This window comes from Tachysurus fulvidraco, chromosome 2, assembly GCF_022655615.1.
Source record: "Tachysurus fulvidraco isolate hzauxx_2018 chromosome 2, HZAU_PFXX_2.0, whole genome shotgun sequence".
Classification (NCBI taxonomy): Eukaryota; Metazoa; Chordata; class Actinopteri; order Siluriformes; family Bagridae; genus Tachysurus; species Tachysurus fulvidraco.
The window spans coordinates 9,136,981-9,249,413 of record NC_062519.1 but is presented as its reverse complement, the minus strand read 5'-3'; the positions used below and the strand labels follow the sequence as shown (position 1 = coordinate 9,249,413).

At 39.0% G+C, this 112,433-nt stretch overlaps 2 protein-coding genes across 2 annotated transcripts; one reads left to right on the top strand and one right to left on the bottom strand.

Moving 5' to 3' along the window:
• Positions 1–14,462: 14,462 nt before the first annotated feature.
• si:ch1073-456m8.1 lies at positions 14,463–29,519 on the bottom strand. The gene is made up of 6 exons (XM_027165492.2): positions 29,265–29,519; positions 25,556–25,636; positions 22,468–22,500; positions 20,315–20,476; positions 18,813–18,896; positions 14,463–17,636 (listed from the first exon to the last, which is right to left on the bottom strand). Exons 1-6 carry the CDS (start codon positions 29,358–29,360, stop codon positions 17,139–17,141), a joined length of 954 nt encoding a protein of 317 aa, XP_027021293.1. The 5' UTR covers positions 29,361–29,519; the 3' UTR covers positions 14,463–17,138.
• Positions 29,520–33,405: 3,886 nt separating this feature from the next.
• iars1 (isoleucyl-tRNA synthetase 1) lies at positions 33,406–100,990 on the top strand. Its single transcript, XM_027165409.2, has 34 exons — positions 33,406–33,560; positions 35,956–36,079; positions 36,177–36,333; positions 36,732–36,851; positions 38,647–38,729; positions 40,324–40,441; positions 41,016–41,163; positions 46,457–46,544; positions 49,693–49,753; positions 51,942–52,037; positions 52,950–53,072; positions 53,945–54,036; positions 57,997–58,095; positions 60,795–60,921; positions 62,251–62,324; positions 63,710–63,904; positions 65,023–65,109; positions 65,280–65,363; positions 70,379–70,523; positions 70,951–71,071; positions 72,452–72,543; positions 73,057–73,134; positions 73,305–73,426; positions 75,881–75,983; positions 76,144–76,227; positions 82,645–82,819; positions 85,460–85,572; positions 86,725–86,820; positions 88,323–88,499; positions 89,043–89,163; positions 89,377–89,502; positions 93,637–93,780; positions 95,797–95,949; positions 100,713–100,990. The coding sequence occupies exons 2-34, from the start codon at positions 35,961–35,963 to the stop codon at positions 100,790–100,792; spliced, it is 3,801 nt and encodes a 1,266-aa protein (XP_027021210.2). The 5' UTR covers positions 33,406–33,560; positions 35,956–35,960; the 3' UTR covers positions 100,793–100,990.
• Positions 100,991–112,433: the final 11,443 nt, after the last annotated feature.

Sequence of the window (112,433 nt, the reverse complement as noted above, 5' to 3'; positions counted from 1 at the left end):
TATATATATATATATATATATATATATATATATATATAATCAGTGCGCAGTTTACATTACTTATTGTAGTTAAAAACCAAAAAGTTATATATTTTATGTAGTGTTTCTGTCTCTGTTATAGCTGTACTTGGTCGGTAGTTATAATGTATTGGACGAGTTGTACTTTGCTTGATAGGTTTATGTAGTGTATTGAACCAGGGTATTGTGGATCAATTGTAGTTCTCCTGGATCAGATAGATCAGTTGCAGTTGGACAGTTGTTCTGGATCACTTGTAGTTAAACTGGATCAAAGTTTGTATACATCAATAATAGGTTCTGTAGATTACTGTACTGCAGACTATTGTAATGTTCTGTACACTGCACTGTACACTGAGTTGTGTAGTGTACTCCATCAGATGTAGTGTATAGGATCAGTTGTACAGTGTGTACTGTACTGGATCAGACATAGAATTATTGGATCATTTGTAAGTAGTGTACTTTCCTGGATCATTTGTAATGTACCAAATTAGTTGTTGTTCTTGATCAGCTGTCCTTGTATTTTATTAGATGTATCTGTACTAGCTCTGCTGTGGTTGTACCGGATCAGGTATAGTTGTACTGAATCAATTGTGGTTGTACTGGACCTGTAGCAGTTGTAGTAGATCTGTTGCCCTTGTATTTGATCAGGTGAGGAGAGGAGGACAGCTGTAATTGTTCAGGTTCAGTTGTAATATTTTGGTAAATTTGGGTAAATTGTAGATGCATTAGATTAATTGTAGTTATACTGGATCAGTTGTAGTTGTATTGGATCTGTACCAGTAAATTGTAAAATGTACTGTTGCAGTAGATCATTTGTGATTGTACTGGATCAGGTTTATCTGTATTAGGTCAGCTGTAGTTGTATTGGTATTGTGGTTACTGTGCATGTCAGTTAAATTAATATCATTCTTGTGTTCATTTAAAACCAGCTAAGTGGGCTCAATAAAACCTGGCCCATTTCATCTCCTTCCAAACATGTATTTCGTAAATTAGTTTTAAAAGCACAGGCTTTATAAATAGTACTTTATCTAATTTCATATTATTATTTTATAGGTGTCTTAAGTGTTGGGCTAGCATGATTTGCCAGTACAGCTGTGTCAGTGTGCCTTGACATAACTTCAATAAGTGTCTAGAACAGTACTAGATAGAGAAATGCTGTTCTTCCATAGGATATCATAGTCACAGACGTACTCAAATTGGACACTTAAAGATTAAGAAAAAAAATCACCCAGCCTGAATCTGGTGTTCAGCTCTGATTCTTGTTCTTGAATGACAGCAGTGATACCTGATGTGGTCTCTTTCTGTCTACCAAGGTTTATGTGTTCTACATTCTAAGATCCTTTTCACCTACCACAAAAAAAAAAAGTAATTATTTAAGTTACTACATCGCTCCAACTCAGACCCTTTGCTCACTATGTTTTTCGATTATTTTCTTTTTGCACAATTAAGTGTTAATTGTGACTTTTCTGTGTGAAATTCACACACAGTACACTAATTTAAGTATTTCATAAATTGTTGTACTTTGTGTGAATTTATGAAATGCTCAAATTAGTAATCCATGCCACGATTAATGTCACAGAGGTCACAATTTTTCCCCATTCTGATTTTTGATATAAACAGTAATTGGTGCTCTTGACCTGTCTCTGCATGATTTTTTAATTTATTTTTGTTGCATTGTGGTGCTACCACATGATTGGTTGATTAAATAAATTGATGACTATAGAGGTACACTCTCACTCACTCACTCATTTTCTACCGCTTATCCGAACTACCTCGGGTCACGGGGAGAATGTGCCTATCTCAGGCATCATCGGGCATCAAGGCAGGATACACCCTGGACGGAGTGCCAACCCATCGCATTCACTATGGACAATTTTCCAGAGATGCCAATCAACCTACCATGCATGTCTTTGGACCGGGGGAGGAAACCGGAGTACCCGGAGGAAACCCCCGAGGCACGGGGAGAACATGCAAACTCCGTACACACAAGGCGGAGGCGGGAATCGAACCCCGACCCTGGAGGTTTGAGGCGAACGTGCTACCCACTAAGCCACCGTGCCCCCCCTATAGAGGTACAAATGTTTACAAAAAAAAACATTGATATTTTCATACCTCAAACCATTCAGTAAACCCTCAAACCCATAGATCTGGGTAGTTATTCTCGAAGAGACCATCAGGACAGTTGTCACAGGATAAAGGTGTGTAGTCCAAAGTACTTTTGATTAGCAGTAACTCTTCAATCTAAAGGAGACAATTGTACACAAGTCATGCAAAATGCCCTTCAAATGCCCATTTAGAGCTCTGGTAAACCATCTCACTGTATGCATTCCAGACTGTATGATTCTCTTGGTGTAGTCACCCATGTGCTTGCTTACTTGTTGAAAAAGACAAATTAATACAATTCATTTTTGTAGCCTTGGGCTCTACATCACTGGTCTGAGGTGCATGCAGTCAGTAATTCCCACATGCTGTAAACAGTCTTTTATCATTCCTGTCATTCCTGCCCACCTAGTAGCCCTGACCTCAGTTGTGCTTTGAAATGTTGGACAGAGTCTTTATCAGCTCTTGATTACCTGACACCCTGGACCCTCTACAATTTGCATACTGTTACAGTTGAACTAGTGATGACACCATCACACATCTCCTACACACAGCCCTGAGCCATCTGGACCCTCACTCACTCTCTCTCATTTTCTATCGCTTTATCCAAACTACCTCGGGTCACGGGGAGCCTCAGGCGTCATCGGGCATCAAGGCAGGATACACCCTGGACGGATTGCCAACCCATCGCAGGGCACACACACACTCTCATTCACTCACGTAATCACACACTACGGACAATTTTCCAGAGAAGCCAATCAACCTACCATGCATGTCTTTGGACTGGGGGAGGAAACCTGAGTACCCGGAGGAAACCCCCGAGGCACGGGGAGAACATGCCCATCTGGACCCCAACAAGGGAAATTATGTCAAAATGCTGTTTGTGGACTACAGCATTTAACATTATATTTTCCTCCAAACTCACCACCAAGTTGGAGGGCTTGGGACTCGTCCCTGCATCTCCAACGTCCTTACAAGCAGACCTCAAGTTCTACAGCTGGGCAGACAGACCTCAGCCTTCCTTACCCTCAAAACTGGTGCCTTCTTTGGTTGTGTCCTGAGTACTAACTGCCCCTGTTGTACTGACTGTACACTTATGACTGTGTGGAACTTCCAACAGCAGAACAGGAACTACCACCCCCTGCCCCGGTGTTTTCTAAATTTCTAAATTGATGATATTCACATCATGCATTCACATCACAACACCCTGGTGAAGAAAGGCCTTCAGTGTCTTACAACCTTAGACTTTAAACTTCTCTCTAATGTGCTAAGGAACTTTTAATCCTGCACCATCCATGGCATACTGACAGGAAGCATCACAGCCTGGTTTGGGAACAGCACCAAGTAGGATAGGAGAGCAGGCGGTGCTGGACCAAATCCAGAAAGATAGTGAAAGACCTCAGCCATCTGAACAACAGATTTTTTTTTCTGTTGTGGACAGGGAAGCATTTCTGCTTCCAAGAAATGAGAGAATGAGGAGGAGCTTTTTCCTACAGGCCATTTGGGTCCTCAACCAAGACAACACCTAGGACTAAACCTTTTTTTTTTTCACTACACCCACACATCCTCCATTTTTCTTAATATACCCATATTAGCCCCATATAATATACAGTATGAATATTTATATGAACAATTTCACTGCAGCAATCTTAGCCCAATATTGCACAGCATTGCAGCAGAACATAAAACTGTACTTATCCTTACCTTATTCCGAATATAGTGCATACTGTTGCTGCAAGCTATCTTTTCTATCCTTTGTATTATATTTTAATATATATACATGTTTATAACTATTGTCTGTTTTATGTGAATTCTGTTTTTATGTCATGGTCAGTTGTAGAAAGCATAGTGTGTGAGTTATCGAGTTCTCAATCAAATAATTTGCAGAGAATAACTGCACAAAATTAAATATTATTGTTGAAGTTATGAATTCTTTTTGGTTTTGAATTTAAGTTCTATTAGAATATACACCATAATGTACAAGGTATGAATATATGTACACATTGCTATTGCTATTAACCGCTTTACCCTTCAGTATGATTCCTTGCAAACAAAATAAATGAGCTACATTTTTCCATCTCTTTCTTACAACCAGAATGAAAATATTCATCATATTTCAGAATCACTGTTATGAAACCACCTAAATATCTTAATAAAGCTTAAAACAGTAATGGCCCAGTGGTGTGATGGACCTGGTGCTGAACACTGATCTTCTGTGCTGTGGCTCCACCTAGTGTTAACAGCTCCTGCTGGTTAAATTAATGTTAAAAATTTATGAGTTGTAAATTAAAGTGATTAATAATAATGTTAACAGCATTGCAATAAATTATTACATGTGGAATTGTCATGAAATTGAGAAACCAACCTGCTTGCCTCTTCTAGTTTTTTTCTCTGTTTTCAACTAGACACAATTTTTTCAGGCTTATCAGGAGTTTTCAGGCTTATCCATGTTGGAAGATGGACTAATGTGGCACTGTAGTCCTTCACTCTAGTCCTTATCTCCTGTCTGGTATAACGGGTACTGTTTTGGAATACACAAGTGATATTTCAGTTTTTGGAAGACACTATAGAGTCTTTTTTGAAATTAGGGACACTTGCACACCTAGTAGTTACTGATATGCATTAGTAGCCCTTACATGAGCTCCACTTTCCTGGTGAAACCTCAGCAATCATGACCGCAGTTGAAGGAATACTAAACATCTTCTTTCAATTATTACTCCATTTCCTTTTTAATTTAACAGAAATATGTTTTGATATTACTTGTGATTAACATTGCAGCAAGTGTCAGCATGGTTTTCAATTCAATTCAATTCAGATGTATTTGTATATTTGCTTTTAACAATTGACTTTATCTCAAAGCAGATTTACAGAACATAAACATAAAACAAAAGAATAATATAAAGAATAATATAAAGATTAATATAATACAAAAATTCAAGATATAGATATATTTAAATGTGTTTGTATTTATCCCCAATGAGCAAGCCTGAGGTGACTGAGGTGACTATGGCAAGGAAAAACTCCCTTGAATGGTAAAGGAGGAAACCTTTAGAGGAACCAGACTCAAAGGGGAACCCATCCTCATATGGGTGACACTGGAGGGTGTGATTATAAATATACAGTCTGACAGTCTGACAAATGTTTATTGATGAGGAGGTCCAAAATCTTCATGGCACGGAAGACATTCGGAGCTGGCACAATTTCTGGATGCCTCGGTATGGGTAGAAAGAGAAAATCAATGGAGAGGGATTAACGTAGCTGCTGTTCATAATATTAGCAAGCACTAGATGATAATTTGCATTTGGTCAGATGTTTTAGAGCACAATATTATGGGGTGTATTACTGTATGTGTACACCTGACTAAAGAGACGAGTTTATAATCTACATTTAAACTAGAAAAGTGTGTCTGAGCCCCTAACACTATCAGGAAGACTATTTCAAAGTTTGGGAGCTAAATACGAAAATGTTCTACCGCCTTTAGTAGATGTTGATATTCTGGGAACTACCAGAAGTCCTGAGTTTTGTGATCTCAGAGAGCGTGAAGGATTGTAACATGTTAAAAGACTAGTTAGATACATGGGAGCTAAACCATTAAGAGCCTTGTACTGTAATTAGCAGCAGTTTGTAATCAATTCTAAACTTAACAAGAAGCCAGTGTAGAGATGATAAAATTGGGGTTATATTTTCTTGTCCTGGTAAGAACTCTGGCAGATGCATTTTGGACTAACTGTAGCCTATTTATTAAAGATGTAGAACAACCACCTAGTAATGCATTATAATAGTCCAGTTTAGAGGCCATGAAAGCATGAACTAGCTTCTCAGCATCAGATAGGATGTTTCTTAGCTTGGCAATATTTCTAAGATGGAAGAAGGCTGTTTTTGTAGTATGGGCGATATGATTTTCAAAAGACAAGTTGCTGTCTAATATAACACCCTGGTTTTTCACTGTTGAGCTAGGTTACAGTACATCTCTCTAAATGTAATATGAAGTGTGAGTAACCACTCTGTAATGGTTTTTGGACCGATAAGTAGTATTTCTGTCTTATCAGAGTTTAACAACAGAAAATTACAGGTCGTCCAATTTTTTTTATCTCTTTAACATACTCAGTTAATTTAGACAATTTAGCCATTTTATCTGGTTTTGATAAGATATATAACTGGGTATCGTCAGCATAACAATGGAAACTAATCCCATGCCTCCTAAGGATGTTAACTAAGGGAAGCCTATATATTGAGAAAAACAGAGGTCCCAGAACTGATCCTTGAGGGACCCCATAATTAACTGGCAATAAACTGGAGGATTCACCATTTAATTCTACAAAATGGTAAGGAGACTGGTGTGATCTATAGTGTCAAATGGAGCACTAAGGTCAAGTAGAACTAATAGTGACATGCATTGGTCCGTAGCCAAATATAAGTCATGTGTTACTTTAAGTGCAGTTTCTGTGCTATGATGGGGCCTGAAACCTGACTGAAACTCTTCAAAGATATTGTTCTCCTGTAAGAAGGGTCACAGTTGAGCAGACACAACCCATCCATCCATCCATCCATCCATCCATCTTCTACCGCTTTATCCGGGGCCGGGTAGCGGGGGCAGCAGACTAAACAGGGATGCCCAGACTTCCCTCTCCCCAGACACTTCCTCCAGCTCTTCCGGGGGAATACCCAGGCGTTCCCAGGCCAGCCGAGAGACATAGTCCCTCCAACATGTCCTAGGTCTTCCCCTGGGCCTCCTCCCGGTTGGACATGCCCGGAACACCTCCCTAGGGAGGTGTCCAGGAGGCATCCGAAACAGATGCCTGAGCCACCTCAACTGACTCCTCTCAATGTGGAGGAGCAGCGGCTCTACTCTGAGCTCCTCCTGAGTGACCGAGCTCCTCACCCTATCTCTAAGGGAGCGCCCAGCCACCCTACGGAGGAAACTCATTTCGGCCGCCTGTATCCGGGATCTTGTCCTTTCGGTTATGACCCAAAGCTCATGACCATAGGTGAGGGTAGGAACGTAGATCGACTGGTAAATAGAGAGCTTCGCCTTGCGGCTCAGCTCTTTCTTCACCACAACAGACCGGTATATCGACTGCATCACTGCAGAAGATACACCGATCCGCCTGTCGATCTCCCGCTCCATCCTTCCCTCACTCGTGAACAAGACCCCAAGATACTTAAACTCTTCCACTTGAGGCAGGAGCTCTCCACCAACCTGACGGGACAAGCCACCCTTTTCCGGCTGAGAACCATGGCCACGGACTTGGAGGTGCTGATTCTCATCCCTGCCGCTTCACACTCGGCTGCAAACCGTCCGTGCACACTGAAGGTCCTGATTTGAGGAAGCCAACAGGACAACATCATCTGCAAAAAGCAGAGATGATATCCTGTGGTCCCCAAAACGGACTCCCTCCGGCCCCTGACTGCACCTAGAAATCCTGTCCATATAAATAATGAACAGGACCGGTGACAAAGGGCAGCCCTGTTGGAGTCCAACATGCACTGGGAACAAGTCTGACTTACTGCCGGCTATGCGAACCAAACTCTTGCTCCGGTCATATAGGGACCAGGCAGCCCTTAGCAGAGGGCCCCGGACCCCATACTCCCAGAGCACCCCCCACAGGTCACCACGAGGGACACAGTCGAATGCCTTCTCCAAATCCACAAAGCACATGTGGACAGGTTGGGCAAACTCCCATGCACCCTCCAGCAACCTGGCGAGGGTATAGAGATGGTAGAGTGTTCCATGACCAAGACGAAACTCGCATTGTTCCTCCTGAATCCGAGGTTCGACTATCGGCCGAATTCTCCTCTCCAATACCCTGGCATAGACTTTTCCGGGGAGGCTGAGGAGTGTGATCCCCTGTAGTTGGAACACACCCTCCGGTCCCCCTTCTTAAACAGAGGGACCACCACCCCAGTCTGCCAGTCCAAAGGCACTGTCCCCAGCCGCCACGCGATGTTGCAGAGGCGTGTCAACCAAGACAGCCTCACAACATCCAGAGACTTGAGGTACTCGGGGCGGATCTCATCCACCCCTGGTGCCTTGCCGCTGAGGACCTACCTCAGTGACCTCAGCTTGGGGGATCAACGAGTCCACAACCGAGCCCTCGGCCTCTGCTTCCTCAGTGGAAGACATGCCGGTGGGTTTGAGGAGATCCTCGAAGTACTCCTTCCACCGTCCGAGAACATCCCCAGTCGAAGTCAGCAGATTCCCACTACCACTGTAAACAGTGTGTGCAGGGCACTGCTTTCCCCTACTGAGGCGCCAGACGGTTTGCCAGAATTTCTTCGAGGCCAACCGATAGTCCTTCTCCATGGCCTCACCGAACTCCTCCCAGACCCGAGTTTTCGCTTTTGCAACCACCCGGGCTGAAGGTCGCTTGGCCCTCCGGTACCTATCAGCTGCCTCCGGAGTCCCCCGAGCCAACCAGGCTCGATAGGACTCCTTCTTTAGCTTGAAAGCATCCCTTACTCCCGGGGTCCACCACCGGGTACGGGGATTGAGAGCAGCCACGTCGACAATGGAAGTCAACCTCCCTCGGGATCTGATTGAAGCTCTGCCGGAGGTGGGAGTTGAAGATCTTTCTGACCGGAGACTCTGCCAAACGTTCCCACCAGACCCTCACAGTACGTTTGGGTCTGCCAAGTCTGTCCAACTTCCTCCCCTGCCATCGGATCCAACTCACCACCAGGTGGTGATCAGTTGACAGCTCCGCCCCTCTCTTTACCCGAGTGTCCAAGACATACGGCCGGAGGTCAGATGAAACACCCACAAAGTCAATCATCGACCTCCAGCCTAGGGTGTCCTGGTGCCACGTGTACTGATGGACACCCTTATGCTTGAACATGGTGTTTGTTATGGACAAACTGTGACTAGCACAGAAGTCCAAAAACAGAACACCACTCGGGTTCAGGTCGGGGGGGCCGTTCCTCCCAATCACGCCCCTCTAGGCATCACTGTCGCTGCCCACGTGAGCATTGAAGTCCCCCAGGAGAACGACTGAGTCCACGGTCGGAGCACTTTCCAGTATCCCTCCCAGAGACACCAAGAAGGTCGGGTACTCTACACTGCTATTTGGCCCATAAGCACAAATAACTGTGAGAGACCTATCCCCGACCCGAAGGCGCAAGGAAACGACCCTCTCGTTCACCGGAGTGAACTCCAACACATGGTGACTGAGCTGGGGGGCTATGAGCAAGCCCACATCAGCCCTCCTCTCACCATGGGCAACTCCACAGTAGTAGAGAGTCAACCTCTCTTGAGGAGTTGGGTTCCAGAGCCCAAGCTGTGCCTGGAGGTGAGCCCAACTATCTCTAGTCGGTATCTCTCAGCCTCCTGCACCAGCTCAGGCTCCTTCCCCCCCAGCAAGGTGACATTCCATGTCCCTAGAGCCAGATTACGTGTCCGGGGATTGGGTTGCCAAGGCCCCTGCCTTCGACTGCCACCCAATGCACAATGCACCAACCCCTTACGGTTCCTCCTGCAGGTGGTGGGCCCACGGGAGATCGGCCCCACGTCGCTCCTTCGCATGCGAGCCCCAACCCTGGGCCTGGCTCCATAGTGGGGCCCTGGTTGCGCCATACCGGGCAACGTCACGGACCTTGATATTGAATTCTTCATAAGGGGCTTTTTGAACTGCTCTTTGTCTGGCCTGTCACCTAGGACCTGTTTTCCTTGGGAGACCTTACCAGGGGCAAAAAGTCCCAGACAACATAGCTCCTAGGATCATTCAGGCACGCAAACCCCTCCACCACAATAAGGTGGCGGTTCAAGGAGGAGGCAGACACAACCTTTTCTAAAGCTCTACACATCCTAATGAACTATCAAATTACAGACCTATTTCACACCTTTTGTTTATGTCTAAATACTAGAGAAAAAAAAGCAGACACAATCTTTTCTAGTATTTTAGACATAAACAAAAGGTGTGAAATAAGTCTGTAATTTGATAGTTCATTAGGATGTGTAGAGCTTTAGGTGAGACTAGGTCACGAGATGCTGTCAGGGGTTGAACATCAACTATTTTGTTCCTGATACTTTCCATTTTATCAGTGAAGAATCTCATAAAGTCCTCACTATTGAACTGTGATGGAATAGTGTTTTGAGATTTTTGTTAATCTAGCCACTCTGCTAAATAACCTAAAAAACCTGGGACATACTGTCCTTATACGCAAATTTAAAAACCTCTAATTTAGTTTTTCTCCACTTACGCACAAGGTTACGGGTTGATCTGCTGAGGGTGTGAATATGACTATTATACCATGGTGCAAGTGATTTGTCTCTAACCTTCTTTAATCAGATGGGGCAACAGTGTCTAATGTGCTAGTGAAGATAGTGCTATGCTGTTAGTCATTTCATCTAGATCATTTGTGTTTCAGGGTATAGTAAGAAGTTGAGACAGATCAGGCAGGTTATTTGTGAATCTGTCTTTAGTGGTAGGAATAATTGTTCTACCGAGTCCATTACGTGGTGAGACGTGGTTAGTTTGTTCTATAGGCAGTGTGTATAGTATGAGGTACTGGTCTGTGATGTCATCACTTTGAGGTATGATATCTATATCAGTGACATCTATTCCATGTGATATTATTAAATCTAGTGTATGATTAAGACAATGAGTTGGTCTAGTGATGTTTAGCAGGTCATTAAATGTCAGTCCTAAAGCATCCTTTGCTAAAGTCTCCTACAATTAATGCTTTATCAAAATTAAACAATAGGTCTGAAAGGAAATCTGCAAATTCTCTAAGAAAATTGGTGTAGGGCCCTGGTGGTCTATACACGGTTTCTAGAGCAAGAGACATCAGGGATTTTTTTCATGTGCATGTGCAAGAGTGCAACATTAAGAACAAGCACTTCAAAGGGATTAAATCCTGTTCTCTGAGTAACAGTAAGGAAATCACTAAAGATAGTGGCAACACCACCTCCATGATCAGTCTGACGAGGCTCATGCTTATAGATATATATTGACGGGGTGGACTAATTTAGATCAATGTAATCATTTGGTTTAATCAAAGTTTCAGAAATTCAGATGCAGTAAGGCTATTTTCTGAGATGATGTATTTTACAATAAGTGCTTTGGGTCTGTGATCTAATGATCAGAAGCCCAACCTTTAGGAACTGTTTTTGTTTGTAGCAGCTGGTTTATTGGCTATCATGTATGAACTGAAAGGATGATGCTTGATGTTGATGGTGATGCACCATTGTTTTATGTTCCCTATTTATGGGTGACACTTTGGGCTGAGTGTGTGTGACTATGAGCTGAGCAAATATGAAAGCTGAGCAGGATGGCATCCAAGTTGACAGTGTTCGTGTCAAACAGCACAAGCAACAGTAAATAAAAGCTTACATGCATTTCTAACCACAATTGTTCTCCTTTACATTAGTGATAGACTGTTTTATTATTTTTTTTATTAAAACTGTAAATGATGTAGGTGCAATTCTCTCTCTCTCTCTCTCTCTCTCTCTCTCTCTCTCTCTCTCTCTCTCTCACACACACACACACACACACACACACACACACACACACACACACACACACACACACACACACACACACGCACACACACACACACACCAAAAGTATTGGTACACCAGTTTTAGATTTGTCATTAATACCTGATATTTCATTTATCGTATGTGTTAAACAACTTAGAACCTGATATCGTTTCTTTGAACACGATTTTAAAGAATACGGGAACATGTTACACACAGGTGTGTCTTGTGCCCAGGTGTGTAGATAAATCGCAAGAAAGGGATATGCAACCAAATATTTTGTGTTATATGTTCCTATATTTTTGAGCACCTAAAAATCAGGCTGTCTGACACTAAAGGTTCTATGTTACATGTTCTTTAACACATCTAGAAGTAAATACCAAGAAATAATAGATGAAAACAAAACTCTTGTCTCACATCCATCATTTAATCTAAAACCCAAGAGCTTTAGTTGTATACAGAAACAGAAACACGTGAATTGGCCGTGCTATTCCACAGACTGTATTGTGACAGCAGCTGTCAGATATGCTGACTCTTGTGCCAAGGCTGATCTGTAAACATCAGTCATGAAGGCTATTTTGGCTATTTTTATCTTGGAGTTCTGGAGATACAGTTGGGCACCGTGTTCTGATGATGGCTATGTTTGTTTCTAGCTTTTATAATAGGACATTTTTACATTGGAAGAAAACTTGAAATGACACCTTTATGTCTATTTAATCCATAATGTATATCATGTGTAAGCAAATAACATGCAAATGTTTCCTAGTCTGAGGATCACTGATTTAGTTTAGAATGATTCAGCTTTCCCTTTTTTCATTTAATGCTTTACAAAAAGATTAAAAAGAAAAAAAAAACTAATACATTCATCTTCTGACACAAAATAAAAAAAACAACTGGCTAATACAATGAAACACACCCTGTTTGCAGGTAACATGTATACATATTGTACATTAAATCTATTTCCTTTTTTTATTTCTTCTTATTTGTGTTCATTTATTTTTCTAGTTTTTTACATTTGGATGAATTTTTATGCAGTCTTACTGTGTGTGACAAATGGAAACTTTAAAGTATGTTTTAAAATAGTATTGAACCTAAGGTTAATACTGAAGCATGTTGCTAACCAAAGATGTATAGACACTTTCCAATATAATTAGATTTTCTACACACACACACACACACACACACACACACACACACACACACACACACACACACACACACACACACGCACGCACACACACACACACACACACACACACACACACACACACTCACACACACTCACACACACTTTATGGACACACACACTTTAATGACAGCTTACATAGCCTGTCTAAATTGTGTATATATGCAAGTGAGTCTGTGCTCAGTTTCGGCATTAAATTTACTGACATTACAAAACAGCGCCTACTAGAGTCACACAGTATGACTTTCATAAATTTCTGGCTCTCTGCAAAAACTTCCTGTGTTAAAGAGAGTATAAAACATTTCGAACGTGTCTATTGCACATCATGTTTCTTAATAGAAATATTAATAGATTTTACTGACAACATTCTTTTGTTGATTACAACACATTCTTAGGTTCATATTCGTTTAAATGTGCTGTATATAAAACATCTGGGAGTGTCACTGCTAACAGTAAACAGACAAGGGGCTAGTGATGAGCGATATAATTTGGGGCCAATCTCATATTCCCTTCAGCATGTTTAGCACAGGAAAACTGGAAGATTGAGACGACAGATTACTTGCTAGCTGCTATAGTCTGCCCATCCCTTAAGAAAAAAAAACTCCGCTGGAACTCAAACACATTACTCACTTATCTGAGTGACTCAGCTGTGAAAGCACACAAACACACATAGCTAAGCAGTGTGAAGACAGCTCAAGGACTCCGATCCAAAGAGGAAATAGATCACGTGTTGACACCCAGAGTAAACACACACACACACACACACACACACATAAGAGTCTAAAGCAAAGGTTTCTTAGGATATTTTTGTATGCAGATCACCAGAATGTACATGAAGCTAGCAGGACCTTTACTTAACTATCTCTAATATCCCTGTACCTAACTATACACTTTTATCTATCTAGCTTATGTGAAAAGTTAGAGAGCAATCAATATGCTTATTAGGTGAGTTTGTCCTTTTTTTTTTTTTTTTTTTTTTTTTTTTGCAAAAAGTTTTTTTTATTTTTTTTTTTTATCACAATCAAATCATAACTGTAGCCTAAATGTCTTCCCAGAATACTCTATGGAATCACTGTGACTCTGATCAAGATGGAGCAGAAAGTCCTCCTAGATCTGAAAGACTGCCACGCCTTCCTTGAACCACTGTTGCGTCAGCCAGATTTACGGTCGGGTTTTCAACAGCGATCATTTGAAAACTTGGACAGAAAGGAATTAGCGTCGGGTCTGTGATGAAGTCGGAATTTGCGCTGACCCGTTAGTTCCTCAGGAGTTCTTGGTTGCTTAATTTCACTACAAACTGTTGTGGACAGGAAATTATTTAGATTATTCACTGTCCATTATCCCCTGAATGAAGATGCGTTCCCTTCTGAGTCTGCGTCCTCTCAAAGTTTCTTCCTCATATCATCTCAGGCAGTTTATCCTTGCCACCATCATCTTTGGCCTGCTCTTTAGGGATAAATGCGACAGAAATATAGAAACTTAATTGTAAACTTTAAGATTTTTATTATGTTTCTATACTTATGTAAGGCTGTTTTGAGACAATGTGAATTAAAAATGGCATACAAGTAAATTGAAATGAATTAAGTTGAATACCAGCATTGTACCGGCTCCCACTCAGGGCTCCTGGCATAGGCTCTGGATTCAATACAGCCATAATCAATACAATAAAGTGGTTACCGTTAATCAATTATTGTGACAGAATATTTTAATATCAGCATCTTTCTACTTAATTAATAATGACCAGCATGAAACAATACATGCAAGTATAGACAGTAGGCACAGGATATGCAATAGTCAGGGCAAATACGCTTAATGTTTAATTTTGTATACATGGCTAATTGTGCAAATGTAAGAGATTCCTGCTGTACTGGATTGTGTCTAAAAAAAAAAAACATCTGACAACTGGAAATGGAACAAGTCAAAAGAACTATTAATATATACTGTATTTCATTTGGCCAAGCAGTTTATTATTTACTTTTTTTTCAGAAAACAATTCAGAAAACATTATATATAGAACTCTGAGTTTACAAAAAGCAGCTAAAAACAGCACTTCAATGTGGATATGAATTAACAGCTTCTTCCTTATTCTGACATGGAACAAAATAAACTTTTAAAATATTAAATTTTAAGCAGAATGTATTGTTATTCAACTGTTCATTGAATAGTAAAGCCTGTAATGATTTGCATGAGCTTATCTCATGAGCGTTTGTCTATTCTGTGCATGCATCATTCTTCAGTAACAAGCTCTGACATAAAGCAGGAAATAGCAGTGATGTCATGAATCTGATTGAAATCAACAAACCTTTTTGTTTCCAAAAAGAACCATTTTACAAAATAAAAGAAATTTCGACTATACAATCAATAGGATAATGATCGTTAGTGATGTTTTAGGAAATGATTGATTCGAGGTTCCACTGACAGACAGACAGACAGACAGACAGACAGACAGACAGACAGACAGACAGACACACACACACACACACACACACACACACAGAGAGAGAGAAACTGACATAAGCTAATAAAAGCATGCAAGCTTTTTCATGTGACATATCAGGGAATGGATCTTGCCTTGCTAATTTAGATAACAGCATTCTAGAAATCTGCATCTGTGTCCACCCTGAGAACATACGAATTCAATTGCAAGTACAGTCAGAGAGTCAAGATGGGCAGAATCAAAGAAGGAAAATGAACCAAGTGCATCACTCAAGCTGACAAATATACATTCTACAGCATAAAATGTCAATGAACAGTTTAGCCAGCAGTTAAAAATGCTAAAAATGAGCAATATTGTAAATATTGTCATATTGTCATTATCAATAATAATGATAACAATAATAATAATTCATATAAATCGCAGCTGGCTCTGTTAAATAATCATTTACAGATGGAAATTTCAGCAGTAGTATCTAGCTACAGCGCCTCATTTGATGATTCTTGCAACCCTGCTTAGACAGAAGTTTAATAATAATAGTGCCGTATGTGAAAAAGTTTCCCAAATTGAAGTCATTTGAAATATTACTAAAGTTTACTTGCTACCTTGAAAATGTGCATACATTCAACCTAAGGAAAACTTTGTTTCAACACATAAGTGTTTAAGATAATGGATTACTTGAAGTTTTAATTTTTTGACTTCACTATATAAAATCTGTCATGACAAATGGACAAAAAGTGAAGAAACAAGTTCACATAACTCAATGGGGCTAGCATGATTTACAATGTGGAACAGGCTCTGGATCCATCAGAACCCTGACCAGGATGAAGTGGTTACTGAAGATGAATGAAGTCTATTAAACGCTATTATGTTCAGCATACCTACTTTTTAATTCACAAGTCTGATAAACTGTTCTGTCGTACCAAACAGGATTTAGACCTTTGTTGCCATGCAGGTTATGTACGTATATACCTAACCAGAATTTGATGTTAGCTTGCTGACATCACAGAATTATTGTCATCCTTTCCATTTTCCTGCCAAATTCAAACATTAGCTTTCCTGCTGTCGCTCACACTAGACCTGCTCAAAATGGGGTTTGGATTGTGGAGCTGTATCCTGATGTAACATAATAGGCAGTGTAAAGGAAAATAAGTATTTTAACTGGTAGTACACTAATGTTTCATTCTGCCAGCGGAATGGAAATCGACTTATCGGACATCTTTAATCAGTATAAACACATTTTTATTTCATGGCTGTAAGTCTGATATAAAATTTGTGAGGTCACTTTTGGCTTACAGTGTGAGACTGCACCTTATGCAGAATTTTAGTGCTTTATGATTACTCCTTCAAATTTTAGATGCATATAAAAAAGCATTTGGGGCATCTGGGATAGCAGAAATGGGTTTGATATCACCATTTACTCTCCCACTACCATTTACCATACAGCTAAGCATTTTGTGGGTTTTTTCTGGAACTTCCTGAATATATTGCCCCAATTAGTAAAAACAGAAATACTTACTACAAATTTTTCATCTGTAAGAATAAATAATTTGTTTGAACAGTTACAAAGATGAAGGTCAGGTTTGAAGGTTAGATTAGATTTGCAGTCATCGAATTTTAGCTTTTACACATAACTTCAGTAACATAAAATCCCACTAAGTCCCGCTTGAGCTTGAGGTCAGAGTAATTTTTATTTCTTTTCTCCAGCCAAAAATGCCCCAGTGATATATCAAGTTCTGATAAAAAAAAACTTCCAGCCATATACAGCAAAATGTGCCAGGCAAAATACAGCATGTTTATGAATATAGGACTAAAGTTGCACTAAAACATAGATTTATAAAAAGTGTAAAATGCCCTCTGGCCATTTTTGGAAACAGCAGGAATTCATACTTAAAGCAGTCTCAAAATCAGACGGGTTTCACACTTCAAGACAGAAGACAGGCTTCTGGATCTTTTGCATTTCTGGCCTCATTGCTGTTCTTCATTTCGATCTCTCCATCTTCTGGCAACACTGCATCTGAAGACCCATCAGGAGTCGAAGGTGAGAAATCTGATGGAGCGTCTTCATAGCCACTGCTCTCGTCGTAGTCTTCGGCGTCATGAGATTTCCGGCTGCTTCCGTCTGTTGTAGTCTGTTCAGAGCCAACCACGTCTGGTTTTACCTCCTGGTCCACCGAGGTTCCCTCTGAAGCGGGCTGTTTCGAGGAATTTGGCTCTAATCTTCTGTTCTTGAACAGTAGATATGCTGCAGCAGCAAAGGTAGCAAAACTGTTTGTAGAGCCTGTAGGTTGTGAAGGTGTGTCTTCGGATTTTATCTCTTCAGATACGCATCCATCCACTACGTCAGCAGCAGGTTTATCTGTCATTACGTCAGATTCTTTCTGCTCTTGTATTATACTTTCAGTTGCAACTGAAATTTTCTCCTGGTGATAGTAAAGAAAAATTATGGTCAAAAAGAAATCTACCATAAAGTAGTTGTATGCAAATGTTCCAGAAAGATTGTTCCTCTTAATATGAGACCGAGAGGGAGGCTAGAGAAATTAAAAGTGCAGATAAAGCAGTATTTTTTTCTTTGGTCTGGTAAACTACTGAAGGAAAAGAGACAAGCCAACTTGCTTGTGAAGTGTAAAATGACCATACTAGTGGTGAGCAGATTGCTCTCTTAAGAATACCATTTGATTCCCAGGTGTTCCCAAGAACTAGCAGATGTGCAGGTGGAAAGTCTTAACCAAATGCTCAGGTGGTATTTCACATAGCCACTGTGGTGACCATAGCAGTGTAATGGTCCATTAATTGAGTATAATATTTTGCCGTTGGCAGCTCCATATGTATCACACCAACAGGAACTTGTGTAATGTAATCACTTCCTTTTTTGTTTTGGCCAGGCTTTAGCACCACATTATTTATTTATTTATTTAATATGCAAGGCATTGTTAAAGCATTGTTACAAATACTGTTACCGATACTAGGCACTGTTTTAACACCGTTAAAGTGTGACGTTAAAGAGCACTGATTATTGTTATTAGGAAGGTGAAATTCTTTTAAAAGTTGAGTGGAAAATCTTGTGCTTTCTGAGACATAACGCAATAGTGAGATGGTCCTTTAACAGATCTATATTTATCTCCTAACAGGAACTTGTGTAACACTACATCATCATGCGATTATAGCTCCTAAAGTGGGCTGTCTGTCTGCAGCTCTGACTGCTGTTTTACTGACATCTTGCTTTCCGTTCATCTTAAACCTAATTATTCCTAACTACTAAAATTTAATATGCATGTAATTAAGGACTGTATGTCTGGACCACCTGATAAACTGATAAACTTGCTAATTATTTATTACTTTTTGTTATGGCTTTTTATCATTATACCCCAGAAAGTTCAATGCATATTGTACATATATAATGTTTATAACACAATATGAAATATGTAAGTACTCATTATCACAGTGTCTATCTTTAGATTAACACATGCTTGGATCCACTAGATAAATATTAGATAAATTACACTACAGTGTGGACCTACTTTAGTTTAATGTAAACTAAGTCCACTAAGTTTTCTGTAAGCAGACAGTTTCTCATTTATTGCATAGCTTGTTCTCACCTCTTTTAACCGCTCTATCTCCTGCATCAGCAATTCAACATCGTTCTCCAACTTCCTTCTTTGCCCCTTCTCTCGCTCCAGCTCCTACAGGCAGGAGGCAAATCAAGGATTAGGTAATTGATGAGATGAGAATTGGAGACAGACAAATACTGTAGCTATAGATGAAGATTGTATAAAGATAGTGACTTAAACAACACCATTTGCTGTAACACAATTTTTTAAAAGCACAATTTTACATATTAAAGGTTACAGTGGTGCATCATGGAATTGATTAGTGCAAAAAGCTGCCATTGATCTAAACCTAATTTGTTCTCTAAAAATAACTTTAAGATTCTCTGCCTGCAGCAAAAGGAGGAACTCTTGTGGAGCCATGCATTTTTTTTTTTTGGAAACAATTAATAACCTTTTTGAAGGTTGGAATAAGTTTAAAGCCAGCAGAGAGATGTCATCCATGGTGCTGTGACAAGCTGCAAATGCTGCTAAATACACCTTCACTGCAAATGGAGAGGTTTCTGCTGTAGAGCTTGAGGTGGATGGGCTATAACAGCAGAGGTCCTCATCAGGTTTCACTAGTGTCAGCCAAGAACAAGAATCTGAAGATATCATTTGCACAGACTTAGTCAAACTTGCAATATCCTTCCTTGCAGCTTGAACCAATCTGCCTGTTTTTTTCTGACCTCTCTTAAAGCATATCCACAGATCTGTCACTCACTCAGTGTTTTTTGTTTTTCCCACTATTTTTGTAAAATCCAGCAACTGTTGTATGTGGGATAATCTCCAATGGCTTAGAAGTTTCTGAAATACTCAAACCAACCCATTTAATACCAACAGTCATGTCACCATCAAAATCACATTGATCACAAATTTTTCTTTATTCTGTGATGTGAAGGTTTAATGTGAAAGTGAGTGAGTTCCTGAAGCTTTTGACCCGTAACTGCATAATTGGCTAGGCTTTGGGTTTCATAAGTACATGAGTATTCAGCTGTACAGGTATGTTTGAGTTATGCTGTCTTACTGATGTGTAATGTTTCTAAACATTACACACTAGCAATGAAATATTTACACATCTAGAAAAATTTGTCTAGGATGTCGTCAATGACGGAGAACTTGGCAAGAATGAGAAGACATAGGTGTCATGTTGGTTGAATTGACTTTAGATTTTGTTTGTATTGATAGGAGTAGTGAAAAGAACCAGTTGTAAAATAAATAGTAAAGTGCATCGATATGTCTCTCTAGGACAAAGTCCACTCTTCCGAAAGCCTCCATATTCTCATCCTCCAGCTTTAAATGGTTAGTTTTTCAAAGTCAATAACAACAACAATCATAATAATAATAATAATACCTCTATTATTATTATAATTGTGTTTTTTTTTCTTTGAAAATCCTGGCACATGTGGCGTACATGCAACAGAGGATATCCAGGTGAATCTCAAAGCCCCTGGTGTGAAATAGTACCAGACCTTATAGTTGTTAGGATAGACAAAAAATGTTGGTGTATGTACCATACTGATTTGATGAGCTTCCCTCTTGGTCTCAATGAGCATCTCCTCAGCTCCCTCCAGGGCATCCTGGAGACACCCTACCTGGAAAAGTAACACCTCCTGCCGCAGTTCAACACTCTGTAGCTCAGCTAAACACATCTCGTAGTTCTGCTGTAGCTCCATCTGCAGAATATAAATTAGCTACAAGTTGCTGTTTTGTTGTGAAATACAGTATGATGGCATGTTAGGATTTCCTAAACTGATACAACATGTAATATCATGGTTTATCAGGTATCAGGTATCAAATACCCCCCAAAATTGTATTTGGGTTTATTGCAATATCAGCTATATAGGCTATTTCATGACAGATGCATTTTAAACATTGAAACATTTTAGAAAATTGTCTTTCATAGAAATTATGGTTTTTAAATGTACATTTGATAGACATTTTTGGGTTCATTTTACAAAATATGGCAACAGATATATATATACACACACACACCAACACACACCAACACAATGGATTGAAAACGTGAATGTAGACGTTAACTCAACTATAATGATATTGCATTAATTGGCAATTACAGCCATTTTTGCCCCATAGTCCCTTCATTTTCACAGGCTCAAAAGTAAATAGACAAACTACAATAACTCATGCATATCACCAAATGCTGAGTTTTCTCCCTTGAGCTGCTTGAGCTTCTGAAGCCTCTGTCAGTTGCCGCTTGTTTGTGGATCTTTCTGCCCTCAGTTTAATCTTTTTATCAGGTAAAAATTATGCTCAAATAGTTGAGAACAGGTTACCTGTTGTGTTGCTTTTGCAGTATGCTGAGAATCTAAGAAGAATGCATAACTTCATACTTCTATCAGTCACATCATCATTACAAACCAGTGACCCAGTTCCATTGGCAGTCACACATGCCCAGGTCCTAACACTGACTCCACATGTCTGACAAATGATGTGGTCTGCTTTGAATCATCAGCCCTTCCTTCCTTCACCATACCCTTCTTTTCCCATCATTCTGGTAAAGCACTGGTTCATTTTCAACCCATTGTTGTGTACAGACGCAAAATTACAAAAATGATGCCACAGTCCAAATAAATATGGACCTGGCCATATGTAAGGAGGTAAAGTAAAATCTCAAAATCTTCCAAAAAATGAGAATCCTGGGTCAGTGAAGTAAGCAGACAGTCAAAGAATATGTAATGGATTGACTGTAAATCAGATTTAAAAGTGATGGTTATTATTCAAGCATATTTGATGCATTGTTAAATAAATTTTCATTAGACTGGACCTTTACCTTTCTAGCTCTCTAGTGAACTTGGTTCTCCCTTGCTCCTGGTTTGAAGGTCAGAATACAATAGGTGCATGGGTGTTGGCTTAGTTACTAATAAACCTAGCTACTCAAATAGTTCAGCTAACGTTAGTAATTAGTACATAGGCTGGCTACGTAATGTTAGAATTGATAATGTTAGATTATATCTATATCTGGGCAACTAGATATAAATAAGTTAGTTAGAAATTGCTTTGTTAGAGTCAGTAGAGTGGCATTTTCCCAGGTTGACATGCCACTCTACTGGCTCTCACAGAGTAATTTCTAATTAATATGCATGTTTTTTTTAAAATAATTATATGCTTTTTATGCAAGTTTAAATGTAGCAGGTTCCAGTTGCTATGCGTTACATACACAACCTTACATACAACATAACTTGAACAAAACTTTCAGCATACGCTTAATAAAATGCATGTCCTTCATTCCACATATCATATACAACTTGTCCATCTTTGTATGCTATTATTAAAATCAGTATATTACACCAGACATAAAGTCACTTTGCTATCACTGATGTCATATAAACATGTTTGTAACTGTCGGTCAAATTGAACTTAAGCTTCCCCAGATGTTTCAGCTCTCTCCCTCAACTGGTACTTTTTTTTTTTTCCTCCGGTGGTTTTTGTTTATCTTTCCAAAACACATGTGATAGATGTTTGCTTAGCTTGTTTAACCATGTTTCTCTAGCACCGTAAAATAAAAGGTACTGTAAACTTACAAGCCACAAATGGAAACTTTTCCAACATCATAATATTTATGGCTGTTTATACTGAAAGCTGTAATTCATTATACTTAATGATACTTAATAAATTATTCAGAAGTGCATATAAATATAAATACCGTGGATGCGTTCTCTGCAGGCTCATCTTCACTCTGATGCAAAACAAAGAAAAAAAGGAAATTGCATTATAATGCAGGATATGCAGATATGCAAACAGATATGCAACACACTAAACAAGATAATTATATAAAATTAAAATAAACAACTGTATTAAAGTAGCAAGTGATCATACTATCATTGATTTTACTTGATTGTTGTTTTTTTTATGTATTTTAATATACAGTATTTTGTATAATTATGTAGTTATATCCCATTACATTCAGACTCAGTCTGTTATGTCACTGCCCTGGGCAACCGTTCTGAAGTGATTAAGCTTACTCTGGGGATTTTGAAAAGCAAACAATCCTAACAGAAATGTTAAAAAGAATGATTTCAAACACTAAACGTTTACAATTTAATAGGCCAACCAATAGACGCTTTGCCCTAAAGATGCGCTCAGAGAGTAAATCAGAGATGAACTCTTTTCCACAGTGGCATAGACAATCAGTCCCTCATGGTCCAATGTTAGGAACCTTAAGTTTGATTCCCAGGTATGGAACCAGCCTAGCCACTGAGGGGTTAACTCTCAGTGCTGGTCCCAAGGCTGGATTAAATGGGAGGGTTGTGTCAGGAAGGGTATCCGGTATAAAACCCCTGCCAAAACCAAGTACATGGATTGGACAATCTGCTGTGGCGTCCTTGAACAGGAACAGCAAACATGAAAGTTGACACTCAGGGTTATAAGAATTTGTTAACTTTTAGAAGTGTTTCTGATTTTAGCTATCCTACTGGGGCAAAATGTTCAAAATTGACACCTACACATTTTTTGTTCAAGTTGCCAAGTGTTTGTTCATAATTTCAAGTTGTTATCTTCACCCACTAAAATTTTGTATAAGGTTATACCAGCTGAGGGAAATACATCTCACACTGATATCCAACAGTGTCCTGACTTATTTTGTATCAGACTTGTTGCCATAAAATATTTCAGTTCTTTATACTAATTGAAAATGTCTGATAAGATAATTTCATTCTGCTGGCAGAATTGAGGGCCTGTGTAGTGGTAAAAAGGATCAGGTCACATTCACATTGTCTTAATACATCCAGCCTTGACCTGTGATTTTATGCATAGCAATCCTTCTAAAAATTTGTCTCTTTATATAAATCTATTTCAGTCACCAAATTTTCTACCCTGGCATCAGTAACTGTGTGACAGTAGAAAACCTATAGACGCTAAATGAATGTTCTTTTCAATCTCTAAGGAGCATTTCACTCACTATAGGAGGTAGGAAGGAACAAGATAGTATTTACTAAGGAATAAGATAGTAATAAATGTTTTCTGCACAATCAGTTTGTAAATAAGCGTTTGCCTGTTTGTGGACACACTTCTAAAATGTTTCTACCCTGTCCTTTCATAGTTTATTAATAAATGCTGCAATGTTGATATTTTATTGCCAAGAGCCAAGTGAGAAACGCAGCCTACATCCCAGTGTGCACCAAACTGGCTCATGTCTGGAACACTGGACTTAAGCCACAACGCTTCAGGCATAGCTCTAAATTGGACAAGAAGAATGTGTTGTACATAGAAATGCGCAAAGGCCGAGTGCTGTGTCAAAACTGCTTTAAAAGAGATTCAAAATGAAATTCAGTCAGCAATTCAAAACAGTTTGTTGGTAGATGGTGGATGATCGATGTGGCCAAATCTACTGTTAGCAGATTGCCCGGAATCACAGTCTGGGAAAACCTGACACATGGCAGCAAACAGGCAAAAAAATGATGTAAAATCAAAAGTGGGCCTTATTTAAAGATCATGTTTCATAAGGAGCCAGTTTAGCAATCAATGATGTAAAAATGTTCAGTCTTCCTAACCTGTTTCTAGCTTGAATGTGTTATGTTAAGTAACATTTTGTATACTTATGTGTCATAGCAATGTAAACGTAAGCCTCATCAGTTATACACACAAAAGGGCTTTTCACACATGAAATAATTAACCTTAGGTAATTCTAAACCACAAATAAATGCTGTCCAGGGTTATCTTGTTTCACGTTTTACACTGGCTATTTATAATCTGACATTTCACAGATTATGTCTATCTTTTTCACATTAGTGTGCCCAAGCAAGCATTGTTATCTTTCACAGATATGTGATCTTTTTTGTCTTTTTTAAATTTGTCACGTAGTTGCCTTTGTGGATATCCAAGTTCTGCTAATTTTTCAGTGTCATTTATTTCTTCCTCAGTACAGCATGCAATTCTGTGATGTTCAGCATTTTGTGACCTAACACTACAGAGCTGTTTTGGCATCCTGTTGCTGCATCCTGTTTTTTATGTGATATTCAGTTATTCAGATATCTGAGTTCAGTTTCTGGGTGTCCATTGCTAAGTATCTAGTCGCAACATTCTAACACGCTATAGTTTTACACATTTACATTGTGAGGTTAACACAAAAGAGGTATTAACCCTGTTTCATAATCTTGGGTATAAAGTGGTACTAACCTTGCTACTAAATTATGAAACAATCCTCTACCAGCGGTTAAAAGCGGAGTTTAGACCAATGATATCTAAGGGTTAATTCAGTGTGAAACACCCTAATGTCTGCAATATACCTGCTCCACTATATCACCAAAAATAATGAGTACACTCTGTACAGATGACAGCATACTGTATAAGTTTTACCTTTTTAAATGACTGCATAAAATATGTGAACCTAGCGACAGAAAGAAATTTACTGAATTAAATCAATAGTCATTTCAGCACTGATCTGAAAAGGTCCAAATTTGTGAGAGGTTTTCCCATCCTGCCATACATATAGGTTTGGTTCATATAGTGTTAAACTGGTTTAAACTGGTACTGTGTAAACAAATCTGGCAAACTTCCCTCTAAAATACCATGATGTAGTATACATTCTGTTGGTTGTCAAGACAAATGCTGTTAAAACAAACCCACTATTGCACAACAGCTGTCAAATTGTCAACTCCCAATTGTGACACACACTGAACAAGTCACAGGAATTAGACCTGATATCTGGATATAATTAGGTGAATATAAAAGCATAATTTGGGGTCATTAAAGCCATAACTGAACTCTGAGCACTGACTTTTGGATATTTTTACCTGACTTCCTCTTGTGTCTCCCCTCCTGAGAGATCCATATCTGCTGTCTCTGCGAGATAAGCGCTTGGGTGACTCTTCAGCCTGACACACAACCAAACAACACAGAAATATACATGAGAATCACAGAAACTGTAACACAGTATACTACATTAGACTGTCAGGAAATTCATACCACTTCCATTTAATCAATTTATTTGTATAGTGCTTTTAACAATTCACATTGTCTCAAAACAGCTTTACAGAAATATAAAAACAGAATTTTAAAAAAGGAAATGAAGTTAATATATATATATATATAACATCTATCCCTAATGAGCAAGCCGGGGGTGATGGTGGAAAAACTCCCTGAGATGAAATGAGGAAGAAACCTTGAGAGGAACCAGGTTCAGAAGGGAACCCATCTTCATTTGGGTGACACTGGACAGTAAATAATGTAAATATAAATGATGTGCTTTCTACAACAGTTTGCAGTTGAGTAGAATTAAGCATCCAAATCTCCTGAGGAACTTATGGGTCAGAGCAAATTCCGAGTTCACCACAGACCCAACACTAATTCCCTTCTGATGAAGACCCGATCAAAGAAGGTGTGACAGTCGCCCCAGCCACAGCAATCCAATGAGTCACTGGCTATCCATGCAGATCAATCCACAGAGTACAGAGTGCACACCGGGCGATGAGACTCCAACAAGGGGTGGGGCTTACACAGTGGTGTAGTCTAGTTTTTTGTAGTGAGTATACTGTGATTCCCCCCCCCCCCTCCTAGCCTCATGCGTACCCATCCTAGAGGGACACCCCATAGGCACCACCACACTCACTAATGCATAAAATATGCATCTACATGTAATTTAGAGCATTATTAAAGACTGCTTATGTGTTATCAACATTCCAATTCCAATTATAAGCAACAAAAGACAGTCAGCTGAAAAAAACCTGTGCTCCAGGTCCCATATCCATATAACATTTAAGGCTAAATGTAGCTCTTAAAGGTATAGTTAACCCAAAAATGAAAATTGTGTTATTTCCTCACCCTCAATTTGTTACAAAACTGTATGAGTTTCTTTCTTCTGTTTAACACAAAAGATGATATTTTGAAAAATAACACAATTTTCATTTTTGGGTGAACTATACCTTTCAGAGCTACATTTAACCTTAAATGTTATATGAATAAGGGACCTGGAGCAAAGGTTTTATCAGCTGTCAATTTTCAATGTACATTTAAGAGTGAACAATAAACATTTGTTCAGTTCTATCACCAACACTCTCTCATTGCAGAATATTATGAACTGGTAGTTTACAAAGCTTTCCAAATACATTTGTACTCGGGCTGTGGGTGAAATGTCACCCGAAGCTGCTGTAGCTTTAAGCGCAGGCTTCCGAAAACACTCAGAGTGTAGTTTGGGTCTGCTTTCGTTTCATATCTTCTTTTACATTAATTAGTTAATTTCTAATTTGCACCAAAAAACACCGCCAAGCAATTAATTTTCCTCCATGGTAGGTGACGTCAGATCAGGTCACAGGCCACGGAAGCCCCAACGGTCCAAAAACGTTAGTGATTCGCAATCGCAACCACAGTCTGTGTTCGCAACACAGACGGGGTGAATTTATGAACGAAAGTTCTGTCACAAAACGATATTGTTACGTATCCTCATGCTTTTTAAGTGGGTATACAGAAATCCTTGGCCTTTCCTAGTGGGTATACGGTGTATACCTGCGTATCACGTAGACTACACCAGTGGGCTTACATCCAAAACCCCATGACAAAGAAAGAGAATCTTTCCCATGGTGCACTTTGGGTATTCCATAACCGCTAAGTTTTAGTGTTTACAAATTCTAAACCATATAAAATATACAAAACACACCATTTTCCAAATTTTGTTGTGTTACAACCTGCAAATGAGTTTAATTGGGATTATGGTCCCCAATGAATGTATTGGAATGATAAGACCTTTTGTTTCTTTCGGTTTTGGTTTCCATAAAAATATTTGGGTTTGAGATCAAAAGAGGAATATGATATGATAGCTCAGAATTTCTGCTTTCATTTCCTGATATTTACACCTAACTGCATTAAACAACTTAGAGCATGACACCTTTGTTTCCTGTTGCCAGGGTGTGCCCTGTTATATAAACCAACATGAAGAAATAAAGAGTTGAGTTTGGGCAAAAAGCAAACCATTTTAAAGCTAAGTATAGAGGGAAAATCTGCTAGCCAGAGTATAAGCATTGGGGTAACCAAATACAACAAAATGGAATGTCCTGATAGAAAAAGAAAACACTGGTGTACTAAAGACCAGCCATCAAACAGGTCATCCAAGGAGTACACTAGCAGTTCATGGCAAAAACATTATGAGAGCTGTGGAGGGAAAAAAAAACATCAATTATTAGCAATATCCTCCACAGGGCAGGGAGAAGTTACCATAATTTACCATATGAAGAAGACATTGAGGAGAGAAATATGGAGCCCATACCACAAGATACCACACCATAAACCTCTGATCAGCAGTAAGAGCCAAAAGAAAGGGCCTACCAGCCTCTTTTTTACTCTTCCTCTTCAAGTTAAAAACTGCAGCATGTGAACACCTAACCATAATAACAATAACTGATTGCTGAACACCAAATTCCAGATTTTCTCCTTCGTTTTTTCTAATATAATAACCGCCAGCGGAGTATCAGTGAGGTCAGTGTGGTGGTGAGAAGGTCTGGGGTGCAGTTAATGTTCCAGTTCATTCCATGGGTGGGGTTAAGTTCAGGGCTCTGAGCAGGACACTTGGGTTCTTCGACTCCAACCTTCGCAAACAATGACTTCTTGGACCTTGCTTTGCGTACAGGGTTAACGCCATGCTGGAACATATTTTGGCTAGGTTCAAGTGAAGCAAAAATTGTAATGCTACAACATACAACAACATCCTGCACAATTGAATGCTTCAAACATTGTTCCAACAATTTGGTGAAAAATAGGTTTTATGGTCAAATGTAGACAAACCTTTGGGCATGTAATGTACTTGGATGTATTATCGTGTCTTTTTGCATGTTTTAGTTCAGTTTTGAAGTACACTTTAGCACTGAATCTGCACTGTCTCTTATTTGTGTCCTATTGTGTGTTTAATATTTATCACATGAAAGCCTGTGAGAGCTGAAGAGCTCAGCAGGCGTCTGATATGCTAATGAGCTGCATACGTCACGACGTCATCTGGCGTCACTTAGAAACGCCTAAACAGACTGGGGTAACTTGTAATCTTGAAAACACTTGCCAACTATTCGTGTTAAGTTTATAGTCATTCCAACAGGAAGAGGAAATGACTTGGTAGGAATTAAATCTCACATAGGGCGAGATTTGTTAGAAACACGATCAAAATACAGTCCCAGAAAAACACATTTCTAAATCTGGGCGTATTCCTTTGTAGTATTTATGCTTAATACATTCATCGTGCGTTAGTTAATAAATAACAGGAACTATGCATCTTTGGACACAATTGCTTTTTTTAACGGCATTTTATTGATTTCTCTTTACCAAAAGAGTCTGATTCGTGAGAATCAACAAACGATTCTGATTCGTGAGAATCAACAATCACGTCGCCAGACAAAAGATTGCACAATCAACCAAACATAATTGCCCTCAGCCTATTCAAATACTTTTGAGAACTCAGTTTAGGGATAGATTAGTATTTCTTAAACGCGTTTAACAAATTGAATATGTTTAAAAACAGCAAACCTCTATTATGTGTCGAAGAGACTCTTCCTCGCTCATCGCGCGCGAGACGATCCGTTTTCTCGGTGAGGCAGAAATATCCACTGTGTCCGAATGCATCGTAAAAAACAAAACAAACAACTTACACCACGCTTGTATGCTCTATTCCACAAGTATGTACAGTCAAAACTGGTTTCCCAGCAGCAGGGAAGTGGTTTCAGTCTCAGCTCCAGCTATAGGAGGGGCTCGAGCGACTCAAGTCAGGGGCGCGTCTCAATTCAACCGATCATTAACATCTTATTTCCCATATTCCTGCTACTATTCAGTATATTTCAGACCTGGAGGTGACCAGTGGCGGGTGTGCATGTGGGAATAATTGCTTATGCGATCTTAAATGATATTAACAGTGCACAATATTAGCTGTGTTTAGGCTAAAACCACAATTTTGTTCTGTTTCAATAGACTTTTATCATTACATGTCACACTGTATGAGATGATCCCAATAAAACCTGGCATGAATTGTGTGGTGAATATTTTCTAACTGTGGTGCTGTGATTAAAATCTTTTTGTTGAGAGTTAGGGTTAAGTAGCATGTTTAAAGATGCAATGTTTACCCCTGGTTGCCATAGTAACATCTAGCACTGGGGTTATGCAACTAGTATCCCAATTTTGACAAAAAATCTGGAGGGAGAGAACCGATATAATGAATCTTTCATGCGACTTTTCTGCACTACAGTTTTGATCAGAAAATTCATGTTTTGCTGCTTGTCACATAATCAGTAGATGGACCACATGCACTTTACTGTCATTGGTAGTCGTACTCATTGGTAGTCACTGCACCAGTTTGCTAAATTTTTGGATAACGTCGAACCTTTCTCAACTTTTATCGTGTCACTCAACACCTCCGTATCTAGTCGCCAATTGTTGCCAAAAGTTTCCAGATCTCTTTGAATATAGATGGGCTCCAGTCATTTTTTTTTTTGCTGTGACTCACTGTATGTGTGGGCTTTAGGGTTAGGGTTAGAGCTTATTTGTAATGTCCCAAATACTTGGCCATGTCCAGCAGGCTGTAAAACAGTCCAAAAATGATCTGTTCAAGAGTGTCACAAATGTAAGCTCAAATTTCATATGCACATAAACAATTCTCACTTTGAAAAATGGCATGCAACATTTGTTTATATCGTCACTAATTTATTTCTATAAAACCTATATTTATACAGACTGCAAATGACTGCATCTACAACACAAGTGCTCCATGAATAGACAGGCTACATAAAATCATCAAAAGTTAAGTTTACATTATTAATATGCATGATCTGTGCTTGAAAGCCAGCTCAAAAAAACATGCACAGTCTTCAAAATGAGTTAGAAGCATCACTCACTCACTTACTATAAATAACCGTTTTCTCCTGTTCAGAGTTAGTGTGGATCAGCTACCCCAAGAACACAGAGGGTGTGTGAGCATGGAATTCCAGTCTATTACAGGGCACAATGCACAAACACATTTACAAATTCATCAAACACATTTATCAAATACAACTACTGGAATGTTTTTCGGAGGTGGTAGGAAACTTGAGAACCCAGACAGTTGAGGGGAGAATATGCACAACTCCAAACTGACAGTAACCCTCATAAATGAACTTTCAGTGTACTAGAATTTTTAAATTATTTTTCACAGTTGTAATTATTGAGTCTGCTCTCCTGTTGGTGGTCTTTACACGAGTGTTGTAGTAACAGACAACGTCAGATTGTTAACTCTTTATTTAACCACTTAATTACACACTGACATAATGATGTAACATTTTATAAGGCTTTGAATTAATTCATGGGCAAACCTATCAGTCCCCACTCAATAATAAATGATTTATTATAGTGTAATTACACCATCTAAGTCAATCAAAACAGCTAATACAGCTACAAGACTACAGTAGTCACTAATGCACACTATAATTTCCATGACATACCATTAACATAATCTTACGGTTGTGTATGCGTTGTGAACATCTTTACCATACTGGAAGGAATCTATGGCAAGTCTGCGATCTCAGGCAAGCAATCAGAAAGACATGAGTGTTAACAGTGTGATGGACTGTGGGCATTAGCCGGCTTGGCCACTCTTGATTTAGCCACTCATACATGGGGTTGTGTCCTAGTGGTCTGACAGCTAGTCAAAATTTACTATCAGACAAGCACCAGAGCCTTGCTGGTGGATGGAGACATCTGAGACGTTTTCAGCTGCAGCTATTAGGTAAATTTACTGATTAGTTTTACTAATTAGGATTTGCCTGATTAGCTTACAATACTTCTTTTATTATACCTCATCTCTGTCTTGAGCATTAATTACTACTTCAAAATCAGAATCAGAATCAGGTTTATTCAGCAAGTAGGTTTTGCACACACAAGGAATTTGGTACCGGCTGTTGGGGACCCTCAAAAGTACAGACATAAATAAGGACACTATACGTCTCATTTACAGTCAATGCTATACAGAACCACAATATAAACTGTATGTGACAATAGTAGATAGTAGATACTACTTAGGAATAGTAATAAAAGCATTTCAGGAATTTCATACATGATTTGAGAGGGTCGGATATTGGGCTAATTTCATCATGCCCTGCCAGCTGTCACTGTAACCGCACATTTTGACTATGTGCACATAAGCTCAAATACACTATGTTAAAATGAATTTTCTTTATGGTAATTAATTTTTGTGCTTATTTCATTTTCTTTCCACATTTCTCTTTCTATGTTGAAATGAATGTGTCCCCCCCCCCCCCCACTCTGGTCGTGCTGACCTGTGTTAAGTGTGTTCTTGTTTTTGTACCCTGTGTTTCTGCAAACATAAGCAGGATGGTAGGGCTTGCTGATAACGTAACCATAATCTTAAGGGAATAGAAAACGAGGATTCTCTGTCATGTAAAATTGTATTTCTGTGTTATATGTTATATGTCATCTTCACCTCTTCTGATTTAATGTTCATGATTTGAATCTATCCTGTTCCTTTAGTGCTCTTGACTGGATGAAAAGACAAGATAGGTTGCCCTGCTTGTGGGATTACTCGCAGGACACTCAGTTTCTCTTTTGCTCATGTACAGGCTTTCTGACCTTCAATGCTTGGATGAGAGTTGTGAGGAAGCAGCATTCTAGCATACCCCTATCTATGTTGAAAAACTTGGCCTCCGCCTTATCTCATACACCATAGCTTACTGTATTTCATTGCGTATATATTCTGTTCTGTAGCTCAGTTCTTTGAGCAGCTATTTGGAATATACCAGATTTGATTTCACTCATGTGGTTTGTTCTCTCAGTGCTCCGGAGCTCCTATTGTTTTTCAGAGGTAAAGAGATGCGGACAAGTGCGTGGAGGAATCTTTCTTACACACTACATGGTCCAAAAATGTGGACACCTGACCACAACACCCAGAATTGCTTGTTGAACATATCGTTCCAGATTTCGTCTACCCTTATTCTAATATAATAACCTCCACTCTTTCCTCTAGATTTTGGAGTGTGATTATTGGGATTAGTCTTCCTTTAGCTACAAAAGCATTAGTAAGGTCAGGCAATGATGTCAGGTGACGAGGGCTAAGATCGGGTCTGCATTCCAATTTATCCCAAAGATGTTTGGTGGGGTTGAGATCAGTGCTCTGTGCAGGACACTCAAGTTTTCCACATTTCAACTTAATAAACCATGAGTTCATTGAGATTGCTTTGTGCACAGGGGCACAGTCATGTTGTTATGCTCGGTCTGATTACTCCCGTGAAGGGAAACTGTCATGCTACAGCATGCAAAGACATTTTATATTTTCTGGTTATTTCTATATTTTTTTGAGCTTTTAATTTTGTGGCAACAGTTTGGGGGAAAAAACACATATGGCTGTGAGGGTCAGGGGTGCACATATTTTTGCTCATATAGTGTATTTTATTTTCAAGTGGAACATAGTTTCCATAATTTTAACCAAACTTATCTCACTAATCTCTGACAAGATTCATAAATACCGAATGCCAGATCTCACATGTTAATACTCTAAAAAAAAAAAAAAAAAAGGTTTGCAAAACATTTCAGAGTTCAGTAAAACTACTTTATAGCAATGTCTATATAGAACTGAACATCAGGCATAAAGGAGAATCTTATAATAACAGAATTTTAACAGATTATAATACATCGGTCTATCAGGACTACAAACACTTCTGCTCTCCTCACTGCTGAAGCCCAGACATTGTTATGATTTTGTATTTCCGTTTCCACTTTCTCTCCGCTTGCATCATTTCCGGGTTGGGGTTCCTTCTTTTTTCGGCGTGCCGGCTTGAGACGCGTGTAAGTAACATTTACTAAGCAAACTGTTGTCTGTGCAGCGATAACGAGCACAAAACGCGTTCGTGTCTGCATGTAAACGCAGGAAGAAACGGTGAAATGTTAACGTGCTAAAAGCGAACTTTAGCCACACAGCTGAACTTTCACTTAGAGTCTAATAGCAAAGCTAAAGCTAAAAGCTAACGCCGAGTTAGACAGCGACAGACGTTACAAACGTCACGCGCGGTTAAAAAAGTAAACAATACAATGTTTTGTAAGCGAATAATAGTCGTTAAGGACCGCGTGTGGTGTTTAATCTCGTTTACTTTAATGGTGTCGTGTCAATGGGGTTTTTTCAGGTGATGAAACAGAAGGAGCTTTAGTGCCAAGTAAAACATGCAGGGGTTTGTTTTAGTGTCCATAGTAAAAAATAAAAATATGAAAGGAATAAAAAAAAGAAAATATAAATAGACAAAAAAATAGACAAAAAATAAATAGAAACAATAAGTAAATTGTATGTACAGTTGTGCTATAGATGAAAGGAATAGAATTACATGATCATCTTCTGCATCTCATTCTGTTCTGTTCTTGTGCCTGGTTCCATTCAAGTTTATTTCTATGGAGCTTTTTACAATTGACATTGTCTCAAACAGCTTTACAGAACAAAAACACAGAACAAAAGGTTATTATAAAGAATAATAGAAAGATTAATATATTCAAATGTTTCAGATATATTATGTATAAATGTTATATATATATATACACTCAAATTTTTTTATATATATTTTTTAATATATTATTATATATTTTCTATTGGTACTCCTGCGGCAGGTTAAACTTCAGCTGGTTAAGGAAGTACATCCTATGTTCTGACTTTTTTTTTTTTAAACAGTGGTGTTGATGTGAGTGTCCCACTTCAGATCCTGGGAGATGTTAGAGCCCAGGAACATGAACACTGCAGCCACAGTGCTGTCCATGATGAAGGGGGGGAGGGGGGTTTCTCCTGGAGACCATGATCATCAGAATCAGGTTTATTAAGCTGATCATTAAGTTGTGACTGCACGACACAGCTAGCCCTTTATGAGCTAATCTTGCATTTGAAAAAGGTATGGTAATTAAATGCATAGAAATAATGTATGATCTAAATTTAAATATATCTGCAAAGATGCTAAGGGACAGTATCCATATTTGAAAGCATTATAGAAATAAAATGGAATATTATCAGTGCACACTGTAGAGTAGATTAAGTAATCATCAGAGACAATATCTGAGCCTGGTTCCTCTTAAGGTTTCTTCTTCATGACGTCTCATTGATTTTTTTTCTCTTGTCTCTGTCTGCTCTGACTTGCTCATCAGGGACATAAATCCACAACTGGATATTTGTCCAGCTTCTTTTTGAGGACGTCTCTTGTTACAGGGGTTTTATAAATAAAAACGGAATCGAAGTGGAGAGAACTGCAAGGGCTAGCTCAGCTCATAGTATTGTATTACACATATTACACATGCATAGTATCATTATTCATAGCTGTATTTTTGTGGTGGTTTTAACCATGCAACATGTCTTTCATATCGTGTTTGGTTTAGTTTGTATGGAGACAGATGAATAGCATGTGAAAAGAATTGTAGTGCAACAAAAGTAGTAGAGAATTTTCGGTTTGACGTAAGCTATTATGTATAAAGTAATAAAGCTAATAAAACAATTAGGACGTCTTTAAATCGAGGTAAATTTCCTGCAGCATAGGAGGAATAAAAGAAAAATGAAATGAAAGCCTATTAAAAGCTGTAGTTTGTTTCTAGCCTAAAGGTTTGCATTTTGCGTTTTATTTTAGGCCTCATGTGTCCTAAAAGTTATAACTAACTTTAGCTAACTTTATAAATCTGTCATAAACAAATTTTCTGCAATAACCCAAAAGCCAATGGACAAAATCCTGATGGATTTTTGTTGAGAAAAGCTGAATAATTTAGAATCAGAATTAGGTTTATTGGCTAAGTGTGTTGATACACATAAGGAATTTGGTTCCAGCTGTTTGTATGAGAAGGTAAATTGTTTTGCTTCTTATCAGATTTAACATTTATAATCAGAATTCTTTTTGCCTCATACACAGTACAACATGCGTTTTTTTGTTTTGTTTTAAGAATCAATGTTTATATTATAAAGGAATCAAATAGATTAGTATTAAAAAAGGGGCTTGTGGCGATTAAAAAAGTTACAAATAACACAGTACAATGACATTGGCGGATCGACGTACGGAAGATAAACGGAATATAAAAAAATGCAGCAACAAAATACAGTGATATGAATACAGAATGACTGTTATGAATAAAGTGTATATGTGAAATCGTGTTCAAGTAAAAATGCAAGTAGCTGAAGTATTTGTGCCTTTTCACATATGCTCTTTGTTGCTGTGTTTGTTTGTAGGCATCATGGTTCAACCTGTACCCGAGTCAATCCACTTTCCCTCAGAGGAGGAACGCATTCTCCAGTACTGGACTGAGAAGGACTGCTTTCAGCAGTGCCTGAAACAATCCAAAAACAGGCCCAAGTGAGAGGAAATCCTATCACATGTGTTGCTGATATTGCTGCCTGGATTTTGTTGGATTGTGACTGATGGAAGTTGTGGTGTGTGTTTCTGCCCACAGGTACACGTTCTACGATGGGCCGCCCTTTGCGACTGGTCTCCCACATTACGGCCACATTCTAGCCGGCACTATAAAGGATATCGTCACCAGGTTCGCGCACCAGAGGGGTTTCCATGTGGACAGGAGGTTTGGCTGGGATTGCCACGGCTTGCCTGTGGTAAGAACTGGAACGTGGATGTGTGTTTTTGATACCTAAAGGGAAACGCGGCCAGCATTTACCAACCGAGGTGTAAGAGAAATCTGAAAATTTCCCAACGTGCTAATACAACAAATCACGTCAGGGGGAGAAGTGATCCTCCGCTTCTCACCACGATGCCGCTGATTATTTTTTGATTATTGTAGCCACACGCCTCGTCGTGTTTTATTCCTTAGTTAACTCGTTTGTAATTAGCTTTACTGCAGCCTGCTGATTGATGTTGTGTTGTTCACTCCCCACTGAGTCATTCGGTTTGTCATTTTAGCATCATTAATTAACGACTGTTCAGTTATGTCTGGATACTTGTTTTCTCATTTGAAGCCTTTTCAAATTTATAATTTGACCTCTTTTTCTTTTAGGAATACGAGATTGATAAAACACTGGGAATTAAAGGTCCTGAGGATGTTGCTAAGATGGGCATAGCAGAGTACAACAATCAATGCAGGAATATCGTGATGAGATATGCCAGTGAGTGGGAGGTAAGAGAGAGAGAGCGTGTGTGTGTTTCTGTGTGTGTGTGAGATTGTGTTTGAGAGTGAGTGCAAACTTGAGTGTGTGTGTGTGTGTGAGTGAGTGTGAGTGAGTGTGTGAGTGAGTGTGTGAGTGAGTGTGTGAGTGAGTGTGTGAGTGAGTGAGTGAGTGTGTGAGTGAGTGTGTGAGTGAGTGTGTGAGTGAGTGTGTGAGTGAGTGTGTGAGTGAGTGTGTGAGTGAGTGTGTGAGTGAGTGTGTGAGTGAGTGTGTGAGTGTGTGAGTGAGTGAGTGAGTGAGTGAGTGATTTAATCTGCACCCAGTAAAAACACTGGTGTTTATTTAATTAGTTGCTAAGGTTAGTTGGGGTAGTTGGTTAGTGATAGTTAGTTAATGTTGCTTGATTTGTTGGATGGTTGGTTGAATGTTTAGGAAGTTAATTAGTGGTGTGTAGTTCCTTAATGTTGCTTGGTTGTTAGTTAGGTAGTTAGTTATTGGTGGTTAGTTACTTAGTTAGTTAGTTAGTTAGTTAGTTAGTTAGTTAGTTAGTTAAAAATTAGTTCACAGAAATAGAAATTTCCCAACAAATTATATAGAAACGACAACACAATTATCCCACAAAATAAATGTCCAGCCCCAATACGCTGCTCTGGTTAAAAACCCAGCTACTGTCTGGTTTTCTTCAAAGTACAAAATATCCAGTAAGTCTAACTATTACAAAATGGAAATGGTTGGCATAACGCTACTACAAGGCTAGCTAAACACAAAAACTAGCAGTCATTCAGTTATAGTACAATACACACTATATATGCAACAAGCAAGACTTAATGAAGGTCTCTGAATTTCCAGTTTAGTCTACAAAACTGACTCTGTGCATAATAAAAAAAATAGCCTTGTTTTAAACCTACTGACACTGGCACAAGCACATCTCCACAATTTGATTCTCCTTCAAAAAAATCCAGGATCAGTAACTGAAACTTGACAGAACTGACTTCATGTTAAAACTAAAATGAATTTCCTGGTTACACAACTGCACCTTTTTGACCTTATAAGACACAACAGTACAGTACATTATTATTTATAATCACACTACCCAGTGTTTTTCCTCATATCGCATCAGGGAGTCATCTCTAGCTTGCTCATTAGAGATAAATAGAAAATTTCTATCCTTCAGTTATGTTTTTCTAACGTTGTTTTTTATTTATGAATATGCAGATTGAAACAGCCTCCACATTTTCCTGCACTAGCTGTAAATTAGCTCTCATTCATCACACACTTCCAGAATTAACATTTGTGGGTCAGTGGCCGTTTTTAGTACTTTGGTGGGCGTAATTTTTAATGTTCAGGTATACTTTGGGAAATCTTTTCCAATCAGCTGTATAAAAGGATGTCTTTTTAATCATGTTTTTGTCTTCTGGCGGTAATGGAACTTTTGCTTAGGTGATTACACTTGGATCCACTTAACAGCTTGTTATTTCTCTCAGACGCAAAATGCAGGAAGTGAGGATCAAATCGCTTGACTGGCCTCATTAAAGAGCCCGGGAGACGGCATTTATTTTTTTCCATGGATGATGTAATCAATAATAAGCTCCGGTTCATTACACATGTGGCTTCTTTTTGTTTGTTGTGCCAGGTGTGGAACTCGGGGCTGGAGACAGTGTAGGTGGTTATGGGACTCATTTTGGTTTTATGGTGCTTATTTTCTTAGCCACACTTTCAAAACTCCAGACCAACAAATTCTGAGTAATAACAATCATAATAAAGTATCAATCTTTACACTGGCTGCTGATCTTTTATGTCATTCAGGCTTTAGTGAAGAGAATGGGCCGATGGATCGACTTTAAGAACGATTACAAGACCCTCTACCCGTGGTTCATGGAGACTGTGTGGTAAGAATTCAAGATCTTTTAAGAGATTTACCCGAGAGTTTTTAGATCTTTTGTAATGTACTGTATGTTTTCTCTACCTAAACCCAGTTTACACTTCATTTCATGTGCTTTGAGCCTCAGGATTATATATATGCTCAGCACTCTAACCACACACTACATGAGAGTAAATGCATCCAACTGACTTTTGATCGCCCAAAACTCTTCTGTTTATTTTCACACTCGAATTGAATTTGTCACATTCGTAGACACACACAGCATGACATGTAATGTGATGTGTTTCCACTGTTTGTGTCATAAAATCGAATAAAAATGCTTGCAATAAAAACAAATAAAACTAGAACTGTAAAGTTCGTGTGTGGGTGAATGAGAGAGAGTGTGTGTGTGTGTGTGTGTGCCCTGCGATGGGTTGGCACTCCGTCCAGGGTGTATCCTGCCTTGATGCCCGATGACGCCTGAGATAGGCACAGGCTCCCTGTGACCCGAGAAGTTCGGATAAGCGGTAGAAAATGAATGAATGAATGTAAAGTTTGTCGCGACAAACTTTGATGTTGGCTTTGACAAAGCAAGTATCTGCAAAGGCCGGTGTTTTTTAGAGGCGAGTAGACATAAGGATCAGTGTTGCGTTTGGAGGCAAGTGGACAGAAATCTAGGGTGCCAAAACATTTGGAGGCAAGTGGAGACAAGCATGTGACGTCATCCAAATACTCTTGAAGAAGTTCCCCACATTGGGCTGATTGTCTTGATATGTCACATGTCCATGCTTTGCATTGCACTTGTTGATGTAAGGTTTGGATGCAGCTGCTCGGCCATGAAATCCCATTCCATGAAGCTCTCAGTGCACTGTTCTTGAGCTAATCTGAAGGCCACATGAAGTTTGGAGGTCTGTAGCTACTGACTCTGCATAACGTTGGTGACTTCTGCGCAGTGTGATGTGTAGATGTGTGCAGTTGTGTGTAATTTTAGTGCACTTTAAATTTTAACTAGAAAATAACCAGTTAAATGTGTGCAAGCTGAAGTGGCTGAAGTATGAATGGCTGTCATTATCTCCTTGACTTTATATATCACTGTCAGTATGCATGTAGTTTTAAACATTATCACATGCAAGTGAGCCCCAACGTATTTCGGCTCTCGAAGCTTCCTGCAAGTAAATGTGGGTGTAAATTCCATAAACAGGAACAGATTGCAGACCATGATATCTGCCTAATGACATATTACATATTACAAGTACTGACTTAACAGGGTGTCCAAACTTTGTACATGCCATTAAAAAAAATTCTATTTTTTAAGCTTATTAAAGCAAATAAAAATCAAAGTGTGTACAAGTATGTCATATGGCTAAACTTTTGCATACAACTTGTCTTGTCATTTGGTGCATCATTCATTGTACTGATCTCTGGCTGCACATAAGGGAACTTGCAGTTTACAGGCCTTGAGTTGTCTTGTTAGGCCCAAGATACTGTTTCTTATAGATGCTCATATATGCCTTTTCTACCAAAAAGTACATCTTTATATCTATATAGCAATATTTTATGACATTATGGACCATCACCTGTAGAATATACACAGCAATCTTCATCTCTTTGTCTTTTTCCAGGTGGGTGTTTAAGCAGCTCTATGATAAAGGGCTGGTGTACAGAGGAGTGAAGGTCATGCCGTACTCCACAGCCTGTAACACGCCACTGTCCAATTTCGAATCAAACCAGAACTACAAGGTACCTGTCGAACACTGGCTTTTATTAAAGCTCTGTTTAAATCAAATCGATCGCATTCACAGATTTGGTTCTTCTGACAGACATTAATTACAGAAAAGGAACTACATGCAACAGTTGTTTATTTCTACTTCATTTAATGTGCGCCGTATGTAAACTTATGACTGCAACTGTTTATGGCCCTGGATAGTGCCGAATAATATTGCTAATTGTTCCCTCACTGTCTGTTATCAGCATTTGTTCTGGGGGAAAGGAAACTGTCAAATATAACAACTTGTAAAATATCCATAGTTCAGTTCTTACTACAATCAAAGATATTGTGGGGAAACGGTCTGCCGTTGAAGCAACATACATTTTGTGTCACAAGTTTTATTAGGAAAAAGGCACAGAGCTGAACAAATCCCTTCCAACTGGAGGCGAGTTCATTTTTAAAGAGAAACTATTAAATTTTTTTCCCAACATTTTATTACATCTAGAAAAACATCTCAATGGTATTTCAAATGACATACCAAAACTGACAATGTCATTTCTGTTCTTTCTTATTTATTTTTTTTTCTTTCCCTTTTCTTTTTAACAGGATGTTCAGGATCCATCCGTCATCGTGAACTTTCCTTTGTTGGAGGACGAGAGCGTGTGCCTGATTGCTTGGACCACCACGCCATGGACTCTGCCCAGTAACCTGGCACTGTGTGTAAACCCCGAGTTCATCTATGTCAAGGTTAAAGGTCAGTGTCCGTCGTCAGCAACAAATGCAACACATTCACCTTGAAATAATACTCAATAGACTGGTATTAAGCCCGGACCAGAAACCGACATAAATCCATACATAATGTGGCACTGATTATAACATTCATAGAGGAGGATTAAAGCTGAGTGAATGATGAAGCCACCAGAAAAAACTGTGCTGAGGTTTAACACAGAAATGACCTGTTATTGTGACCTGATCTAGTCTTGCTGTTCTGCTGTTGCTTATTTACAGTGTGTGTGTGTGTGTGTGTGTGCGTGTGCGTGTGCGTGTGCGTGTGCGTGCGCGTGCGCGTGCGCGTGTGTGTGTGTGTGTGTGAGAAATTAATCTTTTGAGATTAATTTATTCATTAAATAATTTAAAGTTGTATTTAAGGGAAATGTAAAACTAAAGCGAGTCTTGTAATTAGCATCAAAGGTGCCTTCAATCTAATTATTCAGTCTGCCTATTTTAAGGTGAAAAGTAGTCACTCTTTGTTTGGTATCATGGTGTACACCACACTGAACATGGCCCACAGAAAGCTAAGAATATAAGCCCATCTCCAAGCTGCTTGATGTTCCTGTGACTACAGTTGCACATATTATTCAGAGGTTTAAGGTTCATGGGACTGTAGCTAACCTCCATTGCCTCAAGAGGAAAACTGATTACAAACTAAAGAGACAGATCATATGAATGATGTCCAAAGAGCCAAGAACAACATCCAAAGAGATTAGAGGTGAAATCCAAGGTCAAGGTACATCAGTGTCAGATAACACCTTCCATCGCTGTTTGAGCACAAATTGACCTAATGGATGACAACCGAGGATGACTCCACTGTTAAGCAAATCATGAAGAATGGAGTTAGCAAAAAAGCATATTGACAATCCACAAAGCTTCTGGGAGAATGTCCTTTGGACAGATGATACAAAACTGCAGCATTTCGGGAAGGCACATCGGCTCTAGGTTCACCTACTATGAAACATGGAGGAGGCTCGGTTATGTTCAGGGGCTGCTTTGCTGCATCTGGCACAAGATGTCTTGAATCTCAAGACTATCAAGGCATTCTGGAGCGAAATGTTCTGCCTAGTGTCAGGAAGCTTGGTCTCAGTTGTAGGTCATAGGTCCTCCAACAGGATAATGCAGATAAAACATGCAGATGAAAACACCCAAGAAAGGCTAAGAGCAAAGCATTGGACTGTTCTGAAGTGGCCGCCTATGAGCACTGATCTAAATCTTATTGAACAACTGTGGAAAGAGCTGCAACGTGCAGTCCTGAGAAGGCACACTTTTAAACCTGAGATGGCTGGAGCAGTTTGCTCAGGAGGAGTGGGACAAAATACATGTAGACAGGTGCAGAAGTCTTATTGAGTTACAGAAATTGCTCGATTTCAGTGATTGCCTCAAGGTTGTGCAACAGAAGTCATTAAGTCATTATTGTCCAGGCCAGTTACATTAGTTCATCTTTTTACATTGTTCTGTTGAAACACAATTCAAAAGCAATGTCTGATTTTCATTAGTGAATTTTCAGGCAATTATTATTTATTAGTTTCAAGTTATTTCAGTGACATTGTGGGCTTTTCTTTCTTTAATGGATGGGTACCAACAATTTTGTCCATGTGTGTATTATTGGTTCTTTGCTATAGTTAAATGCAAGGTGCCATTTTGTACATTGGGATGAAGTTCACTTTGGGATATAGGAGGCCAAAACACCTGAACTGGCTACGTGGAAGAAAACTATTGAAAAGTCTGGATGGAGAAAGAGACAGAGAAACACTCAGTTCCACTCAGTTTTGATTCCTAAACAGTAATAGATTAGTTATGTCTGAGACTGTCATTAGTCACCATCGCTGAACAGCTCATGCTCGATACACACTGTTCTGCCATCGTATTGTACGTGCTGAGATGAGTTCAGCGAGTCAAATCTCTCCGGCGCTGATTGCGATGTTATAAAAAGACAACGTCTATGAGAACTTCAGCTGAAGTCCTTAGCGTTCCTTGGCAAAGATTTGGGTCGAATGGATTCTCAAATCAGGTCACATCCAAAAAAAAAAAAAAAATAAATTTCTTCACATGTAAAAATAGTCCCTGTTCTGCTTTTTTAGTCATCACTTCTTTGCTCCCACATTAAATGCTTGACCTACTTTGCGAGGGCGAGCGGTGGAACATGTGGCTGTCAGCAGGAGGCGCTGTTACCCTGAGCCACACAGTCGAGCTGTGCTGCATCAGAGCGATGCTCAGAATACTAATGCACATACAGGGCTTCATGTTCCTCCTAGAGTCCTGCATGCCTGACAGTACTCATTTATTTCTTTTTTTTTCCTTCCTTTTTTCTTTTTTTTTCTTCTCTCCTCCCTCCACAGTGTACTAGAAAGAGAATCAGTATGGCATAGATACTGATTCATTTCCAGCTTTGGGATAACGTTTTTGTGCAAGTCAATTTTCTGATGTATAATCACCAAAAATAGATTAGCGCCATCTATTATCACTACCCGTATAGAAATCTAGGAATGGAAGTGAAAGCTGCGTGTGTAGTGTGTTTATGGAATTAAATCGAGAGTATTTTGTTAACCACAAGAATGCTCCATACTTTGATCAATGCTATCAGTCAGGTCAGGCCTGCGCAGTCGTCCCTAACCTACTGCCATCTTTTATTGATGTACTTTCTCTCTCTCTCTCTCTCTCGCACTCTCCTTCCTCACATTTCCTCCAGTTCTTCTATTTATTCCTAGCTGATCATGTGCTTGTGCCTTTACAAGCTGCTGCAATTCCTATTTTAGTTTTTTTTTGCAGTAGACCTTGGTCACACCTGGTGTGTCTCATATGTCTCATATGAATGCTACACAGAATGGCTGCATCCTAAATTCTGCTCTTGTGGCAATGCAATAGAGCAGTGATACTCACACGGCAGAGGCTGATCCTGCTACAGATCTTCAGCAGTATGGCCAGTTTTCAAACAATTATATAATATGGATGTCTTCAGGCGTCTTTCTCAGAGTTGGGATTATATTGAAATACAGTGACAGCTGGGATAGAGGGATAGTGAATAAACCGCATAAGGAACTCACAGGTATCAAAGCATTACGGTCCCATCATATGTCATATACAGACATAGAAAGACACACAAACACATACTGATTGAAACATAGATAAGCAGCGCTATTCCATGCTTCAGTTTTTTTCCCTCTCTCAAATCAAGTGCGTTTGTAATCATTCCACTTCTCTTCTGAATAACAATCACATTATACAGAAAAGCTGTGCTTGCTATTAGCCAGCCCTTTCCTTTAAGCCACATAAATTTACAGTTCTGTTGTCCTTCATGTTGCTGATTTGATCGGAAAAAACATTGAAAAATGAATCCTCAAGGAAACAGTTCACTTCATTTGTATTTATTACATCCGCTGTTGTAGATCAGTTACCGGAAGTGTCTGTGAAATAACTAACAAAATAAAATTAGTCCATTAGAGAGAGAGAGTCTGCTTTTCTGAGTGAAATCTAAACTTTACCCTTCACTTTATACAGCATGCAGGTGATGTGCTGGATGGATCTATAGTCTGGGATAGAAAGAAATCAGCCCCAGCACTTTGTGTGTGTTTTGAAGAAAAAAAAATCACTACAAATGGAACCAGTGTTGGTTTATTTGTTTCTGAAAAACAATATGTGGACAACCAGATTTAGAAAAATCCTGCATGTAGTTTACCTACAAATATTCTCTTTAATATTATTGTTTATACTAAACTTGATTTAAATAAGTTATTAGATCAGTGCATGTAGTATTAATGTAACTACTAATTGTATAAATATAGTATTAAATTTAGCCAGTTAACTTTTTTTTTCAGTGAAGTGGAGGAGGGTTTAGCCACTATAAACCATTTATACCAGCAAGCTGTGATGTATCATGAGGGGTTTGGGTTCATCCCCTGTAGAATCTCTTGTGAACAACCTGAAATGATTTGAAGTGTAAACCTGTATATTGTTGAAGCTAAGGATGACAAGAAGCTCAGGACTGAATGGCATCTGTGCTGTTGGTTATAGCGGTGGAGTCTTGCTCCTAGAGATCTCTGCAAAGTGTGAAGGAGCATTCTTGCTTACACTGGTCCATTCAAGAACTTCCTGTTTGCCTAAAACTCTGTTCAGGGAGTTTGTTTTTTTTATTGTATTAATATGCACAGAAAACAAACAAGGAAAATAAGCACTAGTTTAAGTGTTTCAGGAAGAGGTAGGTCTTCACGTGGTTTGAAGACAGCCAGTGACTCAGCCTCGGTCGGATATCATGGGGAAGTTCATTCCACCACCTCTGTGCCAAAACAGAATAGGGTCTTGCTGTATACTTTTTAACTCTGTATACCTCTTACCCTGTGAGATGGTGGGACCAGTCGAGCAGTGCTAGTAGCTCTGAGGAAGCGAGGTGAAGTGCGAGGAGTGATAAGAGCTTTTTTGTGATAAGAACTGGTGCATTTTTGGCTTTGTAGGCATGCATCAGTGCTTTGAAGCTACTGGAAGCGTTGGGGTGGTGTGTGAGAACTTGGACAGGTTGAAAACAAGTCATGCAGCTGCATTTTGGATCATTTGCAGAGGACCAATTGCGTTTATAGGTAGACCTGCCAGCATTGAGTTGTAGTAGTCCAGCCTTGAAAGGACAGGAGATTGAACAAGCACCTGAGCAGCCTGTGTTGATAAAAATGTCCGAATCCTTCAGATGTTGTAGAGAATAAACCGACATGAATGTGTCACATTAGCAACATGTGTGGAAAAGGACAGTTGATTGTCGAAGGTTACCCCGAGGTTGCGAAGTGGAGATCAGATCATTGTGTTGGTCTGGATTCAACACTTTGGATTCTGTTCATAAGTCATTTGGGATCATGTAGCACTAATCTGATTTCCAAAATAGAGAAGAATATTTTGCTTTCCACCCAAAGAGCAGGACTTTTATGTTCTTTTGGATGGTTGCGACAATAATTCCAATGACTTTTCATCATGTGCAGTACTATGACCGTATTAACACATCTTATTACTCAGAAGGAACACTGATTGATGGAAACTGTAATTAGATAGTTAGAACTGAGATTAGTTGCTGTAGCATTTTCTGAAGTGTCTTTCAGTAATAATCATTGGAATTCTAGAAATGTCTTCTCTCTCGTCTTTTTAGCCCATCTTTCTTTGGTATTGCATTTCAGCTCTGATTTCTGACTTTCTCCTTTTTTTATTTAGCATTATGATTATTTAGCCTGTGTTTGTTTGACTGTTCACTAACCTTGCATTGCCTTCTACTGATTCTCCTCTTGTTTTCCTTCTAGACAATGCCACTGATAAAGTGTACATCATGATGGAGGCCAGGCTCTCGGCGCTGTTTAAATCGGAGAGTGAATACACCATCCTGGAAAAGTAAGAGTCCGAGTCTTATGGCAATAAAGGCACAATACTGGTGTTAGCACTGGGGGGACAAAAAGGCTTGTTGAATTGACTTGATCTGAACATGTACATTAGTTCCACACAATTTGATTTGAGGCCCTAACCCTAGATTTGAGCATTTTTTTTCAAAACCTTGAATAACATCATACAACGAACTCTGATGCTCGTGAGGTTTTACAGCATAACTAAGCAAGCTCATTCATTGTTTAATCTAATCATTAAGAAATTGTTTACATTTAGAATAGTATAAGCAATCAAATCATGTTTTGCAGTGAAACATATTTGATGTAAACTATACCTTTCACAATCTTTTGTCAGTGTTCATACAATGTTGTTAAAAATGCTATTTCTCAGAGAGTATGGCTAGAAACAAATAGTCCAGAATAATGTAGTTCACCTGTGCATATTTATATGGGAATTTAACGGTAATCTGAGTTGAAATAATCTGATTTACACTGCAACCACCTATCAAGGTAAAATCTAGGAAACCTCTCAGGAAGATGGTGTTTGGGAGCCTTAGGTGTAAACTGAAGCTGATGCATTACAGGGAAAAAACAGGGATAATGAGCCAATAATGAAAGACTTTTGAGGCAACTGATTCTCAGTAAAGAGGAGGAAAAGATGAGGAAATTCCTGAAGTCGGTGAAATGGTAGAAAAATATTTAGACGTTTGAGAAGATTAGCAAAACTGTTAGCCATTTGTACTGTATGTGTTTCTTGTTCAGATCAATCCTGTGCCTTGCAGTTTCACCAAGCAGATTTCTCCAAAAACAATTTAAAAAAAAAAAAGTCTACAGCACAATCAAGCAGCTTTGGTTGCAAAGGTCCTGGAGGGTATGATTTATATATATACCAGTGAATTACATTAAAATGCATCTGGATTGTTACAAAGACAAAGACTTCATACTGTCTCGGTATTTTGTGACATAATAATTTCTTAATTTCTAAAATAACATTAAATAAAATAGCATCCAGCAAAAAAAAAGCCTGTTTTTATATATTTTTATTCATTAAATCAGGTGAGACTGAAAAGCCTACCGATTGAGTCTATTGACGTTTAGCCATGCCAACTATAGGACTACATGCTGTACCCGAAAATGTTTTTGTGTCGCAAAGTATTTAAAAAGCTGCAGCATAAAAAAGCAAGCATTTTTCAATCTAAATACTCCAGTGCAGGATCCTGGGTATTTTATGAACAACATTCTGTAATAGATTTTGGCGTATGTGGGATTTGTTTGTATTTCATTCTGTGTAGCGAGAGCTGCATGGCAAACATGAAGGCCCGCATCCCGATAAAATGGTGTTTGAAATCTATGCATGATTTCTCTGTGGTGTATAATTTTCTAGCTTGCCAGCCTTTCATCTTAAAATGAATCCAAAGTGAAATTATCTTCGATTTAATCCCCTCTGGCAATGAACCAGGGACAAATCAAGTCCTTTTCAGATCGTGTCTTATCTCTTTGACAGGCGTCTGACCGAATTTTGCTTTCACAGCACGTACAGTAGGATCAGCCCTACAGGCTTTTTCACACCAGATCGCCTCGCACTAATGAAAACCTGCTCCTGTTTGCTCTGAATTTCTCTTGCTCAAAAAATATCTTAGCAAAACACGTGACCTTTAATAGGAAAAGATAAGTCACACACAAATGGGCTGCTAACATCACTGTCTCAAATTTGACCATTCTTAAAATTTGATAAATTATTTGATAAAAGTATGAAATAAAAAAAAGTGTATTAGCAGCACTCTGAGCTAGAACATAAATTCAACTGGTTTCAGTTCATCGTCGAGAGCAAAAGGGACGGAACAAATCAAAGCTCCACCTGCTATCTGTTGCATTGGGTTGCTGTGTTTAATCCGTCTTGTTGGTGATCATTTAAGAACAAAATCCAAACACTAAGTTTAAAAAAAAAGGTGCAGTTTTCCCAAAAAAGGTATTCATTTGTGCATCAGAATTGATTCGCCTATCATTTTGTTCCAGATTCATCTATTTCTAAAAAGTACTATAAGGCCTGAAATACTGTAGTTGTGATTTTTCCTGTTGCAAAATGTGTAGTTAATGCTAATTACTCAATTCAAGTATGATTTAATATTGTGTTTGAGTCTTAATTAACAATATGTTAGCTCTGAGCACTGGGGCATTAATCTTAGTTTTAATGGATATGTATTCTACCCTCCAAAAGTATTAGAATGGTTAAGACATTTATTATTATTATTTAGCTATTTACTGGTGGTTGTTTTTTTTTTTTTTTTTTTAGATCAAAGGATAAATGAGACTATATAATCAGAATTTTAGCTTTCATTTCCTTAGTTTTGTTAAACAACTTCATAAATACGGTGGCATTCGCTCAAAACAACCAAATCTTTTCCAGTAGTCATAATTATTGGAACATGCCGTTGACATGGGTTTCTTGTTATTAGCATTAAATGTGTGCACTTGAGATCTGCTGAAATAACCACACATTCTTCTTTTGTGATGCTTTTCCTAGATTATATGCAGCTTCTTTCATTCGTTTGGTTTTTGGGATGTGAGGAGTTCCCTCAAGAGCTGTAAGGCTGCTCAATTGGGTTAAGGTCTGGTGAACAAATTGGCCAGTCTGAAACCACCTAAGATTTACTCCTGACATTTTGGGAACGGTGTACTGTATATACTACATATACTATTCTCACCTCGATGGATAACTGGCTATGGGGTATGGGGATGATGTAGCTGATTTGGATTACACATTCCAGCTCAAGTAACATGCTACTGCAGTGAAGGTGGCAGCTCAGATACTTGGACTAACAATATCTAGAATAAAATAGAACAACAAATTTTAAATGTAGAGTTTAGCCAAAAAAAAAGGAAGTATACCATATCCTTAATGTAGCTGATCACACAAGAGCCACATTATGCTTTATTAATTTTGTCCTGTACTTTGGCCTTGTTGCGCTCTTTAACATTGTACTTGTATAACTAGTACACAAATAAGTTTCTCATCAAAACAATGAATATACTTTTACCCCCCAATTTATGGTGCTGCAATTTATTCCATTGTTTTGTAGTAAAGTCTACATTATAATCGTGCAGTCACTGAGCTCCAGGCTTGCACACAATTAAAAGCTCTCGTTGGTCTTTTTCAGGTTTCCTGGCAAGACTCTGAAGGGAAAACAATACAAACCTCTTTTTGAATACTTCATCAAGGTGAGCTTGAGTAGAATGTTAGTGTTTGGAGACCTGCTGCAGAATCGTACAGTTAAATGCATGTGTATGTAATCTACATCTTAGTAGTTAAGTATTCTGTTAATATTATACTACATTAGTACACTTATTACTGAGGTGGTTTGAGCATAGTGTTAAGTTGTTGGAATGCTAATCAGAATGAATCGATTTACATGTTTAAATCAAATAAATATATTTAAAAAAAATTAATGAATAAGAAAATATAAGAAAAATACATTTTGGAGAGAATTGCTTGGATTCCTTTTTGTGCATATTGAAACCTTCAAAACTGAATCGTATAGTGATGTATGAGGCAGTGTTTCAATATACACTGCTGTCATGCAGCCATCTGTCCCCTCCTTGTTTTTGCCTCTGTCACATTTCACACTACATGCATGCAATACGGAGCTGTTCGCTTAGCAGCTTGTAAACACGGTCTGAGGTATAGATATACGAACCTGGTGCTTGCCTCCTCTCACCCTCTTCATCCTGGCTGAATGTGTTTCTTGTACATTACAAGCAGTGTTCAGTCTGTGCTTTGACTGAAGGATGTAGACTGTATTTGACTCCCAGAGCTACTGTGCAGCGGTGATGAATTTAACCTTCCATGTTCAGCTGCAAGATTTAGACTGTTCCTTTGTGATTGAATGTAGCTCTCAGGAGCTGTTGATGGTGCTACACAACCCACAAATGTTCTTTCCCACAATGCCAGTTGCTCTGCCACAGAGCACAGATCTTTTTTTGGATGTGTTTAAAGGGAGATTTGGGTTCCTGCCTTAACTCCCTGCTGAACGCAGACACACTGATGGCACAGTGGTGAGGACGCATTGGCCATATGCCAATTCTGTGGCTTGCATTCAAGCTATTTTTCCAGTCTACAGAAAATGATCCCACAGCTGACTGTCACCCAGTCGAAGATATCGGCAAGTCTCCGCTTGGTTTATACAGGTTGTCATGTGTGGTTAGGACAATCTGCTCTCCTGGGTGTTTTCAAAGCAAAGCACTTTTCAGGCCTGCCCCTGGTTAGGAGAACACTGGTTTCAGCTGGTATCCAGCTCTGCTTCACACACTCTTGTGAAGCAGAGTGAAGGTCCCAACAACTACATTTTAGCTGTAACATTTACCCTTTGCTGTAGCAACATGGGAGCCGCATCAGAGCTACTTTTTGTGCCTTTTTTTATTAAGATAAGTCAGCAGTCTGACAAATAAATTGACTAGGGAGGAAAGATAATTGACTGTATTTTTATCTAAAAGATAATTGACATGTGAAAGATGTCTCGCAGTTACATTGATTTTGAACACCGTTTTTTCCAGGGTGAGACTGCCTTAAGAAGTCAGGAAAATTTACAATTCAGTCAGTAGAAACCAAGCAGGTGGACTTGTGGTCCCTTGGTTCCTGGCATGGATGTCTGTGGCATCCTCAGGATTCAAATTCACAATCTCTTCAAGTGCAAATGCTTTTCTGTTGTTCCACTCCGGAGCCACGCCGGTCTTTAGTCTCATACTTTTGTCTCCCTCTTTTCCTCCCTCTTTTGCCCCATGCTTTTCCTCCCTCTTTTGCCCCATGCTTTGATTAGCACCTTTGCCTCTCGCTTTGCCTTGCACATTTCCACAATCTTTTGCCTTGCTTTTTTGCCACATGCTTTTCTTTGCTCTTTTGCCTCGTTCTTTCACCTTGCACTTTTGCCTCACTCTCTTCCATGCTCTTTTGCCTCACTCTTTTGCCTCACTCTTCTCCATGATCTTTTGCCTCACTCTTTTGCCTCACTCTTGTCCGTGATCTTTTGCTTTCCTTTTTTCTGCACTCTTTTCCTGGCTCTTTTGCTCATTATTTTGCAATTGAATTTTCCCTAGCTAGTTACAAAAAATGGCAAAAAAAAAATGCACTGTCTCTTCCACCAACATACACTTTTTTTTTCCTCCTCCATTTGCCCAAGATGTTCTTGCTAACAGCTGAGTGTGTGAATGATGCCAAGTTAATTCTTGACAGTGTTTATAATTTGTCCCAGATTTTAAGTTAGCGGCAGTAAATGGCAGCTAACAGTTGGCATGTATAGTCTACCCCTATCTCTGTTCCTTGCTCACTTCCAGATGTCGCACATATATTAAAGTCAACCACTTTATGCACAGCATCTTCTTTGTTCTCTCTCTTTTTTCTTCCTCCCTCCAGTGTAAAGAGAACGGAGCCTTTTCCGTCGTGCTGGATAACTACGTCCGTGAGGAGGAGGGTACAGGAGTGGTTCATCAGGCGCCCTATTTTGGAGCTGTAAGTTTGTGTCTCTAAGGCACAATTAGCCAGTTTGAATGTCTATGATGTGCTGTGTGCAGCTTGTTTCAATATGTTACTGTAGAGAGGGATTTACAATGTGCACTGGAAGGATTTAGCGATTGAGGGAGCCCTTAAAACACCCAAATTTCCTTATCAGTTCTATTTCTGAATGAACATCCAACTTTAGCCCTTCACCATGTAAACACAAATACACCTGTATAACAAGTTACATCGTTTGAATTGCATTTGTTCACTTGGACAACTGCTCAGACCAACTCCTCTGGAGCTAATCATGTTAATGATGCGAATTAGCTGGAGGTTATAGCTTAAAATCTCATGAGAGCTCATTAGAAGCGAAAAAAATGACAATACGCTTGACCATTCTCGAAAATTTGTATGAGCCGAGACATGCGATTAAAGTTATATCAATTGTCCTTTAAGCAGCCGACTGGTCGAGCGACTGGAATCACAGGTCAGGCTGAAATGCTAACAACATTATAGCAATGAGGCTTGGTGCTTGTGAAACATCACTCTGAATAAGATCGTTTAAATGTTATTGAACTCTTCCCGACTAGACACTGAAAACTGACTCATTTTGGCTTGCTGAACATTTCCAGCCTAACACTCCGCTCCAGTGCAGGAAGCTAATGTAGTAACCAGCAGATTAGAGATCAGACCGCACTAACGTTCTAATCTGGAGGGAAAATGGCTGCCCACATACTGTAGCAGTCTGCATTTAGAAGTCCAGAACAATGGAGAAAATTGCTTTGTGGGTTTGAAACATATGGCAAAGACGCATCGTGAATCACTTTCTGTGGGAAATGATTTTATTTACTACCCTGTTCAACGTAAAAAAAAAAACACTACTTACTCGCGTATAAATATCAACACTGGCCTCTCTTTGTATAGGATGATTACCGTGTGTGTATGGAGTATAATATCATCCAGAGAGACTCTGCACCCATCTGCCCCGTGGATTCGTCAGGCTACTTCACCCCGGAGGTCACACACTTCACTGGCCAGTATGTGAAGGTGCGTGTCTTTGGAAACTTGTATGTTTCTGTATATTTGTCACTTTTGCCAAGAGAAACATTTTTAGTTCTATAATTCTGTTAAATAGAATACAGTATATACTTGATATACATTTTAAAGATGGCTTCTAGTGTGCTTCATTGTTGGCTGTTGCCTGCACACGTTTTCATCAGCTCCTGTCACTCTGCTCTGATATGTGCATTCACACACACACACACACACACACACACACACACACACACACACACGCACACACACACACACAAATAGACAGCTGCTGCAACCTGCAGGAGTGTCTAAAATGGCTCAATACTTTCTATTGGAAAGCTGAACTATAAAATTTATTACACAGAAATCTCGTGAAAACAATAACGAGTGGTTGATTGACACGTGTAAAGAAATCCAGACCTATTTCATTTGACAGGGTTTGCTGTGCGTGTCTACACCGTCATACCACACACTTTCAGAACATGAAACCAGTAATTAAAAGTTTAACAAAGATTTGTTTTTGTACGCATTATTTTGTACAGCCAGGCTCCTGATTTGTCTCTGAAGGGAATGTGAGATCCAATGGAGCACCTAATTAAAATGAAATCCTACCATGGCTATTAAATACTGCTTTCAGAGATGGACTGTGTAGAACTCGTGACAGTTTCTAGATCACTGCATGCATTACGTGTGACATGGAAGACGGAATTTATTCTGAAATATCTGAAAGTAATAGAAATTTCTGTTTTTTAGTGAGAAACTGTGAGAGAGTGAGAGATTTTAATTTTATATTTTAAGGTTTACCTCAGCCTTCAACTCGAAAGCTTTTTCTTTTTGTTTTCTGCATTGATCACGATTAAACGTTTCTTCTTTGCCCCTTCCAGGATGCAGACAAAAACATCATCAAGTGGTTGAAAGAGAAGGGACGACTGGTCAACGCAAGCACTTTTAAACACAACTACCCTTTCTGCTGGAGGTGAGTGTGGGGGAAAATCATCTACACGTTATTAGTGTCACCTATACATCTACACACAGAACTGTTCATGCAGTTATCTGCACAGTGTTTACAGTCATGAAGATACAGAGGAAGAGCTACACATACTGCAAACTTTAAACAGAATGGAGAAAAGTGTGATCTCTGTCAAGTCAAAAAGCCTTTATTGGCATTTCATATACTGTAGCTCATTGCTCCAGGAAAGTGATGTGACATATTGCTAAGTATGGTGACCAGTACTCAGAATTTGTTCTCTAGATTTAACCCATCCAAAGTGCACACACACAGCAGTGAACACACACACCGTGAACACACACCCGGAGCAGTGGGCAGCCATTTATGCTGCGGCGCCCAGGGAGCAGTTGGGGGGTTCGGTGCCTTGCTCAAGGGCACCTCAGTCGTGGCCGGCCCGAGAATCGAACCCACAACCTTAGGGTTAGGAGACAGACTCTCTAACCATTAGGCCAAGACTTCCCCCTGGTGCTACATAAAGACACGGGGCTACAACAGAGAACTAAGGACTAAAAGGTTAATAAAATCATTGACAGGTGTGCAAACAGACAATATAGAAAATTTGGCTGTTTTGAGTATATCAGAAACCGCAGGATTTGTGCACACAACGGTTTCTAGAGTTTTTACAGAATAATGCAAAAACGAAAGGCATGAAGTGAGTGACTGTTCTGTTGCTGGAAACACTTTTTGGATGAGGGCAGTCACAGGAGACTGGTTTAAAATAACAGGAAGGATATAGTCACTCACATAAGCACACTTTACAACCACAGGGAGCACATCAGAGCAACTGAGGCTACAATGGACACTCACCCAAACTGGACAGAACAGGCAAAGAAACACTCCTTTTTTTTCCAGTCTCGGGTGAGTCTGGGTCCATTGTTGGCTTACAGGAATGAAAGCCAATGTCACCAAGGTTTGATGTTTTGTGTCTCCTCTGAAACATTTACATCTCAAACATTTATAGCAGCAACTAATTTAAAGGTTATAATAATTTAATAGCTGGAGAGGTATTATCACTAATTATACCGTGACCAATGGAAAAATCCTTATATCCTTAAAATGATGATCTGTTTAAAATCAGTGTGCCTAATCTAAAGTAAGCAAACAAAATGTGACCATGACAACCATCACAGGCTAAGTAACAGCTTAGTGCAGAGCAATTATTTTTCCAGCCTATCAATCTGCTGAAAATAAGAGCTCACATTTGTATAGACATCATCATAAAGCAGTTTCTTCGAAATCCAGATGGAGATTTAGATGTTTTATGAACAAGGAATATCTCCCAGAGATGAAGGAAAAACATGAAATGGTATCCAAGTGACCCCGGATTGTGGGATTATAAACCATCACACTTCCCTAAGTCTATAGTCTAAAACCACAGTACTGGGTGTGTTGAAAGGATGTTCAGTAAATTTTAAATAATAAATAAAGAGTCCTAGGATTAGCAAAAAGGCAATGTTTATGATTACGGCAGCACAGTTTAGGAGCAGGTTTGCAGTATTCAGCTGAGGTTGGGAATAAATAATTTTTCCGTGTCCAACCACTTTCGCATAACTTTATGCAAATAGAGTGTGACTGCGTATGAAAAACCGATTAATTGTCAATACATGCTGGTTGTGCCGCCCATGTTACTATGGCAACAAGTGGTGTGAACACCTACTGGCAACTTCGTAGTACAGTTACTGCCATCTCCCAGCGATACAAATCTACAGAACTTTAGTGAGTTCTGTAGATTTGTGCTTTAGAACTGCTGCTGTGATCGTTAAGACTACGGTGCTCTTGTCACATCAAGGCGGCACACTTAATACTGTTCAACTGTGCTGTTAGGCTGAGTTCCCGTTTGAATCTGGTTCCACTCGTGGTTTCTTCCTCATGGAGTTTTTGTTTGCCGCTGTTGCCTCTGGCTCTGACTGCGTCCTTCTTTAGAGCTGCTTTGTATATTCGACAATTGTTAAATGCAACAAGAAAGGAAAGTGAATTGTTTCAAAGTAAATGGAGGAAATCCCAATAACGAGAACGGTCCTGATGATGCGCGTGTATCAAAGTTCATGTCAGCACAACGGATTACTATCACATCAGCCATACAGAAAATGTGGCGAAAGAAAGTGCATGGAAGCGACAGAAACAATCCTTTCATCATTAAACTGCTAGGCAGTTCATCTCCACTTCATCACTTGCAAATGTTTTCTAGAAGTCTGTGCAAAAAGTCTCCCTGTGGGTGACCTTGCTGGTTTTAGCATCATTAAATCAGCGCCACACGCTGCATAAAGGAACGCGTTGATGAGGAAAGCAGGACGTTTAAACATTAGCATATCCTGCTCAATATCTCCACGGCTGCCTCAGCACTCACAATAAGCCTCATCCTAAACTTGTCTCATGCTCTTAATCACCTCTTCTTCACTATTGATTAACGTGTCTGATATTAGACTTTGCAGACTCATTAATTTGCCACTAGCTGTTTAAGTTGAGCACAAACTGCAGCTCAGGAGAAAAGATGTTGCATTTGTAGCTTTTTATTAAAGCGGCTGGTTTTGATGTAATTCTGATCTTATTCTTTTAATCTAAATTCTACAGAAGTTTCTGTTCTCAAGCCTGTATTTTAGGGTGTGGTCACACCTATTAGTCCATATCAGGTCATGTAGTGTTACGATTTAAAATTGCCAAAGTAAGAACATCATTTTGTCTGATTTAATATTTATTAAAATTTTTCTACATACATTCATGGCAATCAGTATTTTTTTTCCCCCCATTTTAGTTTTAATAGCTCTGATGGTTTGCAGTATCTCACACGAGCCTCCACTGAAACATCCCCCTGTTTTTATAACCCAACAGACCTGACCTGATCTTAGCTCACTAAATTTGTGTCTTTGTCGTTATTGCATTTTTCACACTTTGCATCATCCATTAAGAAAAATTCAAACCACAACATCCTGTTTTTGGCTCCTCCCCTTCCAGTGTGAACACATCACCCAGATGTTTACTAGTATATTTTCTCTCACATTGTGAACATTTCACCCACATTAAATCTAAATTATCTGTCATGTCACAGCTAAAATATCCTTTCCATGCTGTGCGTTAAATGACCCGATACAGATAATGTTACAGTTAGGCCATCCTTAAAAATATTCTTGTTTGCCGTAACCCGACCGACCCTGTCAATTTAGGACAGACTAAAAATTAATTTTTTTAATTTTTTTTTTGCTTTAAGTCCGATCGCCTTGCCGGTTGTAAATTTGCGTTAAGACCGACCAATTTTTTTTTTTTACTCTTCAAACAACTAATACAAAAGCAATAAAATAATATTAATTATATTTTAGTAAGTATTGTAAATATATAAATTGCCTAGGCCTACATACAAACGAAGGCTACGTTCTTTCTTTTAAATAAAACCTGTGACGTCATCTATGTTTACACTATTGGCAAACGGATGTCACACTATGGCCTGTGCGTTCGCGTCGTCTCATACTCTCATTCACTGTCAGTGTCAACTCTGTAATGATGGCTGCGGCTGCAGTAAACAAAATGTTCGCGGTCACCGTTGAAATTCATACGGATTCGGGCACCATAATACATCTAAAAAATTCATTAAAACAGCTCGACACCGCTTTAACTTGGCACGAAGTTCTGGAAAAACTGTGTCCAGCGTTGATGCGCCCGAAGGCACGGGTTGAAGACCCAGTCAGTGATGTCACGATATGCTAATTTGTTTAAAGTCATACCTATGTAATCACCTTCACCAAAATTGTATTTTTTTTTTTTTTTTTTTTTTTTTTTTTTTTTTTTTTTTACATTGAATCTTAAAAAATATATATAGACCTACCTACCGACCCTTTTTTTTTTTTTTTTTTTACTGTTACTGCAAACCAAAATATTTTTAAGGATGGTCTTAGTTATAATTCCTGTATTTTTAGAAATGTTTTTTTCTGACAGGTCCGACACCCCGCTGATCTACAAGGCAGTGCCCAGCTGGTTCGTCAGAGTCGAACACATGGTGGGGAAACTTCTGGAAAACAATGGCAAATGCTACTGGTGAGACTCCAAGACTGCAAATGATTATACTGTTACAATATTTGTCATTACTAAGTACAGGGTTGCTGTGTTGTTCCCTGATGTAAAACGTGCCTTTTATTTTTTCACCTTTACCTCTAGGAGGTGGTTGAATTATTTATGTTGTTTGTTTTCATTTAGACTGTTTGTTACATTGGTGCTAGTTCTAACAATTGTAGTACTGTAATATTCTACTGTATGTTTCTTCACTACTTTTCCTGTATCCCAGCCAACCCTAGACATTTAAGTGCTTTTTGAATAGCAGAATGTCGATTACTTACACTACTACATAATGCATCTTGAAAATATTGTACGGACATAAAAGGACACATCATTTAAGCTCAATTTGAACATCCTCTAAATGTCTAGGATATAAGATTTGGAAGTTCACATTTGGGCTTCAGGTGCTGGCCAGTGTACTTTATTTCCCATGAGTCTGCATTCAGGCCATTTTGCACTAATGTGGCCAGCACGCTGAAATTAATCACTGGCAAGGACAGAGAGATAGAGGAAAAGGACGCGTAGTGCATCATAATGATGAAAACGTGCTGCAGTTTATTTTCACTCTCTGGAGCTGAAATAACACTTCAGTCCTCTACGCTCAGTATATATAAATATATTCAAACATACAATACATATTTGAGTGTGTGGCTGAGGATTACTTCTTTAGTTTAACGATGCGGTTAACATATAAATAATACTGTGGAACCATAATGGAGTTACCACATGCCAGTGAAACCAGTCATAATATCAGCTTAGCTTGAGAAGACCGCCGTGTTCATCACAGGAGCAGCAGTGACATTGACCAGTAGCTGAAACTGAGTAATTGGGATGTAACTGAATGTACTTTTTGAAGAACTGATGATTTGTTCTGAAGAGACTCAAAGTGTGAATCAGGAGTAGGATCCTGGGACCATCGCACAAGTGGGAGGCTTTTACTCTCTCACAAGCAAGATGGAAAGCTCCCTAAACAAACCAAGAAACAAACGACCAGGTTCATTAACATGAACATGTGGCATCGTGTGATGGATTCATGGTCATCGTGCATCAAATCAGGCTACTAGTGTGTGTCTATTTTAGGTCGTAAAATCAACTCAATGTTTAGTTGAAACCAGTTCAGATCTTGAGTAAGGTAACAGAGTTTCTCCTTCAATTTTTTTTCCATTGCAACGATGAAAGGCAATGGTTCATATATAATTTAAAAACTAAAAATAACACTGTATATCAGGTTTCAGTTTAAATGCAGATATCTGGAGCACAAAGCAAAGATAATAGCATGGTGTTACACTCCTAGTCCGCAGTATGCCAGCACATGTGGACGTCACTAAAGTTTTCTTGTGGAACTGGTAGATTCTGTATATTTAGCAGACTTTGACACTGTGCATACTGAGTGACTCAGCATGGCAAATGGTGTAATTAAAGTTTCTCCAGTGAGTGTGCAACACAGTGTTGAGGAACATGCTGCTCACTTTGGGCTCTGCAGAGGGGGCAGGAGATTTGCCCGAGCCCAGAGTTAACCAGAGTGCTGCATGAGAACGCCACAACATAAATCTAAAATTCTTACCTGCGACTGTGTGTGTGCCCAAACATGCAGTTATTTAGTATGTGACCTAATATTTTTTTTTTAACTTGCTGATTTATTTTGGCTTGCTGTTCTTCAGCATGTGCTGAATCTGTATTCTTCAGTGTTAGTGCATGAACAGATAAGAATCTTCAGCTATGCGGGTCACACACAATCGTCTGGGTTAAAAGTGCCCTCTTTCCCATTGGTGTTAAGTGTGCTGTGCTGTGCTGTGATGGATACAGGAGACTATTTAACATTCTACGTGTAGCCCAGCAGGGCACAGTGAGAGATGGAGGGGGCATTAAAGTGATCTATTGCCTGCCAAAATAGATGCGTTTTTACAAATGAGAAAGAAGAGCTCAGCGGGTGAGATGTGTGTGCACACGTGTGTTCACGTGAGTGAGTATGTGATTGTGAGTGAATAATTGAGTGAGAGAGTGGGTGTGTGTGTGTGAGAGTGGGTGTGTGTGTGTGAGAGTGGGTGTGTGTGTGTGAGAGTGGGGGTGTGTGTGAGAGTGGGGGTGTGTGGGTGGGTGTGAGAGTCGGTGAGGGTGGGTGTGTGTGTGTGGGGGGGTGTTTGTGTGTGTGAGAGAGTGGGTGGGTGTGTGCGTGAGAGTGGGTGCGGGTGTGTGTGAGAGTGTGTGTGTTGTGGCTTTTGATCTTGTAGCCAGTATCAGTAGCATGTCCTCTGAACACAAGTCTATCAGTCATCTGTTCTCTTTATCTAAATGTTTTCATTTTAGATCTCTGTTTAACAGGTTCAGTGGTTCAGTTGAAGTTGTCTCTGGTGTGCTCACATTGGTGAAACTTCATTTCATTTGGATTTTGATGAGCTGAAGTATAAATTGTGTTTATATTATGATAACCGAGTCTTCATACTTGACTGAGGACATTATTTTGTATTAGCATGATGATGTAGAATATATTGTTTTAGCTTCAGAGTCATTTCTTCCTCTTGGGTTATGAATCCCTGCTGTTTTCTTCATGTTAATAATACAACGATATTATTCTGATGTTTGTTTTCCTTCCTTCCTTCCTTCCTTCCTAACCCCCACCCCCACCCCATTTTATTTTTCCCCCTTTCCTTCTCATGTTCCCTTTTCCTTTTCCCTTCCAGGGTTCCTGAGTTTGTGAAAGAGAAGCGTTTTGGGAACTGGCTAAGAGACGCTCGAGACTGGGCCATCTCCCGTAACCGCTACTGGGGGACGCCAATTCCTCTGTGGGTCAGCGACGACTATGAGGAGGTCGGTGACAAGTAATTAATAATGCTAATCATTTGAAAATAACAATTTGTTACTGTATTAGAAAAACCTCTGTATTCTTTCCAGTCCTCAATGATCCGCTGGTGATCCTGTGCCCAGTGTAGCCTCGAATTCAAATTCAAAATAGCCTCAATTGTGAAGATTACCTGTTTGAGTTACTGTAGACTTCTCTCACTCATTGCATGCTTTTTGTTTTCACACCATTGTGTTAACACCTCATACAGTATTTTATCTTGTACCTACATGTATTTTTATGATCTTTATGTTTACCGGGTTCAATTGAAATTTCATTATGGAGCTTAAACAGAGTTTGAGGATTTTTACGGGCTTAAATATTCATTTGTATTTTTGAATTATTTTAATAGCGATTCCTCATAATTGACTTTTAGATATTATTTGATTAGGTATAAAGAGTTTTTCATTGAAAATGATTGTGTCAGGAAGCTTTTTAGCCTTGATCCTGAAGGTCTCTCTGTAACAGGCTGTTCATGCTTAATATTCAGATCATCATGGGTCTCTTTTTCTGTCTCCTTCTCCATCTGAGAGCCACATACAGAAGACTCTCACACCGCTTTAAGTTTAAATCTTCTTTGAACATTTAAGATTATTATTAATGATTCGAATGCCCTTTTAAGCTTCCCGGTTCTTTTTGTGAAGTCAGAACTGGGTTGTTGGCGTCTTTGCAGGCTGACTCGGGCCTTCGGAAAATAAGGACGACGACCTGCTTCCTGAAAATAGCGTAATGAGTTGTTTCCAAGCGCCAATCTCTGGAGTGCTTCTGGACTCCCAGAGCGTTCGCTAGGCCAGAAAGTAGTCGTTCTTTATCACTAACTGGGCCATTTTACCTGAACAGGGACAATAGCCCAACCTTAACACTTCAGAAGAGGGCTAACACACTTTCAGAGTGCATAAACTTCCTTTCCTATGTGGAGTCCTAGCATGTCCTGGTTTCAGATTTACTTTCAACAGCTGTGATTTCCTCCTCATATGAGATAAAACATCCTGGCTGTCATGGATCCAACTTCATTTATTTATTTATGAAGTTTTGTGAATCTACGGATTTAGTAGCAAATCCAGGCTTTGCTTTGCTTCTGCTCGTTTTCTTTGGCAAGAAAAAAAATAGCCCAGTTTCCAGAATTGGAAGTGTGAATCCTGCGCCGGTGGAAAAACGAGCGTATTAGTGTTACCCATGCAAAAAATACACTTTATCACCCAGATATTTTAGGAAGCGTTTTTTTACAGCCTAGCACGTGTGTGTTACTGTCAAATCTGGAGTGACTGTAAATGAAGAGCTTTTGTGTCTCCGCTCAGGTGGTGTGTGTGGGCTCCATTGCTGAACTGGAGCAGCTGACTGGGGTGAAGGTTGCAGATCTGCACAGAGAAACGTAAGTCACACGATCCTGCTCATTCCTAAATATTATTATAACCCAGGAAAGCAATCATTTCAGCAAAAAAAAAAGATCATTTTTAAGGTTGAGGTTGTTGTAGAATTCTGCGTCATGAGGAATCGGGCATTCTAAGAGGAGATGTCTGCTTCATGTGGTCTATGAGGACAACAACCTCCTAATCAATACACAATTGCCGGAATGTATATTTATAATCACACACTCCAGTGTCACCCGAATGAGGATGAGGTTCCCTTTTGAGTTTTTCCTCACCACATGTTTATTGTTCAAAGGGCTATACAAATAAATGTGAATTAAATTGAATTGAATGTTGATTTATGTGGTTAGAACATCATCATAGATTTCATTAATTTGTAGTCTGGAGTTAACGGTTTGTATGTGTTTTGTGAACACATGGAGTCATTCACAATCAACTCATGATAAGATAAGATATGCCTTTTTTCGTCCCACAGTGAGGAAATTTCTATGTTACAGCCCCAAAGACTCTCTCCATCATGAAACTAGTCAAAAATGAAGGAAAGTTGTGCTGCATATGTCTTTTGATCCAGATCCAGACACCAGATATAAAAGATTTGAGGAAAATGACGTGCTGCTATGAGTAAATAATCAGTGACAGGGTGGTGGATTGTGCCGTGGTCTGACATGAAGCAGAGTTACTGTTTTCACCCCAGTGTTACAACATCTCGAGCTAGCGTGTTCCCTTTATACCCCAGCGATTTGTTAACACTAAGAGTTTCCTGTTCATTAAAGACTGGCATCATACTTTTTTAAATCAGTTCATAGCTGCAATTAATCAAGAATCTGGAACGTCTGCCAAGTGATTGTGTTATGATTTAAATCACAGCTATAAACAGCCAGTTTCTCTCTTATTAATCTCCCATGAATACAAAAAAAAAGAAATAGTTTGTTTTTCAGAGAAATTGCAAAAGCTTAAAGCCCCCTGTTCCTCCAAAAATGTTAAATGAACGTCATCTTGCAGAAGCTGTCCTTACAGAAAGTCGCTTTTGCATGGAACATCTTCCATCCAAGTCCCTGTAGGAGCTGTTGCTATAGAAACAATGCTATAGTACAACGAGCGCATTGATGCAAACCTGATTTTAGTCACAGCTCTCACTACTGTCAGTGCAGCTATAGAAAGCTCCAAACCTTCTGACCAATCAGAACGCAGAACATAACAGAACTTTAATCCGTTCTATGTGAGATTATTATTACTAGCCACTATTCAAAGCTCTAGGTCGAGCTTCAGGTTACGAATGTAGTCATTAAGTCAAACATCTCGTGTTTCAAATAAGTGCTTTGTAATCTCACAAATATCAGTTGTTCTTGTGCGATGCTTTAACATGTGTGTGTTTGTGTTTCCACAGCATAGACTGTTTAACTATCCCGTCCCGCTGCGGGAAAGGCCAGCTCAGGAGGGTCTCGGAGGTCTTCGACTGCTGGTTCGAGAGCGGCAGCATGCCCTACGCCCAAGTGCACTACCCGTTTGAGAACAGCCGCGAGTTTGAGGACAATTTTCCTGCAGACTTCATCGCAGAGGGTATCGACCAGACCAGAGGATGGTGCGGTGTTAGACTCCTCCAACTTTATAACATGCCGTGTCATACAGGGGGATCGATTTTCTCTTTACATACAATTATACTGCAGCCAACCCACAATGAGATGATCACATTTCCATATCTGATTAAGTTGCGTTTCTGTTCAGCACAGGTTTTCAGGAGTGTTTCTGAGCAAATCATGTCAATGTATATGAAAACATTCTTTTTAATAAGGGAACTAAAATGTAATTTATTTTTATTGTTATTAGTCAAACAATTTTTATTTTTTTTGCATATGAAAATCCCCAAATTGGTTCTCAGATTCTCAGGAATTTAAAGAGAGGGATAATGTTTTAATCATGAAGCCGGACGGACCTCACATTTATCACACTGAAGATTGTTCACAAGGGGGAGCTAGCGTAGCAGCGCGAGGGGACGATAGGGAGGCGCAGTTTACCATCATGACTCAGGAAGGACGAAGATGTGACTGCGGATGTTAGTTAAAATAATCAGGTTCTGAGGTGGAGGGCTGAGTAACTTTCATAAGAAGCGTATAAAACATAGCAGCGGGGAGTGCAGGACGAGTTAATGATGAAGCTACAACACATTAAAGGGACACTTTCCACTAATGTCATGTTCCCATCTTCTTGTAGATGTTTACTGTAGAAAATCAAAGCAGGGACAGAAGAGAAACCGATTAATATTAAGTGCACTGTAGATCCCTGGTTTCTCAATTCTGTCTCTTATGATTTTGTCACTTCAGATGATGAGGGAAGAATCAGATACATGAAAGTTTTGATGAAAACCTGACGACAGGCTTGTTCAGTATTAAAGCATTCATGTATTGAAGCAAGCTGACTTTAACTGTGTGTGTGTGCATGGTGTGTTAATCGCATCATGAAGTGTACTATGTTGTTAAACACTAAATATGGGAGTTTATCATGAGTACATGCTGAGATGTGCTTCTCAGTGACGTTCAACCTAATACAATGTTTCAGGGTTTGAATCATTGCCAATTGCATTTAGTGATATTGTGCTAATATTTTTACTGCCTTTTACTAAAGGGTATCATGTTACAAGACTAGCTCATTTCCTTGCACATTTTAATTGTACCAGCTCTAACATGAATGTTGTTTTTAAAGGTTCTACACATTGCTCGTTCTCTCAACCGCGCTCTTCGGTATGCCTCCATTCAAGAACGTGATCGTCAATGGCCTTGTCCTCGCGAGGTAACCGGCTCTCATTTCTCACAGGCTGTGCTTTTCATGTAACTGTGTTTGTGGGTATTATTTAGGCAATCCTTTTCGGACGAGTCCTGGAGGCAGACCCGTAGTGCTGATGACCTGGAAACACTTGGTTTGCTTGCGGTGTTTATTAACAATGCACGTTCTCTCTACAGTGACGGCCAGAAGATGAGCAAGCGAAAGAAGAACTATCCGGACCCGAGCTTGATCGTACAGAACTACGGCGCCGATGCGCTCAGGTAAGGATTCAGCACGTTCAAAGTGACGCTCAAACAAAGCATTTTTAATCAAAGGCCTGGAAGCGAGCTCTGGTGGAGCGTTTGGGAGCATATGGATAATGAATAAAGCAGCGCTGCATCTGTGCATGTGGGTGAATTAGTTCCAGGAAACGCCTGATCGATCATCGCCTGCTTCTTTTCAGTTTCAGCCAGCTGGGTTTTACTGACATTCATTTGGTGCTTTGGGTTCCAGGTTGATTTAAGTTAAGTAGAATTTAAACATGAATATTAAATTCCAATTCAGGACCATATATATGCACATATATACAGTGGTGTGAAAAAGTGTTTGCCCTCTTCCTGATTTTGTATTTTTTTGCACGTGTGTCACACTTTAATGTTTAAGATCAAACAAATCTAAATATTAGTCAAAGATAACACAAGTAAACACAACATGCAGTTTTTAAATGAAGGTTTTTATTAAGGGAAAACAAAATCCAAACCCACATCGCCCTGTGTGAAAAAGTGTTAGCCCCCCTGTTAAAACATAACTGTAGTTTATCACACCTGAGTTTAATTTCTCTAGCCACATCCAGGCCTGATTACTGCCACACCGGTTCACAATCAAGAAATCACTTGAATAAGACCTGATTGTCAAAGTGAAGTAGACCAAAAGATCCTCAAAAGCTACACATCGTGTGTAGCTTGACGTGTGTAATGATCCAAAACAGCAAGTCCACCTCTGAATGGCTGAAGAAAAACAAAATGAAGTCAATGGCCTGACCTGAATCCTATTGAGATGCTGTGACATGACCTTAAAAAGATGGTTCATGTTTGAAAACCCTCCAATGTGGCTGAATTACAACAATTCTGCAAAGATGAGTTGACCAAATTTTGGATTTTATTTTCCCTTAATAATAAAAACCTTGATTTAAAAACTGCATGCTATGTTTACTTGTGTTATCTTTGTCTAATATGTAAATTTGTTTGATGATCTGAAACCTTAAAGTGTGAAAATCATGCAAAGAAATACAAAATCAGGAGGAGGGCAAACACTTTTTCACACCACTGTAGATATGTTTGGGTCATCAGACACTTCATGCACTCGGAACTCACAGCTTTGCTTAAGTAGTGTAAGATGGGCTGCGCTACCAGGCTCTTGTGTGTATTATTTGTTCATGTTCTGCTAATGCTTGTGGTGTCGCATTATGTCAGTTTGACCTTTTGACATTTATTGGCCTATACTTCTGGTTAGTTAAAAAATGGTTAGTGTTTCATTTGCAACAATATTACCCTTCTAAAATTCATACCCTAGACAGCAGAGTACATGGTGCAGAGTGTATAGTGATCCATTTGGGATGCAGCTCAAGATTGTATGAAAATGCAATATTGGGAACCCTGCAAGCCCCAGCTTTTTCCTCTGTAAATCGGTGTTTTATATTCTGCTATGCACACAACACTTGCCTGTCAATTATTTAAAAAACATTTTTTTTTCCAATTAGATATTGAACTGTTTGTTTAAAACTTGTGGTGAAACCACAACCACTGCTGTGACTATTCTTACTGTGCGCTCAAATTAATTTCCTTTGTACAGATCAAACTGTTTCTTCAAAGGAAGGCACATGTTTTCATACATGTTTTCAGACCAGTGTGATACATTTTATAATAATGGTCTATGCAATATGCAGCACATGCTGTAGCTTAATGACCAAACCTGAACCTGCAGATGCCATTACTGCTTACCATTACATTACATTTACAACATTTGGCAGATGCCTTTATCCAGAGCGACTTACATGCTCTTTTTTTTATTTTTTTATACAACTGGGAAATTGAGGGTTAAGGGCCTTGCTCAGATTAAAAATCTTAAATAATCTTAACTCACAGGAGAGTAGGAGAAGGAGATTGAGAGAACTGAAGCAAGAATAGGGGTGAAAGAAAGAAGGATGGAGAGGGGAACGTTGCAGAGATAAGGTATAAGAAGAGGGGAGAAAGCGAAGAGGAGAGAGCGACAGAATCCGAGAGAGAAGGAGAGAAAGGGGGAAGGAGACAGAATGAAAAAGTGAAAAGGGGAGAACGAAGGAAAGAGAGAACAGGGGCGAAAGGGGGAGAGAGAGAGTGCAGAGGGCCAAGGGAGAGAAGAAGAGAAAGAATAAAGAAAATAATGAAACGCACCCAGGTGTTTTGAACCTCATTCTAAATATGCCTTTCTTCAAATATTCTGTCTATTTTTTTCTTAGCATTAATGCATCTCTCTTCATAAACCTTTTATGATGATACATGGCACAAGGACACCGTTATACCAGAATCTACGCACGTCTCTGTCCCACACCGTCCTCAGTACCTCACCAGCATTTCCACGAACGCACATTTCTCTTTGATTCTTGACGCACAACACAGAAAGATGAAGTGCCCTTATGGCTCTGCTGAACTCTTTGCTGTCATTAGTGCAAAGTGAAAATGGCATCATAGTTCATGGGAGTGCTTCCGTCTTCCTTGGTTTGATGCACTGCCATCTTCCTCACTCAATACTTACTGATTCCTCTGTCATACATCACAGGATGCTTTTCAGGAATGATTTCAGTGCAGTTCAGAAGACGGCTGAAGGAACAGAGTTGCTAGGAGGGAAGAGATTGGCTTTTATGGACAGAACATAAATTAGACTTTTCAGAAATAAATTAAGGACTCAAATGTGTAATAGAATCCTCTGTACTTTAGCTCCAGTAAAGGAGGTGTGGCCTCTGTGCTTTAGCTCTTGTACAGGAGGTGTGGACTCTGTGCTTTAGCTCTAGTACAGGAGGTGTGGACTCTGTGCTTTAGCTCTTGTACAGGAGGTGTGGACTCTGCTTTAGCTCTTGTACAGGAGGTGTGGACTCTGTGCTTTAGCTCTTGTACAGGAGGTGTGGACTCTGCTTTAGCTCTTGTACAGGAGGTGTGGACTCTGCTTTAGCTCTAGTACAGGAGGTGTGGACTCTGTGCTTTAGCTCTAGTACAGGAGGTGTGGACTCTGTGCTTTAGCTCTTGTACAGGAGGTGTGGACTCTGTGCTTTAGCTCTAGTACAGGAGGTGTGGACTCTGCTTTAGCTCTAGTACAGGAGTTGTGGACTCTGTGCTTTAGCTCTAGTACAGGAGGTGTGGACTCTGTGCTTTAGCTCTTGTACAGGAGGTGTGGACTGTGTGATTTACATTTACATTTAGCAGACACCCTTATCCAGAGTGACTTTCAACTGAGCAACTGAGGGTTAAGGGCCTTGCTCAGGGGCCCAGCAGTGGCAGCTTGCTTTAGCTCCATCAAAGGAGGTGTGGCCTCTTGCTTTAGCTCCAGTAAAGGAGGTGTAGCCTCTGTGCATTAGCTCTAGTACAGGAGGTGTGGCCTCTGTGCTTTAGCTCCAGAAAAGGTGTGGCCTCTGTGCTTTATCTCCAGTAAAGGTGTGGCCTCTGTGCTTTAGCTCCAGTAAAGGAGGTGTGGCCTCTGTGCTTTAGCTCCAGTAAAGGAGGTGTGGCCTCTGTGCTTTAGCTCCAGTAAAGGAGGTGTGGCCTCTGTGCTTTAGCTCCAGTAAAGTTGTGGCCTCTGTGCTTTAGCTCTAGTACAGGATGTGTGGCCTCTGTGCTTTAGCTCTTGTACAGGAGGTGTGGCCTCTGTGCTTTAGCTCTAGTACAGGAGGTGTGGCCTCTGTGCTTTAGCTCCAGAAAAGGTGTGGCCTCTGTGCTTTATCTCCAGTAAAGGTGTGGCCTCTGTGCTTTAGCTCCAGTAAAGGAGGTGTGGCCTCTGTGCTTTAGCTCCAGTAAAGGAGGTGTGGCCTCTGTGCTTTAGCTCCAGTAAAGGAGGTGTGGCCTCTGTGCTTTAGCTCCAGTAAAGTTGTGGCCTCTGTGCTTTAGCTCTAGTACAGGATGTGTGGCCTCTGTGCTTTAGCTCTTGTACAGGAGGTGTGGACTCTGTGCTTTAGCTCTTGTACAGGAGGTGTGGCCTCTGTGCTTTAGCTCTAGTACAGGAGGTGTGGACTCTGTGCTTTAGCTCCAGTAAAGGTGTGGCCTCTGTGCTTTAGCTCTTGTACAGGAGGTGTGGCCTCTGTGCTTTAGCTCTTGTACAGGAGGCGTGGCCTCTGTGCTTTAGCTCTAGTACAGGAGGTGTGGACTCTGTGCTTTAGCTCCAGTAAAGGAGGTGTAACCTCTGTGCTTTAGCTCTAGTACAGGATGTGTGGCCTCTGTGCTTTAGCTCTAGTACAGGAGGTGTGGACTCTGTGCTTTAGCTCCAGTAAAGGTGTGGCCTCTGTGCTTTAGCTCTTGTACAGGAGGCGTGGCCTCTGTGCTTTAGCTCTAGTACAGGAGGTGTGGACTCTGTGCTTTAGCTCCAGTAAAGGAGGTGTAGCCTCTGTGCTTTAGCTCTTGTACAGGAGGTGTGGCCTCTGTGCTTTAGCTCTTGTACAGGAGGCGTGGCCTCTGTGCTTTAGCTCTAGTACAGGAGGTGTGGACTCTGTGCTTTAGCTCCAGTAAAGGAGGTGTAGCCTCTGTGCTTTAGCTCTAGTACAGGATGTGTGGCCTCTGTGCTTTAGCTCCAGTAAAGGAGGTGTGGCCTCTGTGCTTTAGCTCCAGTAAAGGAGGCGTGGCCTCTGTGCTTTAGCTCCAATAAAGGTGTGACATAAAAATGATAATATACAGCATACTGTGCAACACCGTATAACACATACGACATGCAGAGAAGGCTGTTTGTTTTCTTAATGAGGCTGTGTTGGAGTCTGTAACCATGAGGAGTGTCAAATTTTTTTTTTGGTACTGACACTGACAAAGTATAAGATTTAAAGCCTTTTACAGAACTACACTGTGGAAAAAATGCTTGACAACACTTTTCCTATATTAAGAAGGCACAATAAAAACAGGCCCGGAGCATAATCCTGTTGTGTAGTTGTTATTATGTATAAACAAGTCTCCTTTGAGGAATGGTCAAGCCCTGTGAAATTACTCAACTAAAGCCAAAAAACTCTGTTCTTGATGGCTATCTCTATAAAAGGCTTACAACCAAAACATTCTTCTTTTTGTAGGCTGTACCTAATCAACTCTCCGGTGGTCCGAGCAGAAAACCTCCGCTTTAAAGAGGAAGGAGTGAGGGACGTACTCAAAGACGTGTTCTTGCCCTGGTACAACGCTTACCGCTTCCTCGTACAAAATGTCCTGAGGCTACAAAAGGTAGAATTATTGTGCTGATTGATTTAGAGTTTTTTTTTTAGAACCTTAGTCACTTCTGTGTTTAGAGCAGCCCTTGACCTGTGCTCATTTAGCCAGAAACTGACGCTGATGAAAGGCAATTAACGCACAGTGTACAAGTGTGTTTAGCTGTACAAACAAACTAATAGCCCTACGATCCTGACCAGGCACTTAATCACATGAAGCTAAAAATGTAGCGATCCACACAGCCAGATATACACTACTGTAAGAGAATTTAATAAAATCATGAATCGAACAGATTCATATCTGGACAACTTTAGTGTCTGTGATGCCAGAGTGGAACTTTGCAGTTTGTACGTTAAACTGTAAAGGACACAGGATGACACAGCCTGTCCTCTGGTAGCAGCAAATAACAGCACTTAATCCTGTTTTTGTCTTTGCCATTTAGGAAGAGAACATCAAGTTCCTGTATAATGAGAACACGGCCAAACCGAGCGACAACATCATGGACAAATGGATCCAGTCCTTCACACAGTCACTCATTCAGTTCTTCAAGGCCGAGATGGATGGTGAGGAACCATCAGAATTTAAAAATCTTCCTTTGCATGTGGCCCATGTGGCTCATTTTCTGTTTTTTCTGTGCACTCAGTGTTATTTATTTGACAGTTCACTTTTCTGTTCTGTTTGTCTGCTTTATACAAAAAATGGGAGTGATTAAAGCTAAAGTCTTTAGGATTTTTGTTTAAAAAAAAGATTGTTGAGTCAGAGAAGAAAATAATTCTTTATAATGTTGCTGTGACTTGGCCTGGCAATCCTGTATGTCATTCACATTCAGTGTTGTGATACACGAGTCTGTACAAACAAACCCGACTACACAGTGACTGGCAGGAACCACGGCCAATAAGAACAGAGAGAGAGTGTAAGAGTGTTAAACATTGAGCTAGTGAGGAAATGAGCCAAATTGCCTAGTAATTTCTACATTAAATCCTCAGTGATTTCGAGTAAGGTGAATTCATAAGGCATCATCTTCCATGTGTGTATTCTTTCTACATCTTTACTTTATGCATTTCACAGTTTTAGACCTGGCAACATTAATCAATAAAACTTTCAGAACTGTCATTATTTAGCACATCCTATTCAGTGCATAGAACGGTTTGGGACACACTCTAAATTCTCATTGTATACACCAAACAGTCATAAAATTAAAAAATGGCACTTGAAATCTCCTTGCAATGACTTAAGTCAACAGTAAGTTCTCAAATCTCATGTGATGGAAGCAGGAAAAATGGGCAAACGTATGAATTCAATTCAATTCAAGTTTATTTGTATAGCGCTTTTTACAATAGACATTGTCTCAAAGCAGCTTTACAGAACATAAACACAGAGCAGAAGGTAAACATAATTAATGATAAAGGAATTAACGAATAATAAAAGAAATAAGAATTAACAGAATAAAAATTCTAGATTATTATTAGATGTATATAGTTCACAGTGTGTATGTATTTATTCCCCTATGAGCAAGTCTGAGATGACTCAGGCAGCAGTGGCAAGGAAAAACTCCCTTAAATTGGTAAAGGAAGAAACCTTGAGAGGAACCGGACTCAAGGGGGAACCCATCCTCATATGGGTGACACTGGGGGTGTGATTGTAATATACAGTCAGTTAAATGTTGTATTGGTGTGAGGTTCAAGCCACTGTGAATCTGAGCCACTCTGACGAGGACAATTTTGTGGAGCCAGTGCCTTGATGGGCCAGAGCTGTTTTGGAAGCATGAGGATACCTACACAATATTTAGGTTTAGGTTTTAATGTTAAGGCTGATTTGGTGTATACTTACAGCAGTAATAATAATCTGTACAGTGGAGAAGGACACATTTAAAGACGTATGACAGTTAATTCGCACTAAAAGTGGTAAATTCTCTCTCTCTTGCGTGTGTTTTTGTGTCTCAGCCTACAGGTTGTACACCGTTGTGCCTAAGCTGGTGAAGTTTGTGGACATGCTGACTAATTGGTACGTGAGGACGAACCGCAGGCGTCTGAAGGTAGGCTGAAGTGTGACTCTCACTTCAGAGCAAGCTATTTCTACCCACTCTGTTTGATTTGAGGGCATGTTGTTATGCAACACCTCTATTAGAAGTCTAAAGCCTTCCTGAGTGATAGATTCACTATGTTATACAATGGCATGCGTTAGTTTGCGCCTCCGAAGTTCCTTTGTTTTTTATACACAAAAAAATCCATCAGAAGGTGAGGTATGGAAACATAAAGCAAAGAATTTAGTTTTGTCTTTGTAGCTTTCATTTTAATCTTATTTAGCTTTGTACTACAGATGTATATTTTAGCTGCTAAAGTAGCAGGCCAAGTGAATAAGGACGTTGCAGTTTAAAGAGTGCGCAGTCATATTCTGTAGTCTGGAAAAGACGGAAGGTTTTCAGAACATGTGAGCATGTGGTTTATAAATATTAGGGACGTATATGGTTTAACATGCGTAGTGCTGAGAGCACCATGTTGTGTTATCATGCCATTAATAATTAACATCCAACCTTTTTTTGTGTCAGGGGGAGAGTGGAACTGAAGACTGTGTCTGGGCGCTGGAGACACTCTTTAGTGTGCTGTTCTCCATGTGCAGGCTGATGGTGAGTCTGTGTGTGTGTGTGTTTGTGTGTGCACGCAGAGCTCAGTCTTAATTTAGCTTCACACTGTGTTCAGTCTCGTGGCCTTGCAGTGACTTGTGAGACAGCTCATGATAACGGAGGAAGTGATCTGAATCGGTGTGTAATAGTGTGAATGTCTGTGCCCTCTTTAGGCTCCCTTCACGCCATTCATCACCGAGCTGATGTACCAGAACCTGCATCACCTGATCGACCCCGTGTCAATAGAGGAGAAAGAAACGGCCAGCATTCACTACCTGATGCTCCCTCAGGTCAGGTACGTTGTCTCACGCTGACACTTAGAACTTTGCATCCATACATCCATTATCTCACATTATATGGCCAAAAGTATGTGAACACCCGATCATCAAACCTACATGTGCTTGTTGAACACCTCACTCCAAAACCATAGGCAATAATATTGAATATGGTTATCTAATATGGTCTGACTATCTGCCTGTCTGTATGCAGTGTGACAGATGTAAAGCACACAGGGCTTCTTGCTGTAGCTACTTTGCAGCTACTGTTAATGGAGGCCTTCATGCTTTTTTTAATTACTACATTATCTATTTCCATCAAGGAGAATTTAGATTAAAAATGATTTGTTTACTAATCAGCAATTTATTTAACTCTGAATTCGAAATAATGTTTTAAAAAAAGTCTGCAAAGGTGTTTACAAACCATATCAGAGCACCAGAGCGAACGAGATGAAGCTGACACTCACCATAAAAACTCCCTAACCTCAGGAAGAAGCTTAAGAGCAGCTGCAACACAACAAAACTCCTAACAGGGAAATAGTTCAACTTTTCCTTTCAGCAATATTTTAAATATTCTCTATATACTTTTGGCTGTAGACGAAGTAGCCGCCATTAACACAGCTGTTAAATTACCAGAAAGAAAGCATTAGATTTGTGAATACTGATGAATTCTGTCATTTAACTAAAACTGACAAGCGCACATTTCTAACAAAAGTTAATTATTTCAGTTTTGCTTAGAAGTATTGAGCTTAAAGACTGAGCGTTAGTGTTGTAATTGGGATGAGAGCATCTTGTTATTTAGTTTTCTTTAGAATGTTTTACTCTCTGCGGTCTAAGCATCACAAACTAATATTGCGTCTTACATTAGTGATGATATTCAAGAGTTAAAGGCTCATCAGCATTTACATACACTTGAATAGTTAACCTTTATATACATTCAAGTGATAACTAGTGAACTGGTTAAGATTTCACTCTATGTCTGAGGAGACTAAAATGAAGTTGTTGTTTTTTTTCAATTATTCAGATACAGACTTTACTTCATGTAATGCACTGAGGAAATGAATATTTTGATGAAGAATTAGATTGTCCTTGCAGATCTCTGGACTGGTTTCAAATGTCCTTTCTCACTTGGCTTTATTTTCTGTTATTTTCTTCTTTTCGTCTCTTTGAAAAACACTGACTGACCTTGATCCACAGATACACACAGAATCAGTCTGGTTGTTTTCTTTTTCTGAGGTGAAGCCGGATAATGACGGATAAGATGAATTCATTTGCACCGATTTGCCTCCTGTCAGGAAATGGGAAAGATAATTGTTTAGGGATGGGAGGATGGCACATTTTCTTTGCAATACTCCCTCCTGCACCCATGACTTCTGAATCCTGAGCACTGCCAAAGCTTTGTTAGGAAACTGTGCTGAGGTGTCGATCCCTTAACAGTCAGGTTATAAAACAGGACACTGAATAACTTCTTTTATTTGCCAGAAGCAGTTTTGCCACTTCTTCATTCGAAATGGTCTCCTATGATTTAAAAAAAAAAAAAAAAAAGAAGAAGAAGAAGAAAAAGTTCGGTCTTGTGTAGCTTTTTCTGAAATTGGATCTGCGACTGTGACATTGTACGAAATGACACTCGGTTAGTCTTCGTAGGTCCTTTGAGGTCAAAACAAAGCAGACGATTAGCATGCAGATCCAGAAGCCCTTGATGCACTTAGGAAATAAACTTTTCCTATGAAGGATTAGATTGTCCTTGAACATCTCTGGGCTGCTTCCAAATGTACTTTTCTCATCTGTCTGTAAGTGCATTTAATTCAATACTTTTAATGGATACGACTTTGTGCACTCGAGCGGGTTCCCGTAAGGCCTCGCAAACCCATGACCCGGCACATGTTAAAGCTGGACACTCGTGTTATTGTGAATAACTAGTGTTTGGAGCTCTGCTGAGGTGATCCACAATTAGGGGATAACACTGAAGTCATACCCTCTCTAACTGTCAACTATGTCTTTATTGTTCCGCATCATCAAGAGCATTTTTATTGTACATTCTAATGAATTAAGTGGTCGTTCCCTGGCGGTTTAACGGCAACGTTTCATGCTCTCACCATCAATGTCTAGGTTCAATTCTCTTGCAGGGAACCAACCCAGTCCGAAGTTAAAGGGAGTGTTGTGTCAGGAAAGGCATCCGGCATAAACCTGCCCCAAAATTTAATTTGTGGATCGGAGGATATACCGTGGCAACCCTGAATGGTGTTCACTTAAAGTTCAACAACATTGAATTAATTGGTAGATTCTAAAAATGATTGATATTCTGCATTCTTGACAGGAAACGCAAGGATTTGTATAAGTATTTGGGGATTGGTGCTTAGCACATTTGCCTCGAAACTATCGATTTCCTCCATGCTAACGAATTCCTTTTATTTTTTTCTGTGGCTCACTGAAAGAAGTTTTCACCAGTATTGAACTTTTGTCCTGACTTTCAGAGAGTCACTGATTGACAAGCGCATCGAGAGTGCCGTTTCCCACATGCAGTCTGTCATCGAGCTGGGCCGAGTGATCCGAGACAGGAAAACTCTCCCTGTCAAGGTGCGTCTCTATTAATCACCGCTCCCTCTTTATATAGTGCAGCTTTTAAATAAGAATCCTGTCTGATTCGCTGTAGTGACATATATCTTTCTATTTTTCCATCCTGTTTCACACAAGCCCAACTTCCAAGCCGTTCTGATGAGATGTTTTGTATTTTTAGTATCCCCTCAGGGAGGTGGTGGTCATCCATCAGGACCCCGAGGCTCTTGGAGACATTGGGTCCCTGCAGAAATACATTCTGGAGGTAATCTAGTTCACATATCACACAGCTCACACAGTTCTCGTACCTTTCAATCTCTGAACCACTTACATTCAAGCTGCATGTCAACATGTAGGGTTTTAATACATTTATAAGTTTGTGATTTTGCAGTAGCATCTTGGATGCAACCCAAAAAAAAAACAACCTGATAATGAAATTCAGTGAAACATGATTCATTTTGTCATGCTGTAAATCATCAAATCATACTGTAAAGAGTTTAAAAAACTCTTTATGTTCTTCTTTGCACTTTGCTTCTCTTTATCAATATTCTGTTTACCAATATAATAGTGACAAATTTCAGTGACTTATCTGCAGCTCAGTCATCATTAATACAAGCGCTGCTTTCGGAAAATGAACAAACTGTTTGGAGTTGATCTCGTTGGGGTGTGTGTGTGTGTGTGTGTGTGTGTGTGTGTGTGTGTGTGTGTGTGTGTGTGTGTGTGTGTGTGTGTGTGTGTGTGTGTGTGTGTGTGTGTGTGTGTGTGTGTGTGTGTGTGTGTGTGTGTGTGTGTGTGTGTGTGTGTGTGTGTGTGTGTGTGTGTGTGTGTGTGTGTGTCTTTGTTTGTACTGCCTATGGATGTTGGTACCAGATATGCTGATTTGAATATCTCACACAAATAGACTCTTCTCTTTGCAGAGAAAGGTGTGAAATACAAAAAAACATCCGATGAGTGAGTAATATTTTTGTGCCTTGTTGAGGCCAGAGGAGATTGGCTAGACTGGTTTGAACTGACATGGAGGGTACAGTCACTCTCACAGGCACTCTTTATAACTGTGGTGAGCATAAAAGATCTGGTGACAATGCACATGTCGAACACTGTGACTGATTTAGCTTCAAGAGCAGAAGAGGCCATTGTGGGCAAACATTCAAACAAACTGGTCATGAATACTGGAAAAGAGCTGGTGTTTTTTTTTTTCCTGTCTAGTCTGAGCTCTTGTCAGATACAGTTTCCTGCTCTTGGTTGACTGAAGTGGAATCTGATATTGCCTGCTGCTTCTGTAGACGGAGTTACTGTGTTCTTCACAGAAACTGGACAGTTAAACACTTGTAAAACATTACCTGGTCTTCTTTCCCCAACTTTGAACTCCCAGTTTCAGTGAGGCCGAAGCCACGGAGATAACATGATCATGGTTCATGTTCATTAGAGAAACTGAGCGGAGTATTTTTCCATTCGAACCTTCTACTCATAGGAGGACGTCATTGCTGTCTCAGCAATTATGAACCAGTTTTTTTTTATTATTATTATTACACGTTTGTCCTTCAAATCAATTTTATTACATTTTATTGTCTTATACTTTTCACATCAAAAGAAGTAAAATGAAAGCCAGTGAGATTGTATAATGCTAGCATCATGTAGAACAATTTATATCCAAATCCACAATAAATCAGATGATGTGTATATAATGGAGAACATTGATTTCATATTTTAAGTAGTACATTTTTGGAGGACTGTGCCAGGTCTACCGAGTGACAGTGTGTGTGAGATTATAACCCATATCTAGCTGATTTTAGTTGCTACTGCTAGACAGTCTCGGTTGTATCCATGGTCTTTCTTCCTGCATTGAGCATGCTGTGGCCTGATGGAGCACAGGATGTAGTTTATCAGTACGAGGTCAACGTGATTGAGCCAACACACAAAACCTGCTGTCCTTCATCCCCCAGCACAAGTGGCAAGAATGATAGTGGAGGTGGAACTCTGGTGCTAAAAATAGCTGCGCTGTCACTTCATGCCTTGCCACATGCCAGCTATTGATCTGCACGCAAACATCAGTGAATTTGTGTATGTGCTCGGTGTATAAACCACACAGCCACCGAATGTGTGCTAGTCAGGTCTCTACCGAAAACCATTATATGGTATGAAAGACATGTGCTTGTTGTAAATGACATGTTTGATGCTATGGTTACATCCCAGATGTTGTTCCTACTGCTTTTTACTGCTTTAGAAAATAGCTGTTTTAATTCGAAGTATGTGCTGTTCCATTATTTATGAGCATCATAATCATCTCAAAATAGTTTGAGGAGCACTGGTTTAAAGCTGGGATTACATGTCTGATCTGCGTTTTTGTGACTTCACTGAAGATGGAAGACATGGCGATATTTAATAGTACATTAACATGCTGTAAGTTTTATACAGTGTCTATAAACTAAACCGCAATCTTTGTGCTGTCCTCTGAACTGTATTGTAGAAAAACCCCTGCCAGCAAAGCTCTCAGAGTCTCAGGGATTTGAAACTAAATGTGTTTTTATTGAGAATCATCAAATTAACCAAGCTGGTACATGGAGCATCTGTTGAACTCAGTCTCAGTAGACCTTTGTATATCGTTTCTAGAGGTTTATTCTCCCTTTCTCAAAACTATCTACACCGCTTTAGCTCAACCCCACCCTAATTTGTACCCTGGTGTGTGCTTTTTGTTTAGAATTTATTTAACATGCATAGTGTCTCAATGTTTGAGAACGGAAGTTTATTTTTTTTGGATGTCTGGGTGGGTAAAGGATCCCATGGTGTATCACCAGATGGTGAAGACACATTTATATTGTAGTTTTCTTGCTATTATAAATTGATATCATCTAATTACTTTTTGCTAATGTTAGCAGTACACAGTGTACTAGAAAGCAATACTTGAGAAAAAGTACAAGTATCATACTAGAAAAAGACTTCGATAGAAGTGAAAGTCACCTTTTAGAATATTACTCAAGTAAAAGTCTTAAAGTATGCTTCTCCGTAGAGCGTGCGGAGCTGGGTAATACAATCTAGAAGCAGTGATTCGCCAAACCTCCCTTATTGCAGTCGCACACATTTCTTCTGATTTTATTTTGTAGTAACGAGTAACAAAGATGCTTAGTGGAAATATAACGGCGTAAAAGTATACATTTTATCTAGGAAATGTGGTGGAGTAAAAGTGAAAGTTGACATAAATTTAAATAGCGAAGTGAAGTACAGATGTGTACTCCGTTACATTACAACACTGGCAGTACATGATGCCAAGGTGAACTTCACAGTTGACCCATAATGTAGCTAAATAACATGGCAATGATGCAACATGACATGGATGAGCTGCTGTGCTGCTAGTTTTTATATGTGTGTTGTATGTTGTGATGTGTTAGATGACTATTATACGGTGGCCGAGAAATTGTTTAATTTCATGTACTAATAGTACGATGGCCGAGAAGTCCAAAACACATTAACAAATCCGAAAACACAACGACAATTCAGACAACCCGGAAACGGTAGGTATAGTTTGCGAATGGAAACTTACCAATCATCGGACAAGACACCTGTCATTCACCTGCATATCTTGAATGACAGGTCTCTTGTACAATGATCGGTAAGTTTCAACTCACAAACTATACCTACCTTTTCAGGGTTGTCTGAATCGTTGTGTGTTAATGTTAATGTGTGTTTGGATTTGTTAATAGTTAATAGATTTGTTGTTTTGTTTTTGAATTTGTCAATGTGTTTTGCACTTCTCTGGCCACCGTACTATTAGTACATGAAACTAAACAATGAATCTTCTTAACGAAACACAGATGATGCGAGTCTCCTGTTCGGGCCTTAAATATACGCCAATATGCCTATGCATTCAGAAACTAATATTTTCCATGGCCATTGTTTTAACCATATAAACAATATGGTATTGAATATGTGTGATGTTGCTGTCATGGCCACTCCAATATATCCTCTCTCCAGGTTCCCTGCAGTTATTTGGGCTGCCATTTAGAAAGAAGCCTAAAAACAGCTGTGTACTAAGGCTGAGCATTTCTAACCCTTCCTGTAGGAAGGACTGATGCTTACAGTCAGTTCAGCACAGTTATTAGCCTCAGCATGAGTGAGGAGACTAAGCCAGCGTGTAGAGCTGCTGGAGGTTATTGATGCCAGGCGCTTCTCAGTAGCAGCACTATGTAGATATGACCTTTGTTCAGACTCTCTGACATGACACTCATGACCATAATCAAAGTTGATGATCATGTCTGACATGTCTTAACAATATTACATCACGTTTATTTGTTTATTTTATTAAAATTTTTTGGTTTACAACAACAACAACAAAAAAGTTAGCGATAAATAGATAGATATGAACCTCCATACTTGTGCCTTACTCCTTTCAGAAGTTCTGACTGTTTAGTTTATACGAGCTAGCTGTCTAGCAGTGCAAGGGACCTTTCGAATTAAAATACTTTTAGAAAGTCTGTAAATGATGCTAACTGTCTGGCAAGCAAATGCAAATGTGAGTTCTGAACATTTATGTGCCGTTTAATAATAACTTTAAGAATAACTATCATTTATAAATTCCAGATTTCGCAAATGTCAAGTACATTTGTAAATTAGCTTTCAGTCTAGCATTAAAGCTGTGGAACGAGAATTTATGGATAGGAATCCTTTAATAATTTATATTTGCTAGCTGGCTAATGTTGGTAATGATACTGTGAGGTTTTTGAATGAGGATTCAGGACAGTTGTTGTTCCCTGAATTCATAAGAAAATAAGATGTTTCACATGCTGCTAGTTTGTCATGAGATGATTTCTTACCCCATCTTTTTTCTTTTTAGAAATATGTGAGGCACGAGTTTCTGCATGTAGCTTCTGTTCTTTGTCTTTCTTTCTCATCAGTATATATAGTTAAGGCCAGTCTGTTATCTCTTGTTAGAGTATTCCAAGAACATCTCTTGTTGATGGATTCCATTCCATTGATTTCAGGATTTCAGTATTGATCAAGCATCAGTGCAGTTTAGATGAATACTTTTTGTTCCCACATTGTTACTTGTTTGTGCTGCATCTCGCCTTTCATCTTGCTGCAATATTCATGTGGTATTCATTCCTGCAGGCTTTTTAGGTGTGTGTGTGTGTGTGTGTGTGTGTGTGTGTGTGTGTGTGTGTGTGTGTGTGTGTGTGTGTGTGTGTGTGTGTGTGTGTGTGTGTTGTCCATTGAAAAAGTAGCCATTTTAGTACCATATGTTTCTTTAAATTGCATTTTTTTCCCCCCTTGTAGCAGCTTTACTATTTTCATGATGACTGCATCTCAATATGAAATATATCCAGTAGTCAAATAGAGTTGTCAGTGAGTGTCTTCAAATATCTTAATTAAACAACATCTTAAATCTCTGCCTCATAAAGTTAAGGCATTGAGCTATGCTGTGACATCCAGTGAATTTTTATAGCTTACTTTACAATGTTTTAATTCAGGTCATTTACAGAATATGGCAGACGCCCTTATCCAGAGCGACTCATTTTTATCTCATTTTATACAATTGAGTAATTAAGGGTTAAATTCCTTGTTTAAGGGCCCAACAGTGGCAGCTTGGTTAACCTGGGATTTGAACTTACAGCCTCCTGATCAGTAGTCCCACACTAAAATCACTGAGCTACCTCGTCCCCATCACACAGACTTCAACATGTCTTTGTGTTGTATCTGTTAACTGGATATGACTTGAAATGTTGGATTATTGACCTCATGTTAGCGAACGGGAAATCTTTAGTAAATTTTGCTAGTTATTTTAAGTATACTGTCCAGACACGCAATCCAGTTGCACATAGTGATTGTGAATAAAACATGGACGGCTCAGTCTCAAGTTCTACATATGAATGTCTGGGCAGCAGCCGAGGCTGTTATGGCTTTCCAGTTAAGGCTATAAAGAACCAGTCTCAATGTTTATGCTTGGCTGTTCAATACAAAACTGTGCGTATAAGGCAAAAGGACTTTCCTTCACAACTATCTTTTGTATTTGTGAAGTCTAATCCTATGTGCTGAATCACACTGGATCGCATTATACAACTTTGAATTGTGTAATACTGAAGTGTGGGCTGTTTTTAAGTGTATCTTTTGTACATCAGCTCATCAATCACAAATGTAAATATCCTTCATGTGGTCTTGGGAGATGTCATTTACACTCCACACTAATGGAAGCACAGTGAGTTGAGATATATGGATGCTACACCACAGACCGGTAATTTTGCTTCCTTAAATAGATTGAATTCTAGCATTTGTTATCGAAGCTTTATGTGAAGTACAGCCTCTTTGTGTCATTTAAAAATTCCTGCTCCTACCTGGTAGCCCACCATTTACCTAATCCGCTGTACCGCAGCTATTATACACCACCTATCTTTTTGTATAGTGTCTTGCATCCTTGTTCTGAGTGCTATTGATGTGCTTTGTTAAGTGCAAACATTTTAACCTGTAAACATTTTAATGCATGCGCTTACTTCACTGCATCAGCAAAATCATTCAGCGCACTTATTTCTCTAATGTTTTGTTTGATAACGATCGATAAGTGAAAGCCCCCGGCACAAGGCAATATACCGTAACGTAATATCTACAAGCCCATACTGCCTCCGCACTCTCGCTTCACCTGCTGTATATTAATTTACTGAATCATGCTTCTAATGGGCGCTTTCTCTGTTTGCAGGAGCTGAACGTGCGCCAGCTCACCCTGTCCACAGATAAAGATAAATACGGCATTCAGCTGCGGGCCGAGCCTGACCACATGGTGCTCGGAAAGAGGCTGAAAGGAGCGTTCAAATCGGTCTCAGCCGCCATCAAGGAACTGAAAAGCGAACAGCTGGAGAACTTCCAAAAAATGGGTGTGTACCACCACCACTTTAAACCTGTGCTTCCACAGTGCTTCAATCACACAGGGGTTTAACAGTATTGTAAACTGTGCATCCATTTAAAAGGTTATTACAGAGTGAAATACAAGGTAAGTCATTACAACTAATGTTGCATACACAGACCTTTGACAAATGAATTGGTGGCCTACCATGAGACTCCAGAAGAGCTTTGGTACATCGGTCTAAAGGGACAAACACTGCTCTTTTAACAGATTTCCTCAGTTGATGCTTTGCAGAGAGTGATATAGTGATAGTGCTGTCTTACCTACCAGGAGAAAGCTCACCATAGGTGCATAGGATGAGATTTGCTGTCTGCAACAGCTGTAGTATATTATTTACATTTTTTTTTATACTCAGCAACACCATTCAGTGAGCTGTTGTTCCCTGTGGGTAGGGGTGGAGTCAACCTGGAAGTAACCACGCTGATCAGGATAAAATTGTTTCGTCTTAGCATGAAGGCAATCAGTAAGAAGAGATTTGTTTTGGTTTGCAGTGACCCACCGAAGGGACAAATAGAATCGAATCATGCCAGCAAACAACAGGACCATTGTTTTTCATTTAAAATTGTCACCAGTCTACAGCGAATGTATCAATGATGACTCATTTGTGTGTTTCAAAGCAGTGTGTACCATGCACAAATTTTCTCATTTTAATTTCTGGCTGCCTTGCAAATCCTTTGGAAACAAAATCTCTCTGAATATCCTGTTCACACACCATTATCGTCACTCGTTCATATTGGAAAGCAGTGAACCCAGGTGTACATAATGACGTGGAGCATAATAAAACCAGATATTTGTATTGTTAGGATGTCAGTTTGAAACTGATTTTTTTTTCCTTCATGGTATTAATGAAGAAAACATCAATCCTAAGTCATAACACAAGTGAGTTTAAAAAGCATTTTCAAAGAAAAAGTCTTTTCTTAGCTGTTTTTAATTCATTTATTTTTCTTTTCTTTTTAATCCCATTTTTTTGACTTCCTTTTGTAGGAATGGTGATAACTGGTCTAACTTTATGTATTTTATATATATAACAAAATTCTTATTATCCTCCAAGCAGAATAGTTGCCAGTATACAGTATATAACTACATATTTTGGTGCATGCATTAAAGGGTAAATGCAAAATTTAAATGGTTTAATATGTTTATAGGTTTGCAGTGATTCCAGTATTTAACATTTTTTCAGATGACTGTGAGACTTTAGTTTGTTTGTTTTTTTTTGGCATGTATTATGCACAGTGCTTTTGATGTGTTACATTCATAGCTGTTGTGTATTTTTTCTGGTTAGTGAGTGAGGTAGTGAGTGTAAACAAGTCTCAAACTTTCTGTAATGTTTGTCCTCCAGATCAGATCATTTGATGTGAGAAGTTTTAAGGTGGATTGTTTTGGACCTTTGAGGAACATTACCAATAAATGTTTTAAGATAATCTGCAGTATGAGCTATAGAAGAGAGGCTGGGGTTTGATTTCTTACCAGCACAGACTAGATCCGTGCAGCATATCAGCGGATTGCAAGATGTCAGGTGAGACTCACTTCTCTGACACATCTGTAACACATCAGCTGGTACTGAGAATATAGGTGAACAAGGTGGATTTTACGCTCATCTCAACACCAGCGGAGGAGAAAGGGAAAGAAGCATACATCATACATCAACGTGTCAATGCACAGGTTACACAATAGGAGACACAATAGAGCTGTAGGGTTTTTATTTATTTATTTATTTTTAATGAAGGGTAACATTTTCTGTAGCCTTATCGTTTTAGTGTCGAGAGATTAGATTTTAGCGATCCTATCTAAGACCATCATCAACCATGACCAAAGAGTCCATCCCTGAAACTGGCAGGTGCAGAAAAGTATTTCTTAATAATAATAGCTTGCATCCTCGCATTGTAACGATTTTGCCTGAGAAGGATCGTTGTGCACAAGGGTCAGAAGGGAATTGCATCAGTTTGTGATTCTGATATTTTAGGTAGGAAGCTGCTTTTCTGGACTTCAAGCTGAAAAGTCATCACAGTCTCTACCTAAAGTGGGCGGTAGTTTTTAATAAGCTGTGCGTTACCTGCCGTTCTGCTTCCTTTAGCCCCGAGCGCCAGAACGAAAGAGCAGAGAAGAGCAAACCCAAGCGTAGAGATCTCCGATTAGCACGAGGATCTGATTGCGGTGTTTCAGCACTCCTGCTTCAAAAGCACTTTCACACCTCTTTTACAGAACATCGGCGCTTTAATTAGGCACGACGTGGGACGAGGCTATGAAATGTGACACGAACGGGTCAGAGCAGGATAAGTGCACAGTTCAAGAACAAAGAACCAGAGAACTAAAGCTGACATTTTGTGTAGATAAGCCTCGTTTTTAACGACAAACAAACGTTTAAATGGTGTTTTGTAACATTTTGGTTAGTGTTGGAAGATGGTGTGTATTTTGGCTTATTGAAGAATGAAAAAAAAGTGTGCATGTAAATTCTTTAAATTTTTATTTTTTTTCCTCATGATTTTTGGAATGTTTTTGTGACCTTTTACAAAATTATTATTTTTATACATTTTTTTTGTTCCTAATTTTTTGTACCTAATTTTACATGACATTTCACACGCGTCTCAAAAAGTTTCTCCTTGTCTCCCAGGCTGTATTACAGTTGATGGACACGAGCTGCGTGAGGAAGATTTGCGGCTGATGTACACCTTTGATCAAAAATCAGACACAGCCACGCAATATGAGGCGCATTCAGACGGGCAGGTAATGATGCAAAATGTCTCTGTCGCTCACAACAACCCAGTGCACCCTGTTTATGACTGATGACACTCTGGTGAACAAGACATCTTATAAATGTCTGTTAAATTTGCCCACATTGTGTGAAATATTTCTCAATATTTTAAATATTCACTGTATTCTGCTCAAGCTAGCGACATCGCGTTAGGTGACGTAGTTTGCCGTTGACTTGGAAACGGCTTATACTCCCAGTTATTAAAAACCCATTAGTGTTCCATTTGAGATGATAGTTTGTCACTCCATAAAATTCCATAGAGTAAGTAGTGCATAGTGTAAGAAGGTATGAGCATTGTGTATAGTATGTCGTTTGGGACACAAGGTTGCTGATTAGGTTCTAGTGAGACTTATGACCTACACTGGCTGATGTCTAATGTAGTTCAGAAGAGATTCAGCATAACCCTGACAGCTCATTTGTAGGCTTTTGTGGTTTCAGTTCCACTAGCCAAACATGGCCAGCAATACTGAGCTAGTCGATTATGTCATTTATGTTTCAACCTGTGACTATTGTCAGCTCTGTTTGGCCATGATTTCACTAGTCAGCGTTCAAGTGATGGAACACAATGCAATTAAAAGAAAATAGCCCGAAAAAGAAGCCAGTAGCCCTTGTTCTAAGAGAAAAATGTAAGTGAATGGAAATGAGTTCACCATGTGGTCCAAAATTAACATCTGTTGATCCAGCACGTGGTGATTTCAGACACAGTTTTATCACGTTAAACATTTCATTCATTTAGATGTATCCATTGGACAAAGTGAATGAAGAGTTGGTTCAATGGGAAAGATTTGTTCAAGAGTCAGTTCTTGCTCCTTTGAACAAAATCATGAAGTATTTAAAATTGAGATTGCGGTCGAGTGTTGTCGTGATTTGAGGTGGGTTTGGGCAATGTTTGTATGCAGCAAATTGTCTCTTAACTGCAGTCTACTTTAGTAAAACTAAAGAGTCTATGATGAGAGACTATGTTAAGGGGAACATGGGATATTTTGATATTTCAGTTCAAGCACACTGTCAAGAATTAAAATTCACCAGTAAGTAAAACTCAAGTGTGTCTTCCACAGCAAGGGGTTTATTTAGTCAAGGTGTGTAATAATATTGGGATTTCTTTTTTTCTTTTTTTGCTTTAGCTCTTGGTGCTGTTAGACATCACTCCTGATCAATCGATGGTAGATGAAGGCGTGGCTCGAGAAGTTATAAACCGCATCCAAAAACTGCGCAAGAAGGTAAGAACGCATGACGACGTTTCCTCATTAATTCCATTACAATCAGTGTTTAACATTTTAAATGAACGAGGCGCCTTTCCAAGGTTAAAGTAAAATTAAGGGAATAATTGTTTGAATGGCTCAAGATAAATCTAACAGAAAGACTTTTGTCTCTTATCTTTATTCCTCTGGCATCACTCCACCCAGTATGTTTGCCTTTCTCTTCCCTCTTGGGGTCTGGCTCATTTGCCTTTCCCAGGCTCGGAGCATTGCTATTTGAAAAGAAAAAGAAAAACACACTTTTTCCACTCCAGAATTACATGTGCATGGAGCAGAGCAGGCTTAATAAGCTTAATTACCCGGTCCACTCGAAGACATATGCTGCTTTTTGAAGTGTTATGGAGATCAGGAAAGTAAGACGGATTTCCTTCTACCCTCCTTTTTTGTCCCCCTTCCTTAATAAACAAACTTTTTTCCATTCCAGCCTGTTGCCTGGTGCGTGCCATGTATGTTCTGTACATGTGAAAGGGAAGGGGGTCTCTGGCACCGGGCCAAGCCTGAATTCCTTTCTTATTGAAACTCTGAAAAACAGGAGGAATTTTCCATGGGAGGGAATTAGAGTTTTTGTTATCCTTTCCTTAAAGGAGGCAGTAACTGGTGGGGGTCCAGCATTGAGAATGTTTGAGGAAAAATAAAACTCTTCGTTTACGGTGTTATAGCCCATTTTAGTGTATGAAGACTAAAATTCCAGAAAGTTCCACCATTGTTTTGGCTGTTTTTAATGGTGCTTGGGTATGAATGTGGTTTAGGTGTTTAAAAAAAAAAGGTGGGAATTAATAGTGCTTTCTCCATAAAGTTAGAAGCTGTAAGAAAAATATTTAAAAAAGTAAAATATTTTTGTCTTAAGTATGTAGATGTTAAGAACCAGTTATGTCTCTATCCTGCTCCTTGCTTATATTTCAGGGAGCTTTTTGTTGAAGTGCTTACATTGCTTACAACTGAAATCTAATACTGGTTTCATTTTGGGAAAATTCTCTCTGGTGTTCTATCTTGAATAAGTATTTTGATGCTTTAGTATGATGTTATTCCCTCTCACCCCACCCCCTCTATTTAAATTCAACTCAATATCAAGATATCAAGTTTAAGTCCTAGCACTGGACCATTGTTGGACTGTTGAGTAAGACAGTGAGGCACAAGATCCCTTTCTAGAACCTTCAAACTGATTGTCCCTCAGAGCTGGAATGAACCTCCAGCATCACTCCAGACTAACGATTCAACTCTTCTTCTATGTTAACACTGCTTGTAATTTCCTCTGCTTGATATTGTATTTATTTTCTCATTTCCGATATCTAAGCCACATTGGATAAAAGTGTCCGCTAAATGAATATGTAAGAGAGGCAGCCTCTATACATGAAACGGATTCAGATCTTCAGCTGTTCAAAATAATAGCAAATGTGTACAATATGCTGGAGCCAATGGGGATATTAGGCTTCAAGTGACGTTTCCTCTCTTGTATTCTCAAGGGTCATCTGGTCCCATCTGACGAGATCACTGTGTACTACAGCTCCGAGCCTGCAGGTGATTACCTAGACAAAGTGATCCAGGCTCATTCAGACTTTATCCTTGCCACTACGAAGGCTCCTTTGAAGCCTTATCCTGTGCCCAAAAATGCCAGTGTGATTGTCCAAGAAAAAACTCAGGTAAACACTCTTGTATTTAGTTATCCACTATTTTTGAAATGTACACTATATGGCCAAAGACCTGGCCATCACATCCATACATCCTTGTTTAACATCATCTTCCAGGTTTCGACTGCCATTGCTGTAATATTAACCTCCTCTGTTCTGGGAAGCCTCATTCAGCCGCAAGAGCATTAGTGAGGTCAGGCAGTCGTGATGACCTTTAAAATGAAGTGGAATACTCTCTGACCCCAGGTGTTAAGTGGGGTGGACGTCAGGGATCTGTGGAAGACACCCGAGTTTTTCCACTCCAACGTTCCCAAACCATGTCTTCGGTTTTGGTGATTTGTGCCCATTAATTCCACTGAAGGAAATGTCTAATTCTACAGTATACACAGACTTATTACATTAATACAATTGTGCGCTTCCATATTTGTAGCAACGGTTTGCAGAAGGACTGTACATGGGTGTGATGGTCAGGTGTCAACATATTTTTGGCCATGTTGTGTATTTCGGTGGTGACTTTGACCAGGTTATTGAGTACATGTTGTGTTTTGGGTGTAGTTGAAGGGTTCTGACCTGGATTTGACCATCGTTAAGGGAGCAGTGGTCTTCAGAGCACCTCTCACAGGCCCTGCATGCCCTTACGTCAACCTCCGTGTCAATCTCGACAATAAACGACAAGGTAAAGAGATCCTCATGTATAATGGCTGGTGGATTATTCAGCAGGGACACCTACACTGTAGCCTGTATGGAGTTGGTGTGATTCAATTCCATATCCATGCCAGTCATCATCTGTCCCATTTTAAGGAAAATCTAAAATGCTTTTGTTCGCCTTAAACATCTTTTTGTTGCTCCAGCATTAAACCGACTGATTTTATTTACCCCTTTCTCTCAGAGGGAATGGTTCTGCTGGAAAATCCCATGGGAGACAACACACTGGATGTAGAGAAGCTTAAGATGGTTTGCCGCAGCATTTTCAAACTCAACAGCACTTCTTTGGCCATTTTCAGTGAGACTATTGGTAAGAGAGGCATTTTACACATCACTCTCCTATTACACATAAATATAACAGTTGTTTAGTGTGTGCTGGTTGTAGATGGGGCATTTTGAGTTGGTGCTTTTGAAAATAATAATAACAATGAGGAGGATGATGATAATTTGTCTTCTTTCATGAAAATATTAGTTTAAATATGAAGAAATTTCGAGCACTTTTTAAGTGAGCACTGCTGTGCTTTTCTGAATGAAGCTGATTATGCAGTTCCTGTCCCAGTGCCAGTCACAGACCCATTCTACACAACACACAGATTCCACTACACAATAAACATGTCCATCATTTCCTTTTATCAAAAAAGAATGAACGTTAATAGGCAGAAATGCCAACAAAAGAAAGAATAAATGAGGTGATACTACGTGGACAATTGAGAGACGAGGAAATAACAAGAAAGTGGAAAGAAAGAGAAACATTTTTAATCAGAATGTTTAAACATTTGGAGGGAGAAAAAGAGAGAAGGGAAGAGAGTCATTTTAAAAAGAAGGAAAGAGAGAGGGAGAGAAATACTGAGAAAGAAAGAAAAACGAAAATAATAAGTAAGAAAAAAAGGAATGGAAGGATAGAAATACACAGAAAGAAAGAAAGAAAGAAAGAAAGAAAGAAAGAAAGAAAGGAGGCTGCTGTACAGTGAGAACTGTAATCACATTGCTGTCTGATCTGATTGATGTGAACGCAGTGTGAAGATTTGCGTGTAATTGATGCAGGTTGTTTCTGACACACTGGTGCACATGTGCTGACTCATTCTTCCACACCAACCCTGTTCTTCTGGGGCTTTTCATCTAGGACATCACATGCAGTGAGAGGATGAAAGTGCATAGAACTAGATAAATATATAAATATAACGAGCTTCTGGAACAGACAGTACTCCATCTATTAGCAATTTTAACTACAGCTCCATCATTTTTTTAATTTGCATTTTTTGTGATCACAATTTTATTCAAATACAAGATTTAAACCCTATAGAATATTCTTTATTTATTTTTAATTTATTTTTAATTATTAAAAAAATGTATTAATTAATTAAAGAATTAAACCACTAACGTAGTCTCAGGTAAAACACAGAGACACAATAGAACGGTGACAAAAGTACACTTATTTCAGTAACCATAATATACAGACCCTGTGATAGACAAAATCTTTTTTTTATTTGTAGTTGTAGATTTAACCAAAAATAACATACTCCTTTCTGACTTTTGTAAAATAGATCAATAAATAAAACGTTTCATTTGTTTAATTTCTTGTGCCTGTGGGTATGTTAGTTTAAACACATCGTGCCTGCTGCCTATCAGCCGAGACGCTATTTATTTTCAGAATCAGTGCCATGCAGGTATTTAGAAATCCTGACGAAACAGAGCAGTTCGGCGTAGCGCTGTTGTCTGTTCACCCTCCTGCTTTCCACACGCCGTCCGACGTTCCACACTGACTTTTCCCTGTAGCTTAAGAACTGCCCATCTCAAACGAACATCGACGACTCCTCACTTTTTGTCAAGGACACAAACGTGTAACGTTTGAAGATAATAAAAAGATATTGTTTTTCTCATTTCATGGATTGATCCTTATTATCTAGCTACCTGTGTATTAGGATGTTATTTTAAGGGAACCATTTGTAGGTTTCCAGGCAATTAAATCTTGGCACTGGGCAGCACAATAATGTTTCACTTGCTCAGTATGCTAACTAATAATGTTTTCCCTATTCCAAAAATTAAGGGCATTATTTATACACGTTTCTTACCCATCTTTATGCCTTTGTATTTTTTTTTTTGTTGTTGTTGACTTTGTAATATTAGAAAAATGCTGTGCAAACAGAAATTCCTGTTCATATACAGTTCTCTCTCCTTTCACTTGTTTTTAAAGCTTGACATCTGTTTATCTGTTTTACACTCGGGTTGTTTATGTGGCCCCTAGTGAGGGACTGGTACCAACCAAAGAGGTTCTGCTCCAATGAACAGATCTCTCTCTCTCTCTCTCTCTCTCTCTCTCTCTCTCTCTCTCTCTCTCTCTCTCTCTCTCTCTCTCTCTCTCTCTCTCTCTCGTTTGTGTTTTGGAGATAAGGGAATGTAAGATCTCAGGAGACACAAATCCAATCTGTCGCTGCTCTATCTTCCAAAATATACAATATCCTTAAAACTCTTACAGAAGGGCATTCGATTGTCTAATGCAGTTGTTTAGCATAGTATTTAGTGAAACCGCACAAAATGTCCTGTCCCATTTAAATAAAGCATATGCATAAACTCATGTCAGACAAAATTCACATATATTGTTGTTCCCCTCAAACAAGCATAAATTTCTGTCTGTTTGTTTTATTTGAGACAATTGCTGAATTGCTGCTCTGGTAGTTTATAAAAATGTGAAAATAAAATCTGAATACTAATCTTGGGCAGTGTTTATGCTTCTGCGATGAACTTAGTCTTATTAGAAAGATTGCAATCCAGTAATGTAGTTTGTTTTGAGATATACACTTACCACCCACTTTAATAGTAACACCTGTGCAACTGTTTATTTATACAGCTTTCCAGTCACCCAATCATAGGGGATCAAAACAGTTCTGTAAATCATGCACATACTAGTCAAGAGCTTCAGTTAATGTTCACATCAAACATCAGAATGGGGAAAAATTGTGATTGCTTTCATTGATTGTTGAACTCTTGAGCTGTATCTGCATGATTTTTTTGCTTTGTGCTGCTCACACCTAATTGGCCGATTGAAAAACTGCATAAATGCACATGCGTATGTATATGTTCCTAAGTGTATACTCATTTGATAACCAGGCCATTGTGATATGTTATGACACAAAATTTATTATTTAACACATGCTCGTTCCCATGATTAAACATTAAGTAGTAAACCATGACCTAAGAAGTGTTTGCTTTTAGAGTTTTCCTAGTAAATCACACAGTGTAATAAATCATTCACTGATGGTTGGTCCATTGACGAGCACTGAAGATGGTTATTAATCATAGTGCCGGCTTCTGTAACTTGCCTAATGTTTGTTTCAGCATCATGTTTTTCTGTCCTGATGTTGGTTTGCTCTTAAAAGAAAAGGGGAAAAAAACACTTGATAAAATGAAGCAGAACTCCTGCTGCCAGCACAACAGATGGAGGACTGTGATGATGGTGAAACAGCAGAGGCTTTAATGAGAGGAGTGGAAGATGAGGAAAGAAACTACTGTTGATGAGCTCAATGAACGTCTATTAACACTTAATTATACCTAGAGATGTACCAATGATCAGTTAAATGATGTTCCACAATGTGACAACATTGACACATGCGTGATTTTTCAGAAATGAAGCTGTAGTAATTTGTCTGAAAAAGTAAGCGTTGGGCTGTTAATGGTTGTATTTTAGGTGTAAATTGTGCAACAATTGGTAATGGTTGTAATGGGTTTGTGTCCAAGCTATTATCCAGTTGATGTTACAGGGATCCTAAGGGTTGATTGATTACAGTACTACTGTAGGGCTGGAGCTACTATCTGATTTAGAGTGTGAATTTACATTGTATGAACCTATAGGTATGAGAGTCAGTGTGTGGATCGCAATTTGGATTGCAAGCATGGCTTTGTAACCCTGAATAGACATACAATACCGATCAATGAAACACGGCTGATATCTCGACTACAGTTATCACCTCACACCTCAGACTCTATTCAGGCTTAAATAAAGATTTAACTATGAGTCAGACAGCACTAGCAGATTGACCCAATAATCAAATATGTTTGCCAAAGATTGATAGTTTTCTCAAGACCCAAAGATGGTCTATATGGAGTCCTTATACTAAGAGAGACCTGGCAAATGTAAACTGTACCTCAGTAACTCAAGTACTTGAGTAGCCTCTCATTTTGTTTGTTGAGTACTCAAGACCAAATTGCACAACCTTACTTTATGTCTCAGAGATGCCTGAGAAGGTGCATACTGTTGGTCCCTCGAGCAAGGCCCTTAACCCTCAATTGCTCAGTTATAGGCTTAGATTGGTTTCTGCCTTGGATAAAAGCATTGAGCATATGAATAACTGCTGAGAGAGAGAGATGAGTGAATGATGGCAGGTCACATTAAAAAGCAATTGCAATTCAAATTACTCTAGTTCACTGTGATTGTGTTTGTTTACAGAGCTAAAGAACAGCAGTGATCTCCTGGCTCTGAGTGGGAAGACTCTGTATTTGACATCGGGAGCTCGTCCTGCAGAAAAAAACGTCTCCGAATCACTGCTGTGTCCTTACATCAACCTACAACTCATCAACGCATGTCCTGCAGGTACATCGCCCTTTTTTTAATTATTATTTATTTAATTCTCTTTTGTGATTAATCATGCTGCTTCTCCATCAGTCCACACCAACAAGGACAAATCTCCACATTGTTATGGCACAGTAAAGCAAAAAGAAAATACCCCTCCCGTAAATATTTCTTCATTCTGTTATTTTTTTAATTGTGTATTTAAGCACAACAGAACACCAACACGACTGAGGTTACAGTGAGTATTTAATAATTGCTTGAGTATTCCTTTACTCAAATATGAAACTCACTATTTAGGTATTTGTTATGCTCTGTGTTCACAATGACGGCCGTTATGGATAATAAACACAATCTGTGACCGGCAGAGAACAGCACCATCATGGTGTGCTCCCAGACTGGAGTGGAGAGTGAAAAAGAATAATACCTTAATAGTCATTTTTTAATACAACAACAGATTTACAGACTATTTTACACCAGCTGCTACTCCTCCATTGAGCATTTACTTAATACAGCAGATCGTTAGAAATATACACTTGCCATCCATCCCCGTTGTCATTTATGCAGTTTTCCACAAGGCATACAATCATGCAGATGCAGGTCAAAAGCTTCAGCTGATGTTCACAGCAAACATCAGAATGGGGAAAATGTGATCTCTGTGACTTTAACCCTGGCATGGCTGTTGATGCAAGATGTTGATGCTGGTTTGAGTATATCAGAAATTGCTGATCTGAGATTTTCCTTATATCTTAGACAAAATGCTGTTACAAAACAAGAAACTTTGACAGTTCTATAGGGGTTGATGTGAAAAGGCAGAGAAAAAAATAGTCAAGTTGGTTAGTAAGTAATAGTAATAGTAAGACAATTACAGTATTAGTAGACCACATCAGATTCCACACCTGTCAGGTAAGAACAGAAGTTTGTATCTATCTTGGGATCAGACTCACCTGCATTCTTTTCAAGTCTTTACCATGCACAGATTCACCCAAAAAAGGCAGCTAGTCTGCCATTTTAGCTCATTCTACACAAGGTTTTACAGCAATATAGTTTTATCGTGTTTGTAAAGAGTGCTTATTTGAGTTGCTATAGATTTCCTATGAGCTCAGACATGTCAGGTGATTGTTTACTGATCCCTCTCAACAACAAGGTTGCAAACAGCCTACGGATCCTCGATATACAGGATGTTTTTTGTTTATCGCACCATTCTCTATAAATTCTACTTTTTGTGAAAATCCCAGATGATCAGAAGTATCTGAAATGCACAAACCAGCCATTCCGATGTAAACTTTGCCTGAAGCTCTTGACCTGTTTCTGCATGATTTTATTCATTGTGCTGCTGCCAGATATTTGGCTGATTTAATTAGATGGCTGCATTAATGAGAAGGTGTTCAGGGAAATAAATATATATTTGGTCACATAATGTACATGTTTACCTAAGTGAAGTCACAATAAGTTTCAAACACCATTTCTATATTCTGTTAATTGTGGCAGTGAGAACTTTAAGGATGTTTGGAACAGACAACAGAGAATAAATACACTGTTACTGTAGGGCTATAGGCTGATTTCTAATTTACAGTCCTGCTCTATAAAAATAATGCTGATGATTATAATAATGCTAAATATAAAACATAATTATTTAGAAATTACACTAATACATCTTTTTTTTTATTTTAATTATATGCTTTTGTGACATTTTTTAATATTATTGATTGTGCAACCTCTTTGTCAAAATACCATTAAATTCTAGTGTTGTTTTTTTTTTATATATATATATATTTTCTTATATTTTTTAAAATCCTGTCTATCCTGTGTTTTAAAGAAACAAATATAGTTATTTTTCTATAAATCACCAGTGTTATAGGAGATATTTTTTCTGCCTTTTAACTGACACTTTTTTATATATAAAATTAGTATATTTCTATATGGTGTTTCAAAATACACCAGTATAAATGTAACACTATCCTCAGTAAATGTTGCAATTATCGCTATCGGTGTTTGTCATATTAATAGTTTAATACTAAGACCTTCATCCTCACACAGAGTGCCAGAGAGGCGACGTCGGCACATTGCTGCTGGCTAATCCTGCGGATCAAAATAACCTCCAGCCCACAGCCATGATCACCGAAACTGCTAAAGTGTTTGGTCTCAGAGGAAGGAAGCTTAAGCTCTATATGGATAAAGAGCTCAAAGAAGGTATGGGAAGTTTTCTTTTTACACCCCAAAAACATCCCAATGAAAGAAAACTGTACATTCTGTGAATACAAATAAGTGAATTGATGTTAATGAACCCATGCTGTAGTGATTGACATTAGAGTAAGGAACACTGATACTGTTGCCTCAGGCTTGCTCAATACGGATAAATGTTAATAAATAGACATAAATAGTCATTTAATTTTAAACCTAATTTAAACATTTTTCATTCCATGTTTCTATTCTTCCGTAAAGCTGCTTTGAGACAATGTCCATTGTCCAAAGCGCTATTCAAATAAATTGAATAGTTATTGCGTGTAGCTTAATGATACATTAATTCAGTTTATTAAACACAATCCTCTGAAGCATTTTAGTACAATTTTTGTAGATTTTAGTACATTTTCTGTCCAGACCAGACCTGTGTATTTGTCTGTTTTAATGTGTTTCTCACCACTCAATTGTCTTGTAAGGTCTTGAAGGTACCTGTACGAAAATGGTTTGTGGAAGGATATAAGTTTGGGACACCCCACTAAATCATTTAATTCAGGTATTTTAATCACTTGAATGGGGTTGGTGTTGCTTTTCTGGGGTTTGGCTTGGCCCCTTAGTTCCAGTGAAATAAACTCGTAATGCTTCAGCATACCAAGACATTTTGGACAATTTCACGCTCCCAAGATTGTGGGGATAGTTTGGGTATGACCCCTTCCTGTTCCAACATGGCTGCGCACCAGTGCACAAACCACGGCCCATAAAGGCATGGACAAGCAAGTTTGGTGTGGAGGAACTTGACTGGCCTGCACAGAGTCCTGACCTCAACCTGATAAAACACCCTTGGGAAGATTAGAGTGGAGTCTGCAAGACAGGCCTTCTGATATTCCATTCCGGGATATTCCGTACCCGAAACAGAATAAACCTTAGTCATTCAGGCATCATACCTTTCTGTATATCTGCATGCATGTTTCTTAGAGGAGTCAGTCCCCGAATTCCTTTCACTGAATGAAAATACATGCATGACAGAACCGCCTACAGTACTATTACACAGACTGAGAAACATTATAGTATTATAGCAGTTTGAAAACACATCAGTCCATATTTGTAATACATAAAGTAGCAGGTATGTAGATCTGAAAACTTCAGACACCTTTCACTGTTAGACAGTCTCGTTCTTTTGAATCATTTCACTTAATAGCTTACAGACTAAATTTGTCCTCCCTTCTATGTGGTTTTGAAGATGATCCTGTTTGCCCTGACCGAAGGTTTTGCTGGTCCTCTAGAACATCAGTAGAGACGTGGACATATTACGGAAACATTGTCTTTTCCTCCTTTGTTTTTTCCCCTAACCACAACTTCATTGTCACACAGACGTGCTGGAGATCCCTTTAAATATCAGATAAATTCCATATCCCCCAAGTACAGATTAATTTTATGAACATTGTTTAAGGAAATATATAGCATGTAAATATTATAGATATTTGTCAGAGGCATGCTTTTTTCTATTGTTCCTGAACTTTCCACCCACAGAACGCACCAGGTCCAAGCCGATTTATTTATAGCAGTGAACTATCGAGTAGCCTAATAACTATGTAGAGGAACTCAGTATAATGCATTTCAATTAAGGGTGGGTTGTGAATTCATCCACTGTAACAAACTTTTTAAAAAATATCATTGACCCCCCTGCCTACGAGACTACTCTCACTATGAGAACCAATGGTGTCAGGAGCAATCTGCCATTTATAGTCATGAACAAAACATCATCATATAGCTGAACTGTCTAACCTTTTAGAGACATGTTAGGGAGAAAATGTGAGAGAGTTTGGCCACATACAGAGGAGGGATATGGGCTATATAGGAAGAAAAATGCTGAGGATGCAGCTGCCGGGCCAGAGGAAGGCCAAGGAACAGGATTATGGATGTGGTGAAGGAAGATGTGCAAGTGGTTGGTGTGGCAGAGAAAAATGCATAGGACAAGTCGAGATGGAGAAAAATGACCCACTGTGGTGACCCCTAACGGGAGCAGCTGAAAGATTAAGAAGAAAAGAATTCTGACCTCTAATATCCACCTATTAAATCTGGGCTACATCATTGTCAGATACATCATGTATCAGAAACCTGGAAGTGATGTGGAGGATGATATATTTACGATATATTGCCATTATCCAGAACAACTTGTATTTATACAACTGAGCAGTTGAGATTTAAGGTCTTTACCCAAAGGTAGCAGCTTGTCAGTGCTGGGATTTGAACACGTGAGCTTCTGGTCAACACTGGTAACTTCTCAGCTATCACTGTCCATGCTAGGCATCAACGTTGGCATCTCCGCTCTAGAGAAGTAAATTACAGACACCAAAACATGTCTTGACTCATCAACTAAAGTACATGTGGTGTCCTTTTTGTTTCTTCCTTCCAGCCTTGAGCTGTATCGTTATAGTGAATTATGTTTCAGTGCTTTAGATTTTTTTTTTTTTAGTTTTATTCCTGACACGCCATAGTCTCAGCCATAGAAGAGACACCCATGAACAGTTGGCTGAACCTCTGATGCATATCGCTTCCAAAATTGGAAACACTTCAGGATTTTCAAAGTTGTCATGTGATTTGAATTCTACGATTTCCGTTTTTTAACGGTTCGTCTGGAAGCTAAGCCATTGTGACGCTATATTTCCCTCATTGAAGAAGGAAGTTTTGTTTATATCTGTGACAATGAGCACTTATGACGATCAAAAAACACTGGATTTCCCAAATTACATGAGTTTCACTGAATAGACTCACAGAGACGAATGATCTACAGTTGCACGTCAGTCTGTTTTTGTTGGAACATTACATGACTTTACATTAAACATGATGCTGAACAAAACAAACTGATCGGTTTCTTTTCATGTCGGTCAGACATGGGCGTTCACCTTGGCCAATAAAAGCTGCAGTGGAGTCCTTCTGCCGTCAGTCTGAATGTTTGACTACGTGAGACCTGGCACGCCGCAACTCAGAGCTCAAAGAAAACACTTCGTCTCTGTGGCAGCATACATGCGTGTTCAGCTCATAAATACATCAGAATGTACCTTAACCTTCTGTGGTGAATGGTGTAGTTTAGTCATTACCTGTTCAAAGGCAAAACTACTCTAACTCTACACTAATTTTTTTACTAGATAATGAAGAGGGTGTGGCTTCCAAAGTTAATTTTACGTTAATTATCGTTTATCCCTTGACGATTAGTATGTGCTGTTGATTTAATTAGCATCCTCCTTCACGTCTCAAGTCACTGAAAATGCATTGTGGCATCCTGTTCAAGTGAAGAATGATGATCTTGTTTGTGTAAAATGATTTCTAAATATTTTTTCATGAGCGATGAAGAGATGCATGTGAATAGGGTACCGTAAGATGAAGGGATGCAGTAAGTGACCTTGCAGTCTTCAGTGTGTGTTGATGATTAACAGGACTCAAGAGGGCTGAGCGAGCATAATGGCTTCTACTTTCCAAGTATTGCGAGGGATTTTCTCCATAATCTGCTGAATTACAGTACGTCTCCTGGGTGTGTGTGAGGTTTAAGATGCCTCCTAATTACATGGACTGTGTAATAGGTATCTTTATTATTCAGCTTGTGCTTAGCATTTTCTGGTCTTCTTTTACTCTTTGGCATTTTGAAGCAATTCAGTGGATTAATGGTGAGTTTGAAAAAGTAATGTTTTCCTTAACTCCTTTCTTTCTTTTCTTTTTTTCTATTCTCTGTCATTCACCAGCTTAAGTATTCAGCAGCAGTTTGAGTTTTTATTCCCAGTATCTAAAATATAAGAAATACAACAACTATAAATGAGCGTAAAACATTTCCCTTTCTATCACTCTGATAGTCACCGGTCTGTCCAGGTAATGATGAAATATGTGTTTTTGCCATCTGGCTGAAAGTGGGTCACATCCCTGAAGCTCTTTCGAACAAAGACGCCATGCGCTCTCATTTTCTGAATGATGTCAGCCTTCATCAGTTGCTAATGTTTAGGCTTCACTCTTTTAGAAACATAGTAAATAGACTGGCAGTTTTGGCTAAAAAAGAAATCTGTTCCATGTGATGCAAATGTGAGCACAGACTACTGACACTTTAAGACTCTGTCATCAATTAAAACAGACAAAATAACTGTTTAGATGAACTTTATATTCACAAAAGTAATTGAAACCCCAGGGACTCTGACCAGGATTGTAAAGCACTTATAAATGTGTGTGACTAAGTGATCGATTAAGTCTCACATTACACCAGAATTTGTATCCCATGTTAATCATCCTGGCTTTTCTATGTCCCATGAGCTGCAGAGCTGATCGCTCACTCTGTCCTGCATGAGAATGAACACCAGCAGTGATGTAGGAGCCCAGTCACACCTCCATTCACCACCTTATTTCTTCCTGTTTATTGGTTTATCACGTTGTTGTTTTTTTTTTTATTAATTAAAACTACTAAAGCTTCATTTGAACATGGGCATCAAATTCATTCTGTACTTTTGTCTTAGAAATCTCAACGTGTTAACATGTCTTCAATACAAAAAAAAAAGTCCCGCGTGTCCTAAAATGATTCACGAGCAGATGTGCTACTGAACCCAGAGATGTCATCATGATCAGTAAAACAAACATGCCCTGGATCATTTTAGGGAATATTGCAGAACATACATTTCACTTTTGGCCCAAATGTTGCTGAATATAAGCCTGATATATGTAATAAAGTTTAAACAGTTGCTTGTTTAATGCCTATTGCATCACAATCATATTTAATCTTTTTTTTTTCTTTTCAGAATTCACTGAGACATCAATGAAGAATCTGAACACAAAGACTTTGTATGTACAAGTTCTTCCCACAACTGCAGATGCATAACCATGTAGTGAATTATATTAAAGTGTCTAATTTTGTTCCCACCAATTCATATTTTATTGTGTCATACATCATGTCATACATCATCCTCTCCATACCTTTTTTGGTGTTAGAGCACTTAGGGAATGAAAAGGAATACGAGTCAAATGATGGCATTGTCTAATAAATGGGTTCTGAACTAATAAAGACAATTCAAACCTGTCACTGTTGCATATTATCTTATCTTGTTTGAATTATCAAAATGATGCATTTAGCATTAACTCATAATTATACATTCAGTTGTAAGACTGTTTTTCTGTATGAAATTTCATGATACCCATTTCATGACACCTTTTTTTTTTGCATGTACTCCGTTTAGACAATCACTTCTTTAAACACTTATAGAAAAATAAAGGAACGCTTTAAAAAAATTAAAAGCTCAGGAAAAATTGTGCACATTGCTGAGAACCTGGAGCAGCATAAATTAATCTATTATTTATAGGAAGTTTTGTAAAGATTATACTAAAAAATCATGGCCTAAAGTCACGGCCTAATGGTTAGATCTAGAGTCTGACTCCTAACCTTAAGGTTGTGGGTTCGAGTCTCAGGCCGGCCATGACTGAGGTTCCCTTGAGCAAGGCACCGAACCCCCAACTGTTCCCTGGGCGCCGCATCATAAATGGCTGCCCACTGCTCCGGGTGTGTGTTCACGGTGTGTGTGTTCACAGTGTGTATGTGTTCACAGTGTGTGTGTGTTCACTGCTGTGTGTGCACTTTGGATGGGTTAAATGCAGAGAACAAATTCAGAGTATGGGTCACCACCCTTAGCAATGTCACGTCACTTCACTTTCATCTGGCAACATTTAAAAAATGTGAGGAAAAATAAACACCATGTTAGATCTTTTTATACATTAGTACATCACTCTGCATACAGCTGACTGCCAGTACTGTTACTGTAACTGTCCTGTTCTAACTGATGTGTGAGATTCAACCAGTATCAGATTCTTAACATTACTAGTATAAGATTCTTATCATTACCAGTAAGAGATTTGACCAGTATGAGATTCTTATCATTACCAGTATGAGATTTGACCAGTATGAGATTCTTGATTTGACCAGTTAGTTGTAGATGAGGGCGGTTAAGCCTGGTCAGAGCTGAAAGAAAGGCTACAGTCACTCAGATAATCGCTCTGTGTAAGTGTGGTGAGCAGAAAAGCAACTCAGAATGAACATACCTGGAGGTGGATGAGCTCCAACAGGAAAAGAACTGAAAGCACAGACTCCCCAAAAATGGACAGTAGAAGACTTGGAAAAACAGCCGAGATCTAGTGAGGTACACAGATGTTAGGGTCAGAATCTGGCATGAAGGCATTCAGTCATGTTAGGAGTCTCATTTAACTCAACCTTTATGACTTGTTTTTTTAAAGCTCTGCTCTTGCACCAGAGGTTTGAACCATTCAGCTGTTTACTGTGAGAAATTCTATTAATAATCTAAATGAAAGTAACACACACAACCAGAGTGGAAGAAAATAAAGAAATAGATGCAAGAGACGAGCTGACATCAGAGGGAAGCGAGTGTCACTATTAATATCTTAACACAGCTTGTCCTGGTGGGTTTCTTATTTGGATAAGACTATATATATATATACACACACAGTTTCTTGGAGAAGCAAGGACATTTCCGATGTCTTACTTCACTTGCAACTTTTGTCTGAAACATCCTGTTGTTCTGGAAACTTTGTGTACTATTTCAGTGTCCCTGTACATGTATTACTGAAGTGCACTGCAGCTACACACACACGCACACAAACCTACTATAGAGTTTCCGATCACAGGAGTCCCACAGCACCATCATAAACATACAAGACACACACGTACATTGATTAAAATATTGTCAGAAGAATCTAAATTGAACTCGTGCAAAAAAAAAAATTCATGAATGTGTGCTTCAGTGGTTTCCTCTGGTTACTCCAGTTTCCTTTCCTAATTCAGGGACATCATGTAGGCTGATTGGTGTCTCTAAAATGTGAGTGTTTGTGATGGTTTGCCAGCCCTTCCAGGATGTCCTTTACCTCCAGTTCCCTGTGAGCCTATATAGAATAAACGCTCCAGAAAAATGGACGGATGGATTTTCGTTCTGTGCGTTCTGGCGTTTTTTGTTTCTTTTGTCTTTTAGTGTTTTTTATGCATCTACTGGTCTGTACTCTTCTGAAATCTGTAGTAATTGCCAATTTATGAGCATCCACAACTCATAGATTTTAATTATGTATCACTTAAGTACAAGTCTTAGCCTGAGTGCAGCATTTTTATGGTGCACATCCCTCATAGTGATGCAGCAGCAGTGTTATTGAGCAGTTTGAATTGCTTTACAGTTGGGGGCGCTGAAAAGCAGAAAGCCTGCTCCTGAGTTGCTGCATTTTTTATTTTATTTTTTTGTTTTATTTTTTGTCTTTATTTTTTGTCATTGTTTTTTTAATTCTGTTATTATGCTCTTTAAAATTATGAAAATCGTACAAAACTGTCACTCAACTGTGTGTGTGTGTGTGTGTGTGTGTGTGTGTGTGTGTGTGTGTGTGTCTGCTCAGCCACTATTCATCACCTGATAAATCTTACAGAGGTCATGTGTGTGTCTGCATGTGTGTGTACACCAACCCTTGTTTCTCTGTGTGAACATCCGTGTGTAGTGATGACTCGGCCTTTCCCTGTGTGAATATTAAACACACCTTTGGCCATCTGCTTCCTCCACACACACATACACACATATACACACTCCCTCTGAAGTTGTTGGAGCAGGGCAGAGTGTAGCAATGCAGCCATCTGTCTCACACACACTCATCTCATCACACTTCCACTGTTCAAACTTCAGATGTAATTAAGCCATTATTGAGCGAAAGAAGGGATGACGGCGATTAAGACTGAGCCGTCTCTTTCTCTGATCTTCTTGTCCGTCTGTATTAAATGCCTGATGTCTTGATGAAGGCATTGGCTTTGGCGATTCTTTGAGCATACAGTCATCACCAGAATGTTTGCCGCCCTTCATAAAAACATTCCAGACTGAATAATGCACATGCTTTGTTCAAACCCATATGGAGCCACAAAACAAAAGCAAACCTTCAGTCTCCTAAGTCCTTCACAGAGAATAATACAACCGAACCTCTCCCTGTAAAGTCTAACAAGGCTGGAGACACTTGGTTCACTTCTTTATTCAAAACGTTTTGAGCTCACTTGCAGAAGTTCACAAATATGGGCTGTTCTTTTCAGTGCAGGTTTTAAACAAGGCTCAAATATGAGGATCAAGTCCCTGGATCACCAAGCTGCCATATTTGGGCACTCAGACAAGGTACTTAACCCTCTCTTATACAGGGGCGTCATAACGGACCCAACTTCCTAACATGCACGCTGGAATATCTGAAGAAAAGAATTTCACTGTACTATAATGTATATGTAAGAAACACACTCTTCTTCTTCTTCTTTTTCTTTTTCTTTATTGCAGTACTCTAAATCTGCGATTCTGCAACAATTTCGTTGTTGATTTTGGTGTATATTTGTGGTTATTATATTATTATGAGTTCATTACTTCATAATATTAACCTCCTGGCTGAAGATTTTCATAGTTAGTGGTCTACATGATCGATCCTCTCAGGAGCCTGTGAAGCACATCACTTATCCACCACCAGATTTTGTGTATAGGGCTTTCCCCTGAAAGCAGGACCCTTTTTTTATTTCTTTTCACCAAACATACCATGGGTGCATCTCAATCAGCTCTCTAGCACTGATGGTAAATCAGTATATCTTGTATATGAGATGGGGCACTGGCAAGGACACTGGTTCACTACACTCTGGGAAACTGATGACTTTAATTCTCTCTTTACTTACTGTAAAATCCCAAACATACAAAATATTTAAGTTTTATATGTCATCAATTTGTTAGCTTAATCAAGTGCGTTTCACTCATGGTACTTCAAGCAGGATCGTAGGCTAACTAGTAGATTTTTTTCAACCATTCAACACATAAAAGTCATCAGATTCAAAGAAACTGTATGAATCTAACTACATGAACTAATGTTCAAAATCACTGCCAATAGTAATCATCATTATTTAGAGCTACAACGCAAGAAGTTACTTCCATTTGGAGATGAAGTTGGTTTCAGGCTAAGAGGCTTCAGAAAATTTCCAGTAAGGAAACATAGTGCATATTGATGCTCCCTGGGCTTTTGTGGTGCATTGTGGGATTCCTTTTGGGATTTCATTGTGGGAATCAAACATTCCAGTGCACGGGAAGGATTGTACGACTGAGAATGTCAGACTCCCTGATCAGTGCCCTGACTACTGAACTAGAGAGCTGGTTTAGATATACCACATGTATCATACAGATGGTCTGATTTTGCACTTTTCTGACCACAAAATGCAAACACAACAGCAAAACATCAACTGTGGCTGAGTGTTTAAGTCTCTGGGCTTTGGAGCAGAATATAATTACAAGAACCACAAAGTTATTAACCCTCAACACACTGAGAATGTACACAGATGTCCACCGCAAACATGTTTAAAAGAATGTTGAAGTCTTGAATTAAAAATACATTTACATTATGTGTCCTTAAAGTTACTTTTCGCTCAGCAACAAATTACTTTTCACTCACTTGCTGTTCCTGAAACCACTCAAAAGGTTCCCTCAAAATCATACCATACTGCAACCATCTATATTTCGTAGATGTCTCTATATTATCTATCTATACTGTAAGTCTAGTGTGATTGAATCAAAAATTCCTGATATGATCACTAACAAAATTATGACTTATTAAGTGACTGGAAGTGTCTCTTGCCAGTCCAGGCTACTAAAGGCATTGCCCATACTGGATGGTTATTTAATGCCCTGATTGATGCTCAATTTAATACCCATATTGTTCTGAATGCTAGGCAGTCAGCTGGCAGTTGATGATGTTGACTGAATTAAGACTAAGAATTTTACATGAAACTGTGACATGACACACCTAGCCATAAGAACCTCTCTAAACACACAATATTAGAGTTGTAACATTGTATGTATATATAAAATAGACAATTTGTGAACATGTTCACCGATGTACTCAATGAGCATGGAGGTGACCATTCAGACACTTGTTTCTTATAATGTACTTCCAATCTAGGCACATAATGTCTTTAGACTTTATGCTTGTACAAATATGAACAAGAAGTATAACATTTTATCAAGAATAACAAAGATTACTGAAATCCATACAGAGAACGTATTCAGATGCCGTAAATGACCAGCATTAGTACTTTGTTGCAAAGTTGTTGTTGGCAGTTACATATTTGAGACGTGTAAGATAAGACGTAATTATCTTTTCGCAGCATTGCAGTTCAATTTTGGCCCGGTCCTCCTGGCAAATCTTCCAATTCCCCAATCTTATCAGGGTTCCTGTGATGGACTTGGAATTTTGAAATCCTCCATAAATTTTCAATGGGATTCAGGTCAGGAGATTGGCTAGGCCACACAAGGCCTTCGTGAGTCATTCTGGCTCTATATTTGAGGTCATTGTCTTGTTGAAACCTCCATCTCCTCTACAGATTTAGTCTCTTGGCCTATGAGATTAAATTCTCCTTTACTATGACCCAGCACATCACTCCATTCCTGCTTCCTTTGATGGTTTGTAACACCCCAGTGAGGAAAAACAGCCGTGTATCATTAATCCTCCATTTCTGTCCTTCATTTTTTTTCTCCAAATACAACTTCTAAATTTCAGAATGTCACAAGACCGAGCCATTTATATTGAATCGTTTTGTAAACATGATGAACACAACCCTGTTTAAATGTGTAATATGGTCACACTGGCCTGTCTCTGAATGGTGAATAATTATTCAGAAAGTTCCCTGTGCCCAGAGCGAGGGTGTTTAATATTTCATTTTGAATGAAAGCAGTTTATTCTGTGCCATTGGAAAGAAACTACGGAGCGTGGTAAATAGGCTGGCGGTTATGAATTATTATACATGCTGCTAGATTGTTTGTGGAAAATCATGAGGGGGAAACAATAACTGGATTAAAAAGCCTGTTAAAGTAAATTTTTCTTTTTTTCCCCCATTTTTCTTTCTATTTCTTCTTTCATTCATTCATTTGTATTTATTCATTCAGCACTTGAGCCAAACGAGAGAAAATCCAAGAGAGAAATCATTCCAAGCTAAGAGATGAGCAGATGAGTTCTCAGCAAAACAGTCGCACTCTGCTAAACATTAAAACACAGTATGGTATTATGGTTGTATTTTGAGTCCTATTCCACTGTGGTCCACTTTAAATACCACCTTAAATGTGCTGTGTTCATACAAGCCAGTACCTGGGTGCTAGCTAGCAGATCCACCCACTTAGCTTTACTGATACCCACTTGTCCTCTCAATAACTTTATTTAATATGTACCCCATTTCGTTGTTTTTGTACCACTGTGTAAACCCAATTACAATAAATAAGTTAATTCATATATAATTACATAGAGTTTCCTATCTATTAGTCTGCACCGTTAGCAGAAACACTATGTCCTGTATGTGTGGTGCTGTAGGCACAGGTGTATCAGACACAGCAGCATTTTAAGCTAAGATTTTAAAAACCTTGACATAATGTCCAATTTATAAGATGCATCTGTCTTATTGTCTTGTCATGCGTAGTAAGTGCACTGTTGGATCTTTCTCAACAAGGTTTCTGTCTTTTTTAGAAAATAATTTGCTTTTTTAGATTTGCAAGGCTAATGTTGCTAACAATAATGAAAGTCATACAGTATGTGCAAAAAAACCTTCCTATAACACTGTGTCAAACCGGCTACGTAATCAAAGTTTATATCTGGGTCGTAAATTGAGTTAAACCTTTTCCATTGCATACAGTATGTGGTAAAATTATACAGACCCCAGACACCACTGCATAAATAATAAGACCTGGTTACGTAAAAGCTAGTAAACAATAGGAGGATCTTCTCTGAGTGGATTTTGCTTTGCTTGTATTTGGGTTAACTTAAACGCCTCTGCGCCAGACCGTGTGCATTAGATGTCGTAGTGAAGTGTTTAGGCAGCTAACAAACTGCACATACTGTCATGAAGTCAGTGTGCATTATACGTACAGTACACACACACATATCACACACATCACACTCTCCGACTCTCTGTGGAACACAGATGACAAAGGCTTCAGGTGTGTATGCCAAGTACCTCTCTAGAAAATGAGTACTAGGTAATGGAAGGAATAATTAATGCATTCTGGGAAGACGAACCTGAAACGTCTCACTTAAATAACACCTGCTCATGATGAACACAGTTCAAGGCCTCATTTTGCAAACAATCAGCACAGAGAGAGAAAGGGGTTAGTGCATGCAATCAAAGATAAATCAATGGCATGATTTACTATATAATAAATGATCATTTATATATATATACATACATATACATATACACACACACACACACACACACACACACACACACACACACACACACACACACACACACACACACACACACACACACACACACACACATATATATATATATGGCATGGGATGTTTAACTTGTGTGCTTATACCTAGAAGATACATTTACTTTTAAACACATACTTTAAGAAAACATACTTAAACTTAGTTTAAAACATTTAAAAAGAATGTTTTTTGTTAACTATTTTTTCCCAGCTTTCTGCACACACGACATTAAGTAAACAAGGATTTATAGCACTGTGCTGTTGAATTTATGAATCTGAAGGTGTTGAATATTGTATAACAGCAACTGTGACAGTACTTCCTACTGTAATTAAAATGATTTATATTAATTTGCTATTTAGTGTTATATTGATTTATATTCATTTTTATATTCATTTTAATACATCGTTGTTTCTATGGAAACAGCTCACTCAAAAGGACCTGTATACCAGCTGCATCACATAATCTAAAGATAATAATAATGGTATCTGTTTTTTTTTGTTTGTTTGTTTGTTTTTTTAAATGTTGACATAGTGAAGATTTGTGTTAGGAGATTATTATAAAAAAAAAAAATTAAATGGGTTTCGGGTGTCAGCACTTTGTAAAAATCACCATGGAGAAGCTTTTACTTTTCATGCTTTCTTTGTAGAAATTTTTTTTGTCTTTTAAAAAAAAAAACCCAAAGATTTAAAAGAGAGGCTGGTAAAGTGGTACTTTCCAGAAGCTTTATTTTTGTTCTATTATGATATACTGGCAACATCTTGAATATCCTGACATCCACTGTGTGAGAAAAGTAAACTTAGCTAGCAAGCTAACATGTAATAAGTCAAGTGTGACGATGAGGCGTGTGTTCCTTAAACCATGAATTATTTTTCATTGTAAATGTATAGCCTTTGAGAACTGTCAGTAATGCAGATTTTCCATTACTATAATGTAGAGGTGGGTGGGGTGTTTGTCTGTTTGTTTGTTTGTGATAGCCTGTCAACTCCAGATAAAAAAAAAAAAACAGAATAAGATAAAATAAAGAATTAACAGGGACTCCATTTCTAATTAATAAACTAAACCTAATAAATTAAAATAATCTTCAAACAATATTTGTACTTATCATTACATTAGAATTAGCATTAGGATATTAGCATTACACATAGAAAGTCGGCTGCATGGGTGTGACAGCAGACTATAAATAAAGCATTTTATCTTTTATAAAGCAAATAAACATTTTATTTATTATGGGTTAAATTGAATGTAAATGGAAAAAAAACAACACACGATATAATTACGAATAAATTACAATCAGTGCGTTCGTGTGAGTCCGTGGAATTACTTTTAAAATTTAAAGGCAATTTTTTCCCTTTAAAATAGTATTCATTGGCTAAAACATATCCAATCAAAACACTGATGATCTCCTTACAATGTAACTGTCATTATGGGGGTGAGATACATAAGGCAGCAAGTGAACATTCGGCTCTCAAATCTGATGTGCTGGATGCAGGAAAAATGGATAAGTGTAAGGATCTGTGTGACAGTGATAAGGGCCATATTGTGATGGTTAGACTGAGACTATGACTGAATTTAGAGCTTCTCCAAAACAGCTGGGTCTTGTAGGATGTTTCTACTATGCAGTGATTAATACCTACCAAATGTGGTCCAGGGAAGAAGAACTGGTGACAAGGCCACAGGGCTAATTTTCACAAGGCTCATTGATATGTGTGGGGAGTGAAGTCTAGTCATCTGGTCTGAATCCAAAAAAGAGCTACTGTAGCACGATTTGATATAAAAAGTTCTGATAGAAAATATATTAATTGGTCACAGTGGGGGGAACGGTGGCTTTGTGGTTAGCAAGTTTGCCTCTCACCTCCAGGGTTGGGGGTTCGATCCCTGCCTCCACCTTGTGTGTGTGGAGTTTGCATGTTCTCCCCGTGCCTCGGGGGTTAGCTCCGGGTACTCCGGGAGTTTTCCTCCCCGGCCCAAAGACATGCATGGTAGGTTGATTGGCATCTCTGGAAAATTGTCCGTAGTGTGTGAGTGTGTGAGTGAATGAGAGTGTGTGTGTGTGTGCCCTGCGATGGGTTGGCACTCCGTCCAGGGTGTATCCTGCCTTGCTGCCCGATGACGCCTGAGATAGGCACAGGCTCCCCGTGACCCGAGTAGTTCGGATAAGCGGTAGGAAATGAATGAATGAATGAATGGTCAGAGTGCCCAGGCTGACCCCTGAAAGCACCTACATTGGGCAATGAGCATCAGAACTGGACTGTGGAGCAATGGAAGAAGATGACATGGTCTGATGAATCTCATTTTCCGGGTCCTGGTATTCATGTGGAGTGCAAGACTGTAAAAATATTTCAGGAATGATTTGAGGAACACGACAAGACTTCAAAGTGTTGACTTGGCCTTCAAATCTTCTGAGCATCTGTGAGATGTGCTGGATAAACAAGTTTGATTCATGGACTCCCCGTCTCAATATTTACAGGACTTAAAGGATCTGTTGCTAACTTCTTGGTGTCAGATACCACAGTACAGCGGGGCGGAGAGTCATGAAGTGTCAGTGCTGTTTTTTTATATATGTATCATCCACGATTCATCTAGTGCGTTTAGCCTCTGCACTTGCTTGTCCATGATATTTTATTTTTTGATTTGAAATGTGCTCGATTACTTAATATGTTACTTTATTAGATATTATGTCGGGCAGTGGTAGCTCAGCGGTTACGACACTGACCTATTGATCAGAAGGTTGTGAATTCAAATCCTAGCTCTTCTGGATGGACTGTTCAGTTGTATAAATAAGATAACTGTTAGTTGTTCTGGATAAGAGTATCTGCCAAAAGCCATAAATGTAAGCATGCATTTTTCACTGTAATATTACATGTTATAAATGAATGGATGGAAAACTAAAATGTGATCATCTCTACTGTCAGAGTAAAGCAGAAGGAATAAAATACCCATCTAAGCCAAAAGTTATAGTCTACACACAGTGTGCTGAAGACTTGCACAGTACAGCATATCTTAAAAACAATTTGTGGAGTAAGTACAATGTTTTACTTCAACAGAGAAACTAATGTAAAAGTTGAAGGTTCTGGAGAAAGAACATTTAGAACCAAAGTCTTTCATCATGCACACAAAGTGCTTAGAAATCTGTAGCACATGATCTGCATTTTAAAAAATCATCACACATCTTCATTTCTTACAGAATAATTCTACAGAAAACATCCTAAAGCGTTTTATTCTTATTCTACAGCCATCACTAGCGAGGTTTATTTATTAAAGAACATTTATATTTTATCTATTAATAGTTTGCTTACTTTACAACTGTAAAAGCAGCCAATCCCATACCAGACTCAATAAAGCAAAACAAAAAAATGCTGACACTGCACACTCTTAAACATAAAGATCTGCTCACAGAAAACTTCTGCCACGTAAACAATTTGTCTTTTTAATCAGTTTATGTGGATATTATATTCTATACAAGATCCATCATGAGCTGTTAATATAGAAATAGTAGCATATCAGAATGAGGAAATTAATTAATAAAAATGAAGAAAGGGGGGCACGGTGGCTTAGTGGTTAGCACGTTTGCCTCACACCTCCAGGGTTGGGGGTTCGATTCCCGCGTCCACCTTGTGTGTGTGGAGTTTGCATGTTCTCCCCGTGCCTCAGGGGTTTCCTCCGGGTACTCCAGTTTCCTCCCCCGGTCCAAAGACATGCATGGTAGGTTGATTGGCATCTCTGGAAAATTGTCCGTAGTGTGTGAATGTGTGAGTGAATGAGAGTGTGTGTGTGCCCTGTGATGGGTTGCCACTCTGTGCAGGGTGTATCCTGCCTTAATGCCCGATGACACCTGTGATAGGCACATTCTCCCCGTGACCCGAGGTAGTTCGGATAAGCGGTAGAAAATGAATGAATGAAAATGACGGAATGTTTTAAATGAACGAATTAATTTAAAAAAACAGAAAACATTAATCAATGCCTTCTGACCAATCAGATTCAAGAATTCAATGATTATTGTATTTATCAGAAATAATTCTGCTTGATGAAAGTCAAGATCTAGAATCTGTTTAAACACTGTAATAAACACCCTTATCATACTGGACAACTTGTAGATGTACAGTTATAGTATAGATGAGAAGAGCTGATCTTTTTCTGTATATAGTGTGTGTAAATCTGACTCAAACCTATTCTATTTATCAGTCTAATAGTATCATCCCAGGGCTACTTTTTGC

What these genes read in the sequence shown, in the direction of transcription:
- si:ch1073-456m8.1 (XM_027165492.2), bottom strand. Translation starts at nt 29,360, where the DNA reads ATGCATTCGGACACAGTGGATATTTCTGCCTCACCGAGAAAACGGATC. An exon ending in CTGCAGAGAACGCATCCACG is followed by an intron (nt 20,477 to 22,467) that starts GTATTTATATTT and finishes TATATTCTGCAG; the next exon opens with ATGGAGCTACAGCAGAACTA. An exon ending in AGATAGAGCGGTTAAAAGAG is followed by an intron (nt 17,637 to 18,812) that starts GTGAGAACAAGC and finishes TACTATCACCAG; the next exon opens with GAGAAAATTTCAGTTGCAAC.
- iars1 (XM_027165409.2), top strand. Translation starts at nt 35,961, where the DNA reads ATGGTTCAACCTGTACCCGAGTCAATCCACTTTCCCTCAGAGGAGGAA. An exon ending in CTTCAAGGCCGAGATGGATG is followed by an intron (nt 71,072 to 72,451) that starts GTGAGGAACCAT and finishes TTTGTGTCTCAG; the next exon opens with CCTACAGGTTGTACACCGTT. An exon ending in CATCAACGCATGTCCTGCAG is followed by an intron (nt 93,781 to 95,796) that starts GTACATCGCCCT and finishes ATCCTCACACAG; the next exon opens with AGTGCCAGAGAGGCGACGTC.